This window comes from Nomascus leucogenys, chromosome 22a (assembly GCF_006542625.1).
Source record: "Nomascus leucogenys isolate Asia chromosome 22a, Asia_NLE_v1, whole genome shotgun sequence".
NCBI classification, from domain to species: Eukaryota; Metazoa; Chordata; class Mammalia; order Primates; family Hylobatidae; genus Nomascus; species Nomascus leucogenys.
In genome coordinates, this window is record NC_044402.1 from 60,945,826 (window position 1) to 61,075,484 (window position 129,659).

At 36.0% G+C, this 129,659-nt stretch overlaps 1 protein-coding gene across 1 annotated transcript; it reads right to left on the reverse strand.

The window, feature by feature from the left end:
- Positions 1 to 21,999: 21,999 nt before the first annotated feature.
- TINAG (tubulointerstitial nephritis antigen) lies at positions 22,000 to 107,730 on the reverse strand. The gene is made up of 11 exons (XM_003254130.2): positions 107,230 to 107,730; positions 95,341 to 95,404; positions 94,594 to 94,683; positions 89,065 to 89,179; positions 68,169 to 68,292; positions 64,017 to 64,167; positions 61,634 to 61,814; positions 60,146 to 60,191; positions 56,924 to 57,047; positions 31,369 to 31,414; positions 22,000 to 22,361 (listed from the first exon to the last, which is right to left on the reverse strand). The coding sequence occupies exons 1-11, from the start codon at positions 107,582 to 107,584 to the stop codon at positions 22,227 to 22,229; spliced, it is 1,431 nt and encodes a 476-aa protein (XP_003254178.1). The 5' UTR covers positions 107,585 to 107,730; the 3' UTR covers positions 22,000 to 22,226.
- Positions 107,731 to 129,659: the final 21,929 nt, after the last annotated feature.

A 129,659-nucleotide genomic window follows, 5' to 3' on the forward strand; every position in this document is an offset into this window, starting at 1 on the left:
AAAAAGTTGCTTAAATGTTTAGTCCACCTTCCTGTGAAGTACAAACGATCATAACTATCTTGCAAGACTATAAAGAGCTTGTCACCTTGTCACCTAGTGACAGCTTCTCCTAGTGAAGCTGACGCCTGGGACTAGGAGTCCACCAGGACTTCTAGAATCTCCTTCTGCTGCCTGATGTAGACCACACCTACATTTACAGCTGTCTCAGTTATGGTCTAAAGAACATGACTTACTTTTGTGCTCTCCTGATATAGTACCTTATTTATATTTCTCCTCTGGCACTTGCCATCTGGAACTTGTATATGTCATTTGAGGTCAGCTTGTCCTTTAAAATAGAAAGAAAGTTGATATGTTTGTCATTCCACATTCAGCGTGTAGTCTAATAACCCCATCACAGAAACTCCTGTGTGTTTACTTAGGGCTTAACCTCTCGTGGCTACTTCTGCCCAGTCTCTGTTTTAGGTGAACTTTTAGCTTCATATGCATCCCATCCTCATTCCTTCCTTTCAGTGCTGACTTCAGTGAGGAATTTGCTCACTTTTTTCTGATCCTGTTATTTTGTCTACCCTTCTCAAAAAGGGATACCAACTGCACACAGAGCATTTTATAGGCACATTGGCTGATGCTTTAGGGCAATAAAGGAGTTCCATAGCTACGTGTTGCATAACCCCCTCTTCTTATCAATCTTCTCCTCATACCTCTGTTTTTCCATGCCGTAACATCCTTGGACTCTGCTAGAAAACTCAATTCCTTTCCATGTTATAGGGCTGAGGATATACAACTGAACCATGTTATAGTTCTTCATCAACTAATGTGTGCAGGGTTCACTTTTGTAGAGACAAAGACTCATTAATGGCTTCTCTAGCAAAGGACCCACTTTTTCCTTTATCAGCAAAGAATAACTGGCAGATACATTTCTGTATCCCTTTCGTCCATCAGCTTCTGGATAAGAAAAAGGAGCAACAGGTACATGTGGTTTTTCACTGACATAAATCCTGCTACTCATCTCAGCAGGCAGAAAGTGGTAGGGTAAGTTTTGATTTTCAATGAAGTGTTCCTCTATTGTGCTTGCATGACAGTTGCTTGGTGGACCATCTCTGTCAATACAGTCGAAGCTCCTTGAGGACAGTCAGGGACTTTGCAACACGTAAGTTCCTCTCTGCATAGAAAGATACTTTGCACATAATATTTCTTGAGAGGAAAATGAAGGAATGGGTGAATGGATAAATAATGAGAGAATATTTTGTAGTATTGCATGTTCTGTACGTATATGTTTGATACATGTGGTCTGTGTCAGTGCTAGTTTGTGAGACGGTCAAGGTCCAAGTGAATTACAGGCCAGAAATGTGGTCTGGATGAGCTCTACAGTGTAAACACCTCCTAAGTTAATATACTTAAATGGTAAATATGTATAGAGAACTATTATGAGAAATAACAAAGATGTATAATCATACCAAACCCTCATAATACAAAAGATCTGGAGTTCCCTACTTTCTGATACAGTATATCAAAGTGATTAGGCACATGGGATTTAACATAAAGCAAACCCAGGTGCAAATCCTGGCCTGTCACATACAACCCATGTCAAATGTATTAAATAAATTAGCTCCATGTTTCTCATCAGTAAAATAGTTATCATTAAGGGAGAGGTGCTGTGAGAATTAATAGAAAGGTAGAGTACCTACCAAGTCCCTTACCGTACTCAACATAGTGCTGGCTACATTACCAAAACATATAATCATAACCTTCTTATGATACTTGCCATGGCAATTGTTATTAAAACTAAATAATAACAACTAAGTTACTTGAAGATAAGAAATGTGCTGGGCACTAATCTAAGATTTTCTTCAGCTTCAACTTGGAGAACTTGTTAAGCCTCCTGATAATCTTTGAAGTCAAATGAAATTTTGTAGCTGACTCTCATCCCTGTTCTTCTCAGCTGTGTTCAAGAGGTACAAACTGAACCATCTGAAATATCTGTATTTCAATGACGTCAGAAGAAAAAAAAGTCCATCATGTTATTAGCAAAAAAACAAAAATCTGATTAATCCTAATGTAATCCAATCCATGGCACATTTATACAGATTTTATTCTAAATTGTGAAAGGGAGCTGATTGTATAGTTCAGTATAACATTTTTATGCCTACCTTGGGAAAATGTATAAATCATTTCAATAAATCACCTGTCTTAAAATTATATCAGAAAAATATTGAAACTTTTTCAAGACTGTTAAATGAAAAATTATTTAATTCAGTGAGTGGACTGTGCTTTGATAAGGTACTGTCCAAAACCTATCACTGACTTTCAACACTGCTGTGCAAAGTTTAACTGGGACTCAGCCGTCTTTTCTGTTTCAGAGTTAGTGAATGCCAAAGCCATAGTGATTAGTATTTGTGGTCCTGAATGAGATTTCTTTGATCTACAGGGAACTAACTGTGTCCACTTTGTTCTTTTGTGCTGAAGGCCTTATCAACAACTGTGTGGACCTTTTAGCTCCATATAAATCCTGAGCCCTGTGAGAAATAGAACTTCATCAAAGGGCAAACAAGAGCCCATGCCATTCTCTCTCCTCATGTTTATGGGTAATCAATGTGCATTTAGTTCGTTTTCTAATGCATGGTGTCCACCTAGTTTCATAAAATGAAGGATATTTTGTACGTATGTTAATAACATTTATTGAACTGTTTCTTGTTTCTGAAAGTTGGAAAGGTGATCTTTAAACACAGAAACTGAAAAAAATTGTAATTGTCAATAAAATCTTTTTCATATCAGGAACACATAAAAAGCATACATGCCTGAATAAATACAGTTTAAGTGTATCAAGTCCCCAGGAAATCTCTGTATCATAGTTGAAGTGTAGAATATATGAAAGACAGGAAAGAAACTACATTGGATGGTAAATGAAAACCTCTGCAGGCAGCCAGCAACTGTTCCTTGTTCACAGTATATCTGAAGGGAGAGACATCTACATTATTTCCTCTACAGAAACAAAGTTGAATTTTTTTTTCTCATCCAATAAGCATCCGTACGTCCAATAAATACCTGTTTGAAGAGGAAAGTAGAGTAGAGAGATCCAGAACAGGATTTGAGATGGATGATAGAGAATGTGGGAAGAAATTTGCCGATCCCCTAAAATAGAAGATATTGGTTATTAGTCAAAACACAAAAACAGATAAGAAATAACATTTAAAAAAATGAGAAGTAATGTGAGTTTACATATCTGTTCACATGCTCTTCCATTAGATATTCACTTTAGTGTGAACAAACAGGAAATGGCAAGTGGGAATAGGTGACACTGTGTATGGCCTGAACGTTAACATGGAAAATCTTAGTAACCAATAGAGTTGCATTTGATAATATGTAACATATTTATGAAGAAATACACAATGATACCATGGTATATCACTAGATATAAATATTTTTATAAGAACAACCCATGTTAATTTCACCTGTGCCATGAATATTTGCTAAAATTAAATCTGCATTGGTTGTTGAAAGAGTTCCTATCCACCCACCCCTACATGGCCTGTCTAACAATGATATATTTAAATATCAAAGTGAGGTCCTTAGGGGCTAAGGAGTGATGAAAATTAATGCATTTTGAGGATCAACTCAGAGTTTTTTGAAAAAGCCTCAATTTCAAATATTTAATCTGTAGTATCCTTAGGTATGTCTATTTGATTTGGCAAAATGTAGTGGAATGCAGCATAGACACAGAAATCAGGTGGATCAGGTAGCGGTGAGAAGAGTCAAATAGTTTATGGATTGTTCTTTTTATTTTTCTTTCTGCCACATTCTTCATTGGCGAGTCCTCCTCCATTCCATTTCTCAATCTGTAGAACTCCAACTTTTTTCTCAATGCCTAGTTTGCATGTCTTCTCCATCGTGAGACTGTCCTTGATGAACCTCATTCCACCCTAAATGATAATCATATTTTCCTTTGTGGAGCCAAATAATTTTGTTCTGAACAATTATTTGGGTAATTATTTTCCCATCTTCACTTTCACAGAGTATTTATACACCCAATATTTAGAGTTCTCACTCAATCAATGTTTACTGAATAGGCTAGACAAAAATCAGCGGAAGGACTTACAGCTGAGCAGCAGAAAATTTGAGCCATTCCCCATCACCATCTTTCTTTTCCATTCGACTCCCACTCGGCTCCCTTTTCTTCGCTCTTATTCCTTCCTTTTCTTCCTTTCTTCTTTTTTCATCCTAACAACCTGTCATTTTTTTCTCGTTTTATTCTGCTTTTTATTGGAGTTTTTCATTTTTTATGATATCTTATACATAAGTTTTAAATGTAGTATTAATAAAACTTAACCTTCAATATTTGGCTATTATAACAGTGTTTTCTCTTTCTTCTTGCATTTTTAAGGAATATAGAAATGAATGTTTAATATTTTTTCTCTATTCCCACTTTTCCTGATCACCCTCATAATCCCGAGACTTAGACTAAAGTGTAACTCGGGTTATTTCAGTTTTCTGTTAAGTGTAACTAAATTTTTTCTATTTATCCATAAGTGGCCATCAGAATCTACATACACTTTTTTTTTTTGAGATGGACTCTCACTCGCTCTTTTGCCCAGGCTGGAATGCAGCATGATCTTGGCCCACTGCAACCTCCCTCCACCTCCCAGGTTCAAGCGATTCTCCTGCTTAGCCTCCTGAGTAGCTTGGACCACAGGTGCATGCCACCATGCCTGGTTAATTTTTGTATTTTTAGTAGAGATGGTGTTTCACCATGTTGTCCAGGCTGGTCTCAAACTCCTGACCTCAAGTCATCTGCTCACCTCAGCTTCTTAAAGTGCTGGTTTTACAGGCATGAGCCACCACACCAATTCAGATCTACATATACTCTCAATTAATCCTGAGAAATTATCATTCCTTGTATATGAATTGTATGCCTAAACACAAATTACCTAGAGCCATGTATGTAAGTCTGAAGATTTTAGTCCTTATGGAAGAAGAATAGATAAGTAAATGGAAGATTGTTGATTCGCATTTTTATATTAGCTCAAAACTTCAAAATTGAAATCAAGTAAAAGCATTCAAAAAACTCTCCAGCTTTTTTTCTCATAGACTAAATGATTTTGCTCTAATCAGTTCTTACATTCAAGTACCTTTCAAAGTAATTTTTACTTTTTTCCATTGGAAATAGATTATATTCTTCTCCTTTATAAAAATTATTTACATTTCAAAACACAATATGGGGTATTGGCCTGCAGTTTTCTTTTTGAATCATCCATTTACTTGTTTTTGAGAAAGAGACTTTTGTTTTATGGAGGACACATTACTCAAACACAAGGATATGTCATATTTCTTTTCAACATCAAATATTTTGAAAGCCACTTTTTATCACAATGTTCTAATATGATAGAAAATTGAGTTATTTTCCTCATTTTATAGAAGAGCACACTAACTCCCAGAGAATAAAGTGACCGCACCAAAAGCATGTAGTAGGGAATGCGATATAGAACTTTATAATTCCTAAACAAACACTTTGTGATATCTCATTTCTTTTTAACTCTTAAAGCAATGTTAAACATATATCACTATAATACTTGTTTTTTCCCTTCCAACATAGTTCCTTTTTATCCATACCTGTGATAAAATAAGCATTAAGAAATATTACACCAGTCCAATAGAAGAGGAAAGAAAAATACACAATATATTTCTTCCTGGTAGAGTAGAGTAAGTTTCTTCTAGTAGGATACATTGAAAAGCATGAGTCACCTTGGTATCCTTGCTGATGTTCAATTCAATTAATCTCAACATATGCACTTACAGAATATTGGAGAAGGTAACAATTAATTCCCATACAGTTACATCTGCAACTTTTAGAATGCCTTACTTTTTTGTATTGTTCAGGGTCCTTAGTTTCTGGACCCTTAGCTAGTTTAAGTGGAAAATAGTTGATTAAGCCATATTGGATGCTCACAGAATCATTGAGCTTCAAATGCCATTGCCAGGAACACTTATTACCAGAGAACTGGGCTGAGGAGGATTCTCCTGACCCTAATGGCACCAGAATAACTTTGGCTCTGCCACAGTTGAGATTCCTAATTGAAGAAGCTGTCACATTACCCACTACCAGCCCCAGAAACACCATACTGAACTGGTTTGATTAGGAATTTGTCACTGCTGTCAACCATGCAGACAGGAGTCTCTGATTCTACCCAAGCCAGCAAAGTACATTTTCCATGTTGAGCCTGTTTCTTCATATAGCTAAATTACAAATCAAAGTTCAAGGTAGTTGCATCTCATTGAAGAAATCTAAAGCATTTGTCTGGGAAGGGAAGTTGGGGAATACAGTTTTATTAATTCTACCTTATTGAATGAACGCAGCATTCAATAAGGTATGTTCATATATAGAGATCTCAAAACGTGAGGTGAATTTTCCAAAGATTTTGGACATCTCTGAATGATAGATGATTACTACACCTTTGCAAAAATATCACTTTTATTTGTAAATATCTATAGAGCAAGTCAGGAGAAAAAAAAAATCCTGACCATCTTCTAAGTTTTTTTGCATGGAAATGTCCCATAGCTTATTGATTTTTTAGGCACTTTCCTGAAAAGAAGTTCTCAGGTAAGCTTTATATTTTAATTGTAAAGTTAAAAGTGTTCATATATCTTAGTCATAGTTGTTTGGAAAGGTAATCAAGGTAGATTCCTGAAATTATGTCCTTCAAAGAGTTAAAGTATCATTGGAATTAGTTGAAATACATTTGTTTGACAGTGACATGGTTAATGAAGCCTGCTGCTCTCTGTGCTTTCAGAGTTGAACTTTCGATAGACTTAAGGTACGATTATAAACATTATTTATTTTCTTTTAATGTAGAGTTTCTAGGTTTTGGGGTTTTTATGGTACAACTTTTTCAAAGGATGTTATTGCCAGGTAGCTTCAATAGCTTCAAGTTTTAGGAGATATTCTTCATCAATAAAGACATACTCTTTTGCCTTGGCTAATTAATCTAACCTGTAATCTATTCTCTTTTTTACATATTTTGTTTGAGTTACATAAAGTTAAATAACCAGGTGAAGGAGAGAATGTTATCATCCAGATATTATCAACCATAGGATCACACTAGCAAAACCACTAGCAAAGCTTTGTTTCACTAAAATTACAAAACTATGTACTAGCAAAATATTGAGCAACATAGTACACTTCCCAGCTTGCCCATTTGTACAGTTTAGTCTAGTTGTGCCTTTATAATTAGATGAATAACCTTTAACAAGTCATTTAACCTTTATATGTTGTAATTTTCCACAGTGGTAAGGGGTAACATTAATAATACATGACTCTTGTTTCCCAAGAGTGTTAATAATATATAATCGGTAGCATCTGTACCTGTTCTGTGTTCCTTTCAAGAAATGTTATGGGATAAATATTAAACTGTGATCATTTTTGAGTTGGAGAAGGTCTACTGTGTTTTGGTCAATCCTGCACACTTTCCCCCTTTATCACGTAACAACACTGCCTGACTTTGAGAATAGTTTCTACTCTTGCTTTACCCATGTGATTCAGAAGGGGTTTCTAAACACAGCATGTCATTCTCCTGTCTAGAGTTGTGATCATATGCTTTGGGCCAACACTGTTACCATTTTCTACTTTTCTGCATGTAGTCATTCACTCAAAAGTTTGAACATTGTTGAAGCCACACCAGTAAGAATCCCACTCTGAGATTGCTGCATGCTGAAAGAAGAGACACTCATTCTTTTCTCTAGGGCAACGTTTCTCAAATTTTAGAATCCTTCAGAATCACCTGGAAGGTATGTCAAGACACAGACTTGGGTGAGGTGCCCCACATCCAGAGTTTCAGAGTAGGTCTGATGTGATCCTGGGATTTACATCTCTAATACGTTTCTAGGTTGCTGTTGCCGCTAGTCCAAGGACCACACTTTGAGAATCACTCCTCTGTGATCACTAAGTTAGAAGGCTGAAAGCCTGAAGCCACGAGTGACTAATTCCCCTGCAATATGTATAAAGCCTGCTTATTACTATTTTCATCATCATCATTATTATTTGTTGTCTGTAATGAGGCCAAAGCTCAAAGAGTTGCAGAGAAAGCAGCAATAAAGAGATGAGTTAGAGAGGGTATGATAATGTCACCACTTAGGCTCTGCATGTAATTGACCCAGGCACAGGCCTGGCTCCACCTCTATTTTTCCCAGTTATATGAATCAATAACTGTCCTAGCTAGCTTACCCTAATTTGAGATAGCTTTCTGTTTTTTGAGAGCAAAAAAATTACTTTTACTTAGTTTTCAAAAAATAAAGGAAAATTTAATTTAATAACAGTATCATTTAATGATCCAAATTTTATTTAAGAAAGGTCCCAGAAAAATGCATGGCATTTGGCCTGTTTGATTCTTCAGGAAGATGATGTTCAGGCATATCTATCTATCTAATCTATCTATCTATCTATCATCTATCCATCTATCTATCTATCTATCTAAAATATTATTTAATATAAATATAAAATACTGTTATATATAAAACAATATATATTGTTATAACAATATTTTATATATATAATATTTTGTACCAAAGTCATTTGTCATTTTTCAAATAAGTTCATCATTTTCATGTGTCACACTCTAGAATATATTAGATAGTACAGAGTATCAGTTCACTGGTGACTGGTTTCTTAAGAAATAGATACACATAATTATTTTGAATTACCATTAAAGATGGCATTTAATTGCAGCACAGCTTTTTCTATGCACATCTCTCTCAATTGGGTTTTGAAATATCTCATCAACAGAGTTCACATTATAATAATATAGGGGCAGCATAATATCTCACTTACTTATAAACATACTTCCAGAACTCTTGCTTGGGAAATACCCATACTGGGGAGAAACTGTCATTTTTGTGTTTGTACTATTTATTTTACTAACTATTGAGTGACTCTAACCACAGAATCTATTCAGAGGTTTAAATTCATTTCCAGAAAACACAGTATCTATTCAGAGGTTTAAATTCGTTTCCAGAAAACAAAGTAGGAAGACATAGAGTAATGCTGAGAAGGTGCGGGAGAAGAATTCTGACGATCCTGCTCGGTGATTAACACGATAAGTAATGCCTTCTTTGCACAAGCTCTCAATTCCCCCACAGAGCCAAAATCAAAGTCTTTTCGTCTTTTATTTCTCTCCCATTTCTAAGGATCTTTTCTTTACACTTCACCGAAAAGTCCTTTGTTTCTCATTAATGCTTTAAGTACAAAGCAAGTTCTGATGATGATATAATTTCTCCCAAGTCTGAATTAGGTTTCATACAGAGCATTACAAAGTCAAAAGGCAGAGCTCATGCTGTTCTGCTATTTTACTTAGTGTTTATATGAACAAAGAAGCATGGCGTTTCAGAAGTTTGATTTTTTTTCTTTTCTTTTTTTAAAATCAACCTTTTAGAGTTGATTTAACACTTTTTAGACCAAAAATAGCAGAAGTGGTCAGTTTTGACTATTTCTGTCATTAGACATTTTATTCTTGCACAAACTTCAAAACAATACATGGAGTTTCATCAACATGAAATATTTATAATATTTATATATGTAGCTAAGGAATAGATCATCTAAATTTTAGTAAGAATTGTCTGTGTATTTATTTGCATCATATTAGGCTTAAATTCCTGGTGTATTAGAACTAATTTTTTTTTCTTGGTTTTTTATTAGTTATAATTATTTCATTCTACAGACATTACTGATATTAAACTTGGCCAAACACTGGAAGCTCACCAAAACCTTGCAGCAGCTCATTTATCTTGTCTGTGTTTAAAAATATTGGTTATTAATCAGCAAGCATATATTAAATATCTGTTGAGAACAATCACTCCATTAAGCATTATTGAGGATGCAAGTATCCTCTCTCCAGAAGATTTCAATCAACAATGCACATATACACCATGGAATACTATGCAGCCATATAAAAGGATGAGTTCATGTCCTTTGTAGGGACATGGATGAAGCTGGAAACCATCATTCTGAGCAAACTATCGCAAGGACAGAAAACCAAACGCCATATGTTCTCACTCATAGGTGGGAATTGAACAATGAGAACACTTGGACACAGGATGGGGAACAGCACACACCGGGGCCTGTCATGGGGTGGGGGTAGGGGGGAGGGATAGCGTTAGGAGATATACCTAATGTAAATAATGAGTTAACAGGTGCTGCACAGTAACAAGGCACATGTATACACATGTAACAAACCTGCACGTTGTGCACATGTACCCTAGAACTTTAAGTATAATTTTAAAAAAAGAAAAAAAGCAAGGCTAATATACACACACACGTATTTGTTTTAGTATTTTTATAATATGACTTAATTTCTATTTTAATTGCCCATTCAGTATTATAAGCAGAAAAAGGTAATATTCGATAATTATTGGTTAAACATAGTCATTTCTATTTCAAAATGAGTTAACTGAAGTTTTATTTCTTCCCTGATTGCATTCTGGGAGGCAGCTAATCCCTTGGACTTATTTAGCATTCACTAGATCCTAGCAGGGCAGGGGGAGCTCGTTATCTATACCCACCCATACTGGCATCTGCAAACGTGATGCTACTTCTCCTGTCCGGTTTAGGGCAGAACCATCCTTAATCCATTGAGATTGTCAATCTCTAGACTAGTCTACTTTGTCGAATTCATTCAAGCTTAGAGGCCACTCTTACCATTTATTTGTCTGTGTTTGGTAAATAGCAGCCTTTCAATCTCTTATGTCACTTTAGGACTGTGGCAAACTGGAAATCATATCAGCTTAGCATGTCCAAATGTGATCTCTTAGTTTCATTCTTATTACCTGCTTTTCCTCATTCTTCTCCATCTCCATAAATGGATCATCAGCCTATTTCATCAAGGAAAAAACCTAAAATCTTTCTTAATTATGTCCCCGTTCTTCCTAGTTTCTTTATCGCTCCTTCCTTAGTTACTGCCCTGATTTGAGTCCATTACCTATTATTTAGACTAATGAAATAGCTTTCGTACTGGTTTTTGCCTTCTCTTTAGTCCCCTCAAACCTATTTTCCACACAGCAGTCACTAAGATAATAGTTGTTCAGTGGCTTCCCATTGCATGAGAATAAAAGCCAAGTTCCTCACCATGGCCATTATGGTCGGCATGGACCTGTCCTCTGCCACTTCTCTAAACTTATCTTAGTCCTTTCCTCCTCCCACCCCATGACACCCTACTTCACCCCATTATGCTCCACTTAGTAGTCTCTCATTTCTTTTAGGACAAAGGCAATTTTGTCCTTAACACAGTCGATACAACCCTCTACAAATGCCCACATTTCTAGCCCCCTCCCTGCCACTCTCTCTCACTCACTTATCGATGAATCTCTATTTGACTTCTTGCAGAAAACTCCTCCAGCCAGACCTCCCGAAAACATTATTACTTGCCTCTATGCCTTGCTTTCTCCAGCCTACTTTCCTTTCAGGTATCAGTCTAAGCATTCTTCCTGAAAGGGCCTTCACCAACCCTCTGAATCATACCAATTCCTCCTGCTACAGCTTTGTATAGTCCTGTGAACTTCTTCCATCATAATATCCCTCAACATTTATTATAATTATTTATTTAATATCTATTTTCTCATGCCAGACCAAAAGCTACGTAAGAGTAGGGCTGAAATCTGACTTTTGGTCCAAAATATCCCCAGTACCTAGCAGAGAATGTAACACAGAGCAGGCCCTTGATAAATTCCAACTTAAAATTCCAGACGTACACATGAAAAAGACTTCTACCTCCAAAGTTCAAAACAGACTGTGTGTGAGCATGGGCACACATATGCACATGTGTGCACATGCATATGTGTGTTCTCACCATAAAAGATACTGGATTATTAAAACCATTGGCAGCAAATTAAAGCTCAGTCCCTCCTGCTCACTGCAGTGAGCCTGAGAATCCTGGAAGACAGACACTCCCATTGTCATCTCCTAAAATAAGATCATAAATAATTACTTCTGGATTTTGCCTGGCAATTGGGAACCCTCATTCCCCACCCCACCTCCCTGTCACTGGCATTCCTTAGTGAATTACTTAAAGACCAGAGAAAAGTAGATTTCTGTCTATTTAGAGACCTCTGTGGACACAGTATTCACGGGTCCTAGATCTTCCAGAGCAGTCGTAATGTCAACTAGAATAACTTCCTATCTCCCTAAGTACATTTGTACATATCCAACCAGGCATCCTGATGGTTGGTTCAGAAAATGTGGATGCTGGCCTCACACAGGATGACTCTGAGGGCGAGCTGCTTGCTCTTAAGCCACCTGCAGGATGTGACTGTAGGGAGTGAGAGAACTGCTTCTAAGACTTATTTGAAACATCTTGTTCTCTTCCTTCTGCCTTCACTGCATTTACCATCATGTTAGGATGAGGAGAAAAGTCCTAGGTTAGTAAAGGAGCTATTTACTCCTTTACTATTTAAATTATATTTTATTCAGTTGCATGAATGCCTCCTAAATTAAGTGAGAGACTGTATGAACAGCTCGTAACATACCGGTCAGTATACAGCAAAAGTTCAGTAAATATTAGTATGATTAATATAATAATTTAGCTGCGTATGAACAAATAAAGCCATAGAGGTTTAGCAACTTCCATAAGGTTTCAAAGCTACTGTTCCTGGTAATTTAATATTCATAAAGAAGATTGTAGCCCAGTTTTACTGTGTTTCACAAGTGTCTTTCACCACTGTGTTAAAGTAGGAAAAATGTTCTTATTACATCAACTATGTCATCATCTTAAGCATTAATCATTTTAAGCATATAATCTTTTTAGGCATTGTTTGTATGTATGTCAATATATAAATATTCTATCAAATAGTAAAAATGGGGTCTTGTCCATCTGTGGAACTATTTCAAATCTAAACTAATATTTATATCCTAAGAAAGATACCTAATGCCATATTAAATCATAAACCAAAACCATAAATTAGACTGAGTTGGTTAAATGCTAAAAAGATTGTAAATGGCAATTACCTACACTATTACAATGATATGAATAAACCTTACATTTTAGGCAAATATCTCTTCACTAATTAACATATCAAAATACTAAAAAACCTTGAAGAGAAATATAACATGCTACAGAATTTGAAACAGAATTTTAAATGGCAAAGTCATTTACATCTTGGGTAACATTTTGCTACTCTATTTCCTTTGTCTCTGTGGGAACCTAGTTTGCTAAGAAAAAAAATCTATATCTTGCCGTTCTTGAAAAAAAGAATGTTTTTACCTAAAGTTAATGAACTACCACTTAGCAGTCTGGACACAGCGAGTGGCCCCTGATTTAAAACATCGCTTGTATGAGTAAACTAGCCCCCGAAGTAGCCTATTGTGAATTTTCCAGTTTCAAATAGATATCAGAGACCTAAATAAATAAAATATGTTTCTGGCAACACAAAGTACATCAGTGTAGTTAGATAATCAAATCACATAGTTTGCATATTATACTATTAAATTATTTCTACATTGTACTTGAAAGCTTACTGAGCAGAGACGATCTGAGAAAGTACATAAGAAATCAAATATAACTAGAACTGACACAACTTTTCTCCAGGCTTAGATATTCAGAAAATGTGCTTTCTTTTTTTAAAAATTGAGTAATGACAATTATAAAGAGCTAAAGGAAGCAATGATCATATTGAGGGGCATCATTTAGAGAGCAACCTACATAAATGTCTAGACTAGAAAATAAGAAAAGCTAAAGATTAATGAGCCAAGAGTCCAACATATGAAGCTTGAAAAAATTATCAGAATAGATTCTAAGGAATTTGAAAGATGATAAAAATAAGTCATTAATTAAACTGAAAGCAAAGATACAATAGAGAGTATCAATAAAACTAAACCTTATTTCATTGAAAAGAAAAATGAATGGACAAATCTCTGATGAGCTTGTTCAGAAAGTAAGAAAAAGGAGGAGAATTCCCAAATTAAAGAATAAATAACATTAGACGTAAAAGTGAGAAACAAATTTAGATCCAGTAAGATTAAAACAATATTAATAATACTATGGTATAATCATGTACAATAGATGACCTTAATATATTCTAATAATATGAAAACTTACATAAAATGGGCAAATTTATATATATAATATACATATTAACATGTCTGTAAATATCTGTGTGTATATGTGTGTATATACATTTATATATATATGCGTGTGTATATATATATATATATATATACACACGCATATATATATATGCCTTCTCACTAAAGAAGTAAAGATAGCCTGGAGGGACTTATATAAAGATATTCAATAAGGAATTTAAGATTTTTACTTTCAGGAAACACCATGTCTTGGTGTTTTAATGGGCTTATTGAGTATGCTATCAATAAACAAATTATTATGACCTTACACAATCTCTCCAAAATAATTAATCAAAAGAGATAAAATTCCCCTGGCCCCTTCAAATAATCTTACTATCAAAATCTGGCAAGGAAAGAATAAAGAAAAGAAAATCTTTAAGAAACATGCATAACTATCTATCTGACTCAAGAAAAACTCACTTGCTAAAATTGAACACCCATTAATTTTTTTTTTTTTTTTTTTTTTGAGACGGAGTCTCTCTTTGTCACCCAAGCTGAAGTGCAGTGGTGTGATCTGGGCTCACTGCAACCTCCACCTCCTGAGTTCAAGCAATTCTCCTGCCTCAGCCTCCCGAGTAGCTGGGACTACAGGCACCCGCCACCATGCCAGCTAATTTTTTTGTATTTTCAGTAGAGACGCGGTTTCACTGTGTTAGCCAGGATGGTCTTGATCTCCTGGCCTCATGATCTGCCCGCCTCGGCCTCCCAAAGTGCTGGGATTACAGGCGTGAGCCACCGCGCCCGGCCCCCATTAATTATTTTTAAAAAGAAGAAAAATAGTCCCTAGCCATGATCCCAAGACCAGTTAAGAGATTGATCTTGTCTCTTAACAATTGATGTCATTTTAAAAAGGTGCCCTAAAGTGATATAACTATCAGTGAAATGTATCATTCTGGTTTTGATCTGGGTTTGGATAAAGCAGCTAGAAGAGAGGGCTTGAAATGTTCTCCGTACACAGAAAAGATAAATGTTCCAGGAAGTTGATACTCTAAATACCCTGACTTGATCATTACACGTTCTATGCATGTAAGAAAATATCACGTGTACTCTGTAAGCATGTACAAATATTATATATCAACAAAAAGAGAATACTTAAAAATTAAAGAATAAAGAATATATTAGAGACAATTAGGGAGATTTAAATATGAAGTAAATATAAGATAAAAGATTATTGATATAAGATAGGGATTATTAAGTAAAAAATAACAAATTACAAAAATGTACAGTAAGATCTTCCAACATAGTGCTTGATTTCTTGTCTCTGTCTCTGTCTCTTTCCCTGTTTCATTCTGTCTCTCTCCACTAAAAGCATAATAAAATATCATTTTACGCCTAAGAGAATGAAAAACATTGAGAGATTGGAAAATATTCATTGTCAGTGAGAATGAGAATTAATGGGAATTAATATATTACTAGTACCCATATAAATTGGTAAGCAATTTGTCATTATTTTACAAGATTCAACATCTAGATATGGTATAACACAATAATTTTGTTATATGCATATATATTCCATACATATTAACATATACATATATATGCTATGCAGTAATGATTGTTAAATGTTATCAGGCACCAAAATCACTCAGAGGGCTTATTAAAGTTTTCCGTACCCCTTCTCAGATATTTTTATTTATTAGTTCAGGTTGAGAACCATGAATTTGCATTTCTAACAGCTCATGGGTGGTTGGCATCAATGCTTCTGATCCCAGAACCATACTTGTAGAACCACCACACTCTAGAAACGTATTCATTTGCCAAGAGATATACATGAATGTTCATAACAGCATTGGTGTAATAGCAAATAAATCTAGCAACAAGCTAAATGTTCCCTGACATGGAATACCATAACAAATAAACCATAGTTACATGCAACGACAAGGGTAAATCTTGGACAGTTAAAAAATATTACATGCAGAACGACTGCAATTTTGAATAACTAAACCAAGTAGAAATAGATTGTTTAGGTATTATAAATATATAATAAATCTACTTAAAATGATAAACAAAAATTTTGGATAGTGTTTCTCTCTGGAACTGAAGCAAAGCAATGGAATAGGTGAAGAGTACCCAGGTAGGTAAAATTATATCTATAGTGTTTTATCTTTTATTTACCAAGTGTTCTTTTTATTATTATGCTTCATTAGGCATGCATTTGTTAAACATATTCTATTATATACAATAGAATCAAATCATTTTAGAAGATTGCTACAGAAGACACTATGAAATACTTAATATTGGCCAGTATGAGGCTCTCTCAGTCACTAATATAATAAGACAAGCTTTTACAGATAAAGTGAATTTTCCTTTTAAACCACTTTGTTGAGGTATGATTGACATACAAAAAACTGTACATATATAATGTGTGCAACTTTGTAAATTTAGAGATAAGCATATACTCCTAAAATCATCACCATAAACTTACCCATCACCTCCAAAATTTTCTCCTGCCCTCTTATTTAATGGGCAGGGACATTGGACCCAATGGAAATAATTATCCATGGAACTGTAGCTGGCTAACCTATCTGCTATGGCTCACCAAAAGCTGGCAAGTCAGGGATCATTACTCGCAAAAGCCTGTGTTGAACAAAGACTGAAACCTTGAGGTAACTTATTTACATAAATGAGTCCTGGGACAAAGTGGAAAACGTTCTCTCACATACTTTCATGGCATTAACATGGCACAGCATTTGACTTTATAAACCGGTGCACTGTCACAAGAAATTTCAGACTGGCTCAGACCTAAGTTACAGCCAGCCTAAGGTTACATTCTGATAGGGGCACCAAAGGTGATTTACAGATAAGGATAAATGCACACTGCTATATCAAAACTCAAGAGTACTCCAGCTTCACTCTAAAAGCTCATTACATAACTTTCTATTTAAAACTGTATCTAGGCCAGTATCTCCCAAAATGCGTTTTACAAAAGAGTAGTTCGTGAGTTAAGAGAGGGCAGAGATTGTCTAACTTGGGGGTCTCCTGTTATATTTCAAATACCTAGCACAGTAACTAACACCCTGCAGGCATATAATAATATTGACTGGATAGTGTGTGATGTACTGGGAATTTTTAGGAGAAAAGAGTCTGCGGTCATATCTGGAGCCATTGTGTATAATTGAACATGGTGACCATGACAAAGGATGCATTGTTGATGTGAGTGAGGACCGAAATCCAGCCGTGCTATACTTGCTGGATTTCTCAACAGCCTACTTGTGAACTGTGCATCTTTCAAGTAGAGAATACAATACAGCATATATAGCTTAAATGCAATATAACTAGACATTTTTCCCCTTATGATCTCAGAAGACAAGTGTATTAGTCTGTTTTCATACTGCTCTAAAGAACTGCCAGGGACTGGGTACTTTATAAACGAAAGAGGTTTAATTGACTCACAGTTCCATATGGTTTGGGAGGCCTCAGGAAACTTGCAATCATAGCAGAAGGTGAAGGGAAAGCAAGGCACCTTCCTCACAAGATGGCTAAAAGGAGAGGTGCCAAGCAAAGTGGGGAGAGTCCCCTATAAAACTATTAGATCTCATGAGAACTCACTATAAAACAGCATGGGGGAACCACCCCCATAATTCAGCTACCTCCACCTCGTCTCACCCTTGACACATGGGGGTTATGGGGATTACACTTCAAGAGGCGATTTGGGTGGGGACACAAAGCCTAATCATATCAACAAGTCTTTCACGGAATAACTTGGGAAGCGTAGAGCTAAACTGCTTGCCAGAGGGTGGAGGTTATAGAGAGGAGATGGTATAGAGAGGCGAGAGTTTTTGCCATTTTTTTCTAATTAATGGGGCTGTTGCTGGTGTCGTCTTTGCAGAGAAATCTCACTCTATTGGATTTACCTATCAATTACTTTTTAAACATTTCTATCAGATATAATATCAAAATAATGCACAATAGTATTCATGGCTAGAAATGGAGAAGCCTTTTCCCTTCATTCAGTCTTCCATTCTGGACAGTGCTGGGCTGATATTTTTTTCCTTTCTCATTGACGTCTCTGGGAAAGAAATGTCTGTGTGTTCTTTAGAAGTCTGCTTTCCGATACAATGACATCTGATATATTAATGCTCTTCTCTCTTGACACATTTCATAAAATGGTAGTTTGTGAGATAATACTCTCTTTTCCCTCCCTTTTTTTCCTTTGAAATTAAATCAACTTCCACCCAAAGAAAAATAAATGTCCTGAGATGAGATTATCATAATTGTTTTGATAGGCAATTGGTGTAGGAGTTAAGAAGAAATTACTTAGGCGGATAGTGAGGATACAGAAGTCCTCAGTAAGGTTTTCCTTTAAATGAAAAGCAGCCCCAAATCATTTTCCTTTCTAACAAAGAGCAGCCTGTAAAATCGAACTGCAGACATAGATGTTGTGCCAATCATGTTCAAAATGGCGGCTCTATCTTTCCTTTTTATCAGCCACGTGTACGCACCTGTAATCCCAGCTACTCAGGAGGCTGAGGTAGGAGAATCGCTTGAACCCGGGAGGCGGAGGTTGCAGTGAGCCGAGATTGCACCATTGCACTCCAGCCTGGGAGACAGAGCAAGACTCTGTCGCAAAAAAAAAAAAAAAAAAAAAAAAAAAAAAAATTAGGATGGGGTGGCCAGGCTTCTCCACATGTAAAATCTGACAAAAACCTCTGCCATCCGCTGACCTTTTCCCTTTCGGAAGCCACTCTCTCTCACTTCTCCTTTCTCTTTTTTCTGCCTATTAAACCTCTGCTCGTAAACTTCTCATATGTGTCTGTGTCCTAAGTTTTCTTGGTGCGAGGCAATAAACCCCACGTATTTACCCCAGAAAATGTAGCCACTTCACAATGATAGTAAACGTCAGACAGATCTCTGTGAACTACTGTGAAGAAAGTGGGAAAATATCTTTCTTGCATAGATTGATATATTATCTATAAGCCAAGAAAGATTAACCAAAAAAAGATGCGCAATAGCAAGCATTATAGTACTTCAGACATATGCATTCACTAAAGGGCCAAGTTCATAAACTATTATTTGTAAAGCAACGCTTGATAGAATATTCTTTTTTGTAATCTTAATTTCCAATATCAGTATGAGATGAGTCAAAAATTCATTTTCTACATTTACCCTTTACTTTATCCCTCACCCTTATCCTATTCTCCCGTGTATCTGGCGAAGGGTTGGGGTTAACCCTGACAGCTCAATTTTATAACCTCTGATACCAGTTGTCTTTCAGCTGAGTCAGCCAATGAGAAGTATTGATGAGCATTTGGAGGGCATGAGAAAGCGGGAGGCCACAATGTTTCTCCACCTTCCTCTCTGCCTCAGCTGGCAAATTTGGCAGCGCCATGTCTTTTCATGGCTCCAGCTTCCATCAGTCATGCTTACAGCTACTGGTGGGATAACATCAGCCCCTAGATTCCGGTTTCCCACCTTTGTCTTTGCTTTGTCTCTCAGTCTAGAGGTGATGGCAGCTTTCTACTGTTGCTCAGCTCTGGGTTGGTTCACCATCCCCCATTGCCCCCCAGATTCCCCACTGCCTAGGTAAGCAATTTCTTTCACTACATTCCTTCTGTTCAAAACACAGAGGTTTCCTTTTTAATGATTGAACCCCAACTAATAAACTTCATTCCATTTTATGTATTTTTAAGATAATTTTTGAATTTCATTTTAAAAAACTGGGAAAGATTATTTCTTATTTAGAATAAAATTAGATCATACAAATGTCGTGAAATAGAGGAGGCCATACACCATTATTTTCAAAGTTTTTCCTACTTCAATTTGTGGGAGGAAACCATCTAGGCATCAGTCAATTAATTCTGCAAATAGTTATCCCTAGGGTGGGGTAAGGAATATACTAATCATTAGTTTCTGAAAGTTGACTCGGAGCCCTTGAATAATAAGTAAAACTAAACAAGCTCTTTAAAGTTGTAAAAGTGATAACACTATTAAAGGGAAGACACTGATTCAACAAACCTCAATAATAATATTTTCCCTATCCCATTGATGCATTTCTGTCCCAACCAGTTTCTATATCTTCTTTAGGTCTGTAATTGCTAGATGAACACACTGTGTGCTTTCCTATGGGTCTCACTAACATGGTATTTTCTTTTTCTTTTTTCTTTCACTTTGGATTTAGTTTCCTCATGATTTGGTGTCATTAGAAAGTTAGGACTTTTTGAAACAGCAGAACCTAAGCTCACAAACCACAACGTGAAAAATTAATTCCAATATCTATCATCCATTTGCATAACAAAGGTAAAAGTGCATCAATGAAATCCCGTGTTTTTTATAGGCATGTTAGTCATCTGGCATTTTAGTGCATTAGAATTTATTACTTCAGCAGTCTTCAGCATTAAAAGCATTTTAAAAGTATTTTAACATCCACTGCAGACACTGTTGGTGCCCTGCCCACATTACCTCACCTGTACCATTTCAGTGGACATCAAACTACCAGAACCTGCCTTTCTTTGCTTGTGAGTTTTTTCTGACACTGGAATCTGTTTTTCCCCCTCTTTTGCCAGACTAGAAAGAACAAGGAATCCATGAACCCCAGGAGCAGTCCTCAACAAAAGAAAACTTCTTTCCTCAGGTGTTATGGATCTGAATAATGTAGCAAGAGTCCTCAGTGGGATAAGAACTAGGCCAATGCACCCTTTACTGTCCACCATCACTAGCTCATATCACTCCTCACTGCCTTCTCAGTGTTCCCTTCATGGCTGAAACAAATTGTTCGTGCTCAGAACTTTGTCTTATGGGCTGCTTCTAGAGGACCCCAAACAGAGAAAAAACAAATTATTTCTCTACTCTTTGGGGAAATGTCAGCCAACCCCAACACGGTGACTCACCCTCATGCATATTTTCTAGGGGAGAACCAAGTAAATAAATGCTGCTTCTGATAAAGCTACAGTGATTAATGAAGAAGTCAACAATTGCAACAACACTTCACCTTTCTGTGCTCTGTTCCCTCACATTTTATCATGTCTAGCTTCTCTAATCAGGGCATCTTTGGACACAATAACAGAAAAAAATCCCAATGATCAAAATTAAGATGATACTGACCAGAAATTCAGGCCATGGAGAGCCCACCATTGTAATTATAATCAATTGTGTTCACTTGCTGATCAGCTTTGCTTCTGCATTTATTAGTTTTCCGTTTAAGATGCCAGTGAGTTATTAAGAGATTATCTCCTTTCTCAACCATTGCTATGATGCTATTTTCGTTTCTCTGACTATAGAGAACTAAAAGTTACATGCAAATGAGTGCCAATTTAGCTTACTTTTTAGAATTTCAAGCAGTGAACTGTGATAAAAGTGTATATATATTCTTTCTGAATCATGGCATCAAGTTGCTGTTTTGGAATGGTAAATCTTTTGTTATCTTTCCAAATACTGTTTTGCAGCTGATTTTAATAGACTTCACATAAAATATACTAGCTTCCAAAAATAGGGCTGTGTGTATGTCAGAACTGTACTTCTATTGTTAGCCTCCAAGCTTTTCCATTACTTAACATCTCCACCTCACAGGCCATTGCAGAGTACAATAGAGAGTAGTTGTTTCCTGTGGATAGTTGCTTTTCATTTTGTGAACAGATTACAAGGTAGGTTTAGGCAAATGAGAGGAAACAAAATGTTAAGTTATTGAGATAAACAACTTATAATCTATTTCCACTGCTTAAGCAAAACATAAGCAAGGTTTGAACCAAGAAACTGTTAACTTGGATGAAAAGAAATTTATAAACATGGCAAATTGCTGAATTTCTAATTTGCTTTTTGTTGTCTAAGGTCCTCATTGATCAAAGAGAGAAACCACACTCTTTCTACAAATGAGTCCTGAGAACTGTGAAGACAGATGCCATCACACTGTTTGTGAACAATTAAAGGCAAAAAGGACACCATCATAAGAGAAAAACAAGGCAACCTGGGAACTTTAAAGGCATTTAGGCACTCTGCTATCCTTTATTGGTGTTTTTAATGCTCAGTAATATGAAGGAAGCAGAAGCATAGACCAGAGGGGAAAATAAGAAAATAGCCTGATTATGTTAACACGGTGAAGAGACAAAGATTCCACTGTCACCAAGAATGTCATATTGCTAAACTTCAATTTAGGGGGTTACTTAAGGGCATGGCCTTATGGAAATTTATTGATATGTTATGGTTCATCGGAACTTGTCAGTTGGCCCCAAGCTGCGATAATCAACTTTTCAATGTCGGACTCATTTACTCCTCGAAGAATCCTGAAATAGCCATTCTCTCCCCATGACTTTCCCCAGGAATTGGCAGCAATCTGCAGAAAAACAAACAAACAAAACAGTTGAGAAACATACTTTGGCATTTAAAAAAAAAAAGCCATGGAGAACTCATTTGTAACTTTAAATGCCTTTGATTTATCATAGACCATAATTATAAAGAACTTACCTATTTTTAAATAATGGCTGTATTATGTATCAGTTACATGCAGGCATGTTGGCAATAGCCAGAATTGACATGACTCTTCCGAGTTTCCCAGAGTACTAACGTAACATAGGCATGAGCGTTTGAAATGCCACATCAAAAGATGCCATGTAAGCTGCAGTTATAGAGTGTCTACTGTGTGAACAACAGTCTGTGCTAGGTGCTGGAAGACCAAAGATAAATAATACATTATCTTATGTTCAGGAAGTTTATAATCTAATGAAGAATGACTAACATAAGGCAAGTGCTAAGGTGAAAATAGGTACAGAGTATTTTTGAGGTCAGAGAAAGGGCATCTCATTTACTTGGATGGTTCAGGGAAGACATTGTTGAAGAAGTGTCACATGAGATGCACATTAAAGCCTGATAATCAATTCACCAATGTAAAAGGAGGAAGGGAGATTGACGTAAAGGAAAACAGTAAAAGCATAAACACCAAAGCATGAAATAGCATGAAGTAGTGAAATGAAGCAATAAAATTGTTACAGTTAGATCACGAGACAGAAGCAGAGTGGTAGGTTGTGAGGCTGAAAGGGGAGGAAAGAACATCCATAATGAGAAAATAATGGGAAAAATGATGACATGCCATTGAGTTGATTCCAGCAGGAAAGAAAGGTGGACAAATTCATACTGTGATTACATTATCCTATATGATATCAAGTGGATAGATTTAAGAGGGTAGAGACAAGAGGCAGTGGCTAGCTAATAGACTCCTGCAATAATTCAATTGGATAAGAGACAGTAAAGTGAGAAATCTTCAGAAAGTAAAATCAACAGGAATTAGGTTTTTTTTTTTTTCTAATTTCTGTTTCTCAAATGCGAAAATAGTTGGATGGTTGGAGTAAGTCCAAAATGACTCCTGGGTTAAAAGCTTGAATGAATAAGTGTGTGATGGAGCAAAAGTATCAATGGAGTACATGGAGAATATCATGAAGGCCAAAGGGCACACAGAAGGGAGTTAGTTCCACAACTAAATGCAGCAGAAAAGCCCAGTAAATTAGCGGCTTCACCTCAACAGCGCTCACACTCGCCTCCCATTTACCCTACCCTGGGACTAAGAAAATATTCTCAAGGCATAAGGTATCGAATTGAGCTTTCACTGTTTTCTACAATATAAGAGAGGGGCAGATTGACTCAGCATCAAAAATTGTCATGACATCAACTTTAAGAAATAGCCAATTTTTATCAGCATTTCTTTTTAAGATTTGGCTCTTTGCCTCCTTAATCAACCCTGACACTTTAAAGGAGCACTCTCAAAACTATGTTTAAAATTGTAAATTCAATTTATCATTTCAAAGATGAAATGGACTTTGAATAGCTGAGAAGGAAATAGCGTCAATGTGCGTGAGAGTTCTAGCACCATGAAATACGCTAAATGCCAATTTTCGTATTTTTTTAGCCAGTTCATATATCTATATCTATATATCAAATAAAATTAGTCACAACCTAACAAATGGCTAGGAATAGTAATATTTGTAAATTCTTGCAAATATGATATATAACACTGCTCCTATTCTCATTTGGATGTCTGAAGATTATTACTATCCAAAATTTCATAATTACATTCTTGGTAAATACGGGAAAGTTATACAAAGATTGCATAAGCAAATGTGAATTTATGTGCTAATGAGAGCTAATCATACGTTTGCAAGAAAGGCCACATAATTATAAAGGGTAAAACACTGTAAAAATTAGTGCTAATAAAATACACCTCAGGACATATATTTTGTTTATTATTCTTATTCTTCCTACTCTCATTTCTTCTATTTCAGCATTTATTTTGTTTGTTTCTTTCAAATGCCTACATTTGTTTGCATCTAATTATAAAGGAAATGATGGCAATAAGGGGGAGAAAATTTCTAAAGATTTAACTTTTCATCTTTTGTATTGAGATATATTATACAGTCAGATATGTAAAGTGTATTAATCTTAAGTATACAACTTAGTAAATTTATACATGTGTTTATGAAGTTTATGTTCATGTAATCTCCACTTAGATTAAGCTATTAACCACTTATAGCACCCCAGAAGGTCTACCATGTTGCCTTCCTGTCAACATCCATCCACCCTCCCCTCCCCATCAGGTTTTCCTATAATTGATCTTTACAACAATGGAATAATGCAAAATATATTGAGGTTGACTTTTTTTTTAGCTCAAAATAATGTTTCTGGGATTCATCTATGTTTGGCATATATAAGCAATTAATTCATCTTATTACTGTTTATTTTCATTGTGTGACTATACCACAGTTTATCCATTCTCCTGTGATAAACACGATGAACGCAAGTAGCTGCTCCATTTACACATGCATCAGTAGTGTTAAGATTCTATTTACTCCAAATCCTCATCTATGCTGGATATTATCAATCGTTTTAATTTTAGCTAGTCTAGTGTATATGAAGTGATATTTCATTGTGGTCTTAATTTGCATTTCCTTGATAATTGGTAACATTGACCACCTTTTCACGTGGCTGTTCAGGCCATTTGGATTTCCCCTTTTCCTGAAGTTTCTGTTTAAGAGTTTTATTTTATTAAATTATCTTGGTCTTCCTATATATTTTTAAGAATGTCTATGTATTGTATATGTGAGGACTTGTCAGATATCTTTCCAGATAGATAGATACATACATTTTTCTCATTCTGTGGCTTACTTTTTCTTATAATACTGTCTTTTAAATAGTTGTTCTTATTTTAATGTAGTCTGATAATTTATTCTTAAAAAGTTTATTTTGTGCCCGATTTAAGAAAGCATTTTCTAATAGATACCAGAAACATATTTGCCTGTTTTCTTTGAGAAACTTTATTATTTTGCAATTACATTTAGGTCTCTGCTCCATCTCAAATTGTTTTTGTCTGTATTTAGTGAGGAAGGGATCTAGGTTTGTTTGTTTTTTCATATGTATATAAAGTTTCTGTGACCTATGCATTGGCAAATCATGGCTCATGGACCAAATATGGCTCACGAAGCCCCTTAAAAGAGGATTTAGAAGTCAGAAATTTTGTTTTTCCTAATGGTCTTGAAGATGTAAGGTACTCTGTTGAGAGAGGATCTATAAAACTCTGTGTGAGGGAGCCACATGGAAGGAAATTCAGGCGTCCTCTAAGATCTGAGAATATCCTCAGTCGGCAAGGAAATGGGGACTTGGACCAACAGCCAAAAAAACATGTCTACCAACAACGACGTGAGCTTAGAAGAGGGCCGTAAGCTCCAGAAAGGAACACAACTCAGACAACACTTCGATGGCATCCTTGTGAGATCATGAGCAGAGGATCCAGCTGGCTATGCTGGATTTCTGACCCACAGAAACACTGCGATAATAAATGTATGTTGTTTCAATCTGCTAAATCTGTGATAGTTTGTTACACAACAATAGAACAGAAAGTGCTGAATTTTATTAATGCATTTTCTGCACCAATTAAGATATTCAAGCTGGGTTCGGTGGCTCACGCCTGTAATTCCAGCATTTTGGGAGGCAGAGGTGGGCAGATCACCTGAAGTCAGGAGTTTGAAGCCAGCCTGGGCAACATGGCGAAACCCACCTCTACCAAAAATACAAATATTAGCCAGGTGTGGTGGCGGGTGTCTGTATTCCCAGCTACTCTGGAGGCTGAGGTAAGGAGAATTGCTTGAACCTGGGAGGTAGAGGATGCAGTTAGCCAAGATCACACCACTGCATTCCAGCCTGGGCGACAGAGTGAGACTCCGTTTAAAAAAAAAAAAAAAAAAAAATTCATGTGTTTTTTTCTCCTTGACTCTCATAATTTGATAAACTATATTGATTGATTTTAGTACTTGAAACCAACCTTGCATTCCTAATATAAGTTTCACCTATAGAGTGTTATCCCTTTATATATTTCTTAATTGTAATATTTTGTTTGGAATTTTATGCTCATGAGAGATATTGGCCTATAATTTTTCTTTTTTGTATTGTCTTACCAAGTTTTGGTATCGGTGTTACTGCTTCATAAAATGAGTTTGAAACTAACTGTTCCTTAATTCCTATTCCCTGAAAGGGTTTGTTGTAAAATTCGTTTCATTTATTCCTTAAATGTTTGGAAAAATTCACCAGTGAAGTCTTTTGAGCCTGAGTTCCTCAGTGACGGTAATTTAAATAGACTCAAAGTTTTTTTCAAATTGTTCCATAATTGTTTAAGCTATTTTCATCCTGTGTAGGTTTTTGATAAATTTTGTTTTCTGATAAGTTTATCCATTTCATCTGTATTTTCAATTATATTGGCATAACTTTTTAATAATATCCGCTTATTACCTACTTAATATCTATTGAATCTGCAGCAATGTTCTCTTTTTTCATTTCTGTGGTAATTTGTCTCTCCTTGTTTCTTTTTCAGTCTTCCTAGACATTTAATCTTTTTTTGCAAAGCATCAACTCTTTGCTTTTTTGATTTTCATCTATTATAATATGTCTGTTTTCTTTTACTTTATTTTTGTTCTTCTGTTTATTATTTCTTTCATTTTATCTTCGGTTTAAATTTTTCAGCTTATTGAACTATTCTTTTCAACCTTTTAAAAACATGTGCATCAATTTTAACCTTTCTTCTTTTTCAATGCGTGCATTTTCTATTACATTCAGTACTGCTTTAGCTAAGCAACGAAAGTTTCATTATGGTATATTCCATATAATTTCAACTTTTTAAATTTATTGAGCATGCCCTATGGACCAGCATGTGGTCAATATTGGCAAATATTTCATGTGCATTTAAAGAGAATGTATGTTCATCAATATTTATGTGTAATATCCTATGAATTTCAATGACATAAAGCTGGCTAATAGTTTTTTTCAATCTTTCATACCTTTACTTATTTTTAGCTGCTATTTCTATGAGATACTGAGATATGTTTAAACATTTGCCTACTTTTTTTCTGTAACTTTTGGTGTATGTTTTTTTGCAACAGTGTTATTTCAGCTTTTGCTTGTCTAAACATGTCTTAATTTTGTATTTATTTTGGAGAAAAATGTCACCATGTATAAAATTCCATGTTGGCACGTTATCTTCATCATCATTATCAATATTATTATTTTATCCAGCACTTTAACAATGTCATTTTGTAGTCTTCTATTTTCCTTTTTTATTGTTGATGTTGAAATGCCAGCTGCCAGTCAGTGCTGCTTTTTTTGAGAATAATGTGTCATTTTAAATAGTGACTATTTTTAAATTTCTGTTTATTTTTTATCTTCAGCTGTTTGATCATGAAATGTTTGAGTGTGATTTTCTTCCAATGTTTGCATTCATGAATTCAGGAACTCATTTTTTATTATGATTTAAGTTATGGGATACATGTGCAGAACATGCAGGTTTATTACATAGGTATACACGTGCCACGGTGGTTTGCTGCACCCATCAACTCATCATCTACATTAGATATTTCTCCTATGCTATCCCTCCCCTAGCCCCCAACCCCTGAACAGGCCCCAGTGTGTGATGTTCCCCTCCCTGTGTCCATGTGTTCTCATTGCTCAACTCTTACTTATGAGTGAGAATATGTAGTGTCTGGTTTTCTGTTCCTGTGTTGGTTTGCTGAGAATGATGGTTTCCAGCTTCATCCATGTCCCTGCAAAATATATAAACTCATCCTTTTTTATTGATGCATAGTATTCTATGGTGTATATGTGCCACATTTTCTTTAACCAGTCTATCATTGATGGAGATATGGGTTGGTTCCAAGTTTTTGCTATTGTGAACAGTGCTGCAATAAACATGTGTGTGCATGTGTCTTTATAATGGAATGATTTATAATCCTTTGGGTATATACCCAGTAATGAGATTGCTGGGTCAAATGGTATTTCTGGTTCTAGATTCTTGAGGAATTGCCACACTCTTCCACCATGGCTGAACTAATTATAGATTGAAATTCTCCATCTTTTCATATAGATTTTTCTTAATTTTTTAAAATAATGGTTATTTTAAAGCCTACATCTAAAGTATCATCTATCGCTTCTATTGACAGTCTTTTTCCCTTGGTTGTTGGTCACATCTTTCTGCTTCACTTGTCTCATAATTTAACTCGAACAAATCATAGCATGCCTATTACAAACCCAGTCCTCACTGTATGCCCAAACCTACAAAATGCTCCTAGGCCAAAAATTTTTCTCCAGATTTAGCACTCTCATTTTTTTAAAAAAACAATTTTGGAAAAATTCTGATATTTTCTACTTATTTAGTAGAACTTATGGCTTGCTGCTATGTGTTACATTTTACTCAGTAGTGAAAGACTTTCAATATTTTTATTATAAAAATAGGTTTATGTCGTAGGACTATTTTTAAATACTTTGAAACATCCATATATAATTGTGAAGAAATAAAACTTTCCTAGATTTCTCAGTGCTCTTGAATAAAGTATTTGCTTTCCTGACCCACAAAACATTGTATATAATATAAAGATAGGGAATGTTTTCTTTCATGTCTCCCAAAAATATTCTACACTTAGCATACCTTGAGAATTAGATATGTAGCCATTCATCTAGTTTAATGATCTGATCTGAAGAGATAACAAGCTTCTCTTATCTCCTCTAGAGGCTCAAAGAGAGCAGAGACAAGGTCCTAAATTAAGCTTTAAGGTGTCAGAAGTATGGGGACATTATATCCTTTGGTATTTACATCTCAAAAGAGATGCAGCCCATCATCTGGAGACTTTATTGCTGTCTATCTGGACCTTGGAAAGATATGTTTATATTCCTAAAGTTTATGGTGGGAACATAGGATCCTCTTCAACTCATCATAATGGAATGAAAGATGTTTCCTTCCTTTTGGGAAAGGAGGAATCTGCTTGTCTCTCTCCTGTAAACAAATGGAGAAAATCTATTGTTCTTTGTCCATCATTTATGAGATATAAACTGCTACCTGTGTAGACAAATTTTATTGGTTCTTATCACATCACTGTAAGACTAAGGTGTGGGAGATGCATGCTGCTATGTTACTCTGGTTGTCGATCTAGTTATGAGTATCTGTTAAGAACTCCTTACTTCTGACCCCGGTGTTATATCTCTAGTTACGTCTATATCTATACCAATATCTATATCATCTAGATCTGTGGGATAATATCTCAGACCTTTCACAATTCTTTACAAAATAGTACAACAGTAGTTTAAGATTTCATATTTTAATTAAACCACTAGCATGTTTTATAAAAAATAAAATTATTTTAATTACTTGATTAGTTTTTCCTGAATGCATAGACTAAAATTATTCATTTGTTCATTCAATGAGTATTGTTTATATTCCCACTATGTACCAGTCAAAATACTTTACCCTTGAGATACATTGGTAAATAAGTCAAATATGATTCTGACTCATGAGGAGAACACAGTTCAGTAGAGAAAAAAGCCTCAATGTGCAAAATATTATAAATTTTAGTCTGATTCTTGTATTTCTACTGCTTACATTCAACAATTTATCAAACAAATCATAGGAGAAAGAAATCTTACCCCTAGCCCCATGAAATAAAATTTTCTTTGAAGATGTTTGATAAGTAGTAAATTCAGAATTGATAGTAAGTACAACAATGTAGTTAAAAGGGATGGTGTGCATGCATGTGTTAAATATATGAAAATGAGTGAGTACATAATCATACTCAGCGTATGTGTGTGTGTGTGTGTGTGTACACATGTACACTACCTAGAGGCAGGGATCTAGGGTGGGAATGATCAGGTTAAGGATGAAAGGGTCACAAAACGTTTTCCTCTGCACATTCGTTCATATTCACTCAGCAAATGGCCATCAAGTGCTATATGCTAAGAACTGTTGTGAGTTAAATACATTAATCAAATAACTTGTTTTTTTCTCTAAATATTACATTGTTATGGGATTAAATAACTGTTCAAATTTATTTAATAAAAATCCTATGCAGAAGCTTAATAGTAGGTATTCAAGTAACATATCCAGGTTTATAACTTATTTATTTTAACTATTGAACATTAATGTTGATTGTTGGCTACTAATTATTTTATTTTAATGAGAAAAATTATATTTCTAAAAGCTCAGTTTAAATATAAAGAAGAACCCTTCTACTTAAAAGTATCATACCTCCATATGTCAATAACACAAATATAAGGTACAAACATATAATTGGGTGATTGAATTCTGTGAGTGCCTTATGAAGAAATATACCAAGAGTCATTCTGATGAATACAAGTTCTAGCACCTAGTGTTTTGTAAGCCAAAATATGCCCTCTACTGTGTACACTTAAATTTAAATTCCATGGTAAGTATTACCACATAGACTTTATTCTATCTGTATAAAAATGTATATAATATTAGGACTTCAGACAATTGACCAGCTTGTTGTAATAAACCGAATATTTGAGGTAATATGTTCCAATCTTCTTCAAATTGTTTCTTACCTGAAACTTTCTGTTATTTTGAGAATAGATATTGGTCCTTTCTGAGTAAAGACACATGTGTATGTTTTATTTGGCAAAAAGAAAAAAAAGTCTTAACCTATAGGATATATATATATATATATATAATAGTAACATAACAAAAGCATCAAGTTCATTGCCATATAAATATATACCAGGGAAGTTTAATCAATACTTTAATATAGAAGATAATAGAACAAAAAGTTACTCTCTTGATTCTCAACTTGGGGAAAAATAAACACTGATTTTTCTTTTACAATTTGAAATACTGGGAGTTGAGGAAAACTATAAATACAATATAAATGTTTATAATGAGTTTTGTGCTGGTGAAAACACTGATGTTATCAACAATATTACACAACTGAGGATGTGACTAAATAATACAAAGCAGGGAGCAGAGGAACAGAAGATTCGAACATATTCACTTCACAGCAGGAATTAAACTGGAAAGAGTTACATACCCAAAATTTTTCTTTCTGCCCTTGTGCTCCTCTCAGTGTGCCCCATCTACAATTAATAACAATAATAAAGATTGGTATGGTTAAGATGTTTGGTTTGCTTCTTGAGAGAATGCAGCTTATTGTCATTCCTACATCTTTTGTGTTTTCTCTCTGTCCCATCCTGTTTCACAATGGAAATATCACCATTGCCCTACAGAAATGTGCTCGTATAGTTTTCTTCTTTACCATAACATTATTTATGTGCACAGAACAGACTCATTTATATATAAATGGCTTGAAATCGAACTCATTGACCACAGGAGAGAAAGACAAAGGCAACTGGGGTACAAAGTTTTTAAAAGCACTTAAAAAATACTTATCCTCAAAGACTTTGAATTAACCCAAATGCCCATCAATGATAGACTGGATAAAGAAAATGTGGCACATGTATACTGTGGAATACTATGCAGCCATAAAAAAGGATGAGTTCATGTCTTTTATAGGGACATGGATGAAGCTGGAAACCATCATTCTCAGCAAACTAACACAGGAACAGAAAACCAAACACGGCATGTTCTCACTCATAAGCAGGAGTTGAACAATAAGAACATATGGGCACAGGGAGGGGAACATCATGCACTGGGGTCTGTTTTACAGACATATAGGCCCCACTTGTAGTAGGTACTTACTTTCATGTAATTTGGTGAATTATGAGAATACAATTAATTCTGCCCACGTATTACCGCATTAACCTAACCCTAATATTCAAACTTCCAACAGCAGAGCTCCTTTAAGCTAAATTATGGTCTACCATTACAGAGCAAACATTCTCTGTAGAAGAGATGCAAGTTTCCAACATGGTGAGTTTGCAGAAAGCTATTTTCAATAGGGCACAGAATAGAATGATGGCACCACAGCATGGAGGTATTGCCTAAAGATGGTAAGTTTATGGTAGGGCTCTTGGGACACACACACACACACACACACACACACACAATATATAATGTATTTGGATCCTTTGGCATGAGAGTGAGGGAAGAAAAAGTGATTTGGGGTGTGAGAAAACACTAAAGAATAATTTTGCTTTCTCCTGTTCCTGATAGAGACTAGGTTTCCTTCCCACTTTGTAAGATCTTTCAGACTTCTTGAGCTTGGTGCATTGAGGATGGTGTATGGGAAGAAGAAGAAATAGAAAAGTCATACAGAGAAGAGGCACTTCAGAATGTGGTGAATGCCTTTTATTATTTTAGTGTTACTGAATAAATTAAAAGTGAAATAAACTCCCTTAGTTTGGAAACTTTTAAGAAACACAAACTATTACTTTTACTTTTGTTCAACTGCCATCATTTTTCATTATGTTTCCATATATTTTGTTATAATTTTCCAAACAATAGTTTCAATGATGTAAAAGACAAGAATAATTCTTGCAAGTGTTTCAGCTCTTTAGAGTTGCTGTAAGTTTCTTTTCAAGAAACATGTTTATTATATATAATTTTAAGATGCTCATTTAAAATACCAGTCATTCTAAACCCAGAGAGAATAGCAGCATTCAGATTGTTATATGCTTTCTCAAAATGGGCAGCCAAACCAATTATCCAAGTCATTGACTAGAGGTGACAGAGGAATAGGAAAGTATGGCAACTGAGTCTAATAGTTTCAGAGACTAAGGTGCTGGTATCAAAAAATCAACAAAAGGTGTTAACCTTTATGCAAAATTCAGATGAAAAGAAAATATCACACATGGAAAAATAACACCACAGAAGCTATTGTGTAGTTAGTTCACCTACGTTACAGCCTCTGTGTCAAATGACAAGCAAAGTCCATTCATCACAGGATTTAACATTTGCACTGCAACCTTCAGCTATCTCTTCTGTCCTCTATCTTCTCTAGACAGCTTCTAAGACAGTAATCAAATATTTCATAGAATTGCAGTGGGATTTTGTAAAAAAAATAGATCAGTGGGTTGTTTCCCCAATGATATTATAGCAAATTCCTGTGGTTAAAACCTTTATTTAAACTAAAATAAAGGTTAACTAGTGCAAAACAAGAAGGCTACTCATTTTATTCACTTATGGGAAAGAGTTCCTGTCTTCTTGAGGGCATTTTTTCCTAATATATGTATGTTCCTAAATTGTGGTACCATTCCTTTACTTGCTATTATACCAACAGTTGAAAATTCTAGAAATACGCATATATTTTCACAAATGTTCTCTTATAAGTCAGTGACTTCTCTGAGGATATGAGGACCTTCATTATATTCATATTTGCTCTAAATATAACTATGTGTACTCTATTTCCCTTTACATATACCTTTTCATTTGAAGATTATTTACAAACATTTGTTTAGACAGACCAGAACCTTACTTTACTGAGGTTATTTCTTATTTGTTTATTTATTTATTTATTTTTGAGACTGAGTCACACTCTGTTGCCTCAGGCTGGAGTGTAGTGGTGCCGTATCGGCTCATAGCAACCTCCGCCTCCTAGGTTCAAGCGATTCTCCTGCCTCAGCTTCCCGAGTAGCTGGGATTACAGGCATGTGCCACTGCACCCAGCTGATTTGGGTATTTTTAGTAGAGACGGAGTTTCACGATGTTGGCCAGGCTGGTCTTGAACTCCTGACCTCAAGTGATCATCCCACCTCGGCCTCCCAAAGTGCTGGGATTATAGGTGTGAGCCACTGCGCCTGGCCTACAGAGGTTATTTCTATACCTTTGTGAGTACAGTGGGTTCACAAGCTTGAGAGATCTTAATACTGGCTATTTGGTTTTGTTTTGTTTTGTTTTGTTTTGTTTTGTTTTGTTTTGTTTCTTCCTCAAGGAAATCCACTTAATACAGTTCTTTTGAATTGTTTCTACTTCATTAAATTAAATTGTTACAGTTATTTGTTAAGACCCATTAATACCTTTTTCCCTCAAAATTTAGTGATACCTGAGAATATGCTGGTTTTGAAAAATTCTGGGCAGCTCTTAGCCCATCTACCACGTTCCCTAAGGACGCACGAGTGCTGCCTGAGCCCTTCTGTCTCCCTACATTGAGACTGGGTTTCCATCTGTCACTCAATGCACATAATTATTTAAGCTCTTCCTTAAGGATTTATTTTATATGCCCACTTTTCATGAGTTCCAGAAACACTACTTTTTTATATATATGAGAAATCTTTATGGAAAGACCATAAAGTTCCTGAAGACTAAGGTATTAAAACCCATGAGAGTGATTTAAAATCTTGTACTTCTAAGGTTATTAATATTTCCATGCATGTGCCTTTTAAAAGGGATATTGTTCTTTTTAGATAACTGTCCTAAACACTAAACTTCTCTAAACCCTATTTTAAGTTATGCCTAGATAGTAAAATTATTGGAACAGAATAATTCGCATATGATTTTAAATGATTTTTTTTCTTTTCTTTAGTTTTGGTAGATTTTGCCAATGAGGCCCATACACCCAGTGAAGTCAGATTAGATGTCATAAATAAGAGATGGTTGAAAATATAACTATTAAAGCAAAATTTATATTCCCATAAGTATCCCTTTTAAGGTAAGCACAAAATCTCTCTTGTATACTACACCTGTTAATTTCTACCTGTTTTCAACAAATTACTGGTTAGCCCAAAGAAGACATATCTTTTGCTTTCAAGAAACTGTCAGTCTAATGGGAGTGACATTGAGGAATGAAAAACAAGAATATAAATAAATAGAATTCTATAAGTGTCACTTTTAAAAAAGAGCATGTTTTGAACATTTCTACAAGTTAACATATGAAAACATTAACTCTCTGCCAAAGGCAAAGATGACTTTGTTCAGAGTTGAGTAGAAATTTCTTCTCGATATGGAAGTGTAGAATTTACGGCAAAGTCAGCAGGTGCAGTCATAGAGCCATGAACCTCATCTCTGCCTATTCTAGGAGCAGCACTTGGTCCAGTGTGACTGAATAAAAGGGATGGGAGTGGTGGGGAATGAAGTTAGGCAGGTGTGGCTCAGGCCTCCAAGATGGTTACCAGACTTGGCATTTACAAAATTGGTGATAAAGAGCCACTTGAATATCGAATGTGACATGATCCAGATTATCTTTTAGAAAGACAGCTCTGGTGTTAGCATAGGGTATAGTCTCCAGCGAGAGCAGGCTGGAAGCAAAAGATTAATGTTGCAGTTCAAGCAAGAAAAAATGAAATTCTGAATAAGAATGTAAGACCCATAAAGTAATGTTGTTTGTTCTTTTAACAGTTGTATCCTCAACATCTAGGGCAATGACATTCACACAGTTGACCCTAAATAGGTATTTGTTGAGCCAGTGAATTGATGTACCTTGGCAGAGGGAATAAATGAGAAGGAACAAGTTTGAGAATAACTTAGAAGGTAAAAGTGATGGAATTTGTTGGCCGATTTATATGGAAAGAAAGGGATGAGAAAGAGTCAAGGTTAGCAACGGCATTTCAAAGTTGAATGAATAGGTACATCAAATGTGCACTACTTGAGGTGCACTTCATATTATACAGAGATGTGTTTCTGATTATCTGGTTAGTTTATCATTGCCTAAGACAGTGGTTACAGAATTGCTTCACCTTCTTCTGGATTTTCTCTACTGATATGGCTCTACACATAAACCTTTAAATTAATGGCTTTTCTGTGTTTCTGACAAACAATAAGCCTAAGAATGAAGAAAAACTAATTTCCAAAAGAAATTCTGAAACAATCTTTCTCTACAGGAATTCTTCTGTGATGAGAATAATTATTTCCTAACTCACATGCTAAGAACACATTTGCTTAGGGATTGGATTCCTTAAAGCCAGTCTCACAACCATCTAAGAATCTGGAGTTAGAAGAAAAAGAAAAATAGTTTTATTTGATTATGATGGTAGGTATATTACACTGTAGCAGAATCACTCAGACAAAAATGTTGCAATATTTTGGAAGATTTGCTATTTCTGGGGTCTCTGTATGTACCCAATAGACTGATAACAGGGATTCAAATTCATGTTTTCTGGACAGACAAACTGTATTAGTGAATATAGATCCAGACAGATTAAAAATGCAGTTTTAAAACAGTGGACATGTAAAGACATTTTATACAGGACACCCTACTTGAACAGGAAATTTTGGAGCAAAACAAGGAGCAAATATATCATATAACCTGATATGGAACTCCAAGCCTTCTTATTAAGGAAATGAAAATCAGATAGGCTAGCAGATAAAAAAAAACCACTAGATGGGCTTCAAGTCAATAACAATCATATGACTACACTGGATATAGGATTTTGCTTCTGGAGGTAAGACTGCAGATAGAGTCTTAGCTCCCATTACACAAAGATTTGAAAGATAACTGCAGGAAGAATAAGGAAAAGATAGGCAGGCTTTTATTTTCTTACACATGTTCTACTTGAGATGCTTAGGAACTTCATTTTTAAGAAAAGCTCATGCCTAGTAAATGAAGTGGTATTGAATATGAGAAAGTGCTAATTAATGCTAGATCAAAGATGGCTAAAAATAGACTCCACGGGAAAGCAAAATGAAATGTGGGCATTCCCTACCACCCCTTAATTTTCTACTTGAGCAAAATATTAATCAAGCTAGGGTTCAATATATCTAAGATCAGGTACTTTTATCGATATGTTCTGCCAGGAAGCTACAAATTTTATCACAGATTGAGGCGCAGATGATGGTTCATGAAATAGCATTTTTTGCATGAAAATATTAATATCACACATGATCCTGTGTACCTAATGTTAATTATCTAAACAACTTTATACTATGCCTACCATATTCCTTATATCCTGTTGTATCAGGAAGCAAGAAGATTACAAGTGTAGTATCACATGTAATTTGACCTATGAAAAGAAGTATGGAGAAAATTGATAAATGTGTGTGCCCAGTTCATACTCTGGTCAGAATGGCCTGCTGTAGAACTGAGAGAACCGTCCTTCTGTATTTACTATGCTGACAGAATATGCATTAAAACATCTACACATCTACAACAATGTGACATGCGCTGAGCAAAGAAAGAGCAAAGACCAAAATCATATATCATGATCAATGATAATTTACTAGGGTAATATCTTACGAAGGGAAACTTTAAGGGAAAACTTTATCACTTTGATGTTAGGAATAGAAATGGCTTTTTACCTTCTCGTAGAATCTTAGCACTGGAAGGAGACTCAGAAATTATAGCATACTCTAAGGGTTGGCCAGCTATGGCCAACCTTTTTACAGGCAAAATCTAGCCTAGGATGCCTGTTCTTGTTAATAAAATTTTATGGAATATCCATGCTCATTTATTTGCATATTGTCCATGTCAGCTAACGGTAGAATTGAGTAGCCAAGACCACATGGCCTACAAAACCAATCAGAATCTAATTCAATTTACATATGTCATAGATAAAGGGACTGAGGCCCAAAAGGTTAAATAACATTTCAAGATTATATGCTTAAGTGGCTAAATTATCACTAGTGTCTTAGAAGCAGATAATAACATGAGCAATAAAAATTAGGACTAGAAAAAGGCAGAAAAGAGTAGAATCATTTCTAGCTGTGGTGAAGAGGAAAGGCATAATAGGCCTTCGATAATCTGTAGAAGATGCCAGGGGAAATGAATGTATATCTGAGAGAGAAGAGCATCAAATAATGTAAGGAGCTGGCATTCATGCATTCACAGAGAAATCGCGAAAGTTTTGGAAGAAAGAGGGATTGTAGGCAGCCATAGGAAGATAAAACTAGTGATGGTGAACAAGATATATTAATAAATGGAAAAGTGTGGGGTTGGAGGTAGGGGAAACAGTTGGGTCATTATAGCAATATTCTAACCAGGGTTGCATTTATCACATCCAAGTCTCATTTGTATCAAGAAATGTAGTGAACACAGTTGTTACATTGATGGGAATGGAGAAGTGTATTATTTAATGCATTTATTTTAAGGATCAAAATAAATCAAAGTTGTCACTTAATGCCACAACTAGTACTCATTAATCATGTGCAAAATTTGTTTTTTCTGTAGCCCTTTCCTCTTCACTGTAGCACAGACTTGGGCTGACTTTCTCTTTGGTCTTATTGAAGTAATCAGTAATATCCTAAATATTTCTGTGCAGAGAAGACATTGCAAATTGCCATAGCAACGTATGTCTTTTAACAAAACTCTTGGTTCATTCATGCATCAGAATTGTCATATAAATATATATATGTATGTATTTATATAATATTCTTGGAGCATCGGATAAAATCCTAATCCTAGATTCTGCAATGGTAATCTCATATCACATGCATATACAGATGTATAGTAATAACCCAACAAGTGCTCTCTTTTCCATGGGACAACCAATCCATATTTCAGTTGACAGAGAGAAGTCAGAAGCCACCTTACCGCTTAGCCCTGATGTCCTTCTCCCTCCACCCCCAAATCTCTGGAAATTCACAAACATAAACTTTCTAAATCGCTATGTGAATTTTATTATATTTGATAATTTGAGAGCAACACCTATGACAGAGGTATTCGATTATAAAATAAAATCACCAAAAAGTATTTATTAAGCTAACTTTGGAAAGTAGCACTGTACCAGGGGCTAATAACATTTTATTTCACAGGCATCTCAAAATCTAAAGTGTCTATAGACATTAAAATTAGTTGAGGCTGGGCGCAGTGGCTCACGCCTGTAATCCCAGCATTTTGGGAGGCCAAGGTAGGCGGATCACCTGAGGTCAGGAGTTCGAGATCAGCCTGGCCAACACGGTGAAACCCCGTCTCTACTAAAAATACAAAAATTAGCCAGACATAGTGGCAGGTGTCTGTAATCCCAGCTACTCAGGAGGCTGAGGCAGGAGAATCACTTGAACCCAGGGGGCGGAGGTTGCAGTGAGCCCAGATCATGCCATTGTACTCCAGTCTGGGCAACAAGAGTAAAACTCTGTCTCAAAAAACAAACAAACAAAAAAACACTCTAGTTGAAAGCCATTTTATAAACCTGCTAAAGCATAATCTCAAACTTTGTATAATCCATTGCTCTCAGATCTCTATAAATTTAAGGAACTGCCTGCAATCACCTTCCTTAATTGAACAATTGTTCATGCACCACATCTGTCCTTGATATTTCCCAACTAAAAAAGTTTTGTTTTCTACCACAGTGATTTAATGCAATCCAATAGAGGTTAAGTGTAAATGACCAAATTCCTACCACTTACGTGGCTTTCTTAAACACATAGAATCACATTATCTAAGATCATAAAAAATTTTATCGCATTTGCCAAAGAAATTGTTTCTTCCTGTCATTACATTTCTCTTTTCCTTACTACCTTTATTCATCTACCTTTGAAATCAAGGTAAGGTAGGTCAAAATTAAATAAATAAATAATAAAATTTAAAAATAAATGTAAAATTATATCACATCATAGATAAGTACTCATTAATATCATAATAGAATCATTCTAAATTCTATTTTTTAATTCTGAAAATACATTCAGAGTAATAAAAAAGTTAAAGAACATTTGAATTTTAAACACTAAAGAAAGTATAAAGTGAGCATAAGGGGGCAGACACACTGTCTCATTTAATCCTCACAATAAGACAGAGGGAAACTTCTTATCCCAGTGGGACAGATGAGAAAACCGTGATGCAGAGAGATCATACGACCTGCTGAGTTCACCCAGCGAGGCCAGAACTAGCATTTGAATCTAAGCTTGACCCCAGTATCCTCATTCTTTATGCTATAAAGCATTCCTTCACAATCAAGACTAGTCCTACACTTGACCTCAAGTCGAAAAGTTTTCTCTCTCTCTCTCTCTGACACACACACACACATAGGTTTTGTAAGTGACATTTTTTTGGAATGTAAAGATAGCTTTCTAAGAATTCTTTTAAAAACAACACTCCTACAATGTCTTTGCCTGAATAAACAGAAAGCTCTTCCTTCTTACTGTCGTTATTTGCCTTGTCTTGCTTTGTTTTGTAATAGGCCAGTTCATAGCAATAGCACTTAGAGTGGGACAGACCTGATCAGTGTTTGAGATGATGAATCAATGAAGGACCAGTGTCAAACAAGACAAAACAAATGGAACACAAACTGTTCTGTCAAGTTGATTCAGTACTGACAGACAAGGCAACATGATTCAATCAGCACTGAAAACAGAAAAAAAATAAAGCCCATCTATCAGTTTCAGCATCCCCAGGGCTCTCTGCACCTCTGCTGTTCTGACAGTGAGTTCAGCTCAAAAGATCCCAACAGTCCTGTGGGACCTCTCAGTGGCTTCCTTGAGTGACTGATTGATGGCTGCAACAAATCCGAGGGTCATAATTTCTTTCATTTACGAAGGCTGTCCATGTTATTCATCTCCGTATCTCCAGCACTAGCAGGATGCCTGGCACACAACCATCACTCAATAAAATTTGTTGAAAGTTTGAATTAAGAATAAACTTCAGAGTATATAAATAAATGAAATAATTTCTATTTCATATTATATATTTCATAATTTATAATTTATATTGGTTGCATTTTTTTCACTTTGTAGTAAGGTTCAAATATTTTTGGAAGTCATTCAACATAACAGCCAAAGGATTTTCTTAGCCTTCATATAATCTTTTCTTTTCACCACCTTTAGTACACACACAATATAGAAATATATTAATGCCAAGTAAACTCATATAACAGAAATCATATTTGTCAGGACTTAAGGTGGACGTAAAATAATATTGTAATTAAATTTGTGCATGCAATTGTAACAGCAGACATGAATTCAAAGATTCAGCAAGAAGAACCAACTGTCATTTATTTATTTCTTTTTCTTCAGACTTCAATGGGCATTTTTTTAGTCCTGGTTTTATTTGACATCTCAGCAACATTCCACACTACAGGCCATTTCTGCCTTCTTAGAACTCTCTTTCCCCTAGGTCTGTGTGACATCAAATCCTCATTGTTTTCCTCTTCCCTGTTTGGACATTTCTTTTCAGTTTTCTGATAATCTTCAGTAATTTAAAAACTTCTAGAGGTAATTATAAGGTAACTTTTCATTGAAAAAATTCAGATTAAACTATCTGGCCCTAAAGCTATATGGGGTAGTATTATTTTATTTCCTCAATGGTTTACCCTATAATTGTTTACTTAATCTAATTTTCAACTCAGATTAAATTTATGTGTTTCTAGAAAATTAAATCATAAGGATTGATGAGCTGGTTGTATTAATATTATGATGGCAGTAATTGTAATGATGATATTTAAAATAGTAACAGTTGTTGCTAACTCTGTGTATAGTGCTTCAATTATTTAACACTGTTCTAACTGCTTTCCATACACTAACTCAACACCATACTCCTAGTCCTAATACAGCCAAAAATATTCCTAAACATAAAATCTATAATTTTAAAATGTACCTTAATAACAAGATTCTAACGTTTTAGTTCAAAACTCCTGGATTGTATTTTTAAGTTTTAAAATTTATTTATATAGTATACATATAGAGATTATCACATATATGTGTGTTCTTCCATTCTAAAAGTTCCAAACAATTTAGTAAGCATGAAACAAGCTTTTGGATTTCTTTTGAGTTGTTTTAATGTGTACAATAGTGTATTTCTTTCCATATCGATAGACCAAATTTCTTTTCCTTTCTAAATTTTACTAATTTTCTCTATCATTGAATGTCATCTTTTTACAAGCAAAAAGTGATTTTCTAAAAATTGTGTGAGAGTTACTGCATATGGGAAGATGAGTAAGCTCATGAGGAGCAAGCATATTAAGTGCCTACTTTCAAACACCAGCCTTACAGCTCATGTTTCAAATTTTCTTACAAACATTACATATTGAAATAACTCTTCAATTCTGGGGCTATTTTGCAAGTCCTAAGAACCAGGAATGTTCGATTCAAAAATGTCAAATATCTACTTTATGACTTTTGTGATCAGAAAACAGTAAACATTATTTAAAAATATATCTGAATATATTTCATATATTGTATATCATAAATATCTACATGTAGCCTTCAAATGTGTAATAAAAAATGTACAAGCCTTTAAAATTTCAATGTAAGAATCCCTGAAATATAGCATTTATCTAAAGAAAGCAAAACACAGGGTACTTAATAGTAGTTTTTAAAAAGTAAAAATATCTATATTATCTTCTTTATTAGTTAAAAAAATTCAATTTAGGTTGTTCTGAGGTTTTTGTTTTGTTTTTTAATCTCACTTGGAAAAATAAACAGGAAAATAACTACATAAATATTAAGAAAAATGAGAGCAATGAAGCAATGCATACAATACCTGGTAGTAAAACTAAGTGGAATACATCGAATTATAATAGTATTTTGAACAAGGCACTCCAGAATCAAACCCTAATAAATTTATATAAGAATTTAATAAGCAATAAAATGCATTAAAAGAGTGAGGAAGAGGTACATTATTAATTATGCAATATTGAAGCTTTTAGTTCAGAGTTTGAAGAAAAAAATTAGATCCTCCCCACACATCATATGCCCAAATATCTTTCAGGCATACTTTTGACATAATTACATAATAATTTAATAATGTGTAATAATAATTTAATAACTATTATTTAATATTTAAATTATTATTTGAATATTATTTATTAATCACTTTAATATATAACATATAATTATATAATATGTTATATATAACACATTATAATATATTATATGTTATATATTATAACATGTAACATAATATTTAGTATAATATATAACTTTTAAATATCTAGAATAAAAGTTAAAATATTATACAGGTCAAAACCATCAGAAATAAAATTACAAAACCCAACAATAACGGGGTTTAGTCAATATTCTAAAGGGATATTTCTTCTCTATGGACCCAAAGTTTGCGTCCCCTCAAAATTCATATGTTGAAATCTTAACTCCCAATGCAATGGTATTACGAGGTGGGGCCTTTGTGAGTGATCACTTGATGAAGGTGGAATCCTCATGAATAGGATTAAAGGACACCACAGAGAGCTCCCCCGTGTGAGGACACAGCAAGACAGTCATCAATGAACAAGAAAGCAGGCCCTTCATCAAACACCAAATATGCTGGTACAACAATCTTAGACTTTCCATCCTCCAACACTGTGAGAAATAAATGTTGTGTAGGTCACCCACTGTATGATATTTTTGTTACAGCAGTCTGAAGGAACTAAGACAGCTTTCAATGCATAATGAGCTCATACACAACAAGTTTTAAAAACTAGCACTCTACTAGAAAAATGAACAAAGAACAACAATAAAGAGTTCACAGTACAGGATGCTCAAATGAATAATTAACATGTTCGCCTTTAATTCTGGGCCATTTGCTACTCCGGTTTTCACTTGTACCATCTCTGCAGCACCTGCACATGCTCAGGTAGGGTTCTTCTCTTTGCTTCTATATACTTTTATGCCATTCATTTCTAAACCAATGAATTTACAATATTACCTGTCCATGTAGCTGTCTCCACTACTAGACTATGTGCACTTCAAGGTCAGGCAAATTTATGTATGTATTTCCCGGAGCTCATCTTTGCCAAAGTGCATCAGGAAAACATTCCTTTTACTTTTTAAATGTTATTCAGCTTCCACTACTTGCCTTGCGGTTTACTGAAATCCTCTTTCTTTTCTTTGGTCACAGTTTCTGAACTCAGATTTATCTCAGAGTAGAATGACTCAGAACTAGGATGCTGAACTGAACTGCTTGCAAATGTAAAAGACATATTGGTCTCTTTATCAGGAACATCATTTCAAAAGATATGGGGAAAAGAGATGTCACATGAACACGTATTGGAATTTACACTGTAAACCAAACAATGTTGGTGCAAAGGCATGTAAGTTAATATAGAATAAATGGAAGAATGTGAAGAAAACTCAGAGACAGTGAAGAAAGCCAGGATAGGCTCCAAGATCAGTAAGTAGTCATCATTAAATAGAAGAATGGCGCCCTGCCTTGGCTACCTCTTAGTATCATTTTTTATTGGATTCCTCCTTGCTCTACACTTACCCATAAGTTCCTTCAGATTCCTTTAATATGTCATATTCTATCTCCCTGTGAGATTAGGCATTTCCTGCTCATATTTCCTGGAGCAGCCTTCTGTTTTCATATATCCTTAATACTTTCTACTTGCCCAACTACATTCCACAGTAGGTGTCACTTTTTCCTGGCAACCTTCCCTGGTCCCCAGATTTGGAATTATGTGCCTTCCTAGATAATGCACATCTTCACTACTCAATGTATATCCCTGTCCTATCTCCATCTACACACTTAAGACATTGGACATTGGCACTTGTTCTCTCTCTCTCTCTCTCTCTCTCCCCCTCCCTCCCTCCCTCTCTCTCTCAATGCTGAGGACAGAGGCACTATTCTATTGATATTTGTATTCTTAATGCCTACCATGGTACTTGACATGTATTATGTGTTTTTAAAGAGTTTCTTATTGAAAAATTAAGCAAATGTTTTAATCTATATATAAAACATGTAGTTCAAATCAAGTAAGAATTTAATTTTAGATATTAAAAAAGCTGCATTTGTTTTTATCCTAAAGACTTTTCTAGTAAAAGAGGGAATAGAGCAATTGCTTGAGAAAACCTAGGAGGCGACCAGACTTTGAGGAATCTTGACACTGGATCTTTCCTTTTCACACACACGCGCACACACATGCACACACACACACATATGTGTACACATATAGATACAGTATTCATAGACCATTAATTTTGAAGTCAGATAACCTGAAGAGTTGCCTTAACATTCTCAGTCTCTTATTTCTGGCAAAATGAAATAATAATTCCCATCTCATAAGGATTTTAAAAGTATGAGGGTTGTATTTCATGACAGTTCTACTACAGTTGTTTAGTGATAGTTCTACTACAGTGATTATGGATATAGTTGGTATCAAAAGCATGTATTACTTTATTCATATTTTTGAGACAAGGTCTCTATGTTGCCCAGTCTGTTCTTGAACTCCTAGGCTCAAACAAGATTTTTGCTTCCTAAGTAGCTGGTACCACAGACACACACCATTGCACCTGGCCGTTCAAGCTTATAAAGCAGGGATTCTCTAAATTTCTCAGTGAAGACTCTCTAAAGAGAGAACATAAAATCTCAGAGACCCTGAGAGATATAGACCAAGGTAGCTCTCTACAAACTCAAAATTTGAATCTCTAATGGTTTTTTGCTTTAAAATTTATGCAAATTTGGAATTCTACTCCAAAATATAACTCTATTAAAATGTTCCTGTCAAATCTTTTCATTTTCCAGTCACCTTTGCATTTGGGTGGAGCCATTGAATGAGTTCTAGCCAAAGGAATATGATTGGAGTTGTGGATCGTTTCTGAGTTAAGGCTTTAAGAAGTGCATTTAAGAAGACTTCCTTATGCTCTTCTTCATTGTCCTTAGGCTGGATGAGATCACAACATGTGACCCTCACAGATGATAGATCAAGAAAATGGGAAGAGCTTCAAAGCCCTGAAACCATATAAAGGAGAGTCACCCAACAACTAAAAGCAGCCATCCTAAACTATTATGTGAACAAGAAATAAACTTCCATTAATATATTTGAATTATTAAATATTTTGAGGCTATTTGTGGTAGTGGCTACTGTTATTCAAACCAGTGCACCCCACGAAAAAAGAAAAGTGCAAGGAAGAGAGAAGTCTTTTGCAATCGAAAGACATTCTAGCACCCGAATTAAATGTTATTGCAAAGTCTACACTAATTATCGCACATTTATTTGCATTTGCTAAATAAGCATAGTAGAAATGTTCATTCAACTGTCTTAGACTTCCCCATGCATTAAGAACCTCTAATTAAAACATCTGCTCTGAATTGATCAATTTGCCAGAGGTTAAACATAACATAGCATGAAAATTCAGACTTAGCATTCAGCTGTTATTCAAAAAGACAGAGGAAAAAGAAAAGATAAATGGAGAAAAACAAGTGGTGGCCCCAATAAAACTATGTCAAATAATTTGTAATTGCCCTAAATAATAATTTATGATCCAGGATTTCTTAAAATTTATTCATATGTAAAATATGGTAAAAATACATTAAAATTCAATACTGAGGCATTATTTTTATGCTCTCCTAAAGGGCAAATATCTTTAACCAGAGCTAGCCAGACAGATGATAGGTAGGTAGATAGATTAGATAGATAGATAGATAGATAGATAGATAGATAGATAGATATAGAGATATCAGTGGTTTATGACTATATATTGAGGCACCTAAAATAGAAAATTATGGCTTTTAATCACTTTATAAAACTGTATTCTTAACCTGTAAAATATTATTTCCTTATTATTATTTAATTACTTTATTTCCTCAAAATGGTTTTAAAAATCTAACAAATAAAAAAGAATCCAAAGAATCCTAAAATCAGAATTATCATGACAAACTATTATGTGAACAAAAATAAACTTCTATTAATATATTTGAATTATTAAATATTTTGAGTCTATTTTGACTCAATCATTTTTCTATCTCCTCCAAATTCCTCAATTCTCTCCTTTTATCAGTCTTATGTCATTTATCAGTCTTTCTGTCATTTTAGTAACATATCAATCTTTGAGCTGATGTGTTATGCATATCCTAAACCCTTTTTTCTTTTCTGACTTTTTATTGCACCCATTTGGAAAATCATCAGTCTTGGATCAACTCATTTTCCCATTTCTCTTTGCATACAGCTGAGCAGTTGACCACAACTGCAGAAAGCACACACAAGAGGGCAGAAAGGTACTATTACCAATGCCTAATGACCCCTTTGGGTTCCCCTGGTCATCTTCCCCTCCTAAATACCCAGATGACCACCATAAACTATCTAATTTTCCTCACATTTCTAACTATATATCCCTCTCCTCCCACCACATCTTTTTTCTACAGATAACCTAACCTTCTAGTACCTAAAGATAAAAGAGGCAATCCAACAGAAATTTTCCTAAACTTACCACTACTCTAAACACCAAAACGTTTTCAACTAACTTCATTTTCTCTCCAGATACAATAGAGTTACCACTTGGTCCCCTCTCTAAGACCGATTTCTATGCATGCTCTTTGAATACCAGCCTTTCCAGGCTTCCAGCTTTCTAAGAAACCCTACGTTAGCAACTCTCTCCTACTTTTTTCTTTTTAAACCTCACTGGCCTCTCCCACTCTGTCTCTGTAAACTCATCCTTTTCTAGTCAGTAAATAAATATTGAATGTTCTCACGGCTTAGTCTCAATCAGTCTGTCTTCCTTCTTTTTCTGTGTAGCCCTATCCACGCTCAACTTTTCTCTCTCCTGAGAGATCAGTAAATCTGCCTGTTTTTGTCTGATATCCATTGGCACTTTAATGTCTCGAAAACATCTCTAAACTATGAGATCCCGCAGTAGACTTTTTCTCCATCTCATTGTATGACACCATTCCCTGCCATAATTTTAAAGGTGGATCACTCTTGACTTCTCCTTCAGCATGTCCCATTATAAGCCCACATCATGTCTTATAGCTTTTCTCCCTAAATATGTCTTGATCCACTCATATCTCCCAACTCTTCTACCATCTTACCAAGTCCAAACTCTTATCTTTTACTTGCAATATTGAAATTTGCCTCTATGTCACACTCTTTATACTCAGAGCAATCTTTAAATAATGCAAACAAAGATTATGCCACTTTTCTACTTAAAAAACTTCAATTACTTTCCTTTACTCTTTATATCTTTAACCACATACTTAACATCCTCGACAAAAATCTGTGATATAGTCTACAAGTCCTGCCTTTTGTGATTCAGCAAATACAATCTTCCTTGTGTCCACACAGTGTTGTGTAGTCTTCTAAGCATAGGGACTTCACACAAGTTGTGCCCTTTGCATGCTTCTATACAACCCATAAATCCCAGCTCAGACTTTACTTCCTCAGTGACATTTCTCAGATCTTCAAAATTGGGCCAAATCTATCATGTGTCTTCTTACCACTTTCTACCTTGCCTTTATAAAATAAAATTGCAGAAATCCAGTCAAAACTTCAGGCTGTACTTCTAATTCTAGTTCTTTTTCTATTTCTACCACATCTGCAGTTTCTTTCTCCACTAAAGTCTCGAAATCCACCCACAGTAATCCCTGAGGATTGGAATCAACTTCTTCCAAACTCTTGTGAGTGTTGATATGTTGAACTTCTATGAATCACAAGTGTTCTTAATGGCATCTAGAATGCAGAACACTTTCCAGAAGTTTTCAGTTGACTTTGCCAAGATCCATCAGAGAAATGATTATCTATGGCAGGTATAGCCTTATGAAATGCATTTTGGAGTAATAACACTTGAAAGTAGAAATTACCTCTTGTTCCATGGGCTGCAGAATGGGTATTGTGTTAGCACACATGAAGACAACATTAATTTCCTTGTACATCTCCATCAGAGCTCTTAGATGATTAGGTGCATTTTCAATGACAAACAATATTTTAAAAGGAATCTTTTTTTTTGAGTAGCAGATCTCAACAGTGGGCTTACAATATTCAATGAACCATGTTATAAACAGACTTGCTGTCATCCAGGTTTTATTGTTCCACTTCTAGAATGCACACAGAGTTAATTTAGCATAACTCTTAAGGGCCCTAGGATTTTTGGAATGGTAAATAAGCATTGGCTTCAACTTCAAGTGACCAGCTATCTTAGACCCTAAAAAGAGAGTCAATCTGTCCTTTGAAGCTTTGATATCAGGCACTGATGTCTCATCTTTAGCTATAAAAGTCCTGGATGGCATCTTCTTCCAATAGAAGACTGTTTCACCCACATTGAAAGTCTGTTATTTAGTGTAGCCACCTTCATCAATTATCTTAGTTAGATCTTCTGGATAACTTGCTGCAACTGCAGCATCTATCTACTCTCCATCAGTACTAGCTACTTCACTTTGTACTTTTATATTATGAAAATGGCCTCCTTTCTTAAGCCTTATGAACCAATCTCTGCTAACTTCAAGCCCTCCTTCAGCAGCTTACTCACCTTTGTCAGCCTTCATGGAATTGAAGCGAGGTGGGGTCTTGCTGTGAATTAGGCTTTGGCTTAAGGACATGTTGTGGCTTGTTTCATCTTCTTTCCAGTCCACTAAAACTTCTTCCATTTCAGCAATAAGAATGCTTTGCTTTCTTAATATTTGTATATTTGTTGGATTAACACTTTTAACTTCCTCCAAGGTTTTTTCCTTTGTATTCACAATTTGGCCAACTTTTTAACACATGAGGGCTAACTTTTGGCCAATCTCCAACAACATGCCTTCCTCACTAAGCTTAATCATTTCTAGCTTTTGATTTAAGGTGAGAAATGTGTGACTACTCTGATATGGTTTGGCTCTCTGTCCCCACCTAAATCACATGTTGAATTACAATCCCCAGTATTGAGAAGGGGCTTAGTGGGAGGTGACTGGATCATGGGAGTGGATCTCCCCCTTACTGTTCTTGTAATAGTGAGTTCTCATGAGATCTGGTTGTTTAAAAAGTATGTAGCACTTCCCTCTTCTCTCTCTCTCTCTCTCTCTCTCCTATCGCCATGTGAAGATATGGCTTCTCCTTTGCCCTTTGGCCATGATTGTAATTTTCCTGAAGCCTCTCCAGTCATACCTCCTGTACAGCCTGTGGAACTATGAGTCAATTAAACCTCTTTTATTTATAAATCACCCTGTCTCAGGTAGTTCTTTATAGCAGTGTAAGAATGGACTAATACATCTTCCTTTCACTTGAACCCTTAGAGGCCTTTATAGGACCATTAATTACCATAATTTTAATATTGTTGTGTCTAAGGGAATAGATAGGCCTAAGAAAAGGAGAGAGATGGGAGAACACCCCATTGGTAGAAGAGTTAGAACATACACAATATTTAACAATCAAGTTTGCCATCTTATATGGGTACTGTTTGTGGCACCCCAAAACAATTACTATAATAACCCCAAAGATCACCAATCACAGGTCACCATAACACATGTAATAATGAAAAAGTTTGAAATATTGTGAGAATTACCAAAATGTAACACAGAGACTATGCTGTTGGAAAAAATGGTACCTTTAGACTTTCTCCATGTAGGGTTGCCACAAACTTTCAATTTGTAAAAAAAAAAAAACAGTATCTGTGAAGCACAAGAAACCAAAGCACAAAGCACAATAAGATGAGCTAGGACTGGACTGTACTGTATATCTTCAGTAAGATTCTGCTCCACAAACAGGGATGACAAGGTGAAAAAAAGTCAATGTTTATACTAATTCTTTCCTGTAATTTTCTAAAAATTTTACTGTTGAATTTATTCATTTAAGTTATTGCCCTAATTCCTAAGATTTATCAGCAAAAGTAAATGGCATTAATGTATTACAACCAACTTTAGACTTGGGGATTAAATAAAGCTTACACCTTCAATGGACAAGGACACAAGGCAAATTCTAATGGGCACTGAGATGTGGAATAGGACCATAATATGGAGAATATTGGCTGGGATCAAAATCCGAAATACCATATTTTGTTGACTGTAAAACACACTTTTTTGACATTTTAACATCTCTAAAATTGAGATTCGTACCATAATCGATGGAGTTTCTTAGTTTAATCAGAAATATTTTCCTTTTTTTATTGGTTTATAAAATAAGGCCATATTTCAAAATAAATGGTGTTATTTATTCAATTAAATGCATTTATAGCCATAGCATTCAAAATGGGGATGACAGAGTTTATTGAAAGGGAAGAGAGAGGTGGGAAATAAGGCTATTAGGAGCAAATATACGTGTTACAGGTTTGTATCTACCTACCACAGTCGTGTGAGTTATATGTATGGGAATATATAGCTTTTATCACCTTATGCTAGAATCAATTGCGAATGTATCTGCTTCACCCGCTAAACTCCTTAACAGGAGGACTATAAATCAATCTTCCTTGTATTTCCCAGTTCTGGGCACTTGATAGAAGATCAAATTCATTTCTTCAATAAGTTAAATCTAATAGTTTCACCTTCTACAAAAAGTGCAGCAAACAGAATTTGTTGTGATACATTAGTTAGGTACTTCTTAGGAGTATATTAAGTTCTCTGATAAGGAATATTTACTTACTTGAGCTATTTGATTGCTCTCTAATTCATTAATGCATTTATTTCTTGAATGTAGTAATTACCAAATCAGGAAATCCTAATGGAGAAATAAATTAAAATCTAACTGCTCCAGGGCACCTACCAATGCTCAGGTGACCTAAGATATTTGTAAAATTAAAAAAGTATATATTTTCCAAAACTAATTTGCCTACTAGCAGACTTGGCCTTAACTGTTACATGAGTAAAGTAAATTTATAAAGATCCCAATTTTCTAGGAGTTTATAAAAGTGAATTCACTATTGCAAATGACACATCAAATGTGAATACACAATGATAGAGGATTAAATGTAAACACATTTATATCTTGTTCAAATTAAGCATGAATGAATATAGAATTAAAGAAAAGAAAACATGACCAGTATGACTAAATAGGTGGTAGAAATTATAAATGGTCAGTTCTAATAAATCAAGGGAGGCTCCAAACAGTGAATGGAATTTTAGTTCTATGAATAATAGAAAAGTACAGGTCAATCACCTAGTGTGTGGTAGAAAATTTTTCCTAGATCCGGGATGCCCCTAGATTGGGCAAAAATTGATAATGAAACATATATAGGAAAAAGTTTAGAAGGAATTAGACTTTTAAACTTACTGGAAATGGAACTTAGGTAGAGCTGAATTTCCAGTTACAGTGACACTGTTAAGACATTTTATTCCATTTACCTTCCTGAAAAGCCCCAGAACAATTAAGAATGGAAAAGCACAATAAAATGGAATGAATTTTAAGACCTTAATGATTTCTATCTTTAATAAATTCAAACAAGTGGCCATAATTTCAAAACACAACTTTGAGGAATAAGAAAAAAACCTTTTGTTCTGTGCCAAAGTAAAAATGAGTGCTGAGACAGCACTCACCACAACCGTCCCCCTGTACCACTGGACCTGCAGAGGAAAAATTTCCCCTTAGAAGTACATCACACGGTCTAGAAACACCCCTTAAGATTTTTGTAATGAGGACCATTTGCAAGCTAATGCGATCAGATGTCAATCCCTTCCCATATTACCCAATGGAGGTCAGCTGAAAAAGAAATTTCATACTAGAAGCCAATTGGGTTGCCAAAGTCCAGGCCAGCCCTTCAGGGGTGACGGCTAAATGATGCAGCAGGGTGAAGTAAGGCAAAGAGTAGTAGTAAGGGATTTATTATAAGTCCCATCAAACTATCTGAGCCATGAACTAAGGGCAGAACTCCCAGGATAACAGAAAAGGTTGATCTGATGAGCACAGGTTCAACATTCACAAACTTGAATGAAAGCTGAAGAGTGCCTCAGCTCTCTCCTCTAATCTCTCCCTAATCTATTTTTTTTTTGACGAATAACTTCTCTATGTAAAGATAAGTAACAGCAAAGGAAAACTAGTGCGGAACATAAGGAAAAAACTCATTCATTCATTGAAAAGAGAAAACATTAAGTGCATTACTGATCAGTGGATCAGTACCGTATTTGGTGGTTTGGCTACATCAGTAAATAATACAGACACCAGCTCTCATAGGAAGTCATTCTCTAAAGAAGACAGACAATACACAATTAACATAAAAAAGCTAATTAAATTATATATGATGTTAAAAAGTGATAATTGTATAAAATTTTTAAAAGTAAAGCAGGTAGGGGGATCAGGATTGCTGGAGCAGAGGGCAAGTCACAAATTAAACAGGGCAGCCAGGGAGGACATATTAAGAAGGTGAGACCGAGGCCGGGCGCAGTGGCTCACGCCTGTAATCCCAGCACGTTGGGAGGCCGAGGTGGGCAGATCACCTGAGGTTGGGAGTTCGAGACCAGCCTGACTAACTTGGAGAAACCTCATCTCTACTAAAAATACAAAAAATTAGCCGGATGTGGTGGTGTGTGCCTGTAATCCCAGATTCTCGGGGGGCTGAGGCAGGAGAATTGCTTGAACCCAGGAGGCGGAGGTTGCGGTGAGCCGAGATCGTGCCATTGCACTCCAGCCTGGGCAACAAGAGCAAAACTCCGTCTCAAAAAAAAAAAAAAAAAAAAAAAGAAGGTGAGACCTGACCAGAGACTGGGTGGAGACACAGACACTAAGGAACTAGATATACAGTAGAAGAGCATTTTAGGTAGAGGAAAAGGTACTGGGGTACATGTTGCTGAAACACTAAATAATCACTAGAGCAGGAAATCAAGGTACAGATGGGTAGGAGTGGAGATCAGAAAGTTGGTGGGAGTGGGAGTCGGCAAGAAGGAGAGTCCTCGGAATATGTTGGCCGTTTATAAGCCATTGTGAGAAATATGGCTTTTAATGTGATGGAAATGGGAATATATTGTAGGATTCTGACAAAGAATAACAAGATCTAAAGTTCTAAAAGGAATACCCTGTTTTCTATGTTGAGACTAGACTGTCAAGGAGCAAAGATCAATGCAGTAAAATCTGTTAGAAGCTACTTCAGTAATCCAGGTACAAAATAATAGGTAATGGTGGCTTAGGCAAGGGTGATGGTAGTTCAGACAGTAAACGGTGGTTGAGTTCTCGATATAGGTTGAAAGGGCCAAAAGAGGTTGTGACATATTGAAAGTAAATTGTGAAGTAAAGGAATAAAGGATGACTCCAAGGCTTCCAGCAGAGAATATGGAAGAACAGAGCTGTCATTAATTAAGATAGAAAAGATTGATGTTGTTTAGCAAGAATAAAGGGAGAAGATCAGGAGTTCGGTTTTGGAAGTGCTGAATTTGAAGCATTTACCTCCCTAATAAGGTATCCAGGTGATGATGTCAAATAGGTCATAGAATGTATGAGTCTGGAGTTCAGGAAAGAGGTCTGAGCTGAGATATAAATTCAGTTGATGTCAGCTTTTAGATGGCACTTAAAGCCAGGATGAACTCAGAGAATGATGAGCTCATCAGACACAGAGTGAGACTAGAAGCAAGAGAAGAACCAAGACCTGAGACTAGGGCATGTCAACATTAAGAAGTGTAGAAGTACAGGGGGAAAAATGCAGCAAAGTACACTGCGAAGTTGTGGCCAATAAGAAAAAAATCAGATGAAGAGGATAGGCAGGTCTGGGAGCTGACCAGTGAATTTAGCAATGTGGATGCCTTTGATAACCTTGAAATAGATATTTTTGTGAAGAGGACGGGAGTAATGAAAACATGATTGGTGCAGTTTAAGAAACATTGGAAAGAAAACTGAAAGTGATTCCAGGCAAATCTTGCAAGGAGTTTGCTGTAAAGAGTGAACATAAATGGAGTGTGGAGGAAGCAGAGTCCAAAAAAGTGCTGAGTTTTTTTTTTTAATCTGAGGGATAACAACACTATTTGTATGGTGGTAGAAATAGAAATGATTACAGAGAAGAAAAAGGAGAAATTGCTTCTTCATGTCCTTGAATAGCTAAGAGGGCCTGGAGTCTACAATAAATGAAGAGAGATTTAGACAAGAACTTATCCTTTGTTGAAGAATCAAAAATATCTCTTTTAATTAAATTTTATTAAATTCAAGTAAAGTTAGCCTGAATAGCAATAGTTTTAAATGACGTATCCTATATTGTCTTTCTATTTTTGTTTGTCAAACTTTTCACTAACAGAGAGAGCGAGAGCAAGAGAAGACTTACCTAACATGTTTTTTACCAAATATGATAATAATGATCTTTGAGCATTAATATGACATAATTTGAGAATTTTTTTTTGAGACAGAGTCTCACTCTGTTGCCCAGAGTGCAGATTTAAGCTCACTGCAACCTCCACTTCTAGGGTTCAAGAGATTCTCATGTGTCAGCCTCCTGAGTAGCTGGGATTACAGGCGTCTGCCACCATGCCCAGCTAATTTTTGTATTTTTTTTATAGAAACGGGGTTTCACCATGTTGGCCAGGCTTGTCTTAAATGCCTGGCCTCAAGCATTCCACTCGCCTTGGCCTCCCAAAGTTCTGGGATTACAAGCATGAGCCACCACATCTGGCCTGATTTGATATTTTTTACTATCTTCTTTTTAAGTTGTTAATTTTAGTAGAGAGTATATCTTCATTTTATTAAAAATCATACACTTTTTAAAAATTAAGGCGAGCACCTTGTTCCATATAACCTTAAAAAGTAGGGTAATAGGAAGCTACCATAGGCTTCCAAAGGCAAGTGATGCTGAGTAATTAAAACTATTCAGTTTTATAACCCTATTAAAATGGAAAAGTGTTTCTTTCAAACCCAGTGTTTGAAAGAATGTTGAGAAACTGGCATTTTTATATACTGCTAGAGAAAACATTAGCAAAATTTTCCTTTTCAAAAAATTTGAAGTACTGCACTATCTTGTTTTCCTGTGAAATCTCTTTCCTTCTTTCCTTCTTTCCTTTCCTTCCTTACTTCCTTCCTTCCTTCCTTCCTTCCTTCTTTCTTTGTTTCTCAATAGTTATATACCTAGGAGATTCATTAAAAATATTCCAAGATTTCAACAGAGGTTATTGTCTAGGAATGGTAAAAACATTTATAAATACACACACACACACACACACACGTTACATTTTTTCCAATTTGTAGATTCAGTATCCTACATTAACATGAAAATCACATTCTTCAGTCCTAAGATACATGCATTTTCATATTCATGAAATCAGCACAAGTCATAAAATTAGTATTATCTTAGATTCAAAGAAATGTGATAATTTTGTCATTGAAATATTAGAGTATTTAAAATAAAGGAGGGACAACGATTAAGGAAGCATCACACAGGACAGCTTGTCTACATAGCTTAGAAGTGACTTAAAGGTGTTTCAAAGATCAGTAAGGAGAAGACAACAATTTGATTGTGGGTGAGGTTGTTTTGCGTAGGCTCAATAAAATTAAGTCATTAAAGACACGTTCAATGGGAATGAAATTATTTACCATAATATGCAATATGAGAAGAGTGAGATTTTTAGATGGAAAATAAAACTTTGTAGCATTTCATTTGAACTAGAGTGAGACATTATGAGATGTTTTAGTCAGAATAAAATTGAGAAGATGCTGGGAAAGTGGTCTCATAACCACACTGTCTTTCAGATTACAGCCTATTTGTAAAATTATTCACTCTTGAAATGCCACCACCAAATTTTGAACTTCTTTCTTGCCCTTGCATAGATTAATATATTTTACTTAAAAAAAGATCAATCTAATTTCTACAATTCTCACATAAATATAAAGTAACCTTACACTGAATTATAGGTGACCTTACTTCTCTTCCTGCTTAATCTTTGCTATTTGCAATTCTATTCAAAACCATCTCCCCAAACCATAATATGCCTCGGATTTGCTCTCTTCCCTTGATTATGCCATATGTAGAATTTATTTCAATAATATATGTTCTTTGCCCTTAGAACAGATTCTTAAGGACACAGTCACAAGAAGTGAGAGATAGGAAATGATCATTTTTCCCAGAATGCTGAGTTAGCCTTTTACTGGACTTTAAAATAATGACTGAACAGTGGCAAGGTTTAGATCATTTTTCATTTGTATCACAATCTCTCCTACAAAGGGGATTCTAGCATTTAAAACACTGCATATTCTTATTTTCAGTTTCATTTTCCAAAAGAATTCAATGAATTTTTTTAATTGCCTTACCCAGTGAGTTTGACTGCATGTGTCTGAAGCTTTCGATATTTTTCAGATTCTTTATTTGCGCTGGTAACATGTCTGTATATCCCTGTCTTATAATGGAAAAAATCCTCACGGACTTGCATTATGGCTAAAATAAAATCCAACAGAACAAATGGCACAGTATTAAAATATCATCTTTAAAAACCACCAGAAAATTTCACGGAACAACCAATGGGTAAATTGCAAGGAGCTGAATCTAAGAAGGGGCTGTGCGATTCAGCCTAATTTTCTTTCCTACTTAATTTAATTAGTTGCAATAATTTTGTTATCTTATAAAAACAACTTTTAGCTATTTAGAATATTAAGTACACATTATGTTTTTAAAACACCATCTAGTCTTAATCAACAGAGACGCTACTACCAAAAATTAAGCCCTTGCAACAAAAGTACACTATACTTGGTCAGTGATTGCTATTTCTCCACTAACCTTGTGCTTTACCACAAGCCTCTTAAAATCCCAATTAAGCTAGCAGAGCCTAGCAAACTGGGCTTAAAGCAATTGTTGTTAATCCTCATAAGTAAATATAAACCTTTCTTTTGTCAGTTGGAATAAAAAAGCAAACTCCTCGCAAAATAAAACTTTGACAGGATTTCATCCTCCCAGCTCTGAAGAGATAAGCAATGTTGTGCACTTTAAAAAGCAGAGCTTATACTTTAGAAAGCTCTCCTTCATTCCCTCACCTAGATTACTTCATCTCTCTATTGTGTGCTGCTTTGTTGAAGGGCTTTGGCAATTCAGGGTGAAGACTTTAAACTTCTCTTCTAGAATATATGAATTTGAAAATTTTTAATTGGGATTAGATATGTATAGCTTGATAACTGTGTACAATACTTGTCTTAATTTGACAAGCATTTTAAATAAAATAGGAATTAAGGTAACTAGTGTTTGACAGATCCTTTAAAAAAGCTTATACTCCAAAGTTAAATATAACTTTTCAATGTTGCAGTTTTTGTTTCATTTTTTAATGTTCTATGCCTTTTCTGATGCTATACAAATAGTCGCAAAACAGGTTAAAACTTCTTTATCTACTCTAAAACACATTCCTAGAGGATTTTAAGAATTTATGTAACTGTACTCTATGCAGATCTCTGCTTTTGTTGTCTATCCATCACCTATACTTATTTTTAATCCTACAGATTTTAGAAGAATGTACACAAAGTTATTCATTCAGGGTTCTATTGGCTTTTACACTCTTTCATACTGAGACAGGGGAAATGCTATATGCCAGGCCAGGCAATCCTGTAACATTTATAGCAAGAAGAGTCAACCAGCATTCTATCCATTTATAAAAATGTGAAGATATTGCAAGGGGCTTTTCTTTTCTGTAGAACCATTGACTCTTTTAGGTCTTATGATTCAACTTTCCTCTAAGCATCATAAATATATTCATTATTCCTGAAAAACACTGCCAACTAAAGAAAAAGGATGAGAAGCCACCATAATTACCTGAAAGATGGCTTCTTTCTGCAGTTTCTGATACCAAACAGACTTGATAAATTCACGAATATGTAACTATATAAGTTACAATCATACAATTTTACTTTTGGAAAACTGCAGCAAACTCATGATACAGAATTATAACACGGATGAGAGGCTTGATTGTTGCTCATCTCTTGCTCCTGGCTTAGGCTGGCAGGAAGCAGGTTCTCAAGAAATCTTTGTTAAATGAATGCTGAATAACTTGCATTTTTGTTTTATTGCTTTGAAATGTTATGTCTTTATTTTTGATTCATTCTGTGAAATTTATGAGCATTTTGGTATAGGGTCATAAAATAAATCTAAGGGATTTAAATTTTCTCAATTTTAAATAATTACAATTCAAAATTGTTTGATTAAAAAAGAGGGAGAGAGAGAGGGAAAAAGAAAAAAAAACACTTGATACAATAATACAACGACTTGAAGATTCTGAAAGGTTAAGTAAATTGCTCAAAGTTATTTAAATAGCAAATGCCAAAGTTGGGATATTTTAGTGTAACCTTGAGTCCAAATGCCTGTGCTCTTTTAAATTTGTCACACAAGCACCACTTAATGGAGCATGCATTGAAATTAGAGATTAATTCCCTCACTCTTCAAATAACCAACAAATGACACAGCTGTAAGGGGGAACAGAAAATTTCTCTTCATTTGTTTTAGGTTTTGGGTAATGTCCCATAATTTTTAAAAATTAAATTCAGGACATGTTTGTGTAGCCTGTGGTTTCTCAATAAATGCTAAGTGGTGATAATGATCAATAAAAATTCATCCAACGCAATTATAAAATCCATGATTCCTGCCTATATATATTTAACCGATACTAATTAGATCAGTATTCAGAAAAATTAAAATTGGCAACAGTTCCTTAAGTGTGTACCAAATGTTTTACATTTAATTTTGGCCTATTTTCTATTCCACTGCGTTGATAATATATTCTGGGCCCTTCAGTATTCACAACCTAAATTTTCATTTTAGACCTTGTTGGATTTGTTCTTCCATGCACTTCAAGCCAATGTTTATACAGGGAACACATTCTGTGAGTTTACCCTTATTCAGGTCATTGATGCAAAATAAAATTCAACAAGTATGCAGAATAAATTATCATAAGAGATGATATAAATCAAAGGCAATGTACAACAAGTAACTGTATGATTTCATTATTTACTGTTACTCTAAATAAAACATTTACAAAATTGATCAAAATTGAAAACCTTTTGTAAAACGCAAAATTACACTAGTTTACTCCATTTATTTTGAGCTAATAGAAGGAAAATATTAATCCTCATTTTTTTCAATCCACTACCTAATCCATTTATACTGAAGATAAGAAAACTGTATGTATGATTCTTAAATATGACTGAATAAATAAAGTAAGCTTCATTACAAATTAGTCAGTTGGCATTTCATGTTGGACTTTCTGTTGGCCCATGATCACTTTGGAAAGACTTCCAAGTTATTCATCAAATGTGTCATTAATATTTAAGAGTTCAATTTATAAACGAGTCTATCTTCTGAAAATAAAATTGCAGCTAATTAAGATATAGGTAATCATATTTCTCATAATTGAACTCATTTTAGAACTGTTGAAGCCTTTTGGATACTCTTAAAGTAAAAGTTTTCTTTCTTTTATTAAACTCCTATTACATGAGCTCAATGTAATGTTGTTTATTAAAGGAATGAATAAGAAAAAATCATATTTCATCCAAGCTTACCTTGAACTGGTCCATTTTGCATGATTTCTTTCATTATCTCAGTTTCCTGGATGGAAAAATATGAATAAGCAATATCATTGTTATCGGAGCATATTAAACCTATTGATTGGTGTACAATGTTAAGTGTTTGCAACTTACTCTCAATTGTACTTTGAAAAACTCAAGTATATATTATGCTACATTAATGAAATTGTTAAAGACAAGATGCACCCATTTGTTTTAATGACATTGATCACTAAATAGTAAATTTGGAGTGGAGAGAAAATACAATAGCCTTTTATGGTTATAAAGAAAAAAATAAACAAGGTAAGTTAAAACAATATTTAATTAGTGGAGATTAATAGTATCTCTAATTTTTTTCTCACAAGAGCTATCCCAAATGATTGTTTAGTTAGATGTCTTAGTAGCTTTAGTACAAATATTTCTATGATGTCCCCTAATGTATAATCAAGCCCTCTGTAGGGAGGCAGGGCACTCATTCATAACTGAGCACAAAGTACATGCCAGGAACTATGACTGGAGCAAATATTGACCCTGCACCTATACTCAAGGAATTTACACTTTGGTTGAATGACACTACTAATTTCATTATTATATAATAAGATCCATTGTAGAGACAAGCACAAAGTGTTATGTCTGCAAACAAAAAAGGGAAATTAATTCTGCCTGGAAATCAAGGAAAACTTCACAGAGAAGATGAAGTTTTTACCTGGGCCTTGACATTTGTTTGGCATTCTAGATGGAAAGGCTTGATAACCATTTGCATCAGAGGAATTATCACCTAGCTAAGTGGAAAAGTGTAACAGAGCATGGTGTACCTGGGGAACAGAGACTAGTTCTATATATTAGGAGCATTATGGCTGGGTAGAGTGGCAGATGCTGGCAAGACATGAGTGTATAAAAGTAGTACGTCAAAACCAACTCATGAAAGGCCAGTGTGCTATTGTTAGAACTCTGAATTGTATTCTGGAGATAATTAGGAAGCACTGGAGGTTCACAAATTCTGAAAACAAGAAGGCTTGGGGAACACTGATATGAAGAAGTAAATTTGCCTATGCTTTTAACAAACTAGAATCCAAGGGAGTCTTTTTTCTATTAGACCCAGGTCCTCTTAACTTATTTTGTTGAGTGAGACAAAGGATTGATAAAATGAGCTAATACCACAAAAAAGTCAGTGAAAAAGTGTTTAACTTAACTTTTAATTGTCAAGTTAAAATATATGTATATATACATATTATGAAACATAATTTTAAAACCCTATTTCCTTGGACTTTTTTAAATTTAAGTCAATCCTTTACACTGCTAATATTACAAAGATAAGACATCATACCCAAACTGAAAATCCTTAAGAATATTAAAAATTATACATGAAAATATAACATTTATTTGAGAATATAATAGTTTTAAAGAGTTTTTAAATTTAGTTACAGCAGAGCTATATACGTTTGAGAAAGTCAACTATTCTTGATTCTTGCCATTTGTACTTACACTGGAAGAGACTCTGTATGGAGGAGAACATTGGTAGATCCTGTTAGATTTTTCTACGTTGTTGGGACATGGCTTCGTGGCGTGCCGTTTTCCTCGCCCATCAGACCTGCTTGCCATGGCACATCCATTGCTGGTAGCATTTTGGTCTTTGAAAAGTGGATAGCATGCATGGGATACCAGTCTATGAGGAATAAGCAAAGAAGCAAAGGTAATATTTAGGAGAATGTCATAATATCCTTGTTATATGTAATCTTACTGAATTAAACATTCATAAATTATTCTGGTTACTTACATGCATAATTTTCAAAATAGTGACTGACTCCAACACAGAAGCTCAATGACATTACACGCTTCCCTACCCTCCTCTTATTTTCTCATTATAATTTAAAAAATCTTGCTTCAAACAATTGTTAATAAATAATTCTATCTGCAGTATAGAATTTCCTGAAGATAAAAAATGGCTGTCAATATTAAGTCTGTGGTAATATTAATAGGGGAAGGACCCCTTTAACCTATTTATATAATTATAATTTGGAAGAGCTAAATTTAATATAAACAAGACAATGAATCTGACTATTCCCAGATGGGATATTAAAATTATGTAAGTTTTGGCTTTAAAGTTTTTATTTTGTTTTTTGTGTTTGTATATTTTTATTAAGTTATATGTTCACATAATACAAACTATTATATATCTGTAGTTTGTGGTACTTTGAGGGAAATAGTATAGTATTAATATAATATTAAATGTTAATAAAGTAGAAAACTATCAGACGTGTATTGCCTAAAAGAGAGAGGAAATTATTTTGATTTCTGATTTTGAAAGTAAACATAGCAAAGTACAAATTATTTGGCACCAATTCAAACATAATAATATTGAATAAAAAGGTAAATTGTAAGGGAAATAAAATCATGGTAATGGTATTGTAGAAATTCTATGCTGAAATGGCCATAGAAGTATCCACTAGGATTGGTTCATGAAAACGTAATAGTTTCCAACACAGTATGAGAATCTGAGGAAAGAACATGACAAAAGCAAAACCATTGAAAACACTCAAACAAACAACCTAAAAAATATTGCATTAAATGCATTACATTTGTGTTAAATGATGAGTGCTGTAGACTGAATGGTGTCACTTTAAAATTCATATGTTGAAGCATTTATACCCAATGTAATGATATTTGGAGGTAGGCCTTTGGGAGATAATTAACTTTAAAGGATGTCATGAGGGTAGGGCCATCACAGATGTGATTAGTGCCCTTATAAGAAAAGGAAGAAACCAGAGCTGTCTTCCATCATGTGGGGACACTGTGAGAAGGTGTCCATCTCAAAGCCAGAAAGAGAGCCCTCACCAAGAACCAAATCAGCTTGGTCCTGGATTTTGCAGCCTCCACAACATCAGTGTTTGCTGTTGAAGACACTCAGTCTACGGAATTTTGTTACAGCACCCCAAGCAATCCAATACAATGAGATTTAGTTGGGTGTCAATGATAATTTACATTTTTAAGCTCTTAAAGAGCTCTTATTTTTTATCATAATACAAAATGCCAGCCAACCAAGCACTAGTACACAAGGAAAGTATCAGCCCAAGTTGCCCATTCAAAGTACCACATTTTAAGCAAAACATATGAAAAAATTTAAAGCAATTTATTGCAACCCATCAAAATCTGATATCCACTATTTTCTATAGCATCTAACTGGTCCTATAGCAGATCCAGAGCACTAAGTGGATGATGAAGATCAAGTGAGCAGTACATATATACAACACTCTTTATCAGCTGCAGCTTCCTTAGCTGAATAACTCAGCTTTTTAGTAGATCAGCTCTTATAGCAGACACAAGGATGTTATATGGGTATCAGCCTACATGAAAGCAAGGAAATGCAGCTCCCCATTTTTCATCAAATGGAGTGGAGACAATTAATGAACAATACTGATGAGTTGAAACAACTGTAAATTATTCCTTTATATTATTATTCTTATTTTTAGCCTAATTTTACCTGGCATTATCTATTCATCAATCTGGGTAACTGAAAAGCACAGCAGAGAGATCAGCAACCCTGATTACTTTATTCTGTCTGTGGGGACTCACTTGGCTCAGAGCAACAAAGAGAAAATATTTACTTGAGTCTACAAAAGTAAAATTAATATTAATTTAGCTAGAAATGTATACATTCTTCGGGAGGTGTTTCTAATAGCTTCTAATATCAATAGATAACAAATATAGTATATATTTAACTGTAACATAATATTTGTATTCATGTAGATGTAGTATACATATTTTTAAGTATTTTTTTGTAAAAATCTTGGGATTAAGTATTTTCCTTGTTCTAACACAATGCACCACTCATAAAAATCCTAGAAACACATGTTGAGCAGCTATTTACCCACGTTTTCTCAGGTACCACCAAGCCCTATCGATGCTTCCACTATTGCATCCAGGACGGTTCTTGGAACAGCAAGAGATCAAATTCTGAGGGGATAGATTGGCCGTGTATCGACCCTTAGACTGAATTGCTATTCGGTCAGCAGCCACACCTGTTTCAAATAGAATATCAATTAATATTCAAATGGTACACGGTATTTCTAGTAAGGTACATAACCCTTTTTGTTTGAACCCTAACGTAGTCTTTAAAACTGTGTATAATTTATAATTAAAGCCAAAGAGCATTAATATATTTATGTATTCCAGCCAGTTAACTGTGTCATACTCTGTTATAATTTTTGTCCTATTTTGATAATACTCAATTGTCCTACTGACTTCAAAGATTTTCTAGTTTCTTGTTCCTTTGATGTTCTATATGCTCCTGAACTCCTCATTAAGGAATCTGTCAAGTGAAACTCTTGGAAGGCAAGAGCCATATGTTCCTTATATTTCTATTTCCTGTACCTAGAGCAGTATCTTGCATATAGTCATGGGAAAATACATATTTTCTAAATGGATTTAAGTAAACTAGGGCAATCAAGAAAACTAACCATAGAAATATTCATTGGAAATTCATCCACAGTCATCTGATATATTGGAGTAAAACTGAATCCTTTGTTTTTAAACTGGTTTAATCTAATTTAACTACCCAGGAAACCATACTTAAGCTAATCCAGACTAATATGAATCTATCTTACACAGTATCTAAAGCTACATAGCACACTTTCGTGCTCATAATATAAATGAAAATTATTATCTTAACTTTGTTTTAGTAGACATGGAATTCAGTTTGCTTATACATATATATAAAATGAAGTGAATATATTTATTTAGTTACAATTACTAACTGTTATAACTACTATTAACTAATACTATTAGTTACATATAATATAGTTCATTATATATAGCTATATATGTAATTATATATATACAATCTAATAGCTATATATGTAACTGATGATATGTAATGCTATATACAACTAATAATATAGTTATAACTATCATATTATTAACTAATATCATTAGTTATATATATATATACACAAAAAAACTTCATATTATTACAACTTCTATTCTTTTGTTATATGACTTCCTAGAATTGTAATTGTTATTGGTTCATTCCTTTCCTCAACACATTTATTAAACACCTACTAACTGACAGGCATTGTAGCACTGGAAATTACAATGATGAACAAGAAACAAGGGAGACATAGTTCTGCCCTCTTAGAATAATAGACCAGGGAAACTAATCAACCAGTAGCAAAACCCTACAGATGTCATCATTTTGATCATGGTACCAAAATAAACTAATGTGAGTGATGAGATTATGAAAGAATTGGGGTGGGTACCATTTTAGTACAGACTTTTTTGTTGAATATCTGGAACAGTGGTTTTGAATATCTGCTACAGTCTTGTTCAGTCTTGTTCTAAGTGAGTTTCTTACTCACTTTTAATTAAAGACACCAAAATAATAACCTTTCTTCTATTCATTCACTTTTCTTAGTGGAAGTTTTAGTTTTTTTCTCATCAAAATTGTGAGTGTCCTGAAACCCCTCAATGTGCTAATTAAAAATTTTTCTAAAATAATTCATTTAATTCATTTACATATATATCTTTGTATACACATTGTTTTAATGTAACTATGGCATATTACAATGCTGTAGGGCAATTGCTGGCATTCTTTACATGCTCAACATGTGTTAAATCTATAACCTCCAACTCCCTACTAAATTCCCATCTACTATTGCACTAGGATATATTTCATAGGAGCAAATGGCATTACATGACTTCTGAGAGTCTCAAGAAAATAATTCCCTATTTCATCAAAGAAAGGAGAAATTCTTTGATGCTTTGACATTCAGCACAGGGGTTTAGAATGACATCAAAATTTTTAAAAAATGGTGTAACTGTGTTTTCATTCAGAAAATACTTTTATAGTGTAGAGAAAACAGTCATCCAGAAGTTGGAAGCCTGGTCTCCAGGATTATTTCTGATATTTCTCATCTTTTGGCTTCAGATAAGCCACTTTACCTATTTGGGCTTCCTTTATAATACTAGAGGCTTGAATAAGGTGACCTTTAATATCTCTTCCAGCTTCACGAATCTGTAGATTTCAACTAAAGGATAAGTGTTTTAAATCCTAATGTTATGCAATATGTTGCTCTTATACCGACATTTCTGAATCTCAGTGATGGTTTAGCCAAAATTCACTTGAAATATTTAGAAAAGGTCAGAATATTTAAGAATGACTCAGTTCAACCAATTGTTTTCCACTCTCTTCTTAAAAACTCTCACTGGACGGTACCTCTGAGACACGCTCTATTCTTTCCCTTTCTTATTTTATTCCGTCTTCAAATGTATGTGAAACATATTACTCCCACTACTCCAAACACCTTTATTTCTTCAGCTTCTGAAAAATAGCTTGAATTTTATTTGATTACATAACTTTTTAAAATATGTGTGCATATTTTTAAGAGTCTTATTTATTCTATTTTATAGCTTTTGGTTTCTCTGAGAGATAATCTTTTTTTATAACTAATATTTCTCGACATAATTTTTTAGATCTTTATGACATTTTAGTTTATTTTTTTCTTTATTTTACACAAAAAAATTGCCCTAATTTATCATACTGAATTCACAGGATACAAAACTATGTCCTTTGGAATTACCAAAGGAAACCTCTCTCTGGTGTTTCGTGAATTAGGTAGGGGAACAATCCTGACTTGGCGCAGTGCAGAGGCTATCATCTGTGGGATTGAGACCTGGGAACACCAACATATATCCTCCACCCTAGCAAGTTGCTTTTAGTATTTCACCACAGATGTTTTTCCTTAGACATCTTCAGAAATACTGGCATAATGTAAATTTTAGGCAAAATTCTTATAGATCTAGGTGTAACACGTTAACCACATGAATATAAAATGGCAAATGGTTTATTATATTAAACCTCCCTCCACCCATCTGAAACAACCTTAATCTTCTTTTTATTACCTGGTCTTATCTATCAATAGACAAACAAATTTTAGCTCAGAAAGGTCTCCATGTGGGTCCCTGACACATCAAGGACAGCATAAGATAGCCAGAGAGGGGGTGTAAGCAGCAGTGAATTAACAAATGTAGCCACTTGGGGTGAGCTTGGCTACCATTATGATTCTAACAAAGGCATTTCTGGAGTTGTCTGATTGATACCATGGAGCAATGATATTTAGACAAAGATGTCAGCATTTCTCTGTCCCAGGATATGCCGCCTTTCAGAGCTGGCTTCTCGAAGAGCCTATGTACTTATTCACAATCCTTCAATGGCTTTAAACTGTCTTTGAACACTGTTGAAATTACCTGCAAACCCTAGAGCATGGTTTTATGAAGATAATTGAATGACAGCCAATCATCATCATGTTAGGTTTCATTTAATTGCTGAAATATATTCAACACTCCTTTGAGGATAATTTTGGGGACCTAATTTGAGGGTTAGCCTGTAACTAATTTATTGGATTTGTGAATTTATATGAAAGTAACTATAAAAGAGTCATTGCTTATACTTTTTGAGTAACAGTAGACTTAATTTGGAAGCTATTCTTATTAAAAGATCAGTCACATTACTTTTGAGTCAGAACTTATATATTTGCTTCTATTTATTTAAAATGAAATAAAATCCATTTGATCCATTATTATTTAGGTTTTAAGTCTTACTTTACACCAAATTAGATTAATAACTGTTTTTGCAAAATGCATAAAGAGTAAAGAATATGAGGATTATGTGGGTGTGTCTATATGTATATTAGAATTATAAATAATATATGAATGAAGAAGAACCTTGATCCTTTTTTATTATCTGGCCTTAAATCTGAATAGACAAACACATTTTAGTAACTTTATTTTGTCACTCTTTTGATTCACTCTCTATTTAAAATTGCACCCTAAAAATAAAAACTTTTAGACTAAAAATGGATTTTTTATATAATCTTCAGGTTACTTTCTTCAGTCATAATGAGATTTTATTTGATCATATGCTAATATTTAAATATTCTAATTGTTAAAATCATTTAATTATTCTGTCAGTCTCTGGAGCCAAAAGTAGTAGTTTATAAGGAAGGAATTAAAATGGCTTTATTACTTGCAGTGGAAAATGCCCAGGATGCAGCACAATTTTTTTGATCCAATGGGCCATGAGTCCATCCAGGCCATTTATAAGAAGCAACAAAAAACTCTGGAAGATCAGTTGTTGCAGGTAAAGAAGCCTAAAGAGGAAGAAGAGGTACATGTATGAGATTTTCTCAAATATGTCTCAATAGGAAAATGTCATGCCCTTTTATAAAGTTATAATTATTTTTTAAATTACTTTATACATCCAAGTTTCCAGATGAACTATAGCTATGTGGGATTTATATTTCACTCTATGGTTAAAAATGACAATTCAATATGGGGACTCATAACCTAATACAAAGTCATGAGAAAAATACGTAGAACGGTTTTACTGAGTTACTGCACAGTGCAATAATATCAGCCAATGTTTCTATCACCTTGAATCAGAGTTTTCTTCATCCACAGGAAGACCACGTGGTGTTACTCAAATTTGTCCTCATAAAGAACATTTACTTCCCTGTCTCTCCTATTTTAAAGAGTGTATGTGATTCTGAGATGAAATTAATTTTGAAAGGGTGCATTTATGACAATTATGTATTGTATGTGTATAGAGCCCCAAGGAACACATCAATTTTACACCAGCTATTAGGAAATACAACTGGGATGAATTGGTTGATATTTATAAAATACTTGAAGACTAAAAAGGACTTCAGGGTTGGGCACGGCGGCTCATGCCTGTGATCCCGGCACTTTGGGAGGCCGAGACGGGTGAATCACAAGGTCAGGAGTTCAAGACCAGCCTGGCCAACATAGTGAAAACCCGTCTTTACAAAAAATACAAAAAATTAGCCGGGCGTGGTGGCAGGCACCTGTAATCACAGCTACTCAGGAGGCTCAGGTGGGAGAATCACTTGAACCTGGGAGGCAGAGGTTGAAGGAGGTTGCAGTGAGCCGAGTTCGTGCCATTGCACTCCAGCCTGGGTGACAGGGCAAGACTCCATCTCAAAAAAAAAAAAAAAGACTTCAGGAAATGTGTAAGAGCAACTGTGCAAAACTATGACGTCTTAAGAGCCCAGGTTAAAGCCCTGACAAAGTCTGTTTTGGCTGCCATCTTTCCAAGAAGCCAATTAAATTGTATGAAACTTGTTGTGTTCATTTCATTCAAAGAAAATCTAGAACACAATAACCTGTTATTTCCCAAACTTTTCTGAAGAGATGACTTTCACTTCCAAAAATAATCAGGCTTAAACCAAATAACGATTTGTTGATTAATTTTTCATCAGCTGTGTATATATGTTCACACACACACACACACACACAAAACCAATCATTTCCGAGCGTTCTTTAAAGTTTTGAAAGTGTTTTAATGTTTTAATACTCATTATTTTATTTTGTCTTCTCAACATTCCTATGTGATATACTCAGGGACAAATATTATTAGCTCTTTTTTATGAATGAGAAAACTAACTTTTAACAGTTAAAAGACATGTTGAGTGCCTCAGCTAAACAAGAAATGCTCCTAGGACTACACTCAGGCTTCAAAATTCTTAACTTGCCTCATTTCTATTGTTTCCCTGCTTTATCAGAAATATATGGCTAATTTGCAGCAGAAGTAAAGTGTTAAAAATTTTTACCAATTTAAAAGTTTTATGATTATGGTTTGAACCAGTCATATTACTGATCTGGTTGGTATCTTGCAAAAAAAAAAAAATTCCTCCTGATAAATACATAATAGCTTCCAAGACTAAAACAAGGAAAGTTTAGAATTTGCACGTCTGCTATAAGAGGTTTTCATGCAAAATAATTTATAAATTTGTATTTTAATAGGGGAGTTCAGTTTTGACTTAGAAAACTATTACCACCTGATGAGAAAGTTATTATATCCTGAGGTCCATTACTGCTATTTCGATGATGGAAGAAAGTGCCAAAAACATCAAGCAGATCATTGTGAAGTGCTTGCATGATAACTTCAAAGATGGTGTCATAGAAAGCTAAGTGATTTGGGGGTTTTGATGGCATTAGATGGACTGCATTGCAGAATCTTAGGGTTGGGGCAGAATACATTTATTGCTCTGGGTAGATAATTTGAGAGATACAGACTCACTTTTGAAAGGTGCCTTCCTAGCTGGGGCAGAAATATACATATCTTAAAACTCATACCCTTCAATTTTGTATTATTGGTTTGTCAGTGTGCCTTTAAGCATGTATAATACTAAGTTGCCTTATGTTTTCAGAAAAATAGGTGGAGCATCAATTGTTATTTTATCACTTTAAAATTTCAATTTAATGACAAAGCTAGGATATGTTCCTTCTACTCTACTGATAGAATAAACATATAACTATTACTTTAAACACAATTCAGCAGGGTTGGTTTATTTAGAAATTGACCTGCACATTTGAAAGCCTACCAGAGTGCTTTGCATATGGGAGATACTCAATAAATATTTAATAATAATAATGAAATACATATCTATCAAGTAAAAGTACATCTTCTTCCATAGGCACTTTAAGTTAAATTATAATACCAGCATGCATTTGTCGCTTTTATGATTTATTCTTTAAAAATGAAAAAATATAAATGGTGAATACATCTCAATAAGACAAGGCAATACTGAAACAACAGGCAAAATAACATTTTTATTAAAAACTTATTTAGAAATCCACTAAGCTAGATCAATTTATGAAGATCATCTTTTGGATTTTCAAGATTTTTACCATTTATTTATTACTGCTTTTACTAAAAATGAGCTCATAGGATTTGAGGAGTAGCAGGCACATATTTTTTATTTGCCTCATGATATCAGTTAATCTGATATTATAAAACCACAGAAAATTTTATATTTCATTATTTCATAATTACTGTATTCCTCTGTAAAGTAAATTGTTTAGAGTTTATAAATAAAGGTAAGCATCACAGAATAATGGCTGTTAGGAATTGGTAATAGAAGTTTGGCTTTAATGAATCATACATTTGTTTTTAATTTTTTTTTTTTACTTAATAAAGCAAAAGGATCAAGAAGATCAGCTGATAGTGACAGAAATTCCAAAACGACACTGGCTTAAGTGGATAGAAATTCATTTCTAAGAAAGACTTATAGGATTTCATATAGATATGCTTAATTCTTTTCATTGTAATGTTGAAAAACATTTTAATCAGGATCTAACTATATTTCCAAATCGGTATTAGCCAAATTTGACGTTCAGTGTGAACAGTCTCCCTGCTTCAGTATTTCCATTTAAAAATTAGAAATTAAAGATATTGTGGGCAAATATGAGAATTAGATACAACAATAAACACTGGTGAATTGCATAACATTTGCATTTAATTAAATTAAAATCTCTAAAAGAGTGGTGGATCTTGACTCCTTATCCAATTTGCCAGTCTGTGTCTTTTAATGGGAGCATTTAGCCCATTTACATTTAAAGTTAATATTGTTATGTGTGAATTTGATCCTGTCAAGACCCATCAGTGTGCTGTATTCAGGAAACCCATCTGACGTGCAGAGACACACATAGACTCAAAATAAAGGGATGGAGGAAGATCTACCAAGCAAATGGAAAACAAAAAAAGACAGGGGTTGCAATCCTAGTCTCTGATAAAATAGACTTTAAACCAACAAAGATCAAAAGAGACAAAGAAGGCCATTACATAATGGTAAAGGGATCAATTCAACAAGAAGAGCTAACTATCCTAAATATATATGCACCCAACACAGGAGCACCCAGATTCATAAAGCAAGTCCTGCGTGACCTACAAAGAGACTTAGACTCCCACACAACAATAATGGGAGATTTTAACACCCCACTGTCAACATTAGACAGATCAACGAGACAGAAAGTTAACAAGGATACCCAGAAATTGAACTCAGCTCTGCACCAAGCGGACCTAATAGGCATCTACAGAACTCTCCACCCCAAATCAACAGAATATACATTTTTTTCAGCACCACACCACACCTATTCCAAAATTGACCACATAGTTGGAAGTAAAGCTCTCCTCAGCAAATGTAAAAGAACAGAAATTATAACAAACTGTCTCTCAGACCACAGTGCAATCAAGCTAGAACTCAGGATTAAGAAACTCACTCAAAACTGCTCAACTACATGGAAACAGAACAACCTACTCTTGAATCACTACTGGGTACATAATGAAATGAAGGCAGAAATAAATATGTTCTTTGAAACCACTGAGAACAAAGACACAACATATCAGAATCTCTGGGACACATTCAAAGCAGTGTGTAGAGGGAAATTTATAGCACTAAATGCCCACAAGAGAAAGCAGGAAAAATCCAAAATTGACACCCTAACATCACAATTAAAAGAACTAGAAAAGCAAGAGCAAACACATTCAAAAGCTAGCAGAAGGCAAGAAATAACCAAAATCAGAGCAGAACTGAAGGAAATAGAGACATAAAAAACCCTTCAAAAAATTAATGAATCCAGGAGCTGGTTTTTTGAAAAGATCAACAAAATTGATAGACCGCTAGCAAGACTAATAAAGAAGAAAAGGGAGAAGAATCAAATGGATGCAACAAAAAATGATAAAGGGGATATCACCACCGATCCCACAGAAATACAATCTACCATCAGAGAATACTACAAACACCTCTACGCAAACAAACTAGAAAATCTACAAGAAATGGATAAATTCCTCAACACATACACCCTCCCAAGACTAAACCAGGAAGAAGTTGAATCTCTGAATAGACCAATAACAGGCTCTGAAATTGTGGCAATAATCAATAGCTTACCAACCAAAAAGAGTCCAGGACCTGATGGATTCATAGCCGAATTCTACCAGAGGTACAAGGAGGAACTGGTACCATTCCTTCTGAAACTATTCCAATCAATAGAAAAATAGGGAATCCTCCCTAACACATTTTATGAGGCCAGCATCGTCCTGATACCAAAGCCTGGCAGAGACACAACCAAAAAAGAGAATTTCAGACCAATATCCTTGATGAACATTGATGCAAAAATCCTCAATAAAATACTGGCAAACCGAATCCAGCAGCACATCAAAAAGCTTATCCACCATGATCAAGTGGGCTTCATCCCTGGGATGCAAGGCTGGTTCAACATATGCAAATCAATAAATGTAATCCAGCATATAAAGAGAACCAAAGACAAAAACCACATGATTATCTCAATAGATACAGAAAAGGCCTTTGACAAAATTCAACAACTCTTCGTGCTAAAAACTCTCAATAAATTAGGTATTGATGGGACATATCTCAAAATAATAAGAGCTATCTATGACAAACCCACAGCCAATATCATACTGAATGGGCAAAAACTGGAAGCATTCCCTTTGAAAACTGGCACAAGACAGAGATGCCCTCTCTCACCACTCCTATTCAACACAGTGTTGGAAGTTCTGGCCAGGGCAATCAGGCAGGAGAAGGAAATAAAGGGTATTCAATTAGGAAAAGAGGAAATCAAACTGTCCCTGTTTGCAGATGACATGATTGTATATCTAGAAAACCCCATTGTCTCAGCCCAAAATCTCCTCAAGCTGATAAGCAACTTCAGCAAAGTCTCAGGATACAAAATCATTGTACAAAAATCACAAGCAGTCTTGTACACCAATAACAGACAAACAGAGAGCCAAATCATGAGTGAACTCCCATTCACAATCGCTTCAAAGAGAATAAAATACCTAGGAATCCAATTTACAAGGGACATGAAGGACCTCTTCAAGGAGAACTACAAACCACTGCTCAATGAAATAAAAGAGGATACAAACAAATGGAAGAACATTCCATGCTCATGGGTTGGAAGAATCAATATCGTGAAAATGGCCATACTGTCCAAGGTAATTTACAGATTCAATGCCATCCCCATCAAGCTACCAATGACTTTCTTCGCAGAATTGGAAAAAACTACTTTAAAGTTCACATGGAACCAAAAAAGAGCCTGCATCACCAAGTCAATCCTAAGCCAAAAGAACAAAGCTGGAGGCATCATGCTACCTGACTTCAAACTATACTACAAGGCTACAGTAACCCATACAGCATGATACTGGTACCAAAACAGAGACATAGATCAATGGAACAGAACAGAGCCCTCAGAAATAATGCCACATATCTACAACTATCTGATCTTTGACAAACCTGACAAAAACAAGCAATGGGGAAAGGATTCCCTATTTAATAAATGGTGCTGGGATACTGGCTAGCCATATTGGAAAGCTGAAACTGGATCCCTTCCTTACACCTTATACAAAAATTAATTCAAGATGGATTAAAGACTTACATTTTAGAACTAAAACCATAAAAACCCTGGAAGAAAACCTAGGCAATACCATTCAGGACATAAGCATGGGCAAGGACTTCATGTCTAAAACATCAAAAGCAATGGCAACAAAAGTCAAAATTGACAAATGGGATCTAATTAAACTAAAGAGCTTCTGCACAGCAAAAGAAACTACCATCAGAGTGAACAGGCAACCTACAAAATGGGAGAAAATTTTCGCAACCTACTCATCTGACAAAGGGCTAATATCCAGAATCTACAATGAACTCAAACAAATTTACAAGAAAAAAACAACCTCATCAAAAAGTGGGCAAAAGACGTGAACAGACATTCTCAAAAGAAGACATGTGTGCAGCCAAAAAACACATGAAAAAATGCTCATTATCACTGGCCATCAGAGAAATGCAAATCAAAACCACAATGAGATACCATCTCACACCAGTTAGAATGGCCATCATTAAAAAGTCAGGAAACAACAGGTGCTAGAGAGGATGTGGAGAAATAGGAACACTTTTACACTGTTGGTGGGACTGTAAACTAGTTCAACCATTGTGGAAGTCAGTGTGGCGATTCCTCAGGGATCTAGACCTAGAAATACCATTTGACCCAGCCATCCCATTACTGGGTATATACCCAAAGAATTATAAATCATGCTGCTATAAAGACACATGCACATGTATGTTTATTGCGGCACTATTCACAATAGCAAAGACTTGGAACCAACCCAAATGTCCAACAATGATAGACTGGATTAAGAAAATGTGGCACATATACACCATGGAATACTATGCAGCCATAAAAAAGGATGAGTTCATGTCCTTTGTAGGGACATGGATGAAACTGGAAACCATCATTCTCAGTAAACTATCACAAGGACAAAAAACCAAACACCGCATGTTCTCACTCATAGGTGAGAATTGAACAATGAGAACACATGGACACAGGAAGGGGAACATCACACTCTGGGGACTGTTGTGGGGTGGGGGGAGGGGGAAAGGACAGCATTAGGAGATATACCTAATGCTAAATGACGAGTTAATGGGTGCAGGAAATCAACATGGCACATGGATACATATGTAACAAACCTGCACATTGTGCACATGTACCCTAAAACTTAAAGTGTAATAATAATAATAAAGAAAAAAAATAGTGGTGAAAATGTAATTATAGCATAGCTTGAAACAAACTGATCAATTTTCTCAGGAACCTCAGAATAAATTCTAGACATTCTTACAATTGAGTCTGTATCTACACAATATCCTCTGTGTGCATCAGCCCTATATTTTTAGTTGTACTTCCCCCCACCCATTTAAACTTGGATGCTTATAGTGACCTGAGAACCAAATGAAGCAATAGAGAATGAAATTCTGTTATGACCTTTACAATCTAAGGTCAGTGGTCATGAATACCAAGAAATTTCGGAACTATTTGATACTGGGGATGAAAGGGCTAATTTTCTAGTTGCTAATGGCTAAATGAATTTCTCATCTTCAACAATATTTGTCTTTGTGCCTTACCTTTAAAAGAGGTATCCTTTGATAAGTCTCTAGTTTTTTTATAATAGAGTAATCTTTTAATGACTTCTTAAAAAGATCAATATGTACAGTAATTGCTCACTTCCCAGCCCCTCCACGCACCCCCCTCAACCCGCCTACCCAGGCTGGTATCACTAAGTTCCACCCTATGGAATGTAAGGAGAAGTATCATTTGGCAGCTTCTGAGATCTTTCCTTAAGAGACAGCTGCCACTTGACTTTTACTCCTTTGTCTTGATCTTTTGTATTTTTCTGCTGGCAGAAATGTAGGCATTACAGAGGGACATAGAGTAGTCCCGTTGAACCATTATATGACCTTGGAAATAAAGGTGCTGGGCAATGGAGCAACAAGAAGAATGAAGTGTGGGTATCCAACACCATAGAGTACAATTCCAGCACAGGGCTACCCACTTCCAGATTTACTGGTGAGAAATCAGTTTCTATCTTATTTAAGCAACCGTCATTTTGAATTTTTGTCACTCTCAGCTGAGCCTAATCATAACTAAAACAGCACACACAATTGCCATTAAAGTTGCTAGGACAATGTCGTATTTCATTGAACCCAAGGCATCATCAAATGTAAGAAAGCATCTCAATTTCAGAGGTGTTAACGGGTGAAAAAAAATATGCATCTGAAAATGGATGAACTGTGATATTTCCTTAAATGAGTTCCTTAGAACACTAGTTCTGAGGAATTTTAATAGGTAATTACAAAAGGAGTTAATAAAATAGTTCTGAGAAACACTGGTTTTGAAAATTAGATTTTTGTCTTCTCTGCAGTATATTTTTTACAAACTGCTAATGTATGTGAGCTTGAAAACATGATAATAATGTTCATGATGTTAAATGTTCAGGATTTGGTCCAATGCAAAATATTTTATTTTATTTCATTTACTTCATATCATTTTTATTGTGAAGCAGATCAATGAACTAGTCTTTTTTTTTTTTTTTTTTTTTTTTTTTTGAGACAGAGTCTTGCTCTGTCACCCAGGAGTGCAGTGGCGGGATCTAGGCTCACTGCAAGCTCTGTCTCCCGGGTTCAAACGATTCTCCTGCCTCAGCCTCCCTAGTAGCTGGGACTACAGGTGTGTGCCACCACACCCAGCTAATTTTTCTTCGTATTTTTAATAGAGATGGGGTTTCACCGTGTTAGCTAGGATGGTCTCGATCTCCTGACCTTGTGATCCGCCCACCTTGGCCTCCCAAAGTGCTGAGATTACAGGCATAAGCTACTCCTCCTCACCGAACTAGTGTTTTATGGAACATACTTTAGGTCAAGACAGACCCAGACATGGAGAGGCCAGAGAGTACGTGCCTGTACTATGAACACACAAAATGACTTTAGAAATCTACTTTTTAACAGCCTAAAATATTTATTCATAGAGAAGAAAATAATAAATTTTTACATTTGTTTTTGAAGATTTGTCCTGCAGTTATCAATTAGGTCCCACTGTGTTCAAGCCATATTCAATTTTACCACAGTGTTATACATCAGACTGTGACTAGTGCAGAAATATCACATTGAAACCTGAAAATTGATTTGAGAGATAAGACATTCATTCTGCTACAAGTGCAGGTGAATAAGGAGTGAGGCCAGGTGTATATTTTCTAAAGTTTACCAAAGGGTGTGAGGTTCCATTCTGATAGAGGCAGAAATAGTAAGAAGAAAGAAACACAAGTTTGACGCTCTTTGAATTTTAAAATTCTTATTTCAGCGACAGCAAGAACAACTATTATCCTACTCTGTTCTCGGCTTTTCCCTACATGGATGAAAAAATTCTGAGATGAGCTGAAGGAAACATATACAAACACAGACTCCACCGTAACATCTGGCCCTGCCTCTCTTCCCCTCTTCTACGGCACCATCAGCCCTTCCTGTATTCCAGAAGCCTGATGCCATTTGCCTTACGTTCGTGTGTGTGGGAGCTAAACATGAATTTTATGGAGAAAATGGTCATTATTGCTTAATATTATAAAAAGTATATAACTGTGTTTTTCCCTTTTATACTCAACATTTTGGTTTCTACAGAGGCTTCTTTTTATAAGGGTGACATATGGTATTGCAATCAAGTAGGAGATGTTTGTTCAGACAGGGTTATTCCTAGTCAAATCAAAAATTTCAAATCCCAGCCTGGCACGATGGCTCACACCTGTAATCCCAACATTTTGGGAGGCCGAAGCGGGTGGATTACCTGAGGGCAGCAGTTCAAGAGCAGCCTGGCCAACATGGCAAAACCCTGTCTCTACTAAAAATACAAAGATTAGCCGGGCTTGGTGGCAGGTGCCTGTAATCCCAGCTACTCAGGAGGCTGAGGCAAGGAGAATTGTTTGAACTCAGGAGGCAGAGGTTGCAGGAAGCAGAGATAGCAGCACTGCATGCCAGTATGGGCAACAGAGCAAGACCCTGTCTCAAAATAAATAAATAAATAAATAAATAAATAAATAAATATAAAAAATAAAATAAAATAAAATTCAAATCCCATGAACAGTAAAAACTAAACTTGGAAAATTACTTTAAGATTTTCAAAGATATTTCTCATGCCTCAGTACTTGGCTGTCACTGAAATATATTTCTGAAAGGAAAAAAATCCTCATATTATTACTAATGACTAGAGAAAAAAATCCAGTCTATGAACTGCTATGTGTTATCTAGAGAATAATAAAGTATCCAGATGATTAAAAAAATTTTCCATTTCTCACCTCAAAAATCATTGGCTTTAAAGATTTTTATTATAAAATAAATAAAGTATTATTTTACTTTAACTTCCAACATACTACAGAAAGTATAACATTTTTTTCTTTGTTAGTTAATGCCAACATATTAATATATATTGGATGACTGAGAAAGGATGCTGTTCTGGTTAGCTATGAGTTTGACTCAAACAATTTTAGAATATTGTACTTACAGCAATCTGATATTATGTAATACAGTACACCAACAGGTTTTAAATGCCGTACTAGCCTTCTTAATATTTTAATTGTTTCCAAATAGTCCCCCCTTAGACATAATACTTACCTGTAATAGCTTTAGTAGCCTAATTAGTCTCCTTGGGAAATAAAATAATTTCAAAATTGCTAAAGAAACAAATTTTAATGGAGCCAAGCATACAAATGAACTCTTAATTTTCACATTTCTATGTGAAAATAGTATTTTTTCAAAATATTTTTAATTTTTTTTTTTTTTTTATTGAGACAGAGTCTGGCTCTGTCGCCCAGGCTGGACTGGAGTGCAGTGGCGCAATCTCGGCTCACTGCAAGCTCCGCCTCCCGGGTTCACGCCATTCTCCTGCCTCAGCCCCCCGAGTAGCTGGGACTACAGGCGCCCGCCACCACGCCCGGCTAATTTTTTGTATTTTTAGTAGAGACGGGGTTTCGCCGTGGTCTCGATCTCCTGACCTCTTGATCCGCCCCGCCCGCCTCGGCCTCCCAAAGTGCTGGGATTACAAGCGTGAGCCACCGCGCCCGGCCTATTTTTAATATTTGTAATAAGATAGAACACAGTGAAGCTTCTTGGTGCTATCTCCCAAATTCACAAGCACTTGCACATTATGTCTGGAAAAACAATCAGGTACAAAGTTGATTTGATTTGATATAAGAGCGTCATAGAACTCTCAGTTCACCAGAAATATATAAACTCTATCAGAGTCAATAAATCAGGCCTACACCTTTCTTTATAAAAGAAAATGCTCCAAATAATGAAGGTTTTAATAACTTAGTCCTTATAACATTAACTTGCCTCCGAACTCTGCTATTCTCCCAAAGTCAATACAAGCGAGAAAGAACACCTTTATATATGACACAATAACATTTATTTAATACTTTACTATATACCAAGTACTGTGCTAAGCATTTCTTATCCAGTATTTCATGGGACTTATGCAACCCTACGAGCTAGATACTACCACCATTGTCATTTTGTGCAGAAGGAGACTGAGGTAATAAGTGAAGGAGCCACTAGACACATTGCGGGAATAATGACTTAAGCTAAGGAATGAAGCCAGGAAACCAGCCAGGGAAAGAAAGAGCTTTCCCAGGAATTCAGGATGACTCATGGCTTATGTTTCCCATCCAGGGAAAATCATTTCCCGAATCTAAACTCTCACCCAAGCAATATGGCCAAGGAGATGTTTATGGAAGGAGGTGCATGGAAATTTTCAGCATGCTTGAAATCAGACCACTTTTGGCTACTGCCCACCCTGGCTGTATGTATAGTCTACCATATGTTGAAAATGATTTTTTAAAAGTTGGGGAAATGTGTGTGGGGCGGTGAGGGGAGTGCACCAGTAATCGAGAAGAATTTCCACAAAAAGAAATTCATTGTCACTGTAGTTGGAGGGAATTTGATATCACATAGTGGGTTTTTCTATGTAGTCAACAGACTAAGAACTAGCTATAAAACTAACTAGTAGCTATAGCTTTCCAAAGCTTCCAGTTCAACTCAGTTCATACTTACTTCATGTTCTTCCTAGGAACACTTGCTGTTATTTCTGATTCTATTCTACCTGCCCACATATTAAAACCTCTCTAACACTCAGAAATGTAGTCCCAGCTACTATGCCCTAGAAATAAGATGCATTTCCTTGACTTACATCATAAGTGTAATAGAACTCTTACTGGTTCAGCTGAATTTCTCTTATTGCTTTCCTGGAATTACTTGGCAATTCCAGGTGTTGCAACTTATTACAATAATTCAAAGCACTAGGTAATTTAAATTCTTCCCAACTCATCATTAAGAGTTTTAATTTAAATATCACCAGAGTGACTTTTATGCAAACAAATCCCCAGGAGCCAGGAAATGATTTTGAACTAAATTTCGTTTTTTTTCTATGGTGAGTGGAAACTTGGGAAAGAAATGTAACTCATTTTCTCTAGAACATAAAATATTCCAAGCTGCAGAAATTTGTTTATAAAGGATATGTTAGAAATAATTTTCAGGAAATATATAGAGACACATAAGTGAGTGTGTGGCCCACCGTGGCCCCCAATAAAAGCAAGTGAAAGAGCAAACCTTATAAAGGTCTGTCCTCTTTTCTTAAATAATGCTGTCTACTATTTTTTCTCACTGAGGGGAACAAAAATGAGAAATAAAACAAAAAAAAACTCTTTTTCTGTTGATCATACAGTTAGGTCACTCAAAACCATAAATCAGAGCCACATCTCTAAAGATTTAAATCTTAACGATTGTAGGGGAGACCCAAAAGTATATCAAAGCTGAACATTTCAGAAAGTTAGCTTTGGTTAAGAGATTAAAAGTCTTTTTACTACTTTGAACCTGAATTGGCCAACGCTATATTGGAACTTGACTAACTGGAGTAAGTAGAGTTAGTAGAGTTCCAATTAGCGTTGGCCCAATTCAGGAACTCTACTAAGGGGAAATGATTTTTTAGATGGCCTGTCTATGAATATAAATAATTCTATGGTGGCTTTTAACCTCTCTCAATCTCGGCTTGACTTAACTTCTCGACCTCAATTTGCCTGTCTTTAAAATGTGAGTAATGATAGTATCCACTACATCATGCTGCTGGGAAAATTAAATGAGATCATGTATGAAACTGTAAGTGCTTTAACACACAACTACTTCATAAACGTCTGTTATTATCTTCTCTGATACTAGTTATAACTTAGAGGGCCCTGTTACTGGAATTTGAATTGGAACAAAAACTCAGGTGATTACATCACTCAAAAGCAAAGTACATTAAACATTTGAAGAGAAACCCGTGCATTTACAACTCATCCAACAGCAAACAACAATCTTGCTTACTAAAGATGCTGAGAGCTTCTAGGCAGCTGAGACTGGATGTCTTCATTGGAGAGTGGAGAGGCTACACTCCAGCAACCTGGAAGCACCACTCTGCCCTGGGCGTTCATAACAGGCCTTGAATACAATCAACATCTCAACTGGAAAGTCTGTGTGCCTGGAGAACACCACACATTGGGTGGTAACACGGCAGATTTGTTAGTAAGAGATTTGTAATAACAAGACTGGTAGAAACTTCTTTGTGCAAGATACCTATTAGCAGATGATAACACCTCTTAAAAATGAAAGGGAAAAACCAATATGATAGTTCAAAGCATAAGAATGTTAGAAAACTTGAGGTAATTTTACAAAGGAGTTTGCCAGGTCATCAGGCAAAATTTGAAGATATCCTTTTAACAGAAATCTTGAGGATTTTTGAGGATCAGCCTTTACTAACCATCAAGGCATATATGTCTGAAGATACTAACATTTATTTTATTCTAATATGATAATGGATATTCCTATAGACAGGACAAAATAACTGTGTTTAGGTAAAAAAGAAAAATTAGAACAATGACTTGCTGAAGTAGTGGCACACTGAATAACCAGTAATCCGAAATTCATATTTGTGTGAAATCATTAGCAATGTAAATGAACACTCAATTATTCTTTTTCTGGATTATCAATTTTATTTTATTTTATTTATTTTTTATTATTATACTTTAAGTTCTGGGATACATGTGTAGAACGTGCAGGTTTGTTACATAGGTATGCATGTGCCATGGTGGTTTGCTGTACCCATCAACCCATCGTCTACATTAGATATTTCTCCTAATGATATCCCTCCCCTAGCCCGCAATCCCCTGACAGGCCCCAGTGCATGATGTTCCCCTCCCTGTGCCCATATGTTCTTATTGTTCAACTCCTGCTTATGAGTGAGAACGTGCGGTGTTTGGTTTTCTGTTCCTGTGTTAGTTTGCTGAGAATGATGGTTTCCAGCTTCATCCATGTCCCTGCAAAAGACATGAACTCATCCTTTTTTATGGCTGCATAGTATTCCATCGTGTATATGTGCCACATTTTCTTTATCCAGTCCATTATTGATGGGCATTTGGGTTGGTTCCAAGTCTTTGCTATTGTGAATGGTGCTGCAATAAACATATGTGTACATGTGTCTTTATAGTAGAATGATTTATAATCCTTTAGGTATATACCCAGTAATGAGACTGCTGGATCAAATGGTATTTCTAGTTCTAGATCCTTAAGGAACTGCCCCACTGCCTCCCACAATGGTTGAGCTAATTTACACTCCCATCACCAGTAAAAAAGCATTCCTATTTCTCCACATCCTCTCCAGCATCTGTTGTTTCCTGACTTTTTAATGATTGCCATTCTAACTGGCATGAGATTGTATCTCACTGTGGTTTTGATTTGCGTTTCTCTAATGACCAGTGATGATGAGCTTTTCTTCATATGTTTGTTGGCCGCATAAATATCTTATTTTGAGAAGTTTCTGTTCATATCCTTTGCCCACTTTTTGATGGGGTTGTTTGTTTTTCTTGTAAATTTGTTTAAGTTCCTAGTAGATTCTGGATATTAGTCCTTTGTCAGATGGATAGACTGCAAAAATTTTCTTCCATTCTGTAGGTTGCCTGTTCACTCTGATGTTAGTTTCTTTTGCTGTGCAGAAGTTCCTTAGTTTAATTAGATTCCATTTGTCTATTTTGACTTTTGTTGCCATTGCTTTTGGTGTTTTATTCATGGAGTCTTTGCCCGTGCCTATGTCCTGAATGGTATTGCCTAGGTTTTCTTCTAGAGCTTTTATGGTTTTAGGTCTTATGTTCAAGTCTTTAATTCATCTTGAGTTAATTTTTGCATAAGGTGTAAGTAAGGGGTCCAGTTTCAGTTTTCTGCATATGGCTAGCCAGTTTTCCCAGCACCATTTACTAAATAGGGAATCCTTTTCCTATTGCTTGTTTTTGTCAGGTTTGTCAAAGATCAGATGGTTGTAAATGTGTGGTGTTATTTCTGAGGCCTTTGTTCTGTTCCATTGGTCTAGATATCTGTTTTAGTACAAGTACCATGCTGTTTTAGTTACAGTAGACTTGTAGTATAGTTTGAAGTCAGGTAGCGTGATGCCTCCATCTTTGCTCTGTTTGCTTAGGATTATCTTGGCTATATGGGCTCTCTTTTCATTCCATATAAAATTTAAAATAGTATTTTCTAATTCTGTGAAGAAAGTCCACAGTAGCTTGATGGGAATAGCATGGAATCTATAAATTACTTTGGGCAGTATGGTCATTTTCACAATATTGATTCTTCCTATCCATGAGCATATGAGTATGGAATGTTTTTGCATTTGTTTGTGTCTTCTCTTATTTTCTTGAGCAGTGGTTCGTAGTTCTCCTTGAAGAGATCCTTCACATCCCCTGTAGGTTGTATTCCCGGGTATCTTATTCTCTGTGTAGCAATTGTAAATGAGAGTTCACTCATCATTTGGCTCTCTGTTTGTCTATTATTGGTGTATAGGAATGCTTGTGATTTTTTCACATTGATTTTATATCCTAAGACTTTGCTGAAGTTGCTTATCAGCTGAAGGAGATTTGGGGCTGAAACGATGCGGTTTTCTGAATATGCAATTATGTCATCTGCAAACAGAGACAATTTGACTTCCTTTCTTCCGATATGAATACAATTTATTTCGTTCTCTTGCCTGATTGCCCTGACCAGAACTTCCAATACCATGTTGCATAAAAGTGGTGAGAGAGGGCATCCTTGTCTTGGGCCGGTTTTCAAAAGGAATACTTCCAGCTTTTGCCCATTCAGTATGATACTGGCTGTGGGTTTGTCATAAATAGTTCTTATTATTTTGAGATATGTTCCATCAATGCCTAGTTTATTGAGTGTTTTTAGCATAAAGCAGTGTTGAGTTTTATTGAAGGTCTTTTCTGCATCTATTGAGATAATCATGTGGTTTTTGTCGTTGGTTCTGTTTATGTGATGGATTACATTTATAGATTTGGATATGTTGAACCAGACTTGCATCCCAGGGATGAAGCTGACTTCATCATGGTGGATAAGCTTTTTAATGTGCTGCTGGATTCAGTTTGCCAATATTTTATTAAGGATTTTCACATCAATGTTCATCAGGGATATTGGCCTGAAATTTTCGTTTTTTGTCATGTCTCTGCCAGGTTTTGCTATCAAGATGATGCTGGCCTCATAAAATGAGTTAGGGAGGAGTCACTCTTTTTCTATTGTTTAGAATAGTTTCAGAAGAAATGGTGCCAGCTCCTCTTTGTACCTCGGGAATAATTTGGCTATGAATTCGTCTAGTCATAGACTTTTTTTGGTTGGTAGGCTATTAATTACTGCCTCAATTTCAGAACTTGTTATTGGTCTTTGCAGGGATTCAACTTCTTCCTGGTTTAGTCTTGGGAGGGTGTATGTGTCCAGGAATTCATCCATTTCTTCTAGATTTTCTAGTTTATTTGCATAGAGGTGTTTATAGTATTCTCTGATGCTAGTTTGTATTTCTGTGGTAACAGTGGTGTTATCCCCTTTACCCTTTATTGTGTCTGTTTTGTTCTTCTCTCTTTTCTTCTTTATTAATCTGGCTAGTGGTCTATCTATTTTGTTAGTTTTTTCAAAAAACCAGCTCCTGTATTCATTGATGTTTTGAAGGGTTTTTCATGTCTCTATCTCCTTCAGTTCTGCTCTGATCTTAGTTATTTCTTGTCTTCTGCTAGCTTTTGAATTTGTTTGCTCTTGCTTCTCTAGTTCTTTTAATTGTGATGTTAGGGTGTCAGTTTCAGATCTTTCTCATTTTCTCCAGTGAGCATTACATGCTATAAATTTCCCTCTAAACACTGCTTTAGCTGCGTCCCAGGGATTCTGGTACATTGTGTCTTTGTTCTCATTTGTTTCAAAGAACTTATTTATTTCTGCCTTAATTTTGTTATTTACCCAGTAGTCATTCAGGAATTAGTTGTTCAGTTTCCATGTAGTTGTGCAGTTTTGAGTGAGTTTCTTATTCCTGAGTTCAAATCTGATAGACTGTTATGATTTCCATTCTTTTGCATATGCCGAGGAGTGTTTTACTTCCAATTACGTGTTCAATTTTAGAATAAATGCTATGTGGTGCTGAGAAGATTGTATATTCTGTTGATTTGGGGTGGAGAGTTCTGTAGATGTCTATTAAGTCCACCTGGTCCAGAACTGAGTTCAAGTCCTGAATCTCCTTGTTAATTTTCTGTCTTGTTGGTTTGTCTAATGTTGACAGTGGGGTGTTAAAATCTTCAACTATTATTATGTGACAGTCTAAGTCTCTTTGTAGGTCTTTAAGAACTTGCTTTATGAATCTGGGTGCTTCTGTATTGGGTGCATACATATTCACGTTAGTTCTTCTTGTTGCCTTGATCCTCTTACCATTATGTAATGCCCTTCTTGGTCTTTTTTGATCTTCCTTTGTTTAAATTCTGCTTTATCAGAGATCAGGATTGCAACCCGTGCTTTTTTTTCTTTCCATTTACTTGGTAAATATTCCTCCATCACTTTATTTTGAGCCTATGTGTGTCTTTGCATGTGAGATGGGTCTCCTGAATACAGCACACTGCTGGGTCTTGACACTTTATCCAATTTGCCAGTCTGTGTCTTTTAATTGGGGGAATTTAGCACATTTACATTTAAAGTTAATATTGTTGTGTGTGAATTCTATCCTGACATTATTATGCTAGCTGGTTATTTTGCCCATTAGTTGATGCAGTTTCTTCATAGTATCAATGGTCTTTAAATTTTGGTATGTTTTTGCAGTGGCTGGTACCAGTTTTTCCTTTCTATATTTAGTGCTTTCTTCAGGACCTCTTGTAAGGCAATCCTGGTGTTGACTAAATCCCTGAGAATTTGCTTGTCGGTAAAGGATTTTATTTCTCCTTCGTTTATGAAGGTTAGTTTGTCTGGATATGAAATTCTGAGCTGAAAATTCTTTTCTTTAAGAATGTTGAATATTGGCCCCCACTCTCTTCTGGCTTTTAGGGTTTCTGCAGAGACATCCACTCTTAGTCTGATGGGCTTCCCTTTGTGGGTAATCTGATCTTTCTATCTGGCTGTTCTTAACATTTTTTCCTTCATTTTAACCTTGGTGATTCTAGTGATTATGTGTCTCAGGCTTGCTCTTCTCGAGGAGTATTTTTGTGGTGTTCTCTGTATTTCCTGAATTTGAATGTTGGCCTGTCTTGGTAGGTTGGGGAAGGGTTCCTGGATAATATCCTGAAGTGTGTTTTCCATCTTGGTTCTATTCGCCCTGTCACTTTCAGGTACACCAACCAAAGGTAGGTGTGGTCTTTTCACATAGTCCCATATTTCTTGGAGGCTTTGTTTGTTCCTTTTCATTCATGTTTCCCTAATCTTGTCTTCATGCTTTATTTCATTAAGTTGATCTTCAATCTCTGATATCCTTTCTTCTGCTTGATTGAATCGGCTATTGATACTTGTGTATGCTTCATGAAGTCCTTGTGTTGTATTTTTTCAGCTCCGTCAGGTCATTTATGTTCTTCTCTCAACTGGTTATTCTGGTTAGTAGTTCCCGTAATATTTTATCAAGGTTCTTAGCTTCCTTACATTGTTAGAACATGCTCCCTTAGCTCGGAGGAGTTTGTTATTATCCACCTTCTGAAGCTTACTTCTGCCAATTCGTCAAACTCATTCTCCGTCCAATTTTGTTCACTTGCTTGCAAGGAGTTGTGATCCTTTGGAGAAGAAGAGGCATTCTGGTTTTTGGAATTTTCAGCTTTTTTTTGCTGGTTTTTCCTGATCTTTGTGGATTTACCTACTTTTGGCCTTTGATTTTGGTGACCTTCGGATGGGGTTTTTGCATGGGCGTCCTTTTTTTGATGTTGATGCTATTGCTTTCTGTTTGTTCGTTTTGCTTCTACCCCATCAGGCCCCTCTTCTGCAGGTCTGCTGGAGTTTGCTAGAGGTCCACTGCAGATCTTGGTTGCCTGGGTATCACCAGCGGGGGCCTCAGAACAGCAAAGATTGCTGCCTGCTCCTAACTCTGGAAGCTTCATCCCAGAGCAGCACCCACCAGATGCCAGCCAGAGCTCTCCTGTATTAGGTGTCTGTCGAACCCTACTGGGAGGTGTCTCCCAGTCAAGAGGCATGGGGGGATCAGGAACCCACTTGAGAAGGCAGACTGTCCCTTAACAGAGCTCAATGCTAGGATATCCATGCTAGGATATCCACTGCTCTCTTCAGATCTGGCAGGCAGGAACAGTTAAGTCTGCTGAAGCTGCTCCCACAGCTGCCCCTTCCCCTAGGTGCTCTGTCTCAGGGAGGTGGGAGTTTTATCTATAAGCCACTGATTGGAGCTGCTGCCTTTCTTTCAAAGATGCCTTGCCCAGAGAGGAGGAATCTAGAGAGGCAATCTGGCTACAGCGGCTTTGCTGTGCTGTGGTGAGCTCCACCCAGTCTGTACTTCCAGGTGGCTTTGTTCACACTATAAGGCGAAAACCACCTACTCAAGCCTCAGTAATGGCCAAAGCCCCTCCCCCCACCAAGCTCAAGTGTCCCAGGTCAACTTCAGACTGCTGTGCTGGCAGTGAGAATGTCAAGCCAGTGGATCTTAGTTTGCTGGGCTCTGTGGGGGTGGGATATGCTGAGCCAGACCACTCAGCTCCCTGGCATTAGCCCCCTTTCCAGGAGAGTGAATGGTTCTGTCTTGCTGGCATTCCAGGCACTACTGGGTTATGAAAAAAAAAACTCCTGCAGCTAGCTCAGTGTCTGCCCGAATGGCCACCCAGTTTTGTGCTTGAAACCCAGGGTCCTGTTAGTGTAGGCACCTGAGGGAATCTCCTGGTCTGCAGATTGCAAAGACCATGGGAAAAGCGTAGTATCTGGGCCAGAATGCACCATCCCTCACAGCACAGTCCCTCATGCCTTCCCTTGACTAGGGGAGGGAGTTCCCAGACTCCTTGCTCTTCCTGAGTGAGGTGACATCCTACCCTGCTTCTGCTCACCCTCCGTGGGCTGCACCCACTGTCTAACCTGTCCCAATGAGATGAACTGGGCACCTCAGTTGGTAATGCAGAAATCACCCACCTTCTACGTTGGTCTCGATGGGAGCTGCCAACCAGAGCTGTTCTTATTCGGCCATCTTGCCAGCCCACTCAATCATTCCTAAAGGAGACTATGTCTAATTGGTAACAGTAAACTTGCAAAGCCCATATGAAACTTTTGAGGGGTTTAAAAACCATTTAGGGAAAGAGTTTTTTATTTATGTGACAAAATTATGACTGAAAGCTCAAAACATTATTTTACTGATTTATAATTGCTTTTAATGCACACACAAACACACTTTTACAAATACATGCACATACATGAATCAGAAGGAACACTTACTGTCATTTCATTCATGCTCAGGAGCATAGGACTAGGTGGCAAAGTACCAAGGCGAAATTTAAAACCATCTTCTAAAGTCATTCCCCAAAATTGGCTGTAATTCTGTGCTGTCCATCTGCCTTACAAATGAAAGAGAAAAATATATACAGGTTATGTGACATCAGTTTTATAAATACATGTTCCTTTATATTTCTGAAATTCAGTAGCAGCAAATCTCACAATATGAGAATTATCACAGGCTAGATATTCTTTACATAATGATGCATTATTGATTATTTTATAATCAAGGGTATGAGATACTCTTCCTAAATAAGGTCCATTTCAAGTATTTTAATGATTCATATGAAGAACATAATCCCACAAAGGGATTAAGTGTTAATAAGGCCAATATATGCAGTTTCCTTTAAATGCCATTAAATGCATCTTAGAAAGAAGCTTAAATATACAGAAATGTACTTATACATTAAATAGGTTAATACATTTTCTTTAAAATTTAGATTTGAAAAGAAATTTACAAGGTAAAAAAGTATGCATGAAAAATGAAGGACAAAATAGTCATAATTTTTAAAAATGACATCAGCACTAATTAATTAGATACTGAAATATTCTATTATATATTAAATGAGTTCATTTGTGTTAAGTGCTCAGTTATTAATAATAAAAAAAATCAGTTGATGTGAAATTAAGTAACAAAAGTGCATATTCTTGTAGAGACATATTTTATGCCCTTAATTAGAAAAAAACTTCCTCTTCAAAATTTAATATTGAAATTTGAAGACAAACAAAATTTTTTACTAGATGATAGTGGATAAAAAGTTAGAAAGATGCAAGTAATTTAATCATTGCCTATTCTGAATTATCTACCACTTGAGGTCAATATATTTTCAGTACTCATGTCAAATTTAAACCCTGTCCTGCTATGTTTATCACCAAAATAGTTTATAATGTGATAGGCTCTTATGAATCGTTGAAAACACAACTTAATTTTTAATAATATACCTCACAAGTTAATGCTTTTAATTTGTATAAGATCTGTTAGTTCATAAAATCTTTAGAAACTTAGCTACAATTTAAAGCGCAATCTCAATAAGGGAACCTCTGAATATAAGAGATATTGTAGTATAATTCAAAAGGCTAACAGGGCAAAATTGGGCAAAATTGTGACATCAGTAAGTATGTTTTTGTTGCCCTATGTTAGTAGTTTTCAAACATCAGTTCAGAGACATTCGTAGGTTATTTAACTGAGCACTCAATTTGGTGAGCAGGGTGATAGTTTAAGAAAATAAAATAGAAGATAGGAGAAATAATAGGAAATAGTAGAGTTTATTACAAATACTGAGATAATAAACTCTCTGTGTCTGTATGTGTGTATTGATGCTTGTGCACATGTGTGTGTACTAGATCACAAAGTAAAATTTATGTTCTTCTGTGAGATATGCTCAAAAAGTGTGAAAGGTATGACTAACCTATAACATCCTTCTTGACCTAGACTCCTAAGTTTCATTTTAATCCAATTTAGCATTCATTGAGCTTTCTTAATTGATCTATCATATTCTCTGATAAACACGGAGAACATAGATATGAATAAACTTCTCTACATTTAAGAAGCTTATACCTTAAGAAAAACTACAAAGATAGAAGTGACTTTGGCGTGTGTCATTTGTTAGCAGTATATCAAAATATGATCAAAAGATTCAAACATAACTGAAGGAGTTGGCAAATTTTTTACTAAAGCAAATTTAGTTCTCTATCTGGAAGGATGAGAATGACTTTGGTGACCAGATATGAAAGAAGAGAGCATTTGTTTAAAGTAAAGGTAACTCTTGAGCAAAGCATGCAGGTTTGAAGTTGGGTGGCATGTTTGGGGAATGACAGATAAGTTAAATGCTTAAACTAGGAGAGAGGATAGGGACACAGGGGCTGAAAATGGTATAAAAGATAAGGTAGTAAAAAAGCTTTTGGACCAACATGTTATTTATGCTAAGGGCAATACTTGTGTTTCACAAGCAGTGGAGTACCATTGAGAATTTCTGGAAACAGAGACAAGTCAGGTAATTTCAAACTAGGCTTGATAAAGAAATGCATTAGAATATAGTCTAGAATGGAAGAAGTAAATATCTAAAAGAAACTTTTAGTGTGGGAGTTAGCAATATCTACTGACTGAGAGTAAAAGGAAGGAAGAACCAAACTAACTTCAAATTTTCAAGTTGAGCAGATAGCGCAAGATGCCAGTAAGTAAGAATAGGTAGAAGTTAATCACTGCAGTTTGGGGTGAGCTGGTTTTGAGAAAACAGTGAAAAATGAAAGCCAACTTATCAAGTAGACCAAATTTTGAGTTCATAAGAAAGAATCTATTTCTCTAGCCTTTGAATGTAGGCTGGCCTAGTAACTTGCTTTACCCAATAGAAAGCGGTAGAATTGATATCGTGAAACTTGCAAGCATAAGCTTTAAGGGAGGACTGGGGCAACTTCCACATATGCCCCATTAGAATAATAATTATGAGAAGAAGCCAAAGCTAGCTTGCTGGAGAAACGTGGCCCAATCAACAACCCGCACCAACCACAAGACATAGCGTAAGGCCATCACAGACAATTCAGCCCCAGTTGAGGCTCTATTGACACAGGAGTAATTCCAGAAGAGAGCAGCAAAACAGCCTCAGTTGAACCTATTCCAAATTGCTGATGTGAAAGGATGAAAAGCTTATGGTTTTAAAATGCTGAATCCTGGAATGGTTTGTTATACAGCAGCTGTTGATTGAAACACTTATATACCTCCCTTTATTCCACTAAGTTGCTGATTATTACTTGTGCCACTAATTTAGAGCTTCTATTCTCCCCTATTATTAGAAATCCTTTTATAAAAGTATGACAGTTTTGGCCCCTCAAGTAGATGGTACATTCCCTTAACATAGAAATTATTTGTTTTTTTGTTTTGTTTGAGACAGAATCTCACTCTGTGGCCCAGGCTGGAGTCCAGTGGCGTGATCTCAGCTCACTGCAACCTTCACCTCCTGGGTTCAAGCAATTCTAGTGCCTTCACCTAATGAGTAGCTGGGACTACAGGCCCGTGCCATCACACCTGGCTAATTTTTGTACTTTTGGTAGAGATGGGATTTCACCACGTTGGCCAGGCTGGTCTCAAACTCCTGACCTCAAGTGATCTGCTTGCCTCGGCCTCCCAAAGTGCTGGGATTACAGGCATAAGCCACTTCGCCAGGCCAAAATTATTTATTTGTATCCTCAGCCGTGCCACCAGTGGAACATATGTTTTATTAATATCAGCTGATTACATTAAGAAATAATACAGAGAATAAATAAGCACTGAAGCACATTACATAGAATAAATAAAGACTTGGATATAAAATACTGTCAAGATGTGAGAAAGAAATATTTTAAGGCAAAGATTGCATATTTGATGTAGACTATTTTAAAAAGCACTTAATAATATTGAATGATATAATATGATTATATTTTTACACATAAAAACAATTTGAGCATCATGAAGAGAGAATAGCTGAGAATTAGAACTTTCTTTTAAATTTAAAGACTTCTCCCCTTTTTTGCCCTGGTAAATAATTTTAGTTTTATTTCTTGTCTTTATAGCTTGCTCCTTTTACTTAACTTTTTTCCTTTGGTTTTTGTATGTTTCCTTTTGCTCCAATTATACTTCACTTTCTACTCTTTTAAAGTTATGTGATGTTTTAATATTTGCTACTAAAATGCAAAGCTCATGCCTTTTAAGTAGCCCTAGGGCATGCTCAAAATAAATAGATCATGGAAAGAAAGTTCTTCCTTCCAAGGAAGATAGTAGGTTGGTGCAAAAGTAACGGTGGACTTTTGCACCAACCTAATAGCATTCCCAACAACCTCTGTTCTCCTAAGTGTGTTTTCCTAGGTGCACCACATTAATTTAGACTGTGATTTCTCATGTACTTGTTAACAGTGGAAAGCTAGGCTGCTCTATTTTGGTTTCTTGGAAATGTATGTTAGTTAGGTCTAGCATTTGAACCCTTTTAGGAATCTGATTCAATTTCTCAAGATGACATATACTCTCATCTTCTTTGAATAATTTAAATATGATTTGCCACAGAAAATTATATTTGGTTTTCCCTGGAAATACTGAAAATGTCATCAAGTTATCTTCTAAAATATTGGTTTAACTCAAACACACACACACACACACAGAGGAACTGAGAATGGTTTAAGGATATTAATATCAACAAATGTGACTTTCTATGTTTTGTATGTTCCAAGAAAAAACTTTTAATATGTTGAAATTTGGTGTCCCCATTATGCTGGGAAACATCATGTTATATGTGGAAGGAGATTATACTTCCATTTTATAAAAATACATCTCCAGATTATTTCCCTTTTCTAATTGCTTGATAATAGATCTTTTTATGTGAAATCTTTTCCAGAAATGTAGAAGATGTTATCAAGGGTATACTGAGATTCGATCAATGGCAGTGGAGAAATCCTGAAACAGATACCAGCTGGCCTGTTCCTCTTCCTTTCAGTTCTATAATCAAAGCCAGTGTTGGCGCCTGTATCTTTTTATGTTTCTTGTTTTTTTGTTTGTTTGTTTTGTTTTTGTTTTTTTGTTTTGTTTTGTTTTTTTGACAGGGTTTCACCCCCCAATGCCCACACTGGAGTGCAGTGGCGCAATCTTGGCTCACTGCAACCTCTGCCTCCCGGACTTCAGTGATTCTCATGCTTCAGCCTCCCGAGTAACTGGGATTACCAGCATGCACCACCATGCCCAACTAATTTTTTCTGTATTTTTAGTAGAGATGGGTTTTCACTATGTTGTCCAGGCTGGTTTTGAACTCCTGGCCTCAAGTGATCCACCCACCCACCTTGGCCTCCCAAAGTGCTGGGATTATAGGCATAAGCCACCTCGCCAGGCCAGTGCCTACATCTTAATTTCCTCTATGAAAATTAAGAGCATCAATCTGTATAAGAGCATCAGTTATTGCCAATGTTTCAGTGTCAATCATCCCTGTCTTTTGTGTACTAGCAAAGTAAAGGAGCTCAATCTGTCTTTTGATTCAACTGTAAGTGACATTGGCTAGATACCCATCATTTCAGTGAAATCATTTAGATTGGCTTGTTATTTGAATATCATCCTTTTAAGATCAGATTCTACCCATGATAGCTAAGCATGTGATTGGCTTGGTGAGGGCAGCAGCAGAGGGAGAGATAGTTAGTATGAATACATGAATTTTGCTGACTTCCTTATTTTGCCTAAATACTTATCCAAAGTAGCTTTCCCTGCACTTCCCTTACCTACACCATGACACTGCTCTTTCCTAGACAATTTACAGCTATGCTCTAGATTTCTTATTTGATCATTTTAATTATTTAATGTTTACCTTTGCATTCCAGTTTTACATGCTTTCTATCTCCCTTCCTATTTCTCTTCCACTCTTTCTTTTTAAACAATGACCATTTACAGAAACCAAGCAATACATTGACACCTGCATAGTAAATGGCAGTGCCAAGAAACATATAAAGCAAGATTTCTCTCACCCATAGTCTCCTTTATTGACCTGTTCAATTAATTCTGGACGAACAAGGCATACATGCTGGGAACATTTCCATTGCTGTCCTGAGCATGTGCTGCAAAGATATGACAATTACAAAAATGGCTTGGTCTTTATGAAGTACATTTCAATTACTAAAAAGAGTTATACATTGTTAAGGCATAAAACATAATTTCTTGATTAATGTTAGCCATATGGTTATTTGATTCTTGGCAAAAATAAATTGTAAAACATATGTTAGCTACCACTCAATATGCTGTAATCCTCTACTCCAGGCAATTAACAAATGATATGATCACACATCCATTGAAGTTTGAAAACATAAGCCAAATTGGACAGTAGATTCAATGTACTTGTATTTGGAAACTTTCTGCAGGCTAGTCCTTTTAAAGCAGCCTGTTTTTATACAGTTACTGTGGTCAAAAAACACAATTTGCCTGTAGGGTATCAGAATATTATAATTAAGAGGTACATTTAATGCAGACCTGTTGTATGATACAGACCCATTGTCAAGAACATCAACCTCAAACGTTAAAAGATATTTATGATTAAATTTTCAAAATCCCTTAAAATTAAATATGCTTATACAAAGGTACAGGTATATGATGTCTTATGACATATGATTCTGCCTATATGTACATAAATATATACTTTGTTTCACAAATATTTCTTTTATTTGAAGAAAACATACACACACAGTAGAACTCAGTTCTGTGCCACTTAAATTTATTACCAGGAGTTGCAGTTTTCTTTAGTTACTGATCCCTCTTCATAATGTTGACCATTTTTGAAGCAACCTGTCAAAGTAACATGTAAAGAAATGAAAATCCTAAACTAAGTAATAAAGTGCATTAACATAAAATGTAATCAAAAATCGTAGTTTTTTTAATGAGAAATGCCATAAATCAATTCAAATACTATTATATTGCTTACTTATTTGAAAGTACTAATTATTTTTTAAGCATAGTGATTAATTCCTAGGTAATCAAGTCTCATAAGTGCTTTTAATTAATTGGATATGACTGAAGCAAGCAGCTTTAGACTCAAAATACCAGGTCATTTCATTGAATCTACCTTACAAAGACAAATTCTATTTTTTTCTTTAAGATCTGAATAAGGGAAAAAATTCATGAAATCAATAAGATTGTAGCCATTTGCCTTCCAAATCCAAATGTTTCTTAACTATTAACTGAAACTAGTTATTAACTGCTTTATGAGATTATATGAACTACTCAAAAGAGATGGATGGTGAATCATTATCATATAAAAACCACTAGTAACATATTGTAAAAATAGTGCTCTGGTTAAAAATTTAAATTCCTTTTGAAAATATAATCTGCTCAAATTCAAAATTAACATTGAATTAGCAAAAGGGACTCAACTTTGTCTAGTGAAACTGTTTTTGATAGAAACGTGTAATTGGTATTTTATGCCAATGGCCTCTAATTAAACAAAATGAATTTTAACCTTTAGAAAGCATTCTAAGGGACCTTGTTTAACTTCTAGTCACAATGTTACAAAGCCACTTAGGGAATTAGCCATTGTTTGATTTTCCAAAAAATATTTTAATAAAAAATATTTCATAACTGCCCCTCCCATGGATGTTTCGCAGTCCAATATTCTACTTAATGAATCTAATTATTTATGTATTTGTGTCTATGCATCCCTTTCACATGGAATTTTGGTATGTCACAATCATGGGGTAAGAAAAGGAAACCACCTTTCTCTTGACCACAGTTTTCCTAATGCAGTAAACCCGAGATGTGGGAAGACTGAACTTCACATCAAATTCATGGTTTTAATTGCTACATAAGATTAGACTCCCTTCAAAACTGAATCCACAGTAGGTTTCTAATTTCAAGACATTCTAAAATTTTTTATCACCTAGAAACAACAGAAAATCCATGCAACAATCCAAGTTTTCATTCAAAGCCAAGAGAAGTACTTCCCTGACCATTCTTAAAAACTGAGAGTGTGGGATAAAAACAAAGCTGATTTTTAATCATACCTCATGAATCTTGAGTGTTCAACATATGAATTCCATGGATAAATGGAACAGACATCTCAAGGGTCCTTAAGGAAAAAGACCATCCCTTCTCTGATTTATACTCAGCTAATAATTTTGAAGTCAGGAGACTGCCATCACCAAGCCACCCCAAATCATCAACACTAAATTTAATGTTAACAAAAATTCCATTTCTTGGTCATCCTTCCTTAATTTCATGTACAAGATAACTATGAGACATTGCATTCACTTTAATCTCGCATGAGAATTAATCTCTTGAACAAAAGCCATAATCAGTTACTTCGGACCCCGGTCAAGGTGTTGACACAGTAAAGCATCAGCGTCTATACAATACCCAGATGCAGTCCACTTACTCCTTTGCTACAATCCTTCCCAACTCCAACGGATCCCTCATTTTCCACACAGCATTTACAGAGATCTTCAAAAATATACATCATGTCACTTCCTACTTAAAATCTTCACGTCGTTTCGCATCAAATTTAGAATAAGACCAAACTTCTTACTGTAACCTATAAGGCCTTATCCAAAATGTGTCCACCCTAATCTCTGCACTTATCACTCCTGTTGAGCTGACTGGGGTGGAGGTTCCCAGAAGGATGAAGGATTAGCATAATAGTAATGAGGATAGAGAGAAGTAGGTGGATATAATTTGGAGGTAACTCAAAGGGAATCACTCATGGATTGAATCTGGTGAATGAGGGAAAAGAGGAATCAAAGATACCTCATTAGGACTTTGGCTTGAGTAATAAAGAAATGGTACAGCTATCACTAAAATAAGAAACAGGCTTGTGTCAAGAAACCAAGACTGCTACTGTGTATATTTTAGATTTAGATAAAACCTAGGCTAGACATCCTAACAGAGATATCAAGTAGACAGTAGTTTATAAAAGACAAGAGTTAAGCCCAGGCTGGAGCATGAATTTGGGAGACACCAACATCCATATCTACTTTTTCAAACCCAAGACTAAATAAGAGTCTTTCGGAGAGAGTGTATATAGGTAAGAGAAAGTGGTCCAGGAATGAGCTCAAAACACTGCATCTGACAGACATTCAGAAGAGGAAACTGGGAAGGAGTGGCCTGTGAGGGAGCAGAGAATTGAGGAGAGGGTGGTGTCATGAAAAACAGGGTTAATAAAGTGTTTCATATGCTCTAGGTGGTCAGCTGCATACAGTACTGTCGAGAGGCCAAGAACACGAAAACAGACATCTGAATATTGCATTTGGTAATGTAGGAATTGCCAATAACCCTGCCAAGAGAGATTTCAGTGAACTAGCAGGGAGTTGATATCCTGTAGGAATGGGTTGATGAGAGACTTGGAATAAGAAAGTAAATTTTTCTTTCAGATATTTTGCCATTAAAGGAAAGAAGGGAATGATATGGTAGCTGGTTAAAGACATGAAGTTAAGGGAGAGCTTTTTTAAAGTTGGGAAAGGCAAAAACACATTTTGGAAGTTAATGGTTAATCCACATGTATTAGCCTGTTCTCACACTGCTAATAAAGACATACCCAAGACTGAGTAATTTATAAAGGAAAGAGATTTAATGGACTCACAGTTCCACATGGCTGGAGAGACCTCACAATCATTGCAAAAGATGAAGTAAGAGCAAAGAGACATTTTATGTGGTGGCAGGCAAGAGAGAGCTTGTACAGGGCAACTCCCATTTATAAAACCATCAGATCTCATGAGACTTACTCACTACTACAAGAACAGCATGGGAAAAACCTGCCCCCATGATTCAGTTCCCTCTCACTGGGTCCCTCCCATGACAGGTGAGAATTATGGGAGCTACAATCCAAGATGAGATTTGGGTGGTGACACAGCCAAACCACATCACCAGGAGAAAAGTAAAGAAAAAAATGATGCTTGAGAAGAAAGAGAGAGCAAGAAAGCAAGAGAGAATGGTAGAGATGGAGGTATTGAAAAGACAAGAGAAGATGGGATTCAGAACTCAAGAGGGGGAATCAATTCAAGGTAAGCAGTAACCCAAATGGAGGTAGGTTGAAAACTATGATTGTGGAGATATGAAAGAATTCCTGTCTGGTAGCTTTACTTTCTCAGTAAAATATGTCTGGAGCTCCTCAGAGTGAGTTAATTAATTGGTTACACACAGCATCTTGACCAATAAAACAAAACAAAACAAAGCCAAAACTAATGACTGTTGAAATTAAGGCAGTTTTGCGACTTTAACAGCATTTAAAGCAATATTAGGCAAATAATATATTTGGAGAATGAAATAGTTTATCTTCTTGAATTGAGAAAAGATAATAATACATTGTCTATAATTTCTTTTAAAATAGTTCATCATAGTGTATTATAAGTATCTGTGCTGGTCTAAACTTCGCTTCTTGAACTGCAAAAAGATAATGATATGTTGTCTATAATTTATTTTAAAATAGTTCACCACAGTGTATTATAAATATCTGTGCTGGTCTAAACTTCACTATAGTAAAGGCAGTTTCTTGCTCTAATCAGGAATCCACCCCGCAGGGTTGTTCAGTGGCATTCATTCTGAAAGACCAGACTTTGGAGAAACTGCTACAAGTGCTTCCATTACCCATATTTTGATCAGCCCTAGAGTATTAGTATAATAAATGTCAGAAATGGGTTTTATTGTTAAAATTCATGACTTGTTAATCAGCATAATTGTGATAAATAATTGGCTCCCATTGGTTAAATTATAATTTTTTTACTTATAAGGATTACCTAAAATATTTCAAAGTCACATCCCACCCTTGTATCCCATAGTTTATATGTATCTCTTAAACTCAGAAGCACCTGTACTCTTAGACTTGGCTCTCTAGAACTGATATTTGTCCTGTGTACTGTGTCCAGCCAAGTAGAAAGGAATTGTCATTTTCTGATAGCCACTGTACAGGTAACAGAGTCCTACCTCTGTAATATTATTACATGTGCTTCCAATAAATCTTTCATGCAGCGTAGATGTGGGAACACGTAAAAGGACAGGAACTGGAGATTTCATGAAGCTTATAGAGGTTGTATGAATTGGTTTGTGTCATGTTTTCGTAACTGTCCGTATACGTGGCAAGTATGGACTGTGATTTACCTTCATTGTAATATAGTTAAGGAGGCTGTGAAGAAGTAAATGACCCTCTTCGAATTCAAACATGTCAGTGACTCACATACATTTTTTACCAATGTGAACATATTGCGCATAATCAAATTAACTTAGGTCTGTTCACAACAGATGGTCTACTAGACTTTCTCCTTAAAATCCGCTATACCAAAAGGTTATGTCTAGAAAATCCACTCGAGCTCTGTTTTCAACTCTATCACTGGTTCTCCATATCTGACATTTGAATTCTTTTACTTTTTTTTTTTTTACTTTGACAGGGTCTTATTCTGTCATCCAGGCTAGAGTGCACTGGTGGAATGATAGCTCACAGCAGCCTCAAACTCCTGGGCTTCAGGGATCCTCCTGCCTCAGCCTCCCATGTAGATGGGACTACAGTGCATGCCACCATGACTGGTTAATTTTTATTTTTTTTATTGTTGTTGGTGGAGATGAGGTCTTATCGTACTGTTAGGCTGGTCTTAAACTCTTGGCCTCAAGAGATCTTCCCACCTTGACCTCCAAAGTGGTGGGATTACAGGTGTGAGTGTGAGCCACCATACCCAGCCTGACATTTGAAATCCTTTACTGGAAGTCACCATCAGATATGGCAAAGAAAACAGAGGAAGAAGATATTTACCAATATGTTTTACTTCCAGTTTGTACAAAATGGATATATTTACTTTTTTAATCCTGATGATAATGTACATAGTTTTAAATCCTTGATTTAAAGAGCTCTTAGAGCAGGCACAATAAGAGGAACTGAACAATACCCATGTAACTAAATCTCTGAAAAATATATTTAATAGATTAGTGAGTGATCATAGAATCTCAGAGGAAATTTGCTTTATGCATGCAAACAATAGTATAAATAATATATATTGTATTTTTATCTTAACTAATTTTGCACATTTTTTCAATATTGTGTAGTACTATTTTCAAGTAGCTACTTTCAAAAGCAAGATAAAAGAAAAAATATTATCTGTATGGGAGCATTTATAGTCTAATGTGAACTTTTTGCTAATAAAATGATTAATTCCTTCCTTTCATAGTGAATGGAGTACAAACTATACCTGGAACATAAATTTCACATAAACTATGACCCTAAATTAAAGTCTTAGCAAAATTCTAGCTCTCAAGCAAAAATGGATATTGAAGAAGTAGCAACTACTTTTTTGTATGGGCTGTATGCCTCAAATAAGAAAATCTCAAGTACATTTCAGCACATTAAAAAATTACAACTCATACTTTTAAACTGAGACTCGAAAAAATATTAAATGGATATAATAACTAATCAAAAGGCAGACATCCAAAGAGTCACTGTGTTTTTAGGTGATTCTGCATTCTTAATTTTTGGCAGAGATTGCTGGTTATTCCCAATATCATTCTCTGCTCTTTTTTTTGTAACAGAACCCCATTCATAGCTAGGCATATTACCACACAGCTAAGCAAAACCTCTCTTTGATGGTTGGCATGTCCATGTGACTATATTCTGGCCAAAGAGATAAAACAGAGGTGCTCATCTGTGCTTTAGAATGTTTTCTCAAAATGTGGAAACTCTAACTTTCTCTTCCATTTTTTTTTAATGGGACTCAAATATTACTTTTGGAGCACGAAGAGCCAAAGTAGCTCATGACTACAAGGGCCATTTTCTAGCAATGGTGAAGCAGAAGGCTGCATGGAGCCTCGTCGCTAATGACAAAGTGAATCCAGGCAAAATATCTTATGTGTTAAAAATATGTATTTTAGTTAGGGTTGTCACCAATCTGACATGTTCTTATGTAGTACATAGTTTTTATCAAATAAACATTTAACCATTTTAATATACTCAACTTTCCTGGGTGATATTCTTGTCTACATGTGGCATACAAGTCACACAATGCTTCTTAATTGTTTCGCATACCTAAGTCTCCTCACCCATGTAGGTCCTAAGTTTCTCGAGGCCTGGGATTTATAATACTCTTTTCTTATGACCCTCAGTGCTTACCACAATCATGGATATAAAGTTTTAAATACTATCAATTACTTCTGTTAATATTCCAACATCCAAAATAATATAGAAATTGTACATTTAAACTATAAATGACAATACTTTGATACTTTCTAAATATCTTTTAAAACTATGTATGAAAAAGTATGCTTATGAAAATACTTTATTCTTTTAAGTCATATGAGTAAATTATTATTTAATTTAACAAATACAAAATCTGAAATAAAATTAAAATCCTCTAAATATCAATTAATTCAAATTCAACCAATATTTACTAGGCCTCCCACTTCATGGCACCATAAATAGTATGCAATAAGTAAATCACCATGTTTACTCTCAAGAAGCTGCTGTATAATTAAAATTAAGTAATATTCTATTAAACAACGTAGAATTAAATAATGAACGAGTTAATACCTGAAAAGTGCTTAAAACAGTTGTTGGCTCCATAGTAAGTATTCAATAAATCTTAGCTTGTAAGGAGGAGGAAGAGTATGTTCAGTAAGACAAGAGAAAACATGCTACTCAGGGTATGTTACAGAAGGGTCTGTTAATTAAATGTGTACTATGTGCAGGTTCTATGAGGGGTGAATTTCCCTTGCCTGCCCAATCTTGTCACTGTTAGAAACTACATTTAAATAACAGGAATATGATCCCTAACTAATCCTGGGCACAGGGCTCCTCATCATGCCATATGTATTCTCATGTATTCTCATGTTACTAATATATATTAACTTCACCTGTTATTTGAAGGATCATACCAACATGACAAAATAGAGAAGTTCAAAAAAAATACATGTTTCAGATGCTAATTTTAAACGTATATTTTCTATTAACATGTATTTTCCATTTTTAAACATGTGTTTTCTATTTTTCAATGAAAATACACCTTCCATTTTCAAAGAAATTACCTTCTTTCGATCCCAAAATATCTGCAATAGTAATGGCCCAGGGGTCCATGTACAGCTGTGAAAGTTGTATATTGAGCAAAAATGAGGAGTTCCACTTACAGAAACTACGGACATATTGACCCCTGGCAGAAATGAGAGAAGTGGGTCAGAGAGAAAATAGCAAGGGATAAGGTATGTGGGAAAATGGAAAATACACGTTACCAAAAGGTGGCATCCACCACTCATCTCTCTAACTAATGAAAACCTCATGCAAGACCCTGGACGCAGAGTTGTCAGAGTTTTCAATTTTTCAAGAGTAGCTAAACATCTGGATTTTTTAATAAAAAATCCTGGTTTTTAAATATTTCTAATTCATATTAATGCTATTTTCTGTTGGCTTTATTTTTTCTATGTAGATTACCACATTATCTACAAATAATAAGAGTTTTACTTTATTGTCTTCAGATTGTTTTACTTCATTTTTTCTCTTAAAGCGTAACAAATATCTCCCTGTTAAATGTAGCAAAAACGGTAGAAATCCATGTTTTATTACTAGTCTTAAAGGGAACATATCTACATTTCTCCATTATGTATGATCTTTACTTTGGAGTTTTGGTGTAGACACCTTTACTGTGATAAATAAATACATTTTTGTTTCTAATAACAGAACTGAGAAAAATTGCCACATAGGATATCAGCTCTCATGAATAAATAGCATTTATTCATAACAACAGCCAACCAACTATAAAATATAGTTTAAAAATATTCAATACAGTGCTTGAGCTCTGAAGTTTGAAACAGCCTGGGAAACATGGAGAAACCCCATCTCTACTAAAAATGCAAAAAAATAGCCAGACATGGTGGTAGGTGCCTGTAGTCCCAGCTACTTGGAAGTTTAAAGTGGGAGAATCAATTGAGCCCAGGGAAGGTCGAGGCTGCAGTGAGCTGAATGAAGGTCAGCTGGGTGACAGAGCAAGGCTGAATGAAGGCTGAATGAAGGTCAGCCTGGGTGACAGAGCAAGACCCTGTCAAAAAAAAAAAAAAAAAGGCAATACAAAATAAATATCCAGGAATAAACAAAGAGTATTATAAGGCCACTATGGAGTAAAGTGTTAAATCTATTTAAGGATATCTTTAAAAATCAGAGTAAGTGGAGAAATATCCTATACTCTTTGATGAGATGTCATCACATTACAGAGTTCAGCTATCTTCAAATAAATCTATAAATTTTATGCAATTCTATTCAAAATTCTAGCTGAAGTTGTTTGAGGAACTAAAAAAACTTATTCAAAAACTGTTTATGGAAGAGTAATGTCTACATGACCTAAGTCATCTTCAAAAAAGGGGGGTGAATAAGCTGACTTGCTGTACCAGATATTAAGTTGTATTACAAGGCTGTGGATAGGAAAAAATAAGTCACAGGAAGAAGAAAGCCAAACATTAATGAGCATATGAAGAGAAGCTCAAACCCACTAGAAATTAGAGAAAGGCAGATTAAAATGACAATGAAAAATCATGTTTTACTGATTATATAAGTAAAGGTTACTTCTCTGGATAATACTAATTGTTAGAGATGTGTCCCCATATAGTACTAGGGGACCATAAGCTAATGCAGCTACTTCTGAGAGCCATCTGGCAAGACTTAGATTAAATGCATACCTGGGACCCAGCAATTCAAGTCTTGTCGTATCATGCAAGTCGGTAAGAAGGCATGCATGAGGCTGTCCATCATGGACTTCTTTATGATAGCAAAGAGCTGTAGACAACCTAAGTGTCCACCCACCATGGAGGGAACAGGGAGTTAGATGAGATGAAGGGACATCACAGAGAATGAAGCATCAGTCAGAAGCCACAGACTAGTCATACTGGTCGGTGGAGACATGGAGAGCATCTTAAAACATGTTGCTGTCTGAGAAAATCAAGAAAGAGAATGAGGTCTGCAGCACAATATGGTCTATATAAATTAATAATTCAAGCACACAAAACAAGACTACATGCTGTTTAAGGGTATATAAAAATGTTTTAAAAGGAGGTTATCATTGGAGAAAGATGAGAATGGCTCAGAAAAATGAAAGGAAAGGAAAGGAAAAGAAAGGAAAGGGAGAGGGAGAAGGAGAGGGAGAGAAAGGAAAGAAAGAGAAAGAGCAGAAAAAAAGAAAGAGAAAGAAAGGGAGAGAAAGAGAAAAACGAGAAAGAGAGAGAGAAAAAAGAAAGAGAGAGAGAGAGAAAAAAAGAAAGAGAAAGAAAGAGGGAGTGAAAGAAAGAGAAAAAAGAAAGAGAAAGAAAGAGGGAGAGAAAGAGAGAAAAAAAGAAAAAGAAAGAGGGAAAGAGAGAGAGAAAAAAGAAAGAGAAAGAAAGAGGGAGAGAAAGAGAGAAAAAAGAAAGAGAAGGAAAGAGGGAGAGAAAGAGAGAGAAAAAAGAAAGAAAAAGAAAGAGGAAGAGAAAGAGAGAGAGAAAAAAGAGAAAGAAAGAGGGAGAGAAAGAAAGAGAGAAAGAGAAAAAGAAAGACAGAAAGACAGAAAAGAAAGAGAAAGAAAGAGAGAGAGGGAGGGAGGAAGGAAGGGGAGAGAGAAAGAAAAGAAAGAAAGAAGGACAGAAAGAAAGAAGAAAGAAAAGAAAGAAAGAAAGAAGAAAAGAAAGAAAGAAGGAGGAAGGAAGGGGAGAGAGACAGAAAGAAAGAAAGAAGAAAGAAAAAGAAAGAAAGAAGGAGGAAGGAAGGGGAGAGAGACAGAAAGAAAGAAAGAAGAAAGAAAGAAAGAAAGAAAGAAGAAAGAAAGAGAGAGTGGGAGAGAGGGAGGAAGGAAGGGGAGAGAGAGAGAGAAAGAAAGAAAAGAAAGAAAGAAATAAGAAAAGAAAGAAAATGAATGAACAAAAAAGAAAGAAAGAAAGACAGAGAAAGAGAGGGAGGGAGGGAGGAAGGAAGGGGAGAGAGACAGAGAGAGGAAAGAAAGAAGAAAGAAAGAAAGAAAGAAAGAAAGAAAGAAAGAAAGAAGAAAGAAAGAAGAAAGAAGGAATGAATGAAAAGAAAGAAAGGAAAGCAAGAAAGAAAGAGAGAGAGAAAGAAAGAGAAGAAAGAAAGAAGAAAGAAAGAAAGAAAGAAGAAAGAAAGAAAGAAAGAAAGAAAGAAAGAAAGAAGAAAGAAAACAGAGAGAGGAAGGAAGAAAGGAAGGAAAGTCTAGGAGCAGTGGTTCATTCCTGTAATCCTAGCACTTTGGGAGGTCAAGGTGGGAGGACAGCTTGAGACCAGGAGTTTTAAGACGAGCCTAGGCAACATAGCAAGATCCCATATTTACCAAAAATAAAAGAAATTAGTGGGTGTGGAGGCACACACCTGTAGTTCTAGCTACTCTGGAGGCTGAGGGAGGAGGATTGTTTGAGCTCAGGAGTTAGAGGCTGCAGTGAGCCATGAACCTGCCACTGCACTCCAGTCTGGGTGACAGAGCAAGACCCTGACACACACACACACACGCACACACACACACACGGGGAAAATAAGGAAGGAAAAAAGAAAGGGAGAGAAGGATGGAGGTGTGGGGGGAGGGAAGAAGGGAAAGCTGTTTACTGGTAAAATGTAAAGACTGAGGATAAATAACAATTATGTGGAAAATTTAAAATAGTACATATGTAAATGCATAAAGAGACATTTCCTCAATTTTACAAACAAGATGACATTATTGAGAATGATGGCTATGGCATCTGGATTTTTTTTTTTTTTACATAGAGTCTTGCTCTGACTCTTTCAATGACATCTGGATTTTGAAATAAGGATTCCAAGCCCCTAGTCTACCCGAAAATGTCTTCTAACTGGGATTTCTAGTCTCCATCACCCATTTATGGTAGTGTGACAGAGAAGTCTGATTAACCCTGAAGTTCTGCTGAGGAGATTTAATACAATGAGAGACAGAAAAATAAAGCCTCATCTATGCTCAAAATCCATAGTCATTCTCCTCCAATTAGATAAATATAATAAATACCATCATCCTCTTTATGTTGTATTTATCCATTTAACCTTAGACTTTTTCAACCACTCTATATGAAGCCTTCCTTTCTTTTTAATAATTGCAAAAGTTCCAGACTGGAAAAACAAATGAAGCAAGACAAAAATACACGTGAAGAATATATTTGCTATTACTTAGGCAGAGCGGGGGACTGACTTTATTTTGTCCTGGGTTTAATAGCATTACTAATACCACAGTTTCTAATGCTAGTACATCCATTAGCCCTTTGAAATAACAATTAAAATCTACGGATAGTAAATCTTGTGACTTTCTTGAGACTCTCTAAGAGGTTACACACAAAAAGCCTTGAGAAACCTGATGTCAATACAAAGGAGAGAGAGAAGAGAAGAAAGAGTTTTAAGTAATCCTTATATAAGTTGAGTGAGTGTTCAAAACTCACTGATCAGGATTCCGATCGGCAGGCAGGACTGTCAGATCAGAACATTCCTGAAGGTGCTTGTATTACACAGGAACCCCACATCCAAACCAAAGCACTTTAACAATCCAAAGAAATGTATTTTCTCAATCGCAATATTCATTTTCATTTCATTGAAAGAAGGAGAAAAAGAAAGAAGAAAAAGAGAGAACATTTGTCAGATCTTGTTGTTATGAACGAGGATAATGCTGAAATACATTCCCAAAGCCTACCTTCTGGATACCAAGGCTGTGTGTGAGGAGGCCATTCTTTCTCTTCACGGCAAAAGGACTTGTAGTCAGGACAGCAATCAGAATTTTCTCTGTCACAGAATTTATCACAGTAGCACAACGCATTTGCCTCATAGAACTCAGTGACACAGCCATCATCTCTGTCTTCACAACAGCCAAAATTTCTACAGTATTGCCCTTGGAAAATGGCTCTTTTGAATCGAGTACCTTGCAAAATGGTGTGATTTCTAGTGAAATAAGCCTCTAGGTCCACTTCTCTTTGAGATAAATACTGCTTCTCCATCCAGATTTCTGTAGTAAGATAAGAGAAGATTAAGATCTTATATCCGTTCCACATTCTCTGGAAGTCAGGTATAGCTTCCACTTTCCGTTATATCCAATACCCTTAGCCTTGTGGGCTTCTCCTTGGAACCTGAATTCTAGTCATCAAGACACTTCAGCCTGAACCCTGAAACTGATCCTTTACTTGAATGAGTATACTTCTTATAGTTAAACATTAATCAGGAATTTCAATGTTTGACCAAGATAATGTATGTTAGAAATAAACTATTGTTATTCCCCCAAAGTTAAAAAACTTATATTTCATATAATGTAGAAATTTTGCATCATCAAAATATCTACATAAAATCTTACACATAGAGATACATTGAATATTGCATGCCTCTCAAAAAATCTAGGTTCTTAAATCAAAAGCCTCCTTAGAATATACATGGCCCAGATTATGGCTGTAATAACCACTGCAAGGTGCAGGAAATTCAGAAGTCAAAAATGCAGTTATTCGTTTCACCTGCTTGCATTGCAACAAAAATCCAGGCTCTCATGAGGTTGCCTGCTAGGATCTGTCATATCAATAACAGTTGCTCTAAATCATGCCCAGTCACACACTGGTTTGATTTCCCATCTGTACCCCATTTACCTACCAGAAGCATTTTGATTTCAAGGCTTAGTGGAACCTAATTCAGCAAGAAATTCCCTGAGGGTGACCTTAGTTCTCTCCACCTGAGTCCCTGCTTAGCATAAATACTGGGAACCTTCAGTATCTTGAAGGCAGCTTATAGTCAAGAGAAGTCAGTACTCAGTGTGAATGAACTATGGAGGGAGGGTGTTGTGAAGGAAACTGGAAGGACAAGGTGTCATTAGTGTTTTTATAGAGCTGTGTGTTTACACTGGTTTTTGGCTACACTGTATTTACTCATTAACTACAACAACTTCCTTTGGATTGGGGATAAGTAACCAGCAGAGGATGATTCAGCAAGAGTTGTTGGGTGGACTGGTGGAAAGCACCTGTCTTGGCAGTCAGAAAACCCGGACTCTGGTCCCCGAGCTACTGTTTAATTGGTTCTATAACCTTGGGTTTACCATTTACTTCTCTGGTCCTCAGTTATTTGTCTATGAAATGGGGTATTCCTTTCCCAGACAATTTCATAACTCCAACCCTACACATTTGTTCCTTGACCTTGCTGTATATTTTATTCAACTCACACTTTTGTCTTCATTGTGTCGTTTTCTTCTGGCACCTTCCTCTCAGGCTTTAAACCAATGTGAGTCTCTCTTTTTTAAAAAAATAAAAAGTCTACATAATCTCGATGTCACTATCCATAACGCCCCCATCTCTTCAATCCAACACCTGCTGCCTCCACTTCCTTGCCATCTACTGAGTCACTAAATTACTGCAAAGTATTGCCTCCATTCCCACCTGCTTTCACCAATGACCTCCTACCAGCCACTCCCCCATGGATCTGCGTTTATCCTTGTCATACAGGTGTCTTATGCAGCATTCAAAGAGAGTAGATGTTAAGTGTGCTCACCAAAAAAAGAAAGAAAGAAAAGGATGAAAGAGAGAAGGAGGGAGGGAAAAGAGAGAGAGAAAGAAGAAAATGGAAACTATGTGAGGTGATGGATATGCCCATGAGCTTGATTTGGGTGATTATTTTACAATGTATATGCATATCAAAACATCAAGTTGTACACTTTAAATATATACAATTTTTGTCAATTATGCCTCAGCAAAACTGCAGGGAAAAGAAAGGAAGGGAGCATAAAAGTTAGACTAATGGAATTCAAATCCTAGTTCTGCCACTGACTAGCAGCACGTCTTTGGGTATGTGGCTTACTCTATGCTGCAATTTGCTCATCTGCACATTTGGATATTAATATTTATTACTACATCAGATGGGTGGGAAATTTAAATGTGATAATAACACAAAGTACTTAGCACGTCACACATGCTAAATAAATGTTAATTTTCATTAATAAGCATACCCACTACCTAGAAACTCTTCCTCCCTTGCTTTCTATGCTTTCATTCTTTCTTGATTCTCTTCCCATTATTCACAATGCTCCCAATTTACCTGCCCACTCTTGGATTCACTTCCTTCCCTTCTCAATGATCATTTGAAATTGACTTTCACTGACATTCTCAACATTCCCACCTCTAGTCCTCATACCTTATATTCCCTCAAACTTCCAACATGAATCAATTTAAAAGCTATGGGCCACAAGATCATATCCAAGGTGGACCTCCAACTTTATCTCTCTGAACTTAATTTATACCCTTTTACACCTTGCACACATTGGTCCCGTCCTTACACTGGGTTTCTTGCCCATTCCTCAAACATACCATGGACAGTTCTATCTTAGTGCCTTTGCACTTGCTGTTTCCTCTGCCTGAATCACGCTTTCCCTGATAACCGAATAGCTGTATCTCTTTCGAGCTCTCAGAGAGGTCTTTCCCACACACCCTATCCAAAATGACAAACCCTCTTCCGTCTCAGCATCCTCTATCACTTTCTCTGTACTTATCACAGTATACTACAATTTTATTCATTGGCTTTATTTTCTGCATTTCCCCTCCAAAATGTAAGGTCTACAAGATCAGATAATTTTGTCTATTCTGTCTTGGTTTTATCTCAAGCTCCTAAGACAGTGGCTAACACATAGTAGATGCTCAATAAATATTTATTCAATAAACAAATAAATCCTGCAATTTGCATTTTTCCCCTCTACCTTCTCTACGGAGGGCTGCTGGAGATAATCTACTAGACCGTAAAATCGGTGACACCATAAATTTTGGGTTATTTTTCTTAGCAGAGCTCTTAAATGCTGCTCATATTTCTCTAATTTGTCTCTTCTTTCCCTTAGTGACTACCACAAATCCCTTTGCCTTCCTAACTCACTCATTTTCTAGAGATGACCCTCTCCCACAGGTTACTAAGAAAACAAAAATAGCAAATGTTAATCCCACACCTTCCTGTCATAAAAACCATAAACCTATCTACACTTGCAGCCATCTTCCTTTCTTCCTTCCAGACTCCGAAGATAAGGTACCAGGGTTTCCAGATAATTCTTCCATCTATGATTTTCAGTCTGACACCATTTATCTCTTCCTTCCCTTACCTCTTAGGTCCCATACATCATCAACCTCCCTCTCAGCCAGTTCCTTCAGTCCATTAGTAGAATAGTAGCAGACACCATTGTCACCCCACTCATATTCTCACCATTCTTACCACTTTAGTACAAGCTAGTCAGAACTACACCTATGTGAAGTATTTATTGGCCAAAGCCCACTCCTCTTTCCCCCTCCCCTACTCCCAGAATAACAATCCAGATATGTTGAGGAATTAAAACCCTCCCCCAACCCAGAATCAAACTTTATTTTATTTTAATTGAAAATTAAAAATTGTGTAATTTGTGGCATACAATTTGATGCTTTGTAGTATGTATGTGTACATTGTGGAAAGGCTAAATCAAGCTAATTAAAATATACAGTAGGGCACATACTTATCTTTTTTTGGTGAGAACACTTAAAATTTACTCTTCTAACAATTTTCAAGTATACAGTTGTCTCTTGTTATCCATGGAGGATTGGTTCCAGGACCCCCTACAGATACCCAAATCAGCAGGTACTCAAGTCTCTTATGTTAAATAGCAAAGTATCTGCATATAACCTGCTGTATATCCTCTTGTATAACTTAAATCATCTCTAAATTACTTACAATACCTATTACAATGTAAATGTTACGTAAATAATTGTTACACTGTATTTTTTAATTTGTGTAAATTTTTTACTGTTGTATTGCTATCTTTTATAGCTCTTAAAAATATTTTCAATTTGAGATTGGTTGAATCCATCAATGCAAAACCCACAGCTACAGAGGGCCAACTGTATATTATTATTATCTATAGTAACCATAATTTACAATAGATCTCTGAAACTTACTCCTTCTAACTGAAATTTTGCATCCCTTGATCAACATTTCCCCAATTCCCTTATCCCCCGCCTCTGGTAACCTCCATTCTACTCTCTGCTTCTACCAGTTCAACTTTTATAGATTCCACATATAAATGAGATCATTTAGTGTTTGTCTTTATGTGTCTGGCTTATTTTATGCAATTTGCATGATATTTAGGTTCAATTATGTTGTCACCAATGACAATATTTCCTTATTTTTAAGGCTAAATTTTGTATATATACCACATTTTCTTTATCCATTCATTCACCAGCAAACACTTAAGTCGATTCCACATTTTGGCTATATTACTGCAATGAACATGGGAGTGCAAATATCTCTTCAATGTATTGATTTCATATCCTTTGTAAATATAGCAAGTAGTAGAACTGCTAGATCATATGTTAGTTCTATTTTTAACTTTTCGAGGAACTTCCATACTGTTTTCCATAATGGCTGAACTACTTTACATTCCTACTAATAATGTGTAGGCATCCTCTTTTCTCCACATTCTTGCCAAAACTTGTTATCTTTTGTTTCTTTGATAATAACCATCCTAATACATGTGAGGTGATATCTCATTGTGATGTTAATTTGCATTATCCTGATGATTAGTGATACTGAACATTTTTTCATGTATCTGTTGGCCATTTGAGTGTCTTCTTTTGAGAAATGTTGATTCAGGTCCTTTGCCTATTTCTTAATAGGACTGTTTTCTTGCTATCAAATTGTTTTGAGTTCCTGATATATTTTGGATTTGAACCCCTTATCAGATGTGTGGTTTGTAAATATGTTTGCCCAATCCATTGGTTGTCTTGTCACACTGCTGATTGTTTTCTTTGCTGTTGCAGAAGCTTTTTAGTTTATATAATCCCACTTGCCTATTTTTGCTTTTGTTGCCTGTGCTTTTGGGGTCATATCAAAAAAACCGTTGCCTTGACTGATGTCACAGAGCTTTCATAAGCAACCTTTGAATAATGCCTAAAGGAGTTGGCATATAAATACGCCCATCCCCCATCCTTGGTTGAGCAATCTCTGCTATCCACATCTACATAGTCCATGTTTTGAGATAAGAATAGGAGCTCTGTAGTGAGAGCGATTGACAATTGTACCCTCGCCCATTTGTTTACATGATTAAATACTGCAGTTTACCAGTGTCTGGTAGGTATATCTACGGATTATAGTATCTTGTGTTAACTCATTCACCCACTCTAAATTGACAAAAGCTTTTAAAAATTTCTGCAAAGAAACTTTACATTGAAAGTGACAAACCTGAAACAAATTCTACAAATAATGTATTCCTTTAAACCAGTGGGTTTCAACAAGGGGTTGAGTTTAAACCTTAAGAGAAGTTTAGCATGTCTGGAGACAGTTTTATTGTTCAGACTGGAGAGATGCCACTGGAAGCAAGTGGGTAGAGAATAGAAATGCTACTAAACATTCTAGAATACACAGGACAGAACCCATAACAAAGAATCATATGGCCCCAAATGTCAGCATATCATTGTTGATAAATGCCGATTTAGATATATCAAAAAAAAATTTAAATTAACAAGACATCAGATAAAAGCTAAAATTATCATACTTATTTGCTATTTCAATTAATATAAAGTTTCATAAGATAGGCCTCCAATAAGTGGTTGCTTTGAGACATTAACTAATGATGGCAATATATATATACTGGGGCTACTCCCTCAAAAATTTTGGGTGCAGTACATACATGACTGAAAATATTAGAGTCCATCATGCCACAACCTCCTCCAATTTGATCATTCTCCTTGGGTGAGGTACATTTTAGGGGAGAAGAAAAGTGCTGCAGCCCCTCTTATGATTACTTTTACTACCTCCATTGCACAAGAAAGAATGGAAGAGATCAGCAGCCTCCTGATTTTACCTTGGGAAGAATGAAGCTTATCAAATAACCTTCCTGACATAAGATCTTAGCTAGATGCTGCGAAAATGGACTGAAAGGTGGAAATTGCAGTCATGTTTATAATTGGCAGTTTTCAGGTATGTTTAAATATGTAAAATGTAAACCTTAAAGAGGAAATACCATGTTCTGCCAAACCACTTTCTCTGATCTGTGTTTTTTGGGGGACATAATACAGTCCCTTTTACAATGTAGAGCAAAGTGGTGTGTGTGTGTGTGTGAGAGAGAGAGAGAGAGAGAGAGAGAAAGACAAAGAGACAGAGAGAACAGGAAGATAGGCTTGCTAAAAGCAATTTATTGGATTGGCTTAATTTCCATCACTAGAAATTTATTACTTTAAATTATGGGGTGTGCAAAAATTTTATTTGGTAGCAAGTGTTCTTTGGTAAGATAGCTTAAGTAATATTAACTCACTGACGAAGGTCAAGGCTTTTAATTATTTGAAGCTACCTTCTTATTTCTATTCAACTGAGTTAATTCAAATTTTAGAATGAATAATTTTAATAAGACATAAAAACAGTCTCTAACTATAGGATGCATTTATCTTTGAATTAAGCTGCTGTGGGAGACTGGAAGATGATACACATTACAGTTACAATATACATCTGTATATAGATATAAAAATGCCTATATTATACACAATACACATTATGTATTAGTGTGTGTATATAATCTCATGTGATTGTTGCAACAGTCTGTGATGGCAAACAGTATGAATACTATTCCTATTTTAGGTTTTACAGATGAAGGGCTGGCTCAAGTGACTAAGCAGTGTGAAACAACCAGTAATGGAGTGTTTGACAGCAAGTTCAGTGAGCATTTCCCTGCCCCCTCCTGCATTTGTTTCTGCCTACAAATTTACCCTGGCCTCTCGTCTGAACTGTGGTCTTAGTCCAGGACATGAATAAAATTTCCAGAACCTTTTCAAATCCAGGTATTACTCAGGTAGAGGGAGTATGGGAAGGGGAGTGGGGGGCAAAGGTAAGATCTAGGGAAAGATTGTGGAGTTTTTCACCGATTGGTTGTGTCTTGTACACTCAAGCGAAACTCCACTCTTCTCAGGAAGTTTACTAGTTAATGCACATTTGGTCTCTAATTATACATTGCTGAGAAAATTGAAAATAAAATGAAGAACTTAACAGACTCATGAAATGGAAAGAGGATCTTGCAATAGCTCCCAACTGACAACAGTTCAGGATGCTGGGCCTAGGTCCAGGCCCAATTTTGCTCAAGGCCTTCTAACCTCTCATTATAACTAAACAGGTACTTTGGGTTCTACTTTCGTCTTGTTTTTCACTTTTTTTTGCAATAGCAATTTCCACCTCTTTTTCCACTTTTTATTTCCCAACACAAAATGGCACAGTATGGTGATTTGTGTAGTGTGCATTTGCAAATTAAGACAGCCTGGAGAGGACATTTGGATTAGACCATCAAGCACCAAAGAAAACTTCTAATGGGCCAAGATGATGCATCCATTTAAGGCTGGAAGGAAGAGAAATAGAGGCCTTGACAAAAACCTCATTTCACCGCCCACCTGATCAATCTCCACTGTGGTTCAAGGGCCTCCCACAGAGATTATGTGGCCAATTCTTTGCCTCCATGTAGACCGAGGAGGAGCCATTCAAACTTGCTAATGACAAAACCCCAAAGAAACCAAAAAGTAAAAAATGAAGGAAAATGCACCAAGGCAAAGAGACTAGCAATAGACTACAATGTAGAAAAAGCTAACAGAAAAAAGTTGTGAGAAAAAAACTGTGCATATAAGTAAGAATATTTATTTTCACATCAAAAGTCTAACTTTAATATGCTTAAACAAGAAACGTTATGGGAAATACAAAAACATTACTTCTAGAGCTAATAAAAATTTTTAATTAGTGCTTTATTTCACAAGAGGCACTTGAAAATAAGAAATAGGCCTGCTATCTCATTCTCTTAACATGCTTCTAGTAGTATAATGTTTTCAGGAAAGAAGTTTATTTTACTTACTCATTCTTTTATTCAAAAACAATGTGTTGAATTCCACATGTATTTCAGGCCCTATGCTATATTCTCGGAATATACTGATTAATGAAACTTGATTCTAATTCTTAAAGACCAAGCCAGTATGGCCAGAGACGCCAACTTATAAAGAAAATCACTGCGTTGAGCCTTGATAAGTGTTATTACTGGCATATGTAGAGGGCAAACAAGGGCACAAAGAAAAGAGTAGTCAATGCTTCCTGGTAGCACTGGGGAAGACAACACTAAAGAAATGACATTTCAGTTGAATCTTAAAGAGTAAGTAGGATATTTGCCATGTAAAGTAGACAGAATTTCTAGACGAGAAACAGAATATAACATATAGCATATTTGAAAAGCTGAGAAGGGCCAGATCATTTTGGGTCTTGAATGACAAGGATATAGTATAAAGTATAGACTTCACTCTAAAAATTGAAAAAAAAATGTGGGTCATTTGTTTTTGCTCTCCCAACAGTTCCTTTATCTTTAAGTAACAGCACATGGCTTTCTTTGGGGATCTATTCGTCTCTCACTTTGCCAAAGTCCTGGTGAGACCATCAGTAATCAGTCTTTACCTTTATCACTTCCCAGAAGTGTCTGCACATGACATAAGCTAAGCCAGTCACTCTTCCCTGACAATTTGAATCTTCAGTGGAGTGACTAGTGTATAAAGCAGAAGGAGCTGAGTCATTCCGACACCAACACTTCCAAAACTGATCATGAGTTACAGACCAAGATCCTTGATAGTTCAACTTTTCCTTAATTTCTATGAACACTAGTATTCTTCTGACAAGTTCCTTTTTTTCTTTTGGTTTAAATTGACCAGAGTTTGTGTCTGCTTTTTGCAACCAAAGAATCCTTGAACTAGAAAGTTATTTCAAATTCCTAACAAGACAGGGATATGGTCAGAATGTCATTTTTCAGTAGATCATTATGTTACCAGAATAAAAGACACATGGGATGATAGTGAGATGGGAGGCTGGGAGATGAGTCAGGAAACTATGCAATGGTCTAGGCAAAAGATGATGATAACTTGTCCTCGAGAAGTGGTTCTGGAATAGAAAGTTAAATAAGAAAAGTATTAAGTGGGTCATACTTCCATAATTCAAATTGGCTATGGGGATAAAGGAATAAGGGTTGCCTAGGGTGAGTTTCATTTTCCTTTCTTGAATGACTACATAGTAACATTAGCTTAGGAGAAGCAGTTTAAGGCACAGATGAGCTCAGTTTGAAACCTATTAAGTTTGATATTTTAGTGGGTTACTTAGATGGATATGTCTAATGAAAAACTGACTTCCGTCATTGCTATAGTGTAGATTTGGAAGCCATCAACACATAGCTGATGGTAAAAGCCATGGAAATGAATGACATGACCCATCATCAGCCAGGACTGAAGCATGACTCTGTCAGTAAGATAGATGAATAGTCTAAATGCCCTTGTAAGTCTTCGGCAAAGAGTTTTATTTTAATTTTAGAACTTTATGGGCTCTATTGGAAGTTTGGTTTTTAAAAATAATTTCTCTCATAAACTATTTGAAAATGTCTCTCATGTATTTGTTTTATGAGAGACATCGTGGTATAACGGAATGATGCTTAGCTTTGGATTCAAATCAAATCAGATTGAAATCCCTTCCTAGCCATGTGACATTGGTCAAATTAGTTATTTTCATAGAGGCTTGGTTAACTCAAATATCAAAATTGGAAGTATAATACCAAACTTAGAGAGTTGCTTTGAGGATTAAATAACATAATGGGTAAGAAAGTACTGGAATCATGCAGAAGCTCCTTTACTTGCAAAGAAATATTTTCCCAGAGGTTGATTTTAAATTGATGAGTTTCAAAGTCTGAAGGGAGTTGGAAGGTTTTTGGCATGTTTTGGTGTGTGACCTCGAGATGGATTTACCCTAAAAGGACTTAAAACCAAACATAAGCATCTCCCCTTTGCTGATATATGTTCAATTAGGAATCAGGAAACTTTTGCAAAACATGACTGTTTTATCTACATAAAAATGTGTGCCAGGCAAAATGGCTGACTACATGCAGCCAGGAGGAACATCTGCCACTGAGGGATGGGGATATCGGGGAGACTGGTGCACTCTGAGCAGATCTTTGGAGGGAAGGCCCTGAGAATGGATGGGGGGTGGACACAGATACTGAGCTTAAAAGGGAGAGAACTGGGAATGCTGCATGGGGCTACCATGCTCTGGGACTCATTCCTGGCCCCCAGTGACTCCTGGGGAAGGAATGAGTTGAAAAGGCAAGGAAGGACCCACTCTCACCACGGACTTCTGGAATCCTGGCAGCAAGAGACCCCCACACCCTCCATAGACACTTGAGCTGCCAGATAGAGCTGCTTAGAATGGTGGTAGGAGCAGGACTCCAGCCTGTGCAAAGCCCAGAATGTTTGGTGTGGGAACATCTACAGGGAGAATGTCCAGGGATGTCCTCCCCCCAAGCCTCACCATGCAGACTTCTGTCTTAGTGGAACTGTCGGACCTGAGCAGAGCAGAGTGATCTTGCCCATGAGATGGCAGCCAGTCCAACCTGAGGCCCCACTGTCTGCTGGCCCCTCCTGGGGTCCTAGCCTGGCTGAGCCTACTTGCAATGCAGCCTCAAATGCCCAGTCAGGGTGCCTCCCAGAGGCCCACCACATCATAGCTTCCGTGCTGGCAGACCATACCTGACCACTGAAGAGCTCCATCCGAATGGCCCCCACCTATGTGCACCAGCCCACTGGCAGCCTCCCCCAACTGAAGCCTCCCCGTGCTGCTTTGCCAGCACACACTCGCCCACAGTCACCCCCCACAGCAATTTGTCAGCACACGTGGGTGTGGGAGGATCTCACCTCCCCTTCCCTACCAGGGAGCATGGGCATGTTCACCTTGTAATGCCACTACTGCCACCATGAGCGCATCTTGTTCTCTCCCAGCCTCACTGCCATTACCAGCATGAATGCATGCACACACACAGAGACGAGGGGCCGTCCCCGCCCTGTACCACCATTGCTACCAGTGCAGACACGCACATGGACAGCAACAGCCCGGCCCCTCAACTCTGTACCACCACCACCACCACTGGGGTGAACGCACGCATGGAGGCCACCAATGACCCATGCTTTGCACTGACACTGCTGCTGGTGCAAATGCACACATGGATGCCAGCAGCCCTGCCTTCCTATGCTGCCACCAATGCCTCTGTGAACACCAGCATGGAGGATGGCACCCACTGAACCAGATAGGCCCTGCCCTAGCAGGTGAGTGAGCAGCTCACCACACTGCTGCTACTACTGCTGCTGCTGCTGCTGGCACATGTGAAAGAGCATGGATCCTGTTGCTATCACCCAATGAAGCACTTCAGCTGGCACTACACATCAGAAGGTTGTGGCCAGTGGTCGAGGAACACTTTGGCCCCTCTAGCACAGCAGGTTCCTAAACTCAAGGGAACTTGAGAACAAAGCCAAAGGCCCAATACAAGTCCCCCAGAGTTAGGGTATGCAGTCCAGGAGTGCTGATCTGAACCTTTTCTCCCTAACATTTTCTAAAAATGAAGCCACTTGACTGAACCCACTTAATACCACAAGCAAACACCCAAGGAAATGAAATAAGATAAAAACATTGATAAACCCACCCAAAGGATGGCAACTTCAAAGGCTGAAAGAATATCAGCCCACAAAGATGAGAAAAAAACATCACAAGAACTCTGGAAACTTGAAAAGTGTCTTCTTATCTCAAAACAAGCTCCCCAGAACTAATTCCCTAGCAATGGTTCTAAACCAGGCCAAAATCATTGAAATGACAGAAATAGAATTCAGAATATGGGTAAGAAGGAAGATCAAGATTCAGGAGAAAGTCAAAACACAATCCAAGGATTCTAAGCAATATAATAAAATGATATAGGAGATAAAAGATGACTTGGCCATTTTAAAAAAGAACCAAACTGATCTGATAGAGCAGAAAAACTCACTTCAAGAATTTCAGAATATAATTGTGAATATTAACAGTAGAATCAGAAGCTGAGGAAGGAATCTCAGAGCTTGAAAGCCAATTCTCCAAAATAACGTCAGATAAAAATAATGAAAAAACAATAAAGAAGAACAAAACCTCCCAGAAATATGGGACTATGTAAAGAGACCAAATCTATGACTCATTGGCATCCCTGAAAGACAGGAAGATAAACTAGACAGCTTGGAAAACATATTTCAGGATTTCATTCATGAAAATTTCCCCAACCTTGCTAGAGAGGCCAACATTCAAATTCAGGAAATGCAGAGAACCCCTGTGAAATACTGCACAAGAAGACCATCTTCAAGACACATAGTCATCAGATTCTTCAAAGCTGAAATGAGAGAAAAAATTTTAAAGGCACCTAGGGAGAAGGGGCAGGTGACCTACAAAGGGAACCCCATCAGGCTAACAGTGGACCTTTCAGTAGGAACCTAAAAGCCAGAAGAGATTGTGGGCCTATATTCAGCATTCTTAAAGAAAAGAAGTCCCAACCAATAATGTCATATCTAGGCAAACTAAGCTTTATAAACAAAGGAGAAATATTTCAGACAAGCAAATGCTAAGGAAATTTGTTACCTCCATACCTACCTTACAAGAAGTCTTGAAGGGAGTGCTAAATATAGAAAGGAAAGACTTACCAGCCACTACAAAAACACACTGAAGTGCAGAGCCCAGTGATACTATAAAGCAACCTCCCAAACAAATCTGCATAATAACCAGCTAACAACATAATAGGATCAAATCCACATATATTAATACTAACCTTCAATGTAAATGGGCTAAATGCCCCAATTAAAAAGCACAGAGTGGCAAGTTGAATAGAGAAACAAGACCCATGGGTATGCTGTCTTCAACAGTCTCTCTCATATGCACTGACACCCATAGGCTCAAAGTGAAGGGATGGAGAAAAATCTACCAAGCAAATGGAAAACAGAATAAAAGCAGAGATTGTTACTTTAATTTCAAACAGAACAGACTTTAAACCAACAAAAATCAAAAAAGATAAGGAAGAGCATTACATAATGGTAAAGGGCTCCATTCAACAAGAAGACCTAACTATCCTAAATAGGTATACACATAACACAGGGGCACTCACATTCATAACACAAGTTCTTAGAGACCTGTGAAGAGACTTAGATAAGTACACAATGACAGTGGGAAGACTTTAATACCCCACTGACTGTATTAGGCAGATGATTGAGGCAGAAAACTAACAGATATCCATAACTTGAACTTGACACTTGACCAAATAGACCTAATAGATGTCTGCAGAACTCTACACCCCAAAACAACAGAATGTACATTCTTCTCATGTGCACATGGCACATACTCTAAAATTGACCACACAATTGTACATAAAATAATCCTCAGCAAATTCAAAAAAACATAGGAACAGAAAACCAAATACCACATGTTCTCACTTACAAGTAGGAGCTAAACATTGAGTGCATAGGACACAAAGTAGGGAACAACAGATACCAGGGCCCGCTTGAGGGTGGAAGAAGGGAGGAGGATGAAGATCAAAAAACTACCCATCAGAGACATGCTTATCACCTGGGTGATGAAATAATCTGTACACTAAAACCCAGTTACATGCAATTTACCTATATAACAAATCTTTACATGTACCCCCTGAACCTAAAATGAGTATTAGAAAGAAAGAAAATCAATGTAATTCACCACAATAACAGAATAAAGAACAAATGTGTAAACAAGATCAGACATTTTCTCAATGATCTCTACACAAGTGAAAGAGAACTCATGGGCATATGATAATAGCATGTATTGCCTTGCCACTGGTTTTAATGTGAGAATTTGAAGGGGCTTTGAGCCTATGGAATCATCACTAACTTGGGGGAATCATCCCATATTTATGTCATCAGCACACTCTCAATGCTTAAAAACCCTTCCATTTGCAAACTCATAATCTCACTCCAGTACTCCTAATCCAGTGTTTTTCATGCTGGCTGAGGATTAGAATCACCTGGAAGTAAAAATTATAAAAAATAAAAATTAAATTCTTCTCTATATCTCATCTTAAGAATCTATGATTTCATTTGTATAGAACAAGATGAAATAGGTTGAAAAACAACTATTGCAGTTACTCAAAAATTTCATTTTTCCAGTCTCTTTTTCCTCATCTCTTCCGTATGAATTTCAATAGTGCAGACACAGGGCCTTCCTGTATTATGTAATGATTTGTGATATGTCATTTGGATTTATTCTTATTGAAAAATGAGTTATCCCATACACTTGTACAATAGCTATTCATTTCCTCATCACTTTTAACTTATAAAAATTATCGCTATTTTCCATCCCACCATGCCCTTTCTTCCTGGCACTTATTTTGTACTTATCAAGCATGGAGTCACAGGAGGTGTTTCTTGAGTCACAGGAAGCTGCTCTCCATGTGTCAGTTTTAAGGTTATTTGCGTTAAATTACCTTAACTGAAACTAACACATGGAGAGCAGCTTCCTATAACTCAAGAAACACAATGACTAAAATGATCTAACATTATTAGTAACCCATTTATTGGTGGTGAGCACTTTTAATTGCCATCTAATTTTACTCAAATAGTGAGACTTCGTAAATTGAAAATATATAAGTTGAAAAGCTTCCATACCAGATACATAATAGGCACTCAATATATATTAGTTTCTTCTCCAAATTATTTCCTTGATTTGCCCCTCCCTTTCCGATCATTCACCTTTGGATAATAAAAGCATTAAGCAGATCTTGTGTAATCTTAAATTCTAATTCCCAGAGGGCTATTAATATTCAGCAATCATATTTCTTCCTTTGGTAGAATAAAGAAATCATTTGTATTCATGAGTGGGAATCCTCAGGGTATTCACATCCCATTTGCTCACAGAGATGATGATAACAACCCATTCAAAAATGCTGATGCTCAATCAGTACAGAATGAGGAAAATGAGATGAAACACACTACATGAGACGGATGCACCTGGGTTGAGGAAAGCATGATGGTCCAGACAAGGACAGGGCTCCTTGTTTCTCACCAGAAGCAGGCACCTTTGGGCATGTTATTACAGAGATGGTATGTCCTTTCCTCCCCTCCATGAGGCAGGAACCATAGCTGACTGGAAAAGCTGAGTCATTCTGAGCAGCTGCTCTAGTGAACACCGGAAGAGAGAAAGGAGAAGTGTTTCCACTCTCACAGGCAAATAAAGGGAGAACGAAGACTAATACCTTTTCTAAAATGTTTCAGAGCTCCAAGAATCTAAAAAATAGAGATGGGGGGGCGGCGGTGAAGTGCATTCCTTACAATACAGAGGGATATAAAAAACATGTCTGAAATGATCTCATTGAAAACAGTGTGGTCAAGAAGAGAGAGTTTGGGATTTTGAATCCGAAAACTGAATGTGGGTTCTGGCATTAGCCTTATCTTTTGATGTACTCTTTTTAGAGGCTATTTAATCTTTTTTTGACTCAGTTTATGGGTGAAATGATAATAAGTATACTGATTGAGTATATTTTCTCACATTTAGGTTATTCGTATGAAGGACATCCACAGTCTAGAGCACATCAGGTTGAGCCAAACACAACGTACTTCCTTGTTTCTGCATCTCCTGCACCATGGTGCAAACCTCATGCTGCTGAACTCAGTCTTAGTTTAGGCATCTAACAACTGTTAAGCAGTAACACACACATTTATCTGAACAAGAATAGGCAACAGCTCAAGCACAATGCAAGCTGAATTCATATTAGATTCTGTCATATTTGTATCTCCCCAAAACAACACAATCTGCAGAATATGAAGTCTGGTTCAATCATATAAAATTTCCATTACCAAATACCTTTTACATCTTCTGTTTCCAAAGTAACAACATTCAGATTTGTACAATAATGTACTAGTTTATTTTACATTTGTGTAACCAGAAAGCCCTTTTAGATTAACTTTTGAAAACAACTCTTAATTTAAGTTTGAGAGATTGCTTCAAGGGAGACAGAAGCTGGGTGTAGATTTTTAATACTTGTTTGGCTTCTCTGCTCTTCTATGAGGTTGAGGTTGGCTCCTCTACTTTTCAAGCAGGGAACCCTGATGCCTCACAATCTCAGGAGGTGGGGGGAGAAAAGAAAGTGGCTTTATAATGTATGGCGATATTCAGGTTCACTTGCATAGTAAATGCAATTTTTAAAGCAAAGGGCAAAGCTTCCTGGAATTCCATTGCTTTCTTAAAAATATAGATATAGATATAGATATAGATATAGATATAGATATAGATATATTCCCAGATCATTTTACATCTGAGTGTTTAGAATCATCCCTCACATGGCTTCACTTATGGACTATGACATTTTTTAAAAAATTTGTCTCTAGTCTAGATTGTGCTTAGAATTCTTCACCCATATTTTTAATTGCATACTGGACACGTCCACTTAAATATTTTTCAGTTATCTTAAATTCAACATTTCCAAAACTGAATTCACATTTTGCCCTTTCCACTCCCCTTCTTTTTTGTCCCCAAACACACACACACACGAAGTGCATACAAATTCCTTCTATGTTTCAGTGTTTCTTGGAATAGCTAACCTTATTCTGCAGGAACAAATAATATATAAAGTTTATTTATATAAACAAATAGCATATAAAGTTTATTTCTAGCTCACACAAGGTCTTCTCTTGACTGAGCAACAATTCAAAGCAGCTGTGCTCCATGGGGTTACTCAGGGTTCCCAGCCGTTTTGATTCTGTGACTCTACAATCTGAACATACAGTCTCCCTGCTTCTTGCCAAAGAAGAAGAAAAAGACTGAAGAATGGTATAGGAATTTCCATCACTTCATCCCAGAAGTAACATCTGTCACTTCCACTTCCACTGAGTGGTTTCTCCCAACTGCCGGGGTGTTGCCAAGTATAGTTTTCCATGTGCCAGAAAGAAAGAATAGGAAACAAAAACTACAGAGCATTGTATTTGGCCGAGTTTCCTATTTCAGATTCCCGGTTCAGAATCTGTGATTTTTATCCATCTTTCTTATCAATCCACATCCAATAAAATACCACTGATAAGTGGATACTTTATTCTGCTTTTTCTATATCTCCTTAATTAGTCTACCTTTCTTCATTGCCACCTTCACTTAAATTCATCCTCTCACTATGTCTCTCTTTGATGATTGCAACAACTTTTACCAGGTCTCCCTTCTTTCCCTAGAATCAATTATCGACACAGCAGCGATAGTGATCTTTTAAAAGTACAAACACGATCATATTGATTTAACCTCCTTCTTAAAACCCTTCAGGAACTCCCCTTTGCTTTAAAAAAAAAAAAAAGTCAAAACCTGTAACTGTGATTTATAAGGCCTTTTATTCTCTGTTATGTGCTTCCTTCTCTGACTTCATCTACTGCAAATGTATACATTGTAGTAAGTGGTGTGCTGTGCCAACCAGACTCCCATCCAAGTCAGGCCTACATTTCTCCAGCCACCGGATGTTGCTAGTGGCTGAAGGCTCACAGCTGAAACCCTTTTCTGAGAAGTGCCATCAACCACAAGAAGCTCTCTCACCCATCATTACTCCATCCTGGACTTTTATCCAAGGCCAGTGGAGGATAAAAAGGACTTCCTCTCACCTCAATTTGGGACAAATGTAAAAGGCCATCCCAGCTCCAGAACTCACTATAGGGGTTTCTGAGGTATCTATTGTAACTGCATCCCAGGCCAACTTCTCCCACTGTCCAACCCTGTCTTCTTTACTTCCTGATGAATGTTGTCCTTGGAAGAACTTCCAGATAGACTTCTCCACTGAAATCTCTGTCCTAGAGTCTGTTTCCTGGGGAAACCATGAGGTGCCTTGCTCTCTGTGCTACAACCATTTGAAACACAGCACCCAAATCATGTTTGTGTGTTTGTTCCTGTCCAGACATTTGCATGCGTGGTATCTGAGGCCTGGAAGGCCAATCCCACTTTCCTAACTTCATTTAGGTCGTTCCTACTTATCCTTTAGGGCTGGGCTTAAACATCACATCCACAAAGAAGCCCTCTCATCAATCTCATATTAGGCACTACATGTATATCCTCTCTCCCTTATCCCTACTCAGACTCAGAGCAATTCATTCTTCTTGTCAAATTACATCATAACTTTCTGTGTAGTGGGGTCATGAATATCCTCAGATATGCAATGAAAATTCATTTAGGGTGATATGATGGATGCATGATTAAAATCTGTGACCCCAGTTATTTGGCTCAGGCTCAAAGCCCAGAATACTTAGCCCCTTCTTTCTGAACACAGGCCTCTGCTTGCTCTCCAAGCTCATTGGCACCACTGATTGACCTAAGAAACTCTGGGTCACCTGAATTCTGAACGTTGTCCTTGGGAGTCCAGAGGACTACCTGGCTTCCTTCTAATGCTCCCTCATCCAGCCATAAGGGAGTCCGTTTGGGTGTGGCAGAAAACCGAAGGCTAGGATTCTTCCAGGAGTCTTCATCTCCTACATTACAGCTTTCTCCCCTTTCACCAAACTCAAGACCATAGTGGCTGGTTTTCCATGTTCTTTCCTTATATTCTGAGAATTCCCTAGCCCTGGCACTACCTCTTCAATCCAGTCTTTTACTTATCTCTTGGTGTTCTAAGGAAAGATAAAGTAATTTTGAAAATTATTTCCTTTCTTGTGACTTCTTTTAGAGTTACTGACTCCCCAAACAGGTCACAAAAGTCAGCTTTAATATTTAAGACTCATTAGTGACCTCTTTTCTGAGCAGTATCTTTCTTCTCCTTCTTTTAGGAAAAAAAAAACAAAAACCCTGGTGGCTCAGCTTAGGAGAATGCTGCAAGAAAACACATTTAGGAAGGTCATGAAAACATGTGAGCTTAATATTTGCAAAGAATTGTCCTTCATTTCTCATTGTAGCTATTCACGTATCTGCTGCTCTAGAGTGGGTTTTCTGTCAGTAATAAGCATTTTATTTATCTTTGCAAATTCAGTGACTAATATAGTGCACAGCACATCATAAGAGCTCAAACATTATTTGTTGAAAGACAATCAGAACATCTTTACCTCCTACTCCAGATCTATTAAGATTCTTCTCCTTTTTTAAAGAGCTCCATCTGGTTCATCTCTTTTAACTCATACCTCTACTCACTTTTAGTTTCAACAAAAATTTATTTCCTGAGACACCTTTCTTCTCTGTGTTCACCAGTAATCCATACATTTGTAGATTTAGTATAAGAAAAATAGGCTAGATCCTCAAATACACTATTATTTTTGGTATTAATCTGATATGTGGTATATATTCTAATTGCTTTTTTGATGTTTATTATTTTTCATCTTCTTTAAGGATTGCTCCAGCTCTTTCACTAAACTTTAAACTACAAAAACATAGGAAATAAAATTGTTTTCTTCTATCACCTTTCTTTGCCATGTATAAAAATTTCTTCACATAATTAAAAATGTAATACTACCTAGCATGCAAAAATGTATAAGTAAAAGAATGCGATTTTAGAATTATACATAATTTCAGGATATTGATTTCAGTTAGGGATTGAGACACACAGGAATTTTTTAATTGGGCTAAGGGTAAATAGCTATAATAATAAAAGTAATAGCTAACCTTTATTGAGCTATTACTCTAAGCCAGACAACTTATGTTATATGTACTACTTCATTTAACCTTCACAGCATCTTACAAGGTTTCCACTAATTTTGTTCCCTTTTTACAGGTTTGCAACTGAGACACAGTGAGTTTAAATAACTTGCCCAAAGTCACACAGTTGCTAAGGGTTGGAATCATGATTTAAACTTAAGAGAGTTTAATCTAGAATTCATATTTTTACTTATGGACAGTACTTCCAACTTTCTAAATAGCTGAGTAATCTTTTGGTTGTTGCTTTGAAACACTGATTCTACTATACGCACTAGTTGTCTAATGTGATCAAAGAGATGATTGTCACACTGAGATTGTTTAAATTGATCCTAAGAGTTGAATACTTGATCCCCATCTAGAATCCTCTGCTTTAAACCTAGCCAAACTCTTCTTACAGTGTGCATTGACAGAAGTTCCCACAAAATGTTCCAATTATTCTAACGAATCACACTTTTCAAGAAGTCCAAGCAAGCTAAAAGTGAACTGGAAAGCCCGTGTACACACATCATTAGAACATGCACAGACTTATCAGGAGTAAAGAATGCTGCAGGAAACACAGACACAACAAAAGCTTTGCAAAGAAGTTGTCTCTAAGTGCTATAGTGGCCAGATTTGCATGCTGTAAGCTTTAATATCTTATCAGTCTGTTAAGCTTCATTTAGTTATATATGCAAAATCCAACTTGTATTATTTTCAGCAAAAATAAGCAAATTTATTGGAAGCATGTGTGAAGGCAGGGAAGCAAGTGACCCTTTGGAACTAATGGAATGAGTGGCTTCAGGCCAGGAGGAATTCAGGTTAGGCCGTCTCATCTCTATTTGCCTCCATGCATTTCCCTCATTTGTCTCTCTCATTGCAAATCACACCTCTCAGTTTACCTATATCTGTGGTGGAAGATAGCTATGAAAGCTTCTGTGATTATTCAATATCCAGCCACCTATTTAGAGAGATGGAATTAATTATCTCAAATCAAATCCAGATTTCTAGGGGAAAAGCTTATTGGTTCAGCCTGAGTTATGTTCTCATCATGACCAGTTAAATGTTGACCAGGCTAGATTTTTGAACTGGGGTTTCATTTCTGCACAGTTTCACTGTGGCCTGTGGACCGCATAAGAAGTGTATCTGCACCATAGCTCTCGTAATGGCTATGTAGATGGTGAATCAGTGTGCAGGTAGACTAGTTGGGGGAATTTCTAGAAAAATTAGTATGTGATAAATTATCAGATGTTCAGCTCAAACAGGGAAGAAAGAAAGTATAGCTATAATTTTGTGAACATACAATGAGTATGTCATAGATCTTGATGGCAAAAAAAAAAAAAAAAAACCAGTATTCTAAATCACAATCTCAAACACCCAGTTGAATTGAGCATGAATGGGTATATACGTGATATACTCCTTCCTTCACTTGGACCCACAGTTTGGCTGAGTATGAGTAACGCTAAAAGAAAAATAAAGGATAAAGACCCATTTGGGGCTTATTCTTAGTAATATAAAAGAAGAAACAGAAAACTGATATTTATTGTGTACGATGTTACACCAGATCTTTTCACTTATTATCTCATTTAATTCTCACTGCAACACTGTAAAGTAGGTATTATATCTCCATTTCTCAGATGTGAAAACAAAGGCTCTAAAAGTTAATTTTCCCCAGATAAATTCTAATAAGTATAAAAGAGTATTTAAAGCCAAGTCTGTCTTATTCCAAAGCCTGAGCTCTTTTGCTTTTAGCACAGAAAAGCATTTTAGAATATGAAAAAAAAACCTCAAGCATAGAAGAAGTTTGGTGGCAAAATATAAAATATAAATAACATAGTAACTTATATAGATGAAGAAAATGTTAATGGTATCTGGACAAAGAACAAAAGGGGAAAATCTCCAGGTAATAAAGCTCATGAACGAGTAGAGGAAAAAGAAGATTTATCACATAGGTAACTGTGTGCATTGATGAAATCTGGAAAATATACTTTTTTCAGAGTTGAAAAATTCCATTGCCCATTTCCTAGGAAAATAGTACCATATAAATCAGGACTTGAGGATTTTGGTTAATGAATGATTTGTCAGTGAACTGTGAAGCCCTGACTACAATTCCTTGGGCCCACAGGTCAGGGTCAACAACCTCACTCAATCGTTTTTACTTAGTGTAATATTGGTTGATACATATTAATCAGAGAATCTAAGAGTATAAATGCCAACAGAGTTTCTGGGAGACCATTGGTAGGGAGGTCGGGGGAATCCTCATTTTATAGATGAGAAAACTGAGGCCTAAGGAGGGGCAGTGACTGTGACAGAAGAGAATGAAGCTGTCAAGTGTTGGGAGATGAGCCCCAGACAGTCAGGGCTGAGCTTAAGGCAAAGCCAGCATGGCCTCAAATAGAGGTCAGTGCTAGCAAGCAATGGGCCTCTGGACCCATGGGCCTTCATGTGGTCAAAGGGGACTTTCCTCATATCATCTGCTGTGGGTTTAAAGCCAGTTATCAAAACATATCTCAGAGACTCCAGATGTACTCAGACCTAATAAAATAGTCATGTTCAATTGTTGCTCGTGTCTGAGAACAGTCTAATATTCTTATTTTTTAAAAAATTAGACAGAATTTGAGTTCCCCAAGGCCAACCTCCTCCTCAACACAGACATCATTATTGCCACATTAG

What these genes read in the sequence shown, in the direction of transcription:
- TINAG (XM_003254130.2), bottom strand. Translation starts at nt 107,584, where the DNA reads ATGTGGAACGGATATAAGATCTTAATCTTCTCTTATCTTACTACAGAA. An exon ending in TGAGCATGAATGAAATGACA is followed by an intron (nt 68,293 to 89,064) that starts GTAAGTGTTCCT and finishes CTTCCTCTTTAG; the next exon opens with GCTTCTTTACCTGCAACAAC. An exon ending in GCAAAATGGACCAGTTCAAG is followed by an intron (nt 57,048 to 60,145) that starts GTAAGCTTGGAT and finishes ATTTTATTTTAG; the next exon opens with CCATAATGCAAGTCCGTGAG.